Source organism: Poeciliopsis prolifica, unplaced genomic scaffold (genome assembly GCF_027474105.1).
Source record: "Poeciliopsis prolifica strain line A6 unplaced genomic scaffold, Auburn_PproV2 SCAFFOLD035, whole genome shotgun sequence".
Taxonomy (NCBI): Eukaryota; Metazoa; Chordata; class Actinopteri; order Cyprinodontiformes; family Poeciliidae; genus Poeciliopsis; species Poeciliopsis prolifica.
Genome location: NW_026562410.1, coordinates 4897632 through 5033378, shown reverse-complemented (window position 1 = coordinate 5033378; position 135747 = coordinate 4897632). Strand labels below are relative to the sequence as shown.

Genomic DNA, 135747 nt, shown 5'->3' with positions numbered 1-135747 from the left:
GCCCCCTCCCTCTCCCTCGTCCTCTCCAATCTATCCGCCTAATGAATTTTTACCTGGCACAGACTGTTTTAAACTCCATTTGGACTTGTGCCTACAATTACCTCCTCAGAGTCTCCAAAGTAACTGCGCACAGCCTAATTAGTATGCATTATCAATTAACAAACTTAATAGCTGGCAGATTGATTGGATCCTCGGCAGGAGGGGGTGTTTGGGGGGACGAGGGTGGGGAGGCAGAACTGGAGTGAAACACAAAATGGAAAATCTTCTCCCCTGTGCGCTTCTCGCTTCTCTCGCACAGATTCATATCTGTGCGCGCTAATGACTTGGCAGGTACCAATCGGCGTAGACGTGGAGGGTTTGCGTGGAAGGCCTTGTTTATTTGTGGAAAAAGCTAGAAATTCTCCACGAGGATCACATTTAAACACACTGAGGTGCATTTTCAAGCTACTAGTGGTTTCAGATGTAAGGACGTGACTCAAAGTGTGACAGAGGGCCCTGCGGCTCTCGATACAACATCATCGTATATCGCAGTAATTACTGGGACAATTTATTGTCTGGTTTGCAATTTTGATGGCCTAATTGTAAATACTATTACATACATAGTCTGCTCTAGTGTCTCTGATTTCAGAGTTCTTGACGTATTCCGGGCAGAACTTTTTCCAAAAGAGGCGTCTGACAAATGTTATGTGATTGGGCAGAAATTTGAAGTGGGCGTGGCTACTACACTGACCCAATGATGCTTTTGGGTAACTTATGAGGACATTGCAAGAGATGGGATGGGAGAACTTGAGTTCCTGTTTTGTTTTAGAGGAACTGTTCTCATCAGTTTGGCACTGCTGATTCTGATTAAAACAATTATTTCTAGAGTTGATCTAATGAAATGAAGGTCGGATTTCGCAACTGCTTTCAGTGTGACACAATACTATCGCAGTAAACTGTGAATAGGGGTATGAATAAATAACCCTATTCCTAATTTACAGCATATTTATGAAGGAGATTTGTGTTTAAGCCAACATAAAAGGCTTTTTTTTCCCCTTAAAGTGGAATTTACCGTAATAAATGTCCTGGTCTTCTCTTGTATTTTAAAACAACAGAATCTTCAGCAAAATAAATAGCATTAAATAGACACGGCATTTGTTGTGCTCCGTTTCTGCTGCAGCAAATTAAGGAAAACGTGCAGTTGAGAATTTTTAGCACAAGTTCAAGAACGTAATCAGGCTCCCTCTCAGAGAGTTGGAGGCGTTCTGCTCGCCCTCTAATTTACAGCTTGCATAAGGTCTCGCTGTGACGGCGAGCTGGAGAGAACGTCACGTATGTCAGAGCATTAATGTGGGTTTCACAGTTTCCACCGACTGAAAGGCATCGTTCCTGTCATGTGGGATAAGTTTTATTCTGTCCTTTCTCATAATTACTGGTGTTGTTTTCTATTTTAAAGCCCGTGTTTGTCTTGCAGCAGCTCATGACATCGTTACAGCGTTCTGAAATCATGCAGCTAAGCACACTGCAGATTAAACGGCACGTCATTTTCAACGAAAGAACAAAATTTGCAACAAAAATGTTAACATAACTTACATTCTTACCCATTTAGTCACATTATGACTATAAACCTGTGTTTTTTTTTTTTTTACTTTTACGCAATAGACTAACGTAAAGTATTAGTAGCATTTTTTTTTGTCTCACAAATAAAACTCTGGAATGTTCCACAGTGACTTTTATTCATCCCCCTTGAACTCTGAAACCCCTAAAATTCAGTTCAAGCATCCACAGCTAGTAGTGAATACAGATGGACTTAGTGGAGCCACAATCCACGATCTGTGGTAATTTTTTTTTTTTTTTTTTTAAATCGGTGCTCCCCATCCAGTCTGACTGAGATGGAGCTATATGAGAGAGAAAATTGGGGGAAAAGATGCGCAAAGATGGTAGTGGGACAAAGGAAGTAAATGCGGAACATGAACCACCCGTCCTTGATTTTTCAAAATAAAAGTCAAAAGAGAGATCAGCCGACTCACGTCTCCTTAATCAAAATGAATTTGTAAAGTTTTTGAATTTGCAACTTTGTTGAAGGTCGTGTCAAAGAATCTCAATCGGATTTAAGCCCGGACTTTGAGGAGGACTTCTGCGAGGATTTCAATTATGGTATTGCTTCATCATCGTAAATGGACGAGAAGATATTTTCTTTCAGGTTTGCTTATGGAGAACATTTGCAACAAGGTGTCCAGTTCAAACAAATGGGACACACACTTTGAGACTCCCACCACAAAGTTTGTCGACCGAGACAATGTACAGCTCTGCTGTTGTAAGTCAATTAATCGCACGATAAATTAAAACCAACTCAATCTTTTCCATTGACATGATTTATTGTTTTTCTCTTTCTACCAAAAACTGCCTGGCAAAAGTCTTCACTCTGGTGTTTTGGTCTCAACTAGCACTTTTTTAAGAACAATTTTGTTTACAGGGATTATTAATAATAATAATAATAATAATAAACAACAGATAAGTCTCTTTATTGGTTGTTTTCTTAAATTATTTTGGTTATTTAAAATCTCTTCCAGTTTCATTGTTAAACATTCAGTAGAGTTAAGCGTTTATTGACCTTTGAGAATATCTTCTCATGTAATTACGCCAGGACTGTTGCACTGGTTAAAAATGGCCTCAAAACAACAATATTGCAATTTATCGCAATAACTTCTGGGACAATTTATCGTCCAGAACAATTTTCTATTGTGACAGGCCTACGGATTTTTTCCCTTCTGTGTTTTTTCCTCAATTCGTGAAAAGCTGCTCTGCTTGTTCGACGACCTTTGACCCACTTCGTGTTGACAGACAGGTTCTATATCATGATTCTACAGATCAGTCGGCGATCAGGCCCGGGCGTCGCTAGTGAAATTAAACTCGGCTTTCAAAATTTATCCCCAGCACCCGCGGAGTCCAATCGATCGATGCGATCGTCAAGCTTCTCTTCTCGCATCATCAACACATGGCCTTCTCACCCAATCATGCTCTGAACAGCAGTACTCAAACAATTCAGTATCAGAAGCATTAAAAAAAACAAAGGAAAGTGAATCATTTGAGACAAGCCCGGCATGGCAGACACAAACGTTGTGTGATGGTGCTAGAAGAAACCAATTTGTCAGGGAGATGAAGGTGTTTGCAAAAGCAGCCATTCATTCTCCGGACACTGACGTCGCCATTAAAAAAAAAAAAAAAATGCTGTCTGACATAAAAGTCGCTGAGTGGATGAGAACGTCTGCATTTTTCACTCCTCTTTTTAATTAACGTCTATTTTTTTATTTTTCTGCAGATCCTTATGAAATCCCCCTCGAAATAAAAACAAAAAAACCCCCACAAAAATAAATAAATAAATAAATAAATATTGGTCTTTACGCATGAGGCTAATGCTCGAATAACATTCATAAACGCATTAGCAAAACATGTTTGACAGAGTCACTTTACATGCAAATTGGCCGATCCGTCCTCGGCTCTGAGTGCGCTGGCCGTGCTGTTGGAATTAATGCCGCGCTCATTCTCTGCTGTGAATCCAAAATGTTTTTTTTTTTTTTTTGTTTTTCTTCCCCACCTGATTCAAAACTGTTTGATTGGAGAAACTTGCTTATTTACATAAATATCAATAAGACGACATTACGACAATTTGCCGCCCCGCTGGTCACCAACTTTATATGCTTGGAAATATACTTTATTTTCATTAGGAGACATGAAATGCAGTCATTAGAGCATTAATTAGGGCCACTATAAACAATTATGTGGGTTAGTTTCTCCGCTGTCCTGTAATGGGTCATTGTTGTGTTCGAATCATGACTCTAATCTCCCACACAACGCCACTTTAGACCAGGACAAAAAGGGTGTGGATCCCTGCAGCAAAAACGAACAAATGGAATAATGTTTGTGCTTTTATGGAGCGTTCCCCCCCACCCCCCCTTTCTTTCTTCTTCTTCTATATTTGTGGTAAAGATGGTCTCTCAGCAGAATAGCGGGGGGTTGGGGTGGGGGTGGGCTCCAGTGGATACAAAAAAACAATCCATTACCTGGTGCAAACACCGGTTGTCGAGATAGTTCATAGCGCGGTGATACAGCAAGGCAGAGATGTGCTGTAAATGCAGGGAAGCAGCAAAATTGAAGAGTCACATACAATGAGCATCATGCCAGGGAAGAAGAAGAAGAAGAAGAAGAAGAAGAAGAAGACGGGGGTGCAGGAAAAGGGGAGCATGTTCAGCAAAACACCGGAGAAACTTTGGAGAAATGTGAAAAGGAAATCTGATCTTTCCTTTTTATGAAAAAAACAAAAAATTGTGGAATATGGTTGAATTGTTTCCTGCTGCTTTTTTTTTTTTTTAAAGAAAAAACAAAATGACTTCTGGGTAAGACTGCGTGTCACTTTTGTACGCAAGAGTTGCTATGAGATACATTCCTCTCGGGATCGACATTTATCATATCGTTTATCATTTATCATTTATCGTGATAAGAATTTCAATATATCGTTGACACTTTAAACTTTAATTAATGAGGCTTTTAAAAAATTGGGAATGTTATTTTTTTTTTTCTTATTTTACTATTTATCGATGCTGCGTTTGTTCAACTACAGTATCAATAAATGTACGAAGATTTTGGGAAGAAATCAGAGAGAAAATTTTTAATATTTTACACATTTATATTGAATGGAAGCCCCTTGTCTTTGTTCTGGGAATACTCCCGAGTGATTTAAGTAAAGACAAACGGTATTTGTTTGGAATCCTTGTACTCGTGGCAAAAAATATAATAGTATGTTGGTATAATTCTTTAACCCCTACTACAAATCAGTGGAAAGGAAGAATACAGAACTAATAAAATAAAATAAAAATGTGAATAAATGTCATTTTGGCTTTTCGGTTTTAGTGATCTAAATGAAACTTCTCTAGGCCTGTTTCAAATGACTTGCTTTTCAGATGCTTTTCAGGGGCAGGATTTGTGCTTGTGGGGTTAATAATGCTGGGGCTTTCAGTCACACAGTTGCCTAAAAAAACTACGTATTAATTGTTTTTTAGTCACCATTTTTATCATCACAATAATTCTACGAAATAATTCTAAGCCCGTATCGCCCACCCCTACCTTCCTTCGTGTCGTGTACTAAACAAACCGGACAGATCAGGGCCAGCAATTTGGTACCAAATGGTAAAATTTGGTCCAAATAGTAATTTCGTACTAATTTGATTCACCAATTTCCTCTTGAAGCAGCGACTCAAGATCTCTGATTGGTTTTGTTGGGCTGGCGGGTACAAAATGTCTGCTGCCCAGGGCGTTGTGCTGCCCTGTGACACTTTGACAACCGTTGAGCAGGTTTTCCTTTTCGTAATCCACCAGCGTAGAGTAAGAAATGCGTTTCCACGACTTTTGTTAATACTCACGATTCGTCGGTCGCTTAGAGCAAATTGTGTTTTCAGGAGGCTGAAGTCTGTCAAGAGAGGCTAATACCTTTAGTCCCATTTTTTTTAAAATCAGAAACAACACAAACAAGAACCTTGAAGCAAAAATGATCAACTCAAACATTCAGTTTATTTATTTTTATTGTTGCAAAAACTCCACTGCGACCCCTGATCAAACAGCAATAATTGCGAGTGTTTTCCACTTGGAGATATTATTTGACTGAGCCATAAAGTCGCATGACCTCCTTGTAGTTTAGGCGATTGCTGACCCAAAAGGGCTGACGAATCAACGTATGGCTGGTGTCCGGATTGGTGTAATGGTTACCAAACAATAAAATCTACAACGCTACAAAATGACCAATGAGTGAGATAGCTGGTGCAAAACCTGGTGGGCCATAAATGGCAGAATGCAGGGGAAAAAAACCATAAGGAAATAAGGAAGCAGATCAGAAGTGATAAATAAAAGTGATGTAGCATTGAATTTCAATTTTCTTTAATCTTTGTTTTGTCTGAACTACTTTTTGTGAGTTCTGATTTTTTTATTTTATTATTTTTTTAAGTTTTAGTTTCTTTTTCTGTTTTTAATTTTTATTTTTCTGGCAATTCCCACTGCAAAAGTCTTGTTTTGTTTCCGAGAGCCGCTGAACAGAAAAAAAAACAAAAAAAAAACAACTGATGTAGCTCCTTTTACTGACGCAGGAGAATAAAATATCAATAATGTGTATCATCGAGATCAATGCGTCACTTATCTTTTGCTTCATTTTAACCGGATTCATTATAACAATACTTTTTTTTGTTTTGTTTGTTGTTTTCTGGCGCCCGTGGGGTGCTGACACCCCACGGGCGCCAGGGAAACCAGGGAAACCAGGGAAGCTGCAAAGAAAACGAAATTACTGCCGCTGTTCAGAACTTATCCCTTTTACAAAAATAAAAAATTAATAAAAATCACATTGTGTTCCATATTTTGGTGATTGCAGGCGGGAAGTGGATGCGGATCCCGACTGATGGCGGAAGCGCTCCCGTCCTGGTGCGACTCGGCTACGTCTAATCGGCAGAGCGCGCGCTAAGGGGCGCAAATGAGCGACTTATCAGGAGCGGCTGATTCGATTTGCAGGGCTACAAATGAACATTTGGGGCTTTTCGAATGGCTGCAAAACGGCTGCGGTGAAACAGAACCGTGCGCAGAACAGAGACATCCCGAACAGGAGGAGAGACGAGCAAGAGAAAAGTGGAGGGAGGACATGTGAGGGCACGTGCGCGTCCTTCTAGTCGAACCCACCTCCTCCTCCTCCTCTTTCCTCTTCCTCCTCCTCCTCCGCACTGATGTATATTTCGTTGTCCGACGGCTTAATTTTGATTTATAGTCCGCCCATAAATGAGAAAAATATGCGTTAGAAATCCAGAAAGAAAAAAAAGAGAGAGGTGGGGGCTCGTGATGTCAGGGGACCCGGCTGATATTTTAAGATGTCAGAAATACATATTGGATTAGCGCGCTTTGTTCCCCCAGCAAAAGGCGGTGTTTAATCACGGCTGATGGCTCAAGCGAAATGCGCTGGGACAGGCAGCCGGGAACCCCCCCTCCTCCCCCCCAAAAAAACAAGGCTCCCATCGCGATAAATCACCTTGCATCTCTCCTTTCCTTCAACACTAGCTTCCTTCCTTCCTTCTTTCTTTCGCGCGCGCACGCCCTCTCGGTTTTCCTCGCCATGTGACGGCCGCGCGCTTTCTCTCGCGCCTGAACCCGCCGGTTAAACCTGCTGATCAGGAGAGTAATTGAAGCAACAGACCTTAATGTGAGCCTGACGCGATGACGGTAAAACAATTACTGGATGATATTAATTTAATCCTTCGGACTAATCAGGACTCGCGAAGCTTTAGACGATGTGCTTAATTTCTCTCTCTCTTTCTTTCCCTCTCTCTCTCTCTCTCTCTCTGGTAGAGGGAGCACATGCAGCGCAGGTGAGATGCGCCGTCGCTTCCTCACATCAGCGCGGATGAGCAGTCGTGGACAAATCCAACTGCGGGCCTTTTTTCAGCTCATTCAATCGCTAAACGACACAAATTAATGCCATCCGTCATTTGAAGCCACTCGCACTCAAAAGTATCGACGCGTCGATACTTTTGATACGAGCCTCGAACACCGCGATCACCTTTCGAACCGGGAGGATCGAGGCCTGTCCGGCCGGGAATGGATGAGGGCCGCCCGGAGCTCCGAAGGCTGAGACTGATGGAGGAGGTGGAGGATTGGTGGGGGAGAGGGGAAGTGTATCGGCGTGCGTTTAGGAGAGCAAACATTCCCAAGGTCACCCGGTGAACTGGAACCGCGTGAGGAGAGACGCATGGAGAAAATAGTGCGTTTTGACATGAGCGCGGCGTTTGATTAAAAGCCAAAGTAATGGGTTTAAACACACGCAGTGAGGAGGCCTTCAGGCTCCCCGCCCCTCCTCCTCCTCTTCCTCCTCCCGCAAATTACTTAACGGTGCAGTGATGGAAATAAGGTTGTAATGTTTGGTAATGGAAAAGAAAGCCTATGCGGGCCGTTCTTCTCTTTTTCTGCTCTTCTTGTTTTCTGACATACACAAAATAAATCACCCAAGCTAATAACCATGGCGCACGAATCCCTTTCTCTCTCTCTCTCCTTTTCTGTTTTGGTTCCTCCAGCGAATTGGACTTTCTTCTTCTCCGAGCAGTTTTCCCATTCACAGTAATACTGAAGATGATGAGGCATCAGTCTTGTAATGTAACATTAGCCGGCGAGACTTGAGGGATATAAAAGAGAGAGAGAGAGGAAGAAGAAGAAAAACGCTGGATGTGGATTTGAAATTAAAGAGGAATTAGAAGGGGGAGGGAAATGAACGTGGCACCTGCAGAGCAGGAACAGGAAGGGATGTTATGAAATCCACTTGCAGAAGGAGCTCCAGTATGTGAGTTTCCAGAGAGAGAGAAGTGCTAATCAAGCTTTATTGGACATAAAAACTCAACAATTAAGTGCAGGAGTCCACCGATGGCAACGAGTCTCTCCCTCCCGCTCTGCGTCTGTCTGTCAGTCAGTCTCCTGTTTGTCTTGGACCCTCCTCCTCAATAAGTCCCCTAATTCCTTTCTAATTCCGCGTGTCAGGGCCCCGTGTCCCTGCCGTCCTGCCCATTGGCCCCTCCGTCGCCCTGTTTTCAGCTCTCCCCAGCATTAGTCAGCTCAATGACACACGGCAAATTGCATTTAATAAATTAGCTTAATGGATCCGACGATCGGTGAGCGGGCGCAGTGTTTCCTCTGGTTAAGCGAAACATTTATATCCTCTTGATCCTTTCCTCTCTCTCTCTCTCTCACACACACACACACAGACACAGAGTGCCTTGCAAAAGTTTTCACTCCCGATTAACTCAACTGTCCCTCGATTTCATGACGATAAACTAGATCGATACGAAAATAAAAACGATACATCGTCCCAAAGGTGATTGCGTAAATGATGATATTGCAATTTTGAGACCATTTTCAAGAAGCCTAATCTATTGCATAACAACGTAAGGACAGACTCACAAAGACCAATAAATGTTCAATTCTAACGAACATTTAATACTGGAGCTGGAAGACGTTTCAACTTCTCAACTTTAAATCACAGAAGCTATTTTTCAGAAACATCATAATGTGACCTCTGACGACGCATCGGAGGGCCAGAATGGGTTGCAAACTGAACGAATAACTATTCTATAAAATAATTCAACGTAAACGTACTAAATTCACCAAAAAATATCCATGTTATTCATGAAGGGCGACGGTCTGCAAAGTTTGTGTGCCTCTGTAGGAAACAAGCAGCTTAGTGAAGACCACGGAAGAACGGCGTGAAGTTTAAAGTGTGGTTGAGTTAGAAGAAGAAACCTTAATCTGCAATGGACTGGAGAGTCACAGCCAAGGTGGGGACAATGAGTTGATAGGACAACTGGTGATGGGCCAGATGACACCGAGACTCGACAAAGAGATTGCAGGGGGCGCTAAACACAGGACGAATCTGCGAGAAAGCCTGTGAGATGATTCGAAAGACTTTCCACCCTAAACATTCAGCCAGAGACTTAGTGGAACGGTAGAGGTAGAATGGTCCAATCAAAGTCCAAATATACATGCGAACCTGACTGGAAAATTATGACAAGAGAAACTCTCGATTTTGGACGCATTCTTGGCTTTCTTTCATGCGCCATGCCGCGTTGGTTCTGCCGCATGAGACCCAAACACCATGTGGACAATACTGCGGGTTCTTCAAGGGGTCTGAATACTTTTTGCAAGGCGGCATGTTAAGTCACAATAAGGGTGAGCAGAGACCATGAGTGGAGCTGTGTCCTTTAACCTCTCTGCCATCATTGATGCCCGGAGGCTCTCAAAAACCTTTTCAGACCATAAATCAGGATCATCAGCGCCAGCAGCAGCAGCAGCATCCTGCACTCTGGGAGCCACGCTGGCTGCACGCGCCTAAATGTCACTACATCCCTTTATGGCCTCTGCATGTTTGGTTGCGCAAAACAATCTCATCGGACATTATTGATGTTACAGATGTTATAGTAATCAAATTATCGGCCTGTGAAGGGCCCCCGTGTCACGGCGCCGTGTGATGAATTATAGGAAAGGTCACTGGCTGCTGCTGCCGCGGGAGGGTTGATGCTAACGCTCAGGTGAAAGGATGCAAACTGTTTTCATTTGATTTTTATTTATTTATTTATTTTATTTATTTTTAAGCCCTGCGCCTGCTCAGCTGAGGCGCAGGGCTTCGGCTACGTCTGCGGGGAGGAAGAGCGAGCTTTTTTTTCTGTTGTGACGCAGCCTTTGCCCTCTTTTCACAAGTGGCAGGAGAAATAAAAAATGTTTAAAATTTAAAAGCTTAATAAAAAATAAACAATCGTGAGAATGTAATTAGGCCTTCAAAGCTTCCCCGAAAGTTTTTTTTTTTTTTTTTACGTGTGGCTATAAGCTAAAGCTGCTCAAAGCTGATTATAAATGCACCGTCTCAAATTGGAAATGACTTTTTTTGGGGACAAACAGTTTTTTTTTGTTCTTTTTTAACTTTCATTATCAGAGGGAGAGTATAATGTAAAATCACATGTTTTCATTAGCTTTGCATCATGTCATAATGTCAGACCCTCATCAACAGCTTACCTGGAGCGCTGTCTTGATTCTTTCATATATGTTTGAGAAATTATTGTAATCTCCCGTGGCAACCGTTCAGCTGTGCAAAACGTTTGGGTGGAACCTAGCTCCGCCTTTGAGACGTAGCTCCACCTTCGAGTCGTAGCTCCGCCTTCGAGACGTAGCTCCGCCTTCGAGACGTAGCTCCGCCTTTGAGACGTAGCTCCGCCTTTGAGCTGCAGTTTCTAAGCTCCTGAGTTTCCTCCTCCCCTCTGGCTCCTTCACTCAGCTCCATCAGACTAGCCGGCAGCAGTTAGCAAACAGCTGGTGGAACTGTGCTAGAACCTTGTTAAAGGGTTAATAGAGGAGCCATGTTGCGATAAATTCCTGAGGGAGGGATTTCAGAAAGATTGGAAATAGAGGCCCAATTTTGAGGCATTAAATCTAGTAAAATTTCTTCAAGTCATATTTGAAAAGTACATACCATTTTTAAAACAACTTAAGATAATTATGCTATAAAATGGCACTGTTCGACTGGAAAACACATCATTTCTTTGATTCATTCTTCCAGGAATTAAAGTAGTTAAGTAGTTTAAAATAGTCTGAACAAAGGAACAAAGCAAACGTGTGGAAGGTAGAGTTCTGTAGTCAGAAAATAACATTAGGCCGAAAACAAACTCTGTAACTCCCTTGACGCGCATTTCCCATAAGTAGAACAGGGTGGTGGCAGCAGCATGCTGTGGGATGCATTCCGGAGGCAGCCGGTTGGGGTTGCTAGGGAAATGGATTCAATTGCAGGGGGAGAAACATGCCAGAAGCGAAACAGCTCACCTTCCATAAGCCTCGTCTGATTCTGTTGGATTTGTTTCCTTATTTTAAGCGATTTGTACCCATGCAGCATTTGAGCTCTTCTTCCGTTTTGCTTTTGAAAGGCGACTTTTTGCGGCGTTGCCATCTTTCAAGGAAATATGCTGCGTTGCAGGCAATCACATTGAATGCATTACGTTGTCTGTTGAACAAACGTAACTAAAGGAAGTTTGACAAAAAAAAAATTATTACTTCGTGAACTGTTTGGGGTTTTTTTTTAAGTTGGATTCATCGACACTAATTATCTCGAAGTGGGACATTTTGACATTCAAAAACACTTTATTGATCCCAAAGGGAGATCCAACGAATAAACACAGAAAATGCTGTGATTTCTATAATCAATCTATCAATAAATAAATACATCTACTTTTTTCATTAAAGTTGATGACTGAAATGTGGTTTTAGACGCATTCAGGCCCCTACAGAGCGGGGTGAACCGAGCCCGGAAGCTCCGCTGTCACTTCCGGCCGCATTAATCCAGGCGCAATTAGGCGTCAGAGCGCCGCGGCGATGACGGCCTTGACAGAGAGAGAGAGAGAGAGAGAGAGAGAGAGAGAGAGAGAGAGAGAGAGAGAGACCCTAATCAGGAGGGTAAACTCCGCTATATTTCAATTTGGGAAGGCGCTCTTCCGCTCCGGGGGTCTGTGGCACCGGTGATAAATAAAACGCCCATTTACTCCCCACTTCGCCCGCAACGCAGACACCCCCCCCCCCCCCCCCCCAAAAAAAAAAAAAAAAAAAAAAAACTGCGCTGCGCCATCGGCCTCCGTAATCATCGCCGAGCGCGCAGTTTTTTGGACGCCGAACATAAATCACGCAATTGGAAACGCGCTGATTAGAGGGAGAGGAGGAGGGCTGTGGGTGGGGGGGCAACACTCAAACAAATGCAGCGTGTAACCTTGTCAGCTCCTGAAATCATCTCCAATGAGAAATGAAACAAAATGGAACAATTGACTCATATCCAAACAGGAGGAGGTGGAGGAGTGTGTGTGTGGGTGTTTGTGTGCGAGGGGGGGGGGGGGATCAGTTGCACGTGAAGAAAGAAAAGAAGAAGAAGGAGGAAGAGGAGGAGGAGGAGGAAAAAAAGCTCAAGATAACAAGATTACAAGCTCCTCTGGTGTAATCCCTCTGTATTATGACACATCTGTTATTAAGAAATGTGACAAAGGTGGCCCCCACGAGCGGCCCGGGCCCTAAAGCCCCTTTCAAATGTTAACCAGCAGGTCCCCGGAGCCGCTCGGGAGTGCTAATTGGCCGATTGAGTCCATTTATGTAATCCCTGCTGCCCTCCAGGCCTCCGCGCCGCCGGCGGACTTTGGGCTGAAGCGCCGCGCACGGCTCTCTATTCAAACACTTCCATATGACAACCGCGCACAGAGCGCAGCAATTAAAGGCCAGTCACTTTCCATTTGGGCCGCGTCAATGGATCTGCGCCGTGTGCGTGGCGCAAACAAAAGGACCCTTCCAAAGCATTTAACTCCCCCCCCCCGCCCTTCATAGATGCGCCCTCAAAAAAGTGAGCGCTGGGTGCCGCCCCTTCAAAAAAAAAAAAAAAAAAAAAAGTCTTCTCTCAGGGGATTACAGGCTGGACTCGGGGCCGCGCTGAAGAGATCCGCGGCTCTCCGCGCTCAGCGGCGTTAAAATGAGATGCGCATTTAAATCTGGGAGCGGCTGGGCCCGCCGGACCGGCACCGGTCCGGGCTCCTCGGCACCGGTGCCCGGGGTTAATTAAGGGGCCCTTCAGTTGCGACAGAGGCAGGAGAGAGGGAGGCCAGGGCCCCGGTTCCCCCTGCATCTGTGGCTTCAGATTCCTCCCCCGGTGGCAGAGGGGAGGATTTTAAATGGTGAATTAGCATTCAGATGAGAGGAGGCTGCAGATCACAGCTTATAGAGCAGCATTCAGACTCACAGGAGGCAAACAAGCAAACCCTCTGCAAATCACCAAAACTGTAAATATCTATGAATATATGTTTCAGAAAACATTTTTGTGACGTCCAAATAGGATTTGATCATCAATATGTTCGATCCATCTGCAACTACTGATCCCATAAAGTCGCAGCCAACGAGGCGGCCATTTCCTTTCCTGTCAGCTTGGCTCGATTAAAACCTCAGTTCACAGTCAGACCGAGGTTTCTCCCGTTCATTTGGATTCCCCTTCGGTTGAATTTCTACAGGCCAATCGGCGAGCAGGACGAGAAGCGGCAAACGGCGACTTTCTGAGCCTCTTCAGAGCCAGGAGCCTGTCTGCAGCTTTAGGAAATCAACGAAGCCGTTGGGTCCGTGTCGGCTCCCAACATTGAATAGACACAAACGGCCATCTTGTTCGGCTCTGCACTGCTTTCCTTACAGTGCAGGACGGTCGGTTCACAGCACGGGCAACTTCCAGTAAACTTCTCACCGTCAAACCGCCGCATTTACATACGTCACGGACAAACGTTTGGCAATTGGGTAAAATGTGGAACCTGAGCAGAGTCCAGACCTCCAGGAAGAATGTTTTTTCTTGTGAATCCAGCCTCCTTGGTCTTAGCCGTTAGCTACAACGCTTTCGGTCCGGCTCCAGCTTTGTCACCTTTTCATTTGAAGGCGAAAAGGTCAATCGTAGTTCTGCTCACATGGCGTGGGTTTTTATTTAGTCTGGTCTCGGTTTTATTCCAGGAAAAAGAGTCATTGACAAACCCTCATTCAAGACGTTTTTCATCATTAAACTAAAAGGCTGTTGTGCATTTTAAATGACCTCACTGTATTTGAGGCAGGACAAGATATATTCCACTAATTAAAAAAAACAAACAAACAAAAAACACATAAAACACAATTTTGCAGTTGCAGTGTTTCCATTAAATAAGTAACCCAATTAAAAATCACAAATTAATAAGTTAGTTTTATGCAATAACTCCTTAAAGATGGTTTTTTTGTCTACATTTATAAAAATGTAGAAAACATGTATTTTTCATCTGTAACTAACAGAAATACTGCAGCCCTGTCAGTGAGAGGAAATGAACTGGAACGAGACAAAACATACATACATAAATAAATAAACAGACAAGAGAAGAAGAAGAACACCAGAAGCGTGAAGAGGCAAATCACGATTTTAAAAAAATGGCGAACTCAAATTCCACGGACGAACAATAAGTTCATTGAAAACAAGACAAACAGGCGCGCCGAGCCACTTTCTCCCCTGATTTCCAGCCTCCATCTCGGCTTTTATCGTCATCGAGACGCAGAGTGTTTGGGGCTCCGGGGGGCCCCCGGCCCGGCACTCACCTCCCGGTGCTTTATTGTGCCACACAGGTCTTCATTATGAGCATCGAGGGAGGGAGTGGAGGGGAGGCTTTTGTGAGCCCGTATCCTCGTAGTTTATGTCTCCTCAGCGCCGCCATGTTGGCGCCTTTATGGGCGACAAATTGGTGGCGAATAGGAGAGCGAAGCACTTTAGCAGCACTCACCTTCTCCTCACCCCTTTTAACTTATTAACTTACATTAACTCGCTTTGAAGCCGTCGACGAGGCTCGCGCGCGGACCGCAAATAAATCCCGGCGGCTCGCCGCGTGGAAGCGCGAGCGGAATGGTGTTTACCGCCGCGTGAAAAAGGCCCGCACGCGCGCTCGCTTCGATGCTTTTCTTTTCTTTTGCCTCGCGGTCGCTATTAACGAAGCCAATCTTCGTTTTGACCGCGTGATCACTTTTTAATGCACTTGAGTGGCTTTTAAAGCGCAATCAAATGCTAATTAAAGGCCGGGGTTGACCAGAAATGCTCTTTCTCCTGCTTTGTTTTTGTTTTGTTGAGTTTTTTTTTTTTTTTTTTTTTTTTTTGGAGTTTGCTCTCAACTCCAGACTGAAACGCAAGCATGAGTCAATTGTTAAATGCACCTGCAAAGAGGTCGTTGCTTCACAGGAGCCACACAACAGCAAGAAAAGAAAGGGGTCCGATAATAAGAGCGGGCTTTTAAAGAATTTGTGCTGAATTGGTTTCGCTTGTCCTCCGAGAGAGGCTCATCCAGAGGCCTACACTGGAACGGATTTTTAATAGTCATGCTAGCCACTTGAAGATGTGACGTGGCTCTTTTTTCTTGAGGGATTTTAGTTGCAAAAAGATAAAGAATAAAAATAAAAGGACCTTCACTTCACCGTCTTTCATTATTTTTGAACCAAAATCGAAATTTCGCATTTTGTCACGCAGTGAACATCCGTCTGTTTTCATTTTGAAAGTCGAGCATAACTGCGGCACATTATTTTCCAATATGTACATATGTGTATGTACTTTATTTACAAGCGTCGTGTACAATGTTCCCATCAACTCCGACGACCTTCCCTGTTCTTGCCGAAGAAAACCGTCCTGGCAGCATGATGCAGCCGCCACCGTGCGCCGCTTTGGAAATGGCGTGCTCGGTTATTTTACCAGCCACTAGTAAAGTTTGTTGGTCAAAAAGATCAATTCTGAGCTTATCCACTGCACATGCTCAACTGAAATTATGTCTGAACTTTGACTGGGCCGCTCTAAAACAAATATGCTTCAGTAAGGCTGCAACTTTGGCACCAGTGTGATGTGGGTCGTTGTTCATCCAGGCCTTTCAAATCTTTTGTCAGCCTCTTCAACTTTCTGTCTGGCTTCACGTTCCTGAGCAGCTGCAGGGATTTTTGCTCTCGCTTTCTTTTTTTTTTTTTTTACATTTTGGATAGTTATGATATGTAACCATGGCAACAAAGTACTGCTTTCACAACTTGGAGCAGACGTTTAGCATCTCTAACCTCTAGCCCAACGGCTAGACAGAGAGCTAAAGCGGAGCGGCAGAAGCAAACGAGGTGGATTAGTGGCGCTTGCTAACAGCTCACGGTGTCCAGGACATTTTCCGGTGGCAATATCGCGTCTGCTGTCCAGAAGTTCAGCCGTTTGCCTCTGATGACAATCATGAGACTGTCACCCAGAAGCAGTCTTCAGTCAGAGGCCTCTTCAGATTCAGCGCATGACTGACTGCTACTGGACATCCTTCCAGCCCACGGCGTCACCGTCCACAACGACAGCGTTCATGTTCCTCTGCAACAGGCTGGGACGAGTGAGGAGATCGAAAAAAAAAAAAGAACAGCACCTGATTTTCTCCAGGGCTTTTCTACAGTCACAGGAAACGTACTCGGCTCATCCTTGCAATTTGTTTGAGCCGCCATGTTCAGAGCGTTTAGCTAACAGAACGTGGAGGTGAGTTCAGAGCAGTTTGGTTTGTTTCCAGGACTGATTGATAAAGACGCTTCCTCATAAACCGATGCTTCATTCCACAGCTGATCTTCTCCCAATTTCAGCTCCTCCTCCAGCGACGCAACGGAAATGTGTCAGTAATGCGCTAAGCACCAATAGAACCACAATCTCTCACAAAAAAAACAATCACACTGTAACTCCAGCACACCCCTGGGAGCGGTAATTGCAGTGATTATGCTTTGCAGCCATTCCCTTGTTTCTTGTACCGCAATTAGATTTTTTGTCTCTCTCTCTCTTTTAGTCACACCGAAGTTTCTTTTCAGAAGCTTCTTTGGAGCGTGGAGACTAATGACTACATGTTTCCGCGCCGAAATATTCAATAAACGGCTCATTAGGACTACAGACACATTCAACTCTTCTGATTTAATTTTTCACTCTCTTGTTTTTTTTTTTTTTTTTCTTTTTCGTCGGAGTTAGACATTTATCAATCTGCAGTCCGGAGATGAGAGGAGCGATTCCTGACAGGTTACCTGATCCCTGTACTGCAGGATGCAGTGTGCTACAAATGTATTTATACGCTTTGAACTTAAAAAAAAAATATTTTGACGCCTTACAATCACAGTTTATTTCTATGGTATGATAATCCAACAAAAAGTAATTCAGGACAACAAAATTAAAGACAAAAATGAAATTTTCCCCTTGTCCCCCCCCTCCCCCCCAAATAGAAATCTGAAAAGTGTGTCATGCATCTGTATTGTGCCCCTTCCACACCGATTCCCCTAAATAACATCTGGTGCAAGGACCAAAAAGAAACATTGTTAAAGGGATAGTAGAGGAGCCTTGCTGTGATGACTTCCTGAAGGTGGACTATCAGAAAGAGCAGGAGCTTTTAAAGAGACGGAGGCCCAATTTCAAGACGTTAAATATTAAACAAAGATTTATTTTCAGTTATATTTGCACTTTTATGGCAACTGACGGTAACAATTACTTGACTGTGCCATGAAGCGAGACCGTGTGTCTGGAAAACACAATTTAATGAAAATCATGAACTCATGGAGGATGAAACGTGAGATTGTGACGAGGATAACATTCTTACCCCTGTCACAGTCATTAGAGGTGGTGCTGAGAATTTGGAGATGATGATGATGATGTTGGGGTCATGATGGTCAAAACATATTCACGCCAACTCAAAAGCGGACAATGACTTGTGCAGGTCGCGAACTTGCTGCTAACAGATCAGCAGTTCACCAAGACTGTGATGTCAGAGGAAGTCGTCATCAGGTTGTGTGTTTCCATAATTTAAAACGTCACCTGCACAGAGGCAACATGCTGCAGTGGAAGAAGTTTTTCTTGGTGGATTTATTGCTGTGCAGACGGGAAACAAACACATAAATCTTATTATATGAAGTAATTCCATCAGTTCTTATAAAACTAAGAGAACAGCAGATCCTTTCCCTGATATTTCTACTTGCAAGAAAAATAAACTTTTGCAAAAACAACTTGAGACAAGCGAATACTTTCAGTTTTCTTTACTCCTGCCAGGATGTGCCTCTCCTCTCTCCCCTTCTGGATGACGACTTGATTTTTTTTTTTTTCCCTACGATTTGGGGATGTTTCCAGAAAATGGATGCAAGTCGGCGTGATGGAAACGCGACTGTGCGCGAGAGAGATCCATTTCCCCGGCGCCTGGCACCTGCTGCGATGGGCTCTGGGGCGGAAACGAGAGAGAGAGAGAGAGATAGAGAAAGAGAGAGAGAGAACGCGGAGCTGCCTCTCCTCCCCGGTCGGCGGCTCCCTCAGCCCCGGCCTGGCCGGTGACAGCTCGATTTGGGCGCCTCTCTGAGGCGGAGCGCGCAGACGTGACGGGCCTGTCCTGCTGGTCTCATCACAGCCTCTGGTGTAGAAAAAGGCTGGGAGGACAGAAGCAGACACTCGCCGAGGAACCGTCTGTCTGACCCAACAGGTGAGATTCATCTGTCATCGGGCCATCTCTCGCATCATCCCAACACAGACCTGACAGGGAGTCGCGTAAAAAACAAAGGCGAAGTGATGAATCCTTTATCAGTCTGCAAAAGCCTTGCATAAAAACAAAACTTTAAAGAGGAAGTATCACGTAAAATGATTTTTTTTTTTAGCTTTCCATCGTGGTGTGATGTAATTCCCTCTTCGAAATCATACCTGGAGTTTTGCTGCGATTCTTTAGAACATGTTCTTTAGAACCCTCAAATCTCCCATGGTGACCATCCAGCTGTGCAAAATGCCCAGGTGGAGCCAGCTCCTCAGTTTTCGCCACTCAGCTCCTTCAGACTAGCCAGCAGCAATTAGCAAACACCTGGTGGAACCTCAGCTCAGCTCCTGACAGGAGCTACTTCTTACTTAAATGCTGCTAAAGGGTTAATGGAGGAGCAATGTTGTGATGTCATCCTAAAGGCAAAGAGTAGGAGTTTTTAAAGAGACAGAGGCCCAATTTCACGAGGCCTTAAAATACAAAAAATTCTTTAAAGCATTTCTTTTAATGATAACTGAACAGTTCTGAGATTATGCCATAAAATGGCACAGTGAGCCTGGAAAATACATAATCCAGTTTGTTCTGAGGTCATTTTGCAGAGTGTTATCACCAGTCTTTATATTTGCTGAAACCATCACCGGCGCTCCCTGATTAGATTGTGTTCAACGATTAATAATATTAAGAAATATGAAATGAACAGTGAGAAGGAGTTGGGACATTATTTCACCAGAAAGTCACTTTCAGATTATCTTTTTGAAAGGGTAAAACAGTCAGCATCCCTCTGCTGATGAACGTAAACCCAACAACGGTCACGGAAATAACTTTAAATTGACGAAAGTAACAGCAAATATAACAACCAATGAAAACCAAATACGGCTATTTGAATCGTGTCTCAACAGAACCACTTTTTTTTTTAAAAAACAAAAAAAAACTTTTGAAAACCAGACTGGACAAAGCTGATGGTACCTGCAACTTAATATTAGGTTTTGCAATCAAAAGATTTCCGCCGCCGTCAAGAAAACTTCAGATATTTTTGCTCTGTTTTTAGCTCCGTTTTGCCTTTTGATTAAAGTGAAATGAAATCCCCTTCTTTTGCAGATTTTGAAAAGATTAGACCTTCATGTGTCAATACTACATAATAATAATGGGATGTTTTGATATTTTAAAGAGAAGCATTCGCCCTTGTTTTTTCTTGGTCATCTGGAATTGACATAACTGTTGTGAGGCAGGACTTGCGTCAGCTGCGCCTACCGTTTTACACCGTCCTATGCTATTAAAGACAGTTGCTCATTATATTGCTAGATGAGCCGTTTATGAAACGGAAATGATACAGCACTCCAACGACAAATGAATAATCAGCACCAATGAATCAGGCCTCGCCAACAGACGCAGATGTAATGATCTTTGGATCATCGAAACGTTTTCTCCGCTGCCTGCAACGGCAACGGACTCGGATGGTGTGAAGGCGGGACTTTGCACACATCAGATAAATTCACATGTTCTTAAGAAGCGGCAAATAAAACTTCTGTTTGTGTTGATCTACAGAGCAAATGAAAGAACAACGAATCAGTTTTCGCTACAGAATGCGTTATTCGGTCACAAGCTAACAGGCTACCAAAGACTTTTGGATTGGTTAAGAATTTCCAGCACCTGATCACTGGAGCATGTGTACGCCACTCCCACAAAATCAGTGTAAATTCAGCAGTGAAACAGTCAGTTAATTGCAGACACTTCACTTACCTCAGTATGCTGAATGCTTGACACAGGAAGCAAAACTCTAAAACGTGTCTAGTCCATGATTTTGCGGCTTCTTAACTGACTGGTTGGAAGCCATTAGACGCTGAGATGACCTTTTGAGATGACCAGCTTTTTCTGTGGAACCTCAGAAAAAGCAGCAAACGGGGCTCTGATGCAGCAGAACACCGTGAACTCCACACCGTTGATCCCAATTCGTACGCACTACTCAGAAATAGGCTGGACAAAAAAAGCAACGCGTTCCTCAAAGAGTTGATGCGTGGCACAAATCACCGCCATTTTCTCACATTTCGACCTGCGCGGCGAGCAAGAGGAGTCTGACCGCTTTCAACACAAAAGGCGCAGCAGTGTCCTTTCAAAACTGCTTCGTGTGCGACCTTTTAAAGGCATAGGTCAAAAGGTTTTCCTAAACCTACTGCTTTTCTGTGAATAATCTCAGGCGATTTAATCACTTTCTAGTCTTCGAGAGGCGCACTTGCATTTTCTTCTTCCTTGTAGCAGAGGGTAAAAAAAAACAACAACCACAGCATTAACTTTAACATCCACTTAGTTAAAGTGATCTTTTCATGAAGTAGCATGTCAGGTGTGCAGATATGTCTGAAACTCTGATCGAGTAGAGAGGTACCGTGTTGAGGGGGGGGAGAAGGAGCCGTGTGTGTGTGTGAAATGGGAACAGCTGGCTGAGGGAATGAGTACAGAGGGAGAGGTGATGGATGCGAGTGGAGCTCCTGTGACAGATGAGCTAACAGGTGTTCACCACGGCCCACAGAGAGACGCTATTTATGAGCCAGAGAAGACAGCCAGGCGCAGTGCACTCCGCGCCGCGCCGCCGGCCTCCTCAATGCCGAAACACATCACAGACATCTGCACAACTTCACTCGACGAGGAGCAACACAGCAGAACCGGCTCCAGCGTCCTCCTCCTCCTCCTTATTGGGCCAGGTTAAGGCTTTTCATCCATCAGTCTGTGGAAACAACCTTCGTATTGGTTTTATTGATAAATATTTAACATACAAGTTTATACAACTCAGAGTCTTTGTATGATAGCTGAGAAATTATTGTGCTGCTGCCACACTCAGGAATTACTCCCAAGTCATTGCCGTTTTTAAGTGAATGTGGTACATTAAATAAAATCATTTACGGCGTCATTGAAACGCGCAGTAAAATGTTTATTGTTCATCAACGTTTGGGTTTGCTGTTAGATATTACATCCAAGAACAAAAAGGGGGTACTTTATTTTTGAGAAAGATGTGCACGATTATACTGTTTATCCATCTACTTGGTATGACTTTAGTGTGCGTTCCCATCAGTTATCCCTGTTGCAACTGTTCTTACAATGTTTTTTCTTCCACTCACCTTTCCTTGCACAAGCTCAGAGAATCAGCTTCTTTCAAAGATCTTTTGTAGTTTTCCCTGCTCCTGGAGGACATTCTCTAGCTGCGCTTCTGTTACAAATGTGCACAAAACGTCGACATTACGCAGATGTCCAGAATAATAGACACAATAATGTCGAAATAAAATGTTGCACTTACAGCCTTTTCTTTAAAATAAGAAATGCAGTAAAAAAAAAAAAAAAAAAAAAAATCACACACTTACATTTGTTCATGCAATAAAATTAAACATCACCCTCCTACCACTTCCTGTCGTCGTCTTTGTCTTCTCCGCCAGTAGTAACATCCGGTTGTCGATCCAGTGTTTCAGTTGCAGTTTTGTGAAATGCATCCATTTCAAGATGGCCGAAAAAACCCCACCTCATCCCGCCATGAAAACCTTTTACTGAAAAACGTTTTTTTTCCCACTGCCCCCCCGTCCCCAAAAAAATTTGATGTCTCTACGGAGCTAATTTAGTTTAGCAATTCCATTTAGAGGCTCAGGAAGCCATTTCAGGTGCTTTAGGACAAGTTTCAAATAGGATTTAATTTAATTTTTAAACTGTAGTTAAATTTTGTGATATTGAATTTTTGATCGTTATTAAGAGTCAAAATTTCAAGTGACATTTTACTCTGATCACTATGAGTGTCACTCTCCGAAAGGAACGACTGAAATATAACTGTTCATTATCTTATTGCAAGTTTATAGGAGTAAACATCAGATTCCCACTTTAACACTCACCTCAAGTGAACCTGCAAACACCAAGCCATTTAAAAGCCATGAGTTAAATTGATCCATTTTGCTAAACAAATAAACTTATCTTGCCTTTGTTAGAAAATAAGTTCTGCGAGTTGGGCGAAGTAAGATATAATTACGTCACGCTGCTTCTAATGTGGCAAAAACAGACATTTCGGAGGAAAGCGAAGAACCAGTGACACAATGTGTTCAACAAATCTTGAGCAGATCACATTAATTACTTTCATTTTAAAGAAACACTGCGTGAAAGGCCCGCAAATACCTGCAGAAAGTTTCATTGGTAACATTTTGATATTGGTTTACATTTTGTAACCAATACCAGGTTACAAAGATGACGGGGGTGGAAAAAAACAAAAAAAACAAACAAACAAAAAAAACTGACAAAGTCCCGTTTTATTGATCAGAAAAAGCATAGATAAAAAGACCTTGGCGCCAAATTGATCATTGGTTTTTTTATGTAACATTATTACCAGCTGGAGGAGCTTCAGCCATCAATCAACAGGGTTTGTTTAAAGGCTGGAGTGTAAAGCTTAAGAGTTTCACTAATTTATAGTTTCCTGATGAGAATGTCAATCTCTCCCTTCTGTCCTTGGCAAGAGGAAAGAAAAAAAAAAAAAACCCCGAGTGAATCACAGCGACGATGAGCTGATTCATCAGTACTGTAACCGATACAGCGATAAAGAACACAGACCCTTTCAAGAAAGGGATATTTAGTTATTTAAATTGACAGGAAGAAACAAACTTCAGAAATATGGAATGACTGGAGTGCAAAAAACCCCCACAAAAAATACATTTGCTAAAAAAAATATTATACAAACAAGGACAAGAAAAAAAACCCATGAAGACAAATTGATAAAATACAGATCTTACTGGATGTAGAAGTTTTATGTTTTCAGAAATACACAGAAAGAGCTTTGGCATCTTTTGATATTTGTTCTGCTCGTCTTTTGTAATAATTTCTGCTTTGTCCATTTGTGTATGCACAGTTGTCAAATCCTAATCATTAAAAATTGAAGAATAAAAAAAGCCAAACAAAGATATTTTTCTCTACTTTTCATTGTTTTTCAAATTATCATTATTATTAGACAAAAATCTTAATTTTTTGGCACTTCTGTCATTCCATACAGTCCAGATACAGTCAGTATTTTTGTGAATGGTGTCCTGTCAGTATTATTTTTTTATGTATTTTTTTGGCCACCAGGTAGTGAATATGTAAAGACAATGAGAAAAGTGACGCATCTGAAAATGTAGTCGTATCTGTGATGCCTTCTAACACTGCCGCGACCTTCACATATTTATTCTGACGCTTCGGGACAACCCTCGCTAAAGACGCCGGCCCTTTAAACTAGAAAACACTGAACAGGAGTTTCTTCATTGCTTCCAGTCCATTTTGAGTCAAATCCCCTGGATTTCAATTAAGAAGCGCCACGCACTTGTTAACAGATCCAGAGCTGTCCCAAAATAGGGGAATAAAAAAAATATATATACGTGAGATCTTCTAATAAGAACCGCTCCCCTTTCTTGGTGGCTTGATCTATGCCTGGGACAGGGCTTGTTTGAGATCTCTGAGCAACATGGACGCCATGACGGTCTTCTCTGTGTTGATGATGAGGAGGGCAGTGGAGGACTCTCTCAGCTCCAGTGTAACCAGAACCAGAGCTCCGCTGCTGACGGTGCGCCCGGCAAACCTGCAGGAACACAGAAGAACTTCAGCGGGAAAAAAACAAAACATGCTACGCACCGTTAGGCTATCGGCTGAAAGAGCAAAGCGTATACGAAAACAAAACCAAGAGAAAAAATACTATACAATACTTTAAGAACCCTTCTATCATATCAAAGTGAATTATGTATAGCTGGACATGTCACAATACATTTTGCTGGATGATAAAGTGTCCTAGAAGTTATCACGATAAACAATAATATGGTGGTTTTGAGATCATTGTCAAGTAATATAAAGGTAATGGTATAATAACGGAAGACAATATTTTCAAAGAAACCTTAAATGAGCATTTAACGCTAAAACTGGAAGACATTCGAAATATCCAAAATAAAGAAATGGAACAACAGAAACAAGAAATAAAATGAACAGTGATATCTCTGCAAATAAAAATGTCCTTCAAAAAACAGGTTGGTGGAGACCAAAGCACCAGACTGAAGACTTTTGTCATCCAGTTTTTGGTAGAAAGAGAAAAATAATACATTGTGAAAATGGAAATGATTGAGTTTGTTTTCATTTTTCATTCGATTAATTGATTGATTGCAACAGGCCACCAAACCCAGGAAGGCCTTTCACTTTTGTAAACTCAAGATCAGAGGCATTAATCGCAGGCATCTACCGACTAAAATCATTTCAGATATTTCCATTCCAAGAAAATGTCTTATGAAGACTTACTACCACCTCAACATTTGCATTTTGTTGCATTACAGACAAAACCTGTTGGATTTTATTAACCCCCAATTAGGAAGGTAGCTGCTAATTTGGTTTGAGTAAAACCAGCAGATTTTGTAATAAAAGTCGCATCATTACTTAAAAAAAAGACCAAACAAACCAAAAAACTATTTCTTTCAGGAATGTCACAGATTTTTCTTACTGGATATAAAGTGTAAATGAAGGAGGCGAGCTCAGCGAGTCTGGCTCTGCACTGAGCCACATGTAGCAGAGCAACAGAGTCTATTATCCCATCAGACCGGGGCCCGTTGGGGACGGGGACCTGCCCTTTATGCCCGTCAAACAGCACTCAGCCTCTTTTATGGACTGAGAGTCCATGACTGTGTGGGAGCTCTGGGACTTCCACGGCCCCCCCGTCCCACCAGCTCCCTCTGGGGCCAGGCCCACGACTCAGTCCACCCCCGTTTCCTTGGATACCTTCCCTTAAGCGCACATGGTCCCCATTGAGAGAAGCTAACAAGAGGTAGACAGAGGCTATGACCCGGCGTGACCCTCTTTGAGCGTGACAGTGTCGAGCCGGGACCTCACGTGACACATTCCCAGCCATCTGGCTCCGTTTAACACTACATCTCCGGCAACAAAGACCCCCTGCGCGGCCCGCTTAGGCCCGACAAACAGCCCACAAAGGGACCCACTTAGGCCTGACTAAAGCCTGTGAAGAGCCCCCACAGGACGGGCCGCGGACGGGCGCCGTGCCGCGCCGCGACCGACCTGGTGGCCCGACGCCTCTGCTAATTAGCGGAGGAGACGACACGCACGAGAAAACCGAGGAGTCGGGAGGAGGGGGGCGGGGGGGTCTGACGTCTCTGGGGAGCCGCTAAATTACCATCAACAGACGAGAGGGAGTTTATGACGGCGCTCTCAGCGAGGGAAGAGAGAGTCCTCCTTGGACTTAATTAAAATATTAGCCACTTCAGCAGGAACCGACTCATTCTGGAAGGAGATGGAGTTCATCCAAAAAGAAGAGAGGGGAAAAAAACCCCAACAAAACCCTCGTTGTTTCTGCTTTCATTTCTTTAAATAATTCAGCTGTTGTGAATCGGTTCTTATTACCCGACAGGCCTCGGCCTCTTCCAACACTTAAAACTATCAAATGTGACATATTTCTTTCTTTATGCGACAAACAAACACACAGTTAGTTGCCTTGTCTCCCCCCTCCATCCCCTCTCGCCTCTCCGTCAGTAGCCCGGGGGTGTCCGTGGGGTCCCTGCGGCTTTGCTAATGGATTTAGGATATAAATCTATCATTTATTCAGCCAGTTAACACCACCCGGAGGCCGCTGGCGTTTTGTCTCAGGAGATGCGGATGTGTTGCCCTCCTTCTCTCTCTCTCTCTCTCTCTGCAGAAAGCAGAGATGGCCTTTGGTTTCCGAGGCCGTTTTCATTGAAAGCTTTGCGGTTGTGCGCACGTTCTGGTGCGCAAAAGGATGAAAAAACAAAACAAAAAAACCCCACACACATCACATCTGGATGTAGCACATCAGCGCATTTTCATGGACCAGGAGGGAGCGATTAAGGTCGAGCGTGCCCTTAAACGGGTCATTGGTATTCTGCTCTCTCCGTATAGCGGGCTAAGCGCCGGATTAATTGCGGCGCGTGGAAAAGAAAAGCAAAGCATTAGCCCTGGACTTAAAGCAGGTGGATTGACATCGATCGTCGGGGCTGCGGCTAAGCATCGCTCTCCAATTATCTGTGATTCTCCACGCGCCGAGCGGAGCCGGGGAGCGCCATCTGCCTCTCCTCTGCCCCGCCGCAGCCAACGCAGACTGGGCTTCACCTTTCACACAGGCTTCCTCTTTAAACCATCTTTTCATACTTCTCCAGACTCGTAGATTAAATTCGAAACGGTATTGCAGATCACGATTTAAAATCGCCTGGCTGTCAAAATCGATCAATTTCCTTTTGATCGTGTCTGATTGGTCGAGTACCAGAGAGAGATATTTTCTTTCATCCTGTTCATTAAATGCATCAAAACGTGTGAATCCCCGTATTTTCTGCTGTAGAATCGTCACGTGGGGATTGCACCGATTGCAGTTTTCTGGCCGATCACTAATCTATCTACTGATTCTGATTTTGGCAGACTTTTTTTTTTTGTTTTTTTGACTGAAAAGTTGCCAAATGCAGCATCTAAATTCCTAAGCTGACAACAAAAAGTTGCCATGGAAAAAAGCAGTCAATGGTTGATTTTTAGGTCTTTGTGGAGAAGATTGGTTTCACAAAAAAAAAGAAAAGTAAAGAAATGTAAAAAAAAAATAAATAAATAAAAAACAAGAAAAAGAAAAATGCATCAAAACAAATTTCTTAATTAAGGAAATCTCAGCAGACTTATTGACTGCACCCATAGATCGAAGCATAAATAGTCATAATCCTGTAATCCCTTCATTTTCTCCTTCAATCTCAACTAAGATCAAATGATCAGATTTTAAAGAGAAAAATCTTAAATCAAAAGTAAATGTGAATCGGTAAAATCGATCGGGGCTTTTTTACAAGTCAGTGCCCTCCCTCCATTCTAGTATTGAAATTGATCAGGTTTGATAAAATAATACATAATAATAATAATAAACTTGTTTAACACTGCATTTTATCTTTTACACTTTTATTCTGATTTATGACTTCCAGAACTATTTCTTTCAATTCTGAACAAGCTGCTGCCAGACACTCACTGTGATAACCTTGGATAAAAATATCAACTGTACACAATATTTAAGTGCATCATTTATAAAACAAAAAAAAAGAAAAGAAAACGACAACAGAAAAACAACAATTATTCCTGCCAAAATATTAAATTGTTTCAGTCATGTTATCTAAATCACATATTGGTCATTTTGATATGGAAAAACACCAGCTGAACCGTCGCTGCTTTTCTTTTCATGAACAAAATTTGGCAACTTATTAGCTGCATCGTCAGTGGAGTTAAAGGTGGGAATTATATACTCACAGTCAGCTGAAATATTTCCAAATAGCCAATTATGTTCAGCTTGCAAGAAAAGGAGGAAAAACCCCCCAACAACACGGCAAACATGTTTAAGCCTGCTGACTGGCAGTGCACAGGGTGGAGCGACGGCAGCGCCACGTTGCTCTTTGTTCCATTCAAACGGAGGATTCTGGGAAGTTTTCTGACATCTTGAGGAAACGTTGACCTGAAGAAACTTTCAAACACTCTGCAGTCGATTTCATACTTTGGCTAGCAGACGAAAAACCGCACAGGGTTTCTGTAAGTTTCAGGTAAAGTCCTTTTAGAGACAAATTTTGGCTAAATTTTAAACCTAAACAACTTACTAACTTCATCAGTTATACACCTATAATTTATAACTGTATAATTATAACATGTCCAGCTTTTGTGGACCTTTTCACTCTGTCCAAGTCCGGTGCCGTTAGGCTAGCAGTGGTCACTTTAACAGATTTCAGTCTACCATCAAACTGTATTAAATTTAGACTTTCCAACAGTAAAAGCACTAATTGTAGAAAACGTTACAATTTCATTAGCCTCAACATGAACAGAATTGGGGAACTGGGAGACATCTGCTGGATTCAGCAATGAAAACAGAAACATCGTTAATAATAGGAAAAACCACTTGGCTTTATACCTAAATAAACAAATGCTACATAATGTCTGTCTGGAAAAATCTTGAAGTTATCGCAAATTTAATCCATTCTTGAATTGTGGACCAAGGGGCCAAGGAAAATCATTCAGAGGGCCTCAAATGGCCCCACAGCCACAGTTTGGACATCCCTGGTTTAAAACAAATAATAATATAAGATCTAAAAAATAAAAGGGTGACAGAAAGGTGACAGACCAGGTAGCTAGCCAAAGCTGTTAGCTCCAATTAGAACCAGGAAGCATCGCGGCAAGACGGCGAGGAGGAGAGGACAGATGGACGACGGAGGCAACATATACATATATATTATATATATATATATATATATATATATATATATATATAAAATAAAAAGGGGGACCACAGTGAAACGAGGAGAACATGAAGCTTCACAGAGAGCCCGTCGCTTTGATTAGGCCGCAGGAAATTAAACAGAGCAGGAAGGAACAAGAACGCAACAGAGAGCAGAAAGAAAGAAAAAAAATCAGTTTACAGAAACATAATCTAATTATAATCCAGTAAAGAGACAAAGAACAAATTATAAATCAAAAAGGTTCAGATTTAGAATTGTTTTTTTCCTCCAAACTTACCAAACTTATTTTTGTTGGGGGGGTAGGGGAACTGGGCCTAAGCAGTGGGGATTGGCAACGCATGCAAAATTCGATCAAATTTGCTTTCAAACGGACTGAAAAATAGAGCACATTTATTCTATTCCGCCTGTTCAGACATAAACAAGAACAGCGTTTTCTACATTTGCTTTCCTGCTTGATTTATTGCCATCCCCCCTTCCCAGCAATCAATTTCTCCGTTTCAGTGGCAATCCTCGCACCCCACCCCGCCCCTCCTCTTCGCGCCCCACCTCCTCGGCTTTGACAGCCTGTGTGGGAAAAGCAGTGCTGCGCCCTGCTGACGGACGGGAGGAGTACAGGGACGCAAAGGAGAACGGGTTGTCGCTTTGTCGAACCAAACCGGAGCTCAATTCCGCTGCACGCGTTGATATTACCCGTTATTTTCATTCTGAATCCAAACTTCTGATCATGCTTTTTTCTTTTTTATTCCCTCCTTCACATTTTACAGAGATTTTCTCTGGGGATTACTTTGGAAATACGGGATTCTTGATGGAGGTCACTTTCCGCGTCACATTTAATGCAGAGTGACCTCTACATTAAGCTCTCAGTGGGTGTATCCGATCTGAATGATTAATCTAATGTCTGTTGTGTGAGCGCCATTTAAAGCAGGAACTGCGGCAATGCGTGGGTAATTTGGGCCACTTATAGGGGGGAAAAAAATAAATTAGATTCGCTTTTTTGTGTGTCGAGCAAAAAAGCAATGAGAGCTGATCTGTATTTTCAACATGGCACAATAGTCTGCAAAATACTCACTGAAGCTAAACGTTCACATGAATAAATCAGTGCTTATAAAGCTACTAGTCATAGAAAAATAAGGCCATAGATGGAGTCTCAAAAATACAAAGAGAATGTTCTAAATTTATTTTACTACTGTGATGCAAGCATTTGTTTTGAAAATGACTGGAAACGTTTCTATTAATGTTGCTCCTCTCCAGCAATTCTTAAAATTTCATTAAAACATAAAAGCATAACTGCTTTACTGTGAGCAGAAGAGAAGTGCGGTTGCACTCTTTCAGCCAGCTGGCGGAGTGTGCAGCAACAGGCAGGGGAGGGGTTGCCTGGACACATGCAGAACTTAGCAGAACTGGTTATATTTTGAAGTTGGAAATACAACCAGAGATTTGAATCTGCTCGTTTTCTCCTGTTCGGGTCGGACTGGTGGTTGTCTGGTCAAATATTTAAAAAAATATCTGATTTTCTTTTTTAACTGCAGCAAGACTAAGAAGACACAAGTAGGAAATGGGAATTGATCGTAATCAAAATAATAATATAAAAAAAAAATCAGAAATTTTAGTGGTGAACTAATTGCAGTTTTCTGGCAGATTTTAAAAAAGCCTAACCTGAGGATTTTGGCCGGTACCGAATGTTTCGTCTGAAAAGTTGCCTGATATAGTGAAAAGCTGCCAAGTTGGGGTGAGTTTTGTTAACCTGCAGATGAGACCTGGTGGGCTGGTTTTCAGACTTTTGCGGAAGGAGATGAGGTCCGTTTCTCATGGAAGTATTGGTCGATTACCCAATAGCATTAAGAATTTGAGAAAATCAGAGATTTTAAGAAGAAGGAAAAAAATAAAAGAAGAAAACTAATGGAACGTTGCATTTCTGTCAATGGAACAATCCGTCGAACAAAACCAAAGAGTAGATCAAGTTTTACGTTTAAAAAATAAAACATGAGATCCTATCTAGGTATAATGAAGCATATTGATTCAGTAAAGTGCTTTTTCATTACAAAGATATGTTTATTTCTTTATTATTTCTATAACTCACATTGCCCGTTTTGAGTTTTTTTTTAAATAATAATCATCATTATATGGATGGTTGATTGATATTTAGTTGTTTATGGCAAATGACTTGACTATCTGAGATTTGTTTTCTCCAAGCTAATACTTTTCATTCAAAATAATAAAAATAGGATTTTTTTTGTCATAATGAACTGTGAATAAATGAAACAAAAGTAAAAAGGTGCGATTTATCAACTCAACCCAAATCAGAGCGATATTGACCAGAAAAATGTCTGATCGGTGCAATTCTAATTAAAAGTAGATATGCCTATAAAGCCAGTGCTGCAGGAGCTTTGATAAAACAAATTCCTTTCTGGTCGCCAGTTGCTTGAGTGTAAAACAAGAGAAGAAGAAGTGGAGACGCAGGCGGAGGACTGCCGGAGTGAAATATGACAGAACAGATCCAACCCTCTGAACCCGGGTGGTTAACTTTATTGGGGATTCTGTCGGAGAGGAACTCCATCAAGCTACTGATCAGAGGGACGGCTTGGAAGAGCGTCTTCATTAACGCGGGACAGCGTCTTCCTCTTGAGCCGGCACAGAGGCAGAAAAAGAGATTGATGGCGCAGAGTCGCCTGATCTATTGGTTATTCTGAATGAAGTATGGGCGTATCGGTCGCCGGCCTCTCCCACCGGCTACCATTGATTTCCACTCAGTCTTTCGGCTCTCTGCGCCCTTGTGCAAAATGCCTCCCTCTTATTTTATTTATTTATTTTTTTTTTCGCTCCCAACTTCCTCGGTGGCCCTTATTTATCTGACGCCTCGGACGATTCGCTGCTGTTCAGGCCCAAATCTATAAAGAAGCCGACGGCGTTTTGAGACGACGCGACCAGGCAGAGAGGAGGACGAGGAGGAAGAGGAGGAGGAGAGGGAAGGAGTAAAAGACAAAGAGGAAGTGAAAGACAGACAGCAGTGCAAAGGGTGAGACAGGTTGGGGTGTGTGTGGAACTGAAAGAGGGACAGAGCAGGAAACAGAGGGAGAGCGGGAGGTGTAATTATCTATCAGGTGTTCGGGTGTGCGTGACAGAGGAGGAAGCTCATTAGCACACTCTGTGTACACCAATTACACAGCTAGGCTTCTCAGGGCATTCCCCTGGCTTGTGTGTGTGTGTGTGTGTGTGTGTGTGTGTGTGTGTGTGTGTGTGTGTGTGTGTGTGTGTGTGTGTGTGTGTGTGTGTGTGTGTGTGTGTGTGAGACAACAGGCACTTTCACTATGACAGAAACACACTTTAGCAAAACTTTCGACTCAAAAGGACGCCTGAAGAAATATCCATAATAATAATACTTGTAATAAAAGATAAAAAAAAAAGGTTGGATTTCCTTTAGACTTTTATTCCAGATTTAAAGTAGTTCAGTAGGATTGTATTCAATGATCAATAGGAACAGGACATGTCTGTGACGGAAAAAGATTTTTTTGAAAAGCAAAAAGTAAATGCAACAGGTGTTTGTGTCCCTTTAATATGTATTAGGTTACATGACTGAAACCTAATACAACCAATATCATCTATCGACATATGTAAATAGATGATCTATAATTTAAAAGGCCCAGGCAAAAATAAAATCATAATAATAGTAAAAAAAAAGAGTAATAATTATGGAAGTAAGTGGCGCTGCAGAGATCCACAGAGTTTTCCAAGCACACAACAGATCTGGTGTTTGTGTCAAGATGTCCACAAATGCTCTCTTTCCAATTTAACTAAGGGCACTTTATTTTTCCTTGTAAAAAATTGACAACTTTAAGTCAGCTTCTTTCCCCCTATAAAGGGGTGAAACATAAAAAATAAAATAAAATTAAATAGTAAAATGAATATGTATTTTTCCCTGCTCAGTTTAAGAACTCCTGTCGTGACTGATTTAAGAAGTAACATGACCTTTAAAATGTGTGATGACAGCTGCAGTCCTCCAATCACTAAGAAATAAAACCTAGCAAAGCCATGCATTTGGAAACCACTGAACAAAACTAATTAGACTGAAATAAATGAGCATTCCAGCATTTATAATAAGCATCATTACATACATAATACAATAAGATATGTGAATGCAGGTGAAACGTGTGTGTGTGTGTTTTACCGTTGAAGGTTGTTTTGCTCAGATGAAACCACTCCTACATTCGCCACGGACAGGACCTGCTTGCTGATGCTCTGCTTGGAGGTGTTGGCAGTTGCCATGGTGATGGTTGCTGAAGTCTCATTCATGCCCAGGAGCTTTTCTGAGAAGATGCAAAATATTTGCTCAGAAAAATCACAAAACAACAAAACAAACGTAATTTTATGTGTTTCGTTACATTTAAAATCGATAACAATCGAGGCAGAAGTTGAAAAAGGATCAATGCGCCGCTTTACAGACGCGCAGAAAAACTGGCTGGCGATCAGAGTCGGAAAATTTATAGCTTGAGCAATCCTTGACAAGCTGATGAGTAACTCAAAAATACTACCTTTTTCAAAGGGGTGAATGCACCACATCCTGAGCACTACCAGATCACACCAACACTTTTCAGTACTGATGTCTTCACTGAGGGAAAACGCTACGTTAGCTTTTTTCAGACTCAGTCAGATGCTTAAATGAGGCGTGGTTTCAGTACCGCTAGCCATGCTAGCAGCAGTAATTATCAATAAAAGCTCCTACAGGTAGTTTAAAATGTGAAGAAAATCTCTTGTTATTGTTTCAAACTTATTTAACACAGTTTCACAAAAACTCCTCTGAAGCATGAAATCACCTATGAGCTATTAAAATGATTATAAATGTCTTTTTTTTTTTTTTTTTTTTTGGAAAATCTTCCTATGGAATAGGTTGGAATCTGCCAAAACTGGTATCGGCAGCTCAAAATCTTTGAGATCGGTCACCAAATTCTGATCGGTCCGTCTCAAGAAGTACAGAACTGAATGATGAAACCATCCACGAAATTTCAGCATGCCAACATAATCGCATGCTGTAACGCGTAAAGGAGCAAAAGTAAACAATAAAAGACCCACAAAAAGGGAGAGTCCATCTGTGCCGAGTAATGGGAAGGGATTTAAATAAACGAACTGAGACAAATAGGAACATTTTAGGTAGAAGTGAAAGTGGTCCCACCATCAAATATAATAAAAATCTATTACCTGAAATAAGTTATTGACTTCCCTCCAATACATTAAAGTACATTTGTTTGAGAGAAAATGGTCCGAATGAACAGGCTGTTACTTCATCTTAAATCTCCCTTTGCTTTTATCTAAGTGCAGTTGAGCTCAGACAATCATGAATGAGGTTAATTAATGCAGAAGCAGCATTTAGTGCTGCACTCAGACACTTGCTGAAGGGTGGGAGGCGTTCCTCTCCGCTCCCCATCATCTAGAGGATGTGGACGGGCTGGAAGACTTGAGACACTTTGTTTTATTGTTACTTTATGCACATGTAAACAGATATAGTTAATAGGTCTTATGTGACAGTGGTTGGCGCACTTAAAAACACATAAGCCCACAGTGATCACAAGCGTCAGAGTGAAATGTGGAGTTCAGATTTACGACCCGAACCAAAATTTGGAAAAGAGGTTTTCCTCTCATTAAAATCTAACTAGGTGATTAGACAGATTACCCTGATGACAGGCGACAGATCTGCACTTGACTCAAGACTGCGACTAGCGACAAAACAGACCTGAAAGATGTTAAACAGAAGCAGAAAATGGGAGAATTTACACTGCAGACTCAAATTATAGTCTAAAAATCAAAAATATCTTCCTTGAAAATGACGTGTTGTGTTTACTGTGGGCATAAGACTATAATTTAAGTTAATTTGTCAGGTCGGGCTCGGGTCGGGTTGGATTATTTAGCCCCAGGGTTTCCCCCAGAGTAAAATAAGCCTGGCAGGCCACCAGGCTTTATTTGCCCTTCCACCAGGCTAAGGTTGCAACGATTGCATCATCTCTGCACCTGCCTGCTGGCCTCACACCATCATTTCCAAATTTGATGCCTGCTCATGCACCTCCTAATTTTTGTTACTTTTAAAATTTTTCAACACAAAGACAGGGCAGCCCGCTGATGAACTGCCCTAACACGCCACCACCGCTCACTAGACCGATTTCTCATTCGATTCAGTCTAGCAGTTCTCTGGCTCACATACATTGAAAACAGACAAGTAGCACATTCATACTTCTGCCTGATCCAAGGAGCATAAAATAGTAAAGTCATCAAACCTGGACCGAGACTGTCAGCAAATATTAAAACTGAGGGAAAAGCTCAATACCAGTGGTTTTTATTTAGATAAAAACCACGGTGGATGAGGATTACGACGCTCGTCTTTGAGAATCTATTGGACTGTGATGTATTTCTTTACGTTTTGAAAGAGAAAAGCATGACGCAATGCACTCACTTTGCTCACTGCAGAAGTCTGGGTCATTCATGGCGCTGGGCATTAACAGCTCTCCGACAGCGGGCTGAATAGAGACGCTGAACTGGTCCTCCTTGGTGCTGAGGAGGGAAAAACAGAATTACAGAGTCTGTTCAAAAAAAATAAAAAATGCTTTCCTTACTGGACCTTAGATTGTTTTGTCGACAGAATGTCTCGACTGTGGCTGTCAACGCATACGATCAATCTAGAAAGTTTAACTTTCTTAGAACTGTATTAGATTTGGAACTGCACTCATATAACATAATGCAGATTAATTGAATTAATCACTTGTCTTAAAACCCGCAGTCCTGTAGAGCGTTACGTCAAGGCAGAGTGTTGCACGGCCTTGTGCTGAGGTCAACAATGCACAGTCACAAATGAGAAGCCTTTAGTGCTTCCTTGTTTTAGATTTTGTCCAAAAAGTTACAAACAACCAGGTCAGTTATCGTAGGGCTAGATTTAATTTCCACAGCAACAGAAAATTAAATCTAGTTGCTGGATTTAAAATGCTTTTTAGTTTAAACTGATGCTGATGCTAATGTGAATGAACATAACGCATCGTGTACTTTGAGCAGCCTTGCGTCCCTGTTTCTTTTGGAAGCGTTTCTCCTCTGGTCGCTGAGCAAACCGATGGCTCTGTGAATAGAATTTTAGAGCGGATTGATCCGTCCTCTCCATCTCAGACAGATTTTCTGATAAGGTTATTGATCAGCTGAGCAGCGGTGCCAATGGCATTCGGCGGGCTGATTTGGGTTGGGGCTGATTAGTGGAAGGGGAGGGGGAATAATTGTTATCCCAGTGAAACGGGATCAATCGCGGTTGATGTCTCACCTGGGAACGAAGGCAAAGTGAGGAGGGGAAAACAAAAAGGAAAAAAAATAAAATAACTGCAAGAACAAACAAGAGAGGCAAAACCAGCAGTTGGCTAAATTGATTCAGTCATACAGGTGAGTTTTTTTTTTTGTTCAGGGTTTCCTGTTGTCTTACCATAACTGGAAGTTGGCTGCTTGTGTTGAGTCGCTGAAGTCGATGCCCATGGAGACGCTCACCGAGGCCCCCGGCTCCAGCCGCTCTGAGAGTGGAAGTAAAGGGGAGGGAGAAAAACACGAGAAGAGAGAATGAGCTCCAAGGGCAGGACGTGCGGCGCGGGGGGAGAGGGATGAGGGAAGGGGAGAGCGGAGTGAAACAGACAAGCGTCTACACAGCGTGTGTTTTCTACATGGCAAAGCAAGGCCGCCACGTGTGAGAAATCTATCCTTCAATCTCCTTTCCCCGCAAATTCAGCCTCTGAAGAGAGAGAGAGAAAAAAAAGAAATACGAAAGAAAAGCATCTTTCCAAAGCGACAGAGCCGTCAAGGACTAAATCAGCATCAGGAGAGCTGAGGTAGGGAGATGAAAATACGAGGAGTTTAAAAATGTTGGAGAGAATCAGAATCTTAAAGTGACACATGGAGATTGGACAGACTTTACCCAAGTTAGAAAAACTGATCACTGCTGAATAATTATATTGTTTTCCTTTATTTGCATGACAGGATCCCCAGGCTCGTCTCAGTATACTTTGCTGGATAATAAATTGTCCCAGAACATATTGCGATACATGATAATATTGTAGTTTTGAAACTACAATATTGTAGTTTTGAAACCATTGGTTTTCAACCAATATAATAACAGTACTAGCCTAATAATCCAAGGCAAAACCAGCTCAAATATTCAAAAATAATAAAATTTCTAAAAACATTTAATTTGGAACCAGAAAATAAACAAACAAAATAATTACAATGGATTATGAAGTTTGTAAAAACTAAAATAGTCATTCAGCCGAGACAGAGAAAACAGACAAAAGTGGCAGGTAGTGCAGATTACTTTGTACTGGGGGTCAAATGTTTGCAGTGTTTCTCAAAATGGCGGCTTTTCAACTACTTAAAAGGAGAATGTTTTATTGACGACTGTTGTCCAAATGGAAATGATAGCGCTCCTTTTAATTTATTTTCTGACTAATTGTTTTGTTGCTTATTGTGACGAGGACGCCTCTCCCCACATAAGCCGCAGAAACTTAACTCAAAAGTCAACACCAGTGTCCTTTGTTATAATGTGGCATGATAGGCAGCAGAAAACAGCAAATTTACTCATTATCATAGTCCTTCAGCAAACAGACACAAAGCAGCTCAACATAAAGCTTTTGTCTGTATTCATCCCCCTGCAGTTCATCCAAACTAAAGCCAGCCTCTGGCTCACCGTACCCACACTCAATCGATCCAAATTGTCCACCGTTTGGCTGCATGAGTTCCTTCAATGCCCAATCAATCCTCTGCAAAGGGCGCTTTAGCATGCTTCACCGCGCACCGCTTCTGTCTTGCGGTGCGTTCAGGGCCCACACGAACCAGAGGTTTTAAAGGTACAGTTTATCAGACGGAAAACTGGGAACGGCGTGTCAATTTTCTTCTTCTGATCGATATCAGTTAAATCGTGATTTGATTGGATGTAAAGATTAGTCGTTGCCTGTTTTTATTTTTTAGTAGGCTAAATGGGCTTAGAGGGTATCCGACTATTTGATGATAATTCAAGATCCGTCTGGAAAACACAACGAGCCAAGAAAAATCTCAATAAGCCACTCACATGGAGGAGGGTGGTGTCCAAAGTGTGGTCCATAAAATGATTTTGATTGGCCAACATAATAGAAAGCTAATACAAGTTATCTGTTTTTTTTAAATAAAGCAAACGTCCAAAGTCCTATTTATGTGTTTGATCTTTAATTTCATAAAATATGTTTATTGTTGAGCAGGAAAACCTATAAATCATTAACTATGATTTAGTGATATATATACATTTCTTTTTTTTTTATTCAGTGAATGGTATTTAATGAATTTTGTGGCCCACCAGTAGTTTTTAAATACATCAGTTTCATGGCTGCTCTTTTAACCCTTTAAAAACATTTTTATAGGCGTTCCTCTGAAAAGTAGCTTATATAGCTGCCCAAGGTGTTTGCTAATTGCTTCTAGCTAGTCTGAAGGAGCTGAGTGCAGAAGTCAGAAGCTCACAAACTGTAGCTGAGGAGGGGCTGTGTCTCGGAGGCGGAGCTAGGTCCACCCAGGTGTTTTCCAAAGCTGGATGGTTGGCATGGAGATTGGCAAATTTGTCAGAAATGCATGAAAGAATCAAAGCGACACCCCAGATATGTTTTTGAGGACTGACTAACATTATAGCATGATGTAAAGTAAAATAAATAAATAAATAAATAATAGTGCCCGTTTAACAAACTCATACAAAGTATTCATCCGGTCAGAGGAGACATTTCCACAGAGTAACGCGTGTTGCCGACTCACCAACAGTGTTAAAGCAGTGGACATTCAGGCTGGCTGGGCTCCGATCACCTATATGGATCTGTTCCAGGCTGTGATCTGAGCTGTTGGTCAGGATGACCTGCACCGCCACCATACTGGGCTGGTACAAGCACGGCTGCCGGGGAAAGTGGTACTTGGCCGACAAGCCTTTTCCTGTCATGTGGTGGAGCAGCTCGTAGGTTTTCACGGGGCCAAACGATGAAGAAGTGACCTGGAGAGAGACCGGAATAAAAATCAGAGACAAACAGGTAGCAATGACACATCGATTCTTCTAGATAAGTCTTCACACATTTCACCAACATGTTGTATTTTATTGAGATTCTATGTGACACAAAGTTGTATGCGAGAATTGAAAAGTACGTGTGATTTTTTATTATTTTATGTTATTTTGTTTTTACAAATTGAAATCTGAAATGCCTAATTAGTAAACCGAGTTCACCACTTTCTAGTTTAATCTCAGAATGAATGAAGCTGAGAAGAAAAAATCATGAAGACCAAGAAATGCAACAAAAACAGAGCTTTAGTCAGGATAACGTATAGAAAAAAATCCAAAAAGAAAACATGAACATCACTATTAAACATGGTGGTGGCAGCGTCATGCTGTGCTGGGAGGCGGAAGCCAATTAACGGTTGATGGGAATTTGGATGAAGCTAAATAAGTGAAGAAAATCTTCAGGCTGAGAAAGAGTCAAAGGTTTTCCTTCAACAAGGACAATGGGCCCAAACATTCAGCCAAGAGTTAGAAAGAGATTAAAGGATATTCTTTTGTTGAAAGGGCCTACACAAAGTTCAGATATAAATCTGTATCCAGAAAACCGCTGCAACTAGCAATCTATTAATTGGATAATAAAATTGGCACGTTCTCCAGACTCGTCAATTAATCACTTAAGCTGTTTTTACATAAAATTAAAAATATACTAACATATGCAAATAAAGTAATTAATTACCTTTTTTAAATAAGAAAACATTTGTCTAAGACACAATGAACACTTGATCATTTGGAGTAAAGGATGAAACTCCAATTAAACAGAATAAAAAAAGTTTAGTTTTTTTTATTTAAAACCACATTGTGTACATCTCTTGCACAGCTTTGATATAATTACAGCTCTGGGCATGTTGTTCTTTGAACAAATATTTTTCATTTTCTGGAATCGGTGTAGTCCAATCAGCGACTAATCAATGACTAAATTAGTTGACGATTATTTAAAAAATCGATCAATCGTTTCAGCCCTCAGTCAGACGTGAGAACTGATGATCACAGATCCCACATCACGATTACGCGTTATCTTGTGAAAAAGTCGAACCGTTTTTGTGAGGCAGCTTTCTGCAAAAACTCAATATTCTGTACAATATTGTGCAACTGCATCCAAACTAAAGGGCAGATTGACACAAGAATATCCGTCCGTCACGTGACGCGCGCTCCTACAGCCGAACGCATCTAATCAACAGCTAGAAGGCGCCTCTTGTTGGCGAAGAACGCTCCCTTCGTTAAGTCTAGAAGGCGAAGAGGAGTGCATCAAGGAAACGTCCTCAATCAGCTGAGTTAGATGAAAATGGGCCGGATGCTCAGGCAAAGCAGGCTGAATAAAAACACCCCTAATGAATAGAAACACGAGTGCCTGCCTCGGCCCCGAGCCCCTGCCTCTGGCTGGCTGTTTAAAAGGAGCTTTTACCCTTTCAGAGGGAGGAAATTGTATTACCTCAGAGAGGCGCTGAAAAGAAAGGAGGTGGAGGCGGCGTTTTAGTTTCTATCTGTGGAATTAACATCCTGTTACAGCAGATGAACGCCGTTCGCACTCCGTGGTGTGGAGATTCTCGACTGCCTGCTCTCATTAGAGAGACGAGATGTCACAGGCAGCCCACACAAGGCAACACAATACAGCAGGCAAAATGAGTGCTTTTTTTGTTGTTGTTTTTTTAACAGAAAATTATCGCATAATGTCCATAAACAGCAGACGCGTTTGTGTTGTGTTCAAAAACAAACAAACAAACAACAAGCACAACCAAAAGTACAGGCGTTTTCGTCCGGCTGCGATAAAAGTCAGATCTTCCATTTCTTGAGTGACAGCACTGATTAGATTTAATTAGACTAAAAATCAACTAAGAAGCATAAATTAAAAAAAAAGATTGATTAAGACTCAAAAAATAATTATCAACTGAAGGCACTCAATCTGAGTTCAGGGAATAAAAACGAAAATAATCGAAAACAGGGATGAGAGGATTAGAAAAACAGAGAAATGAAAAGTATTTTAAAAAAATAATGAAAGGCTGGAAACAAAACTTCATGATTCTACAAACCCAAAAGGTGTGATAAGAATGTGTCATTTGGGGTCAACTATTATTATTATTATTTTTTTAATCCATTCTTGTTTTTATTCCAGTGTATATTGATTACATGACATTAAGGAGGATTTTCTCTTATTAACACACAGTCTAAATAACATCAATCAAGTTCACTTGTGCAGCACATTTTAGCATCAACGCAGTTCAAAATGCTTTACTTCATGAAAATATGTAAAGCAACGTCACACAACTGTGAAACCAGCAACAGAGATGAGCGTCGTCATCAAAACCATTGAATCAAAAGCAGCTTTAAACAGGTGGTATTTCAGCCTTGATTTAACAGAACTCAGTGTTTCAACTGGTTTGCAGTTTTCAGGGAGTTTGTTCCAGATTTGCAGAGCATAGAAGCTGAATGCTGCTTCTCCATAAGCTACAATCCAATGTTTGGATAACTGGTGACAAAAATCTGCCTAAATTGATCAAAATCTGTGAATAAGTGGTGCTGAATGTGAATGAATCAAACTTCTTATTGATGGGATGACCTGGTCATTCGGTATCTACAAGGGAGTCAGATTACCTCATAACGGTGCTGAACTTTGACCTGAGGAACAGCAGTAACACCGGATCCTAGAGCTCTCCACTGAGTTTTCTTCATTGTGCATGTTGTCAACCTATTGTTTTAATCAGTTTCTTTACTTTTTATTTTTACATTCCTAATTATAGTCCTAATTACACTGGCTGAACAAATTAAATTTGTGTCGTCTTTATATGTTTGACCAAACTTGTGAAGCTATAAGTGTATCTAAGTGTGCTGCACCAATGCAGAGTTGGCAAATAAATATGTAATTCAGCACAAATATGTCTGTTAAATAATATTAAGCATTTTACGTCAATCCAGCACCGATTTCTGCATCAGATTATGTCTGCTGACACCGGTATCTGAGGTTCAGTATCGGACGTTAATAAAGTGTTTCGGTGCCTGCCTAGAATTTAAACTTTTCTATTAGAAATGTCTTCAGAGAAGCAGTCATTTGTAATATGTAACAATGTATTGTTTATTCCATGATGCATGATTTGTGTTTATGATGTAAAGCACTTTGAAATGCCTTGCTGCTGAAATGTGCTATATAAATAAAATTTGATTGATTGATTTGTAAGAATATAGAAAAAGCAAACTTGCAGATAGATTAGAGACACTAATCTATCTAACAACAAAAAAAAGTCAAAATTTAAAATAAAACGTGCATCTCCTGCCACTAGACCATCGTAGCCATTGAAACAGAGGTCACAAAAATACTTGTGTCTCGCGGCCGCCAGGCAAATTTATCGGACCACTTTTGGATGTGTCGGAGCAGTCGGCGTCGATAAAGCCCGCCGTAATGTTTGCCAGGCCATCACGACGGAGATTTACTTCCCTGACAGAGACATCCCGCCTTCAAGGTCCTCCTGTGTGCCATCTCACCCCCCTCCCCGCCTCCTATCTTAACGGGGACGAGGACAGCGCTTCAAACTGCATATTATCACCAATTTGACATGGTGGACAGTTAAAGGCTGACACGAGTGCCCACACACCATCCGCTGTTGTTCTACGCCGCGCGGAGCAATCCCATAACACCTCAAGTGTAAATAAGAGAGAGAGAGGGATGTAACCTTGACTTCTCTGTCAGTCTCGCTCGCTCTCTCTCTTTTTTTTTGTCTTCTTCCCTTCGGGTCTGAGCTCGGAGGCTCGGTCCCGGACAGGAAAGGAGGAAGGTGACAATGAGAGAGGAAGTTGATTGAGAGGCTCTATTATGCATCAACTTAAAGGAAGCTCCAGTGATGGATGACACAGACACGCCAGTCACCTTCAGAGCACGGACGCCGCGTTCCCAGCATCCTCTCTGGCAAATGACCTGAAAATCCCGCTGACGTGCTCAAAAAAAAAAAAAAAAAAAAAAAAAAAAAAAAAAAAAAAGGTGTAAGGATTGAGGCGGGCTTTGCATTGAAACGAAGGAGCTGTGAAGTGCATAGCGACGCATGGTTTATACATTGAAAAATCCAGGTTTAGTTTTAGCAGATATTGTCCACTTGGGATTTCATTAAACTCTCCAAGAGTCACAGATTTAAGGTGAGAAGTACCTGCGTTTGATTTTTAGGGCCCGACCGTTTCCCCCTTCGATCTGAAGATGACAATTAATTGAAGGAACGTCACAAAGACCTTGGCTGCAGATTGAATTAAATAAATGTTAGCACGGCCGCCTTAAACCTACTTTAGCTCGACAAGGAGCCTCTCCAGAACACATACAGAGATTAGTTCATTTGTGTCAATTTTTCAGGAAATTAGATTTTCTAAAATGATTAATTTAGATTTTTTTTTCTTCATTAAGGCCGATTAGCAATAATAGAGGATTGATATTCAGAGGCAGGAGTGCCCTTCATCCAGTTTTACAAGTGCCACACACACTTTTTATGCATCTATTTACTGAACCTGAGGCATGGATTAGACGCAGGGTGAATGGAGGAATTCCATTGACAAGAAGTCCTATGAAAATAAAATGTAATTTGATCTAAAAACCCCAAAACATTTCAAAACTGAAAATGTTAACATTTGCAACTGTATGTTTGTAAATGTGCAATTAAAATTTGTATCTTTTTTTACCAGGTGTTTGGATATTTAAGGCCGGATCTAAAAGGATGAGGGCCAGTGGGCAGGACCGAGTTTGGTGCCTTAAGGAAAAATTATTTCACTAATGTAAATTACAGCACATCAATAAGCAGTCTAACCAATTTTCTGAGCATTGTTTCTATTCATAAAAGTCCCAAAATATTGATACAACTCATGATATCTGCTGATAACTTTTAAATAAACAAAAACAAACAAAAAAAAAACTTTGGTGCGTCCCCCAAAAATGGGGCTCTGGGCTCCTGCTGCTGAAAGCCCTTTATAAAATCAAATCTGTGCAAGGTTACATTATCAACCATTTCTAATGGTTACACAAAGTAGTCATCCATTTTGAAGAGAAAAGGGGAAAAGATGCTTTCAGATCTGAAAAGTGTGGTTGCACTTTGCTTCCCACTACAAGTGAGGAGTTGAGCTTCTACACCATGACTGTCCATGATTTTATGAAAGCAAGCATTTCTAAACACTCAAATTTGTCTTGCTCTCTAGCATTCTATCTACCTGCTGACCTGCAGTGTGCAGCAACAGGCAGGAGAGGAATGGTGCCGTATTCCTAAATGCTCCATTCAGTCAGAAAGGGTTCACATTAAAATTATATTACAGTGGGAAAGGTATGAATTAGGAATGCACTGCTTTCAGTTTTCTGGCTGATTACTGATGTTTAAAAAGTCAAACCTCTGACAGCAGAGTAAAAGAGGACAGCGGCTGATTTTGAGATCAGTTTCTCATGCAAGTATCGGCCAATTGCAGATCCCCCAAAATTAGAGGGATAAGGAAATGGGGCCCAGTAAAGCCTGGTGGGCCGCAGGATTATAATACACTGGAGGAAACCCTGCACTGTGAAAGACAAATGGAGCTTTATGAATTAAAAAAATTAAAAATTAATAAGTTATGAATGACAACAAATTCACATATAAGTGTTAACAGTAGCCCTGTCACAATCAATAATAACTAAATTAATTGCATGATAAATTAAAACAAGCTCAACAATTTCCATTTGCAGGATTTATTGTTTTTCTCTCTCTCTCTCTACCAAAAACTGCTGCTTTAGACTCAACTCAACTTTGTTCACCTCATTTGTTGTTTTGTTTGTTTACTTTGGATCTTTAGAACGTCTTCCAGGTTTAGTGTTAAATTTTCATTAGAAGTTAAAGTATAATGATCTTTGAGAATATTATTATGCATTATTATGCCATTACGATTATATTACTTGAGAGCGATCTCCCGGTAACTTCTGGGAGAATTTATCGTCCAGCAAAATTAACGATAGTTAAATTTAGAAAATGATAAACACAAGAGATCAAGGGGAAAGACAAAAGAATGAAAAAGAAAAAAATGTTTACAACTACAGAGAATGTTTACAACTACAGAGATGTTTTAAAACCCGTCCGCTCTCCATAACAAGCGGCCGGCTCACCTGACTGACCGCTTCCTTGCGGACATTTCTTCCTATTTAAGAAGCAATCTCTGCGGTTTGAGTGGCAGAAAGAGGTTTGGAGGGCAGGAGCTGCTATATTCGCGGCACTGGAGGTCCTTCTGCTGATTCATAATTAGACGTGAACCCTGGAGCTTACGGCGGTGTGTGAGGCGGGGGGAGCTACGGGGAGGTCACGGGGGTGAGGCGCGAGACGGGGGAGGAGGAAGGGGCAGAGCCTGCGCCCGCCTGATGGACACCAAATGAACAAATTATGATGGGCCCCTCTGGGCGTGATGGGGTCAAACGCCCCGCGCCCCGCCGCTGACAGTTCAATTTCCCCCTAACGCGGCCCCATTCGCCGACCGCTAATTATGAATGAAAAGTTATCAGCCTCGGCCGTCCACACCCCTCACCCCTCAACCCCGCCGCCACACACACAGGGACAGCGGTCGGAAGAGGTTCGGGGGTAGTGGATGGGGGGGGGGGAGAATTTAAGAGGCAATTGTGAAAGATCCTGATGTCAAAATGTTATTAGAGAGAGCGGTAGCATGCAGAAACGAGGGGAGAGAGGAGCAGGAGACAGAAGAGGGAGGTGGGTCAAAGACAGTGACCGGGGTTAATCTAAACGCCTTTGATAACCATGCAGTAATTCTCTAAAAGGGCCCGAGCGCTCAGCTGAGACACAACCACTGCCTCTGTGGGCAGATTGCTGAGAAATAGAAATGACACTGGGGCCAGTTGGTGTGAGTATGTGTGTGTGTGGTATGAGGAAGAATGTGCATATGCACGAGCTGGTGTGTGTATGTGAGCAAAGGTGAGGTTATTTACCCTTGTCGATGAATTCTGCAGCCCCATCATGTATTTATGCATAGAATTGACTCTAAATCAGATGGTGATGTGCAAAAAGTTCCCTGTTCTAATCTGCATTTCTATTCGCCATTACTCCCTGGCCTTCACCTGAGGAGGAGAGACTAAGTAACGAGACTCCAGCTGCATCCATGTTGGCTAGAGAGCAGCTGTCAGTCATCCTGACAGACAGGCAGGGAGGCAGAGAGGCAGGGGGGTGGTGGGCAAACGCAAACTACGTGCTAACTTGATGTAAAACTCATTGGCTTGGAGGGGACAGTAGGAAGAACATTTAGGGTTCACACCAGTACTACTTAGTCCGCTTTAATCAAACTCCAGGTCGCTTTGTATAGAAAGTTCGGTTTGTTTGAGAAGCTGAGAAGGCGTAAACGAACTCTGATGCGGGCCCAAAAATTTGAGTGAACCAGAGAAAGCTCCAGAAGTAAGAAGAGGACTACAGCGCACGGGATTCTGGGTAAATACAACCAAAACAAACGTCAGAGTCCAGCACTAGAAGGAGAAATGGCAATGACTGAAGAGAAATCCTGCAACCAATAATGTCTGACGCTACGCCATTTATTGTTGACATTTTGTGAGAGAGGAAGTTGAGCTCATGTCTTCTTCAGAGGTTTTTATGTTGCTTCCTTCAGTGGTTCTTGGTGCAGCACCACCACAGGTGAGGAGGGGAACAAGTGTTTTAAAAAGAAGTTTGGTTTGTTTGACTCAGTGCAGAGTGAAAGAGAACCGCAGTGACTGAAAATGTAACAAATGTTGACGTTTTGGTCCCGAAATCAGACCAAGGCTACCAGAGTAGGGGTGAGACCATGTAAGCCAGACTGAAGCCTTTTGTGATCCAGTCTTTGGCAGAAAGAGAGAGCGACATGGGAAAAAACAAAAAACATGCAAATGGAAATTAGAGTTCATTAATCATTCGATTTAATCACTTCCTGCTCAGTGCGACAGACTTGGCTCCAAACCTGAGAAATTTTAAAGAATAAGCACTCTCTTCTTGAGAAAAGTGAGTTCTACATTGCAGAGCCAGTAAAATTGGTTGCAGTAGTTTCATATCTTCATGATTCGTTGCGGTTTAAAAATCCTCAAACTGCAGCATTTCCAAACATCCGACTTTTGTCGTAGAAAAATAGACACAGCAGCAGCTGAGAGAGTGGTTTGGACGTTTCCCTCCCAGGGGAAGAGACGGGATAAAAAACACACAGATGTGAAGAGCTGCTCACATACTGTGGAGAGAAAGGAGCCGTCAGACCAGGAAAGGTCAACCATCAGATATACACAACGCAGAGACACGAGGGACGCAACACCTGACAGAAAGAGATGGAGGGCGGCAGAGGAGGAGAGAGAGAATCAGAGCGGTTGGACTTCTAGATGAAGTGCAGAAATAGAGTTCAAGGGTGTGGAAGAACGAAAAGACGCCGATGGTCGAAAAAGACAGACTATTAGACATACAGGAAACGGGGGAGCTGCTGTGCTGTCCCGACCGGCTATAAATATAGCGAGGTGGGAAAGGTCAATAGTTGGCGTCTGGCGCCGAAATGTTCCTCAGGGGAGAGAAGGCTCATTTCGCCATCGCGTGTTGATGCTGCGGTGTCAAGGAGGAAGGAACAATCGAGTCCCGGCACACACCGCCGGAGGAAATGTCACTCGGTCTGGCCGTGATGCGGTCAGACAGAAAGTTTGGAAATGGCGGGCACCAACCTGCATGGCGGACGAGACGTTGGAGAGAGAGAGGCCTTCGAGGTCGGACAGCAGGCTCGAGGAGAACACAGAGGACTTTGGTGCACTCGGAACCGCAGGAGAAACTAAACGATAAAAGAACAATGACTTGAACCATGCTGATTCAGTTAGTGAGACTGGCAAACCAGTTGCGTTAAGCTATAAGGTCAAAAATGTACAAACAGAGAATACACAATCATTAGGGCCCTCAACAATGGATTAGGACTGTTGCAGACTCCCCAAAGGCCTTTTATGTTCACTTAAATCTGGATGGATTCCAGCAAATCACTCACTATCATCATTCCCAACTTTCTTTAGTCTCCCAGCAACCAGCTCAAGTAAGATAAGTGGGATGCAGCATTAGCTTCTGCAGTAGTGCTACAATCATTTCTACATTGTGTATTAATGCATATTAATGTATATTTGGTGTGGAAACTATTAAAACAAGAAGTGTAGAGCAATTTCGGAGGTGGTTGCAAGTGTTCACAGATTTTAGCTGCGCTCCGGCGCTAGTGGCTACACTGGGGGGTTTCACTATAGTTTACATCCTGTTGCCATTGGTAACCAGTCTTCGAACTGACAGATAAACTTACAGTCATCTAGATCCAATAAAGAGACTTCCTTCTTGGACTTTACTTCCACCTAAAAAGCAAGAACAGCACATTTACGATGAGCATAAAAATAAAAAAAACAGAAAGATGAACTGTGGAATTGTGGGAATTCCATCCAGAGAGAGAAACATTTCAATAACGAGACCTTGAAGATGTTACACATTCCTCCCCAAATCAATTGGTTTACATTTCTATGCAACTTGGGCCTCACAGAGTCTGGTAGAGAAAAGCACACACGCTTCAGTCTCACAAACCTGCAATAAAAATCTGATTTAAACATATGAGCAGGTTTTTATCACCCTTTCTCCATACCCACCTAACCAAGCTGAGTTTATCACATCGCATAAAGAACCATAAAATCCCACTCTGCCAACTCCAGGCTTGATAAGCAGCAAACAAACAGGACAAAAGTGTGAGAGGCAAACAGGAGTAAAGAAAAAAAAAACAAAAAACAAACCGTAAAGTTCCAGGCGGCCGTATCTTATCAGATTTTCTCTGATCGAAGCTTGGTGGGGGTAATAGAGACGGAAACCCTGTTACTGGAAAAGCGGTCTGAAAGAGCCGTGCAGAAGAAAATGGCTGAGGGAAAAAGATGCATAATTCATAGGCCATAACCAAATGACAAAGTGAATGAAATGAGAATTTCATAGCGCCGAACGGCAAAAAGGGTGAGAGGAAGATAATGTGATGAGCATAACAGGTAAGAAAAAGATTGTGAGAACTGGGGGGGAAAAAAGCATAAAAGGGGTGGAAGAGAAAAACAAAATAAAGGAGATGCCATGGAGCCAAATGATATCCCGGAGAGTAAATCAGGATTTTGAAGCTTTCAGCACACACAGCTGGGAGAATATCATGTTAATACTCAGTGGGAGCTGAAAAGAAGAGGACTGTTCTCCTGTTTACAATTTCAACCCCATTATATCCCATCAACCGGGCTGCGTCTCCTACCACACGGATGAACGTTACAACATGAAAGCGAATGTTCCACTGTGGCTTTTTATCAGCAGCCCTCAGAAATGTTAATCCAGGAAAACCAACATTCTGTAGGTTTTCTTTCCTTTTATCTGTTTAATAAGCTCTAAAGCGCAATATTTAACTGGCAGTCTACGAACCGTCCAGTGTGCAGAGATCTCTGTATGATTTTGGGGATCAGATGAGATCAAATGCCATCACTGTAAGTTTTGCTGGACGATAAATATTTGCCATAATTATTGTGATAAACGATAATATTGTTGTTTTCAGACCATTTTCAAGTGATATATGTGTTACTGTTTTATGAGAGAGGAAATGTAAAAATTTGTAGCATTTGATTGACTGTAATAATCAATTTTCTTGACTTGTGACACAAGTAAACTAAACGCTTTAAGAGTGAAAGGATAGATTTGCGCTGTAACTCAAAGTTGCCCGAACTCTGAGTTCGACTTGATTCAGCTAAGCAAGTTCCTCTGCTCAGCTGTGCCAAGCTATAATGACGATGAAGGGCGACATCACCTTCGGTTTAGTCTTTGCGACGGTCTTCTTCTGCGGAGCCGGAGAGTCGGAGTCAGAGTCCTCCTCGGAGTCAGACTCCGAGTCGGAGGAGCTTTCAGGGGATGAGCTGCTGGTTTCGCCCACAGGACCGTTTCCGTTTTCATCCGAGTCACTAAAACAATCAAGCAAAAGAAAAACAAAAGGCCTCAAACATACAAGGAAGTTTCGCAAAAAACATTTTCCCGTTAACATTTTCTTGAGATGCACTGGTACCAATATTAAAAAAAATGTCTAGATCGTGCATCTGTGGCAACTGATAAGGTCAGATCTGTTCAGTCTAATTCTATGTTTTGCGCTCTGAGCGACTTCATTATTTAAAGAATTTCTAATTGCACTTTCTGAATAACTTGACAGGTTTGTTGCCGTGTATTTTTACATGTTTGACCAAAATAGTCCACCTTTCGCTTTAGTGAGGTTCTTTATTATTAATTCTACATTGGCCGCTCGACTCCTAATTGATACTGTTGTTTTTACATGTTTGACCAAGATTGTGAAGTTATTAGCGTAAGTGTCAACAAGTAAGTGTGTGATTTAGTACATTCATGTCTGTGTAAAAAAAAAAAAAAAATTGTATTAAGTCAATTCAGCACCGTTTTCCTGTATCGGATCGTATCGCCCGATACCAATTCTCTGATATTGTTATCGGAAATGGAAAAAAAAAGTGGTTAATTCCTAATAATTTAGTTTATAAATGAAATAACTTTGAGTCACAAACACATTCAGCTGTAAGAAAAACACTGACGGAAAACAAACTTTAAGGCGTCTGAAAGCTTTCAGTGCACCCGATCAAAACGACGGCGATCAATCTGTTTTTGTTTGCAAAGTGAATTCAATGCGGCACTCAGTCAAGAAAGATTTTCTCCATCTTTTTCCCCTCTCTTTCACTTGCTCTGTCCCTCTTCAATTTGTTCCAATAATGAGTGTTTACTCCGCCTGCCTGGGATTTTCAGCCGTTAAATTAATGAGGGGAATTGTGACGGTAACTGGCTTTTTAACTTGGGCGATGATGAAAAGCCAGTATTAATTTGCCCTACAGATTTCATTTGCTGCGAACAGGAAAAAGTGATATAAATCACTGTGGGACTGATTAGGCCCTGCCTGAAATGACTGGGCCATAATGAGGGCATTATGCTGTGTTTGTTGTGGAAGCACTGGGGTGAGCGACTCTAATTACCGACTGTACGCGTGTGTGCGCGCGTTCTGGTGTGTTTGAGCACTGGGGTGAGTTGCTCTAATTATACTCTCTAATGGAGAGAACAGGGTCAGCCGGCGGCCTGTCGCACAGCAGAAAAGAAAGAAGAAAAAAAAAAAAATCAGGTACGTTCGGTGATTTTGTGTGTCCGTGAGTAAATGAAGTGCGCTGCCTAAGAAACTAAATTTGCCAGTTGTGTAAGGGAGAGTGCGTGAGCATATTCTGTAGTAATGACTCAAATCTCGTTTATTGGTAACACCAGGCTGCTAAATGACCAATCAAAAGTCATTATCCATTAGCCATGTAAATGTGGGTTACGCTACTGGAGGAAAATTCTCCTTGATTAGCTTGTTAATGGAACTCATGCCAGCAATGCTCCTGCAGACCGACCGACCCGAGAGAGAGGGAGAGATAGGACTGGTGTGGCAAAGAAAGGACAGATGCTACAGTACATTAAATTTGCATGGATTTAGAGTTTATTCTGCATTTAAACAGAGTTTATTCAGCAAACTTTATTGTTTGGAATATATTTCCTGGATGGATGTTAATGTCACCTCTATAAAAGGAGGGAAATAAAATTTTTGAAAAAGTAGTTTTTGTGTGGGAGACAAATGATCCAAATGGGAAAAATTTTGTTTTCTTCAAAACTAAAGATGCTAAAGCTATCATCAAGTCGCAGCTTTTGGTGTGAATTGATGTGAAAAGTTACAGTTTATTAATGACTCACTCTACACAGCATAGTTAGTGATTTGTGAAACCTGAAGAACGTGGCAGACGGCGTGGATTTCACCTCACCTGTCTGCAGCGGTCTGCTTGCTTTTCCTCGGGGTCGCCTTCTTAGCTCGTTTCTGCTTCTTTAGTTGGGACTCGGACTCGCTGGAGCTCGCTTCAGATCCGCTCGAACTCTTTCCGGAATCACTGGAGGTCTTCTCCGAGTCTCCGCTGCTCTCCTCTTCGCTCTCACTGCCCGACTCTAAAGAACAACATCGTGACTGTAGGTTCAACATAGTTATTTTAGATCCAATAAATCTTATTGTGGTGTAGTTTGTTTTTTTAATTTAATTGAATTTACATGTCATCTGGAATCAGCCGACCTATTTAAGTCACGTTCCAAATATTTTCTAATAATTAAGTCAAATTAAATCAATTTCAGTCAAAATCTAAAGGAATAAAAAAGAATTTCTATCAGTTTCTGACATTAAACTCTAAAACACAAACATACCTTCAGTGCTGCTGCCACTGCTGCTGCTGCTGCTGCTGTCTTCACTTCCAGATCCTTCCTCTTCTTTCTCCTCATCGTCTGAGTAAAACTTGTCTTCAGATTTGGGCTTCTTGGCTTTCCCCAGAGACGGCGCCCACTCTTGTACCTAAAGCGATGCAACACATCAAATTATGTTGCTGAGAGCGACGAGAGATAATAAACGAGCTCAGCAATTAGCAGATTTTTTTCTTCTTCTTCTCTCTTTTTCTTTTTTTTTTTTGTTAAAGGCCACATTTAAAAATACCAAAGCTTTATTTATACACAGAACAAAGTTGTTTTGTTATTGTGGCAAAAAGATGTGGTTGTTTCACTTTGGAACTTAAAACATTTAAGTGGATGAGCAGCAAATTTTGTATCTCCAGACATTTTTTCCCCGGCTTTCGGCAGTGGGTGTTGATCAACTTTCACTTTGCGGACGTTATCTGATGCCGCGCTTTGAGTTTTGTGCAACCCAAAGCAAGTTATGGACAAATACTTTAAAGTACAAATGTAAATCCTTCATTTCCTCTTGGATCATCTCTTAAACAGGAGACACCAAATGGACAGGACTCCATATCATCGCCAATTTGATAACTAAAACATACAGTAAAAATATGTATCTCTTAAATTATTTGCTAAAAATGTCACTATGTCCTGATAGCATGGGACAGATAATCTAGGAAAAAGAAAAAGGAGCTCCGCTGCCTCCTCGATGCTCCTGCTGCCAACTGCAGGAATGCACACTCCCCGTCAGAAACAACCAATCAGAGCCAGGAGGATGGTCTTAGCGCTGTCAATCAGGCTGCTCACACCCAGGTTTACTTTCTCCATTAAATACATATTTCTCACAACCTTATTATCATTTTTAGGCCTGTTGGGATAAGATCTATTTTGAGTAAAACGGTAGAAAAAACTAAAATGTTCAAGAAAGTAGGTGACAATTTAACTATTGGGCTGGTGAGAAACAGAGATACTCCACATGTTTTTTTCTTTTTCATCCCTGAATTGTCTGGATGTTATATATGACATTAAAAATTAACGTGGCTGATGATGATGACACAAAATATCTGCATTTAATTGAATTCAATGCATCCGTTACAATTTACTGCTGGAGTAACTTGGATACGTCAAAAACTGCGAAATGAGAATGTTTCTGACAAAAACTGTACCGGTTCGATCACTTCCACGTTCCTCACGGACGGATCCGGTGCCACCGCTGGCCAGTCGGACAGCTCCTGGTAGCCGGTGGTTTTAATGTTCAGGCTGTGGGAGAGCGTCCCCAGCTGGAAACGGTCTCTGTCTGAACGCACAGAGAAGGAAAATGAGTGGAAGGCAAAGAAATCAAACACAAATTAGCAAGAAGCTCAGCTGTCAGTGAAGAAGTCGGTGATTGGGTGTTGAGGAATAATTGTTTTCATCATTTATCACCACAGTCACCCATTGCTTTTCCTCTGTGACCAACAAGATAACGAGTGCTTTTGTCCTGAGAGGGTGAAATAAAAAAAACAAAACAAAAAAAAAAAAACAGTGCTCCTCTGTTTGATAGGAAAGAAAAAAAAAGAAGAAAACTTCACTTGTGAATATTAAGAATGACAGGAGTGAATAAGGCCATCCATAAACATCCAGTGGGTGCAAACCGCCTGTGAATTTTAATGTTACAGGAGGCTGTTTTATCCATTTTGTCAAGGAGGAAGAGAGAAAATGAAGGTTTTTCTCCCCCCACCTCCTCGTGTCTCAACAAAGGTTAGTGTTGGCTCGATAATTTACCCATCTCATTAGTCCAAGGTAAAGTGGTCTGACCTAACTGCCCTTCAAAGACACACACACACACACACCAGAATAATGAAAAAGCCGCCTGAATCCACTGGAAACAGAGCCACTCAATTTGAAGTAAAGCTTCCCCTAATTCATATTCACAGATTCTCTTCTGCTTGAAGAAAAACAGGCAGGAGAAAGTAATGGATTTAATCGCAACTAGAAAAGTGGTTTAGGAGGCCTAATACGTTTCAAAAATACGGCTTCGAGGTTAAAAACGACAAGCGGATAAAGTACCTTTGAACGCGGACTCGAGGACCGGCGCCGGCTTGGAGGCCAGCAGGATGCGGCGGGCGTACTTGTTGAGGGCGCCGCTTTTCTCGCTGGGCACAATCAGCTGTCGGATGAAGCGTGTCCGGTCTCGAATGTCGTAGTTCTGGTCGTATTTGCCGAGGTTCAGAATGTACTGGGTCAAGAGCTTGGTCTGGGAGTGAAAACAGAGGTTGGACCCAGTGCTGACTCATGAACTATTTAATCTACTGAAGAGAAAGGTTCCCGTCTTTTTTTAATGCTTCTATCTGCACAAAGTGCAAATAACTTTGATATTTTGTCAAATCTTCCAACGCTTTTATTTATTGGTATATGACTCTTCTGCTTAGAAGAAGACCATAAATAGTTGTAAAAGTTTTCTGACAGAAACTTTGTTCAGGATGAGAAATGGAGGAAATTAAACATTAAACAGTCACAACAACAATTTTTTAAGAAAGGATTTATATCGATCAAATTTTCATTTGGCTAATCTAGATGTTTGTAAATAAATTGCCAGTACAGTAGATGAACAAGATTTTTAGTAGAAATGCATCAGGAAACTTTCTGCACCTGCTTCGAGTTGGTCAGGTACAGCTTCGCCGCCAAGTTGACCGTCTGCAGCTTCACGATGTCCTCCTCAGAGGTGAAAGTCTTCGCCATCTTTCGGAGCACGTCCGGCGCTATCTTCGGCACCCTCTCGCAGTACTCTCCCATCAGCCACAGGATGCTGGCCCGAGCCATGGGTACCTGCCAAGTTAAAGTGAAAGATCGAAGCAAAATGGCCACCGGACCTTACGCTAATTAACAGCAAAGTTCAACAATAGCTGCTTTTCCATCTACCACAGAATGGCGCAAATTAAAATCCCGGAAATAAATTTGCGAGTTTCGAAAACGCATTTCTCAAAATAGTCATCACACTAAGATGAGGCGGTTTTTCAGCCACATCAAAATAGATGCATATATTGCAAAACTGTAATGGAAACACTTTTTTCACATCACACGAGTCCCTGGATGTTACTACTGCCGAAAACAATGAAGGCGGCGACAGGAAGTGGTCTTCTTGCAGGATGACTGTTTGTTTTGCAACTGGCTCCCGCAGAGCTCTCCCAGCATCACACAGCTCATAAAAAGTTGTGTCATTCTAGCATGTTGAATCCATGGCTCTTCTGTAAAATGGCCGACTACTATTTTATCCAAAATGCCGCATACGCAGCAGCTCCAAAGGCGTTGAGGCTTGTCGCTTCAACGCTTGAATAAGACTCCAGCATTTCTCTGATGAATGAATTATGAATATAACTCATTTAGCTGGTTACATCAAAATCAACCATAACTTTTAGTAACTTATTACGTGAACAAGCATATTCAAAATTGTGTTCTTTCGACATTAGCAGAATGTCAGTTTCTGACATTAAACTGGCAGTGGAAATGCAGCTGGCGATGAGGATGTCACATACGGTGATGTTGTCGAAGAGCTTGGCCATGTGCTTGATGATGTCACAGTGCTGGGTGGGCTGAGTCTGCAGCAGCTTCTTGATGACCACCACGCTCTCGGCCACGACCGTCTCTGTCGAAACAACCCAAGAAGCTGACAACGGCCACCCCAGAGACGAACGCGCCAGGCTGCACATTTTCCTACCGTCTCTGTTGGAAAGCAGCAGCACCAGACCGTTGAGGCAGGTGTCTGTGACTTCGGAGATGTTGGTGGCACACCTGCCGATGGCCTGGATGGTGGCGGCAGCAAACGCCTTATCCTGGCTCTTCACATAGGTCTGGAGTGCGATCAGAACCGTGAGAAGAACGGCAAGGGAAGGAAAATCCCGGTTGCAGAAGACAAGAATTTAAGCGAAACAACAAACCTGGAATTCCCTCAGGATGGTGGAAATGTTGGCTTCGTTGGCGAGATTAGTCAGAATCTCCAACTGTAAAAATCAGAAGAGAAACTTGATTATCGGAGAGCGGAGTAAAGAAACAGAGCGGGATTACAAAACACTGCGGAAACCAGAAGTTTGCACACACCAAATACACATTTTTTCTAAAAGTCTGACATTAAATTGGATCGAACTTCTCTTGTTTTAGGTCCGTTTGAATTATCAAAATTATTTCTGTTTGCTAAACAACACAATATTGAGATAAGGAAGCAAACAGTTCCACTTTAATTTCATTAGATCTCAGGACTTGTCTCCAAAAATAAAAGTCTTTGTCATCGAGTGTACTTCGAAAATGCAATCTGACTTTTTGATGTTTCTTTTGGTGGATTTGAGTTTCCTCCTCACAGAGTGACCTTACAGACCATGTTTCTCTGCATTTATACTTTTGACCTTTAAGATATTAAATGGTGCATTGAATTTTATGATATGCCAGCATGTATATGAGGAATTGACCTCTAATCAATTGGTAGGCAAAATTAACACAAAACTATTAATTTACCTGCAGAATTATGTAACAAAAAAACCCCAATGAATATTAATGATTTTGAAAATGTCATGCTCTTTTAAAATCTAAATGTTAATTTTGATTTACCTGAAAACTAATCCCCTAAACTTTATAATGAATTAAATAGGCAGACGTGCTCTGAATAGGCGCATTTTTTTCCTACAGGTTACCAAGCAACACAGTTTCAAGCAGTAAAACAATTAGTGCTCCTCATTTCGGTTCACTTTAAACTCATGTAGTTTGCAATAAAGCAGACATCTGTTACCTTCAGTGTTTTTATGTGTGTGGCGTCTGTGGACCTGACGTAGAAACTCTTCATGTACGGCTCAAACATCCCCTGTTCGAGACGAAGTCAAAGAAAAAAAATAAACTTATCGGAAAAGCAACAAAAGGAATTGTTATAACGTTCGGAGAACAGCCTCACCTTCCTCTGAATGGACATGGTGGCGATGTTCTGCAGCACGACGTACTGAACCTCTCTGCACAAGAACAAGAAGGAAAACAACCGTAAGGAGCGGAGACTGGAGAATACCAAAAAAACTCAGAAGTTTCAAGATTAACCTCAGAAAGTTTTAGGTTAATCTAAACAATTTTAAGAAAGAGGTAAGGGAATTGTCAGAGCTCCAAACGTTGTGAATTTGCAGGGGGAGAAAAACTCAAGAACACGGACAATCTGAGAGCTCGAATAGTTTTTACATTTGAGAGAAGAAAAAAAAACTCATAAAATTTATTCATTTCAGAAGTTTTTGAGCAAAATACAAGAAAATTCTCAGAACAGAAAACGTAAAAAAAAAAAATCTGAAATTTTGATTAATTTTAAAAAGTATAAAACATTCTCTGGGCTCGAAGTTGCAAATTTGAGAGAAAATAAAACAGTAATTTTCAAGAAAAGACAAGGAAATTCTCAAAGGTCCAAGAATTTGTAAGAAAAATAAAAACCCTGTAATTTTGAATGATTTCAGAAGTTTTCAAGAAAAAACACAAGGAAATATTCTGGACTCAAAGTTGCAAATTAAAAAATAATAATAATAAGGGGCAAAATTTTAATATTTTCAAGAAAAATGTCTGAAAATTTTCTATTAAAGTAAAGAAATTCTCAACTTTTTGTGCTCCGAAAGTTTCCTTGTTTTTTTTCTCGAAAATTTCTGAGTTTTTTGGCAGAAATTACCTCTTCTTCTTTTGTCCTCTAATACGCCATCATAGCAGAGCTCTCTTTACATTTCACCTTTTATTTTTAGCACAATACCAAATGGTAAGAAGTTGTTTTTTTAGTTACCTGTGGCTTCTCAACAGTCGAACTAGTGATTTAGTGACGATGCTCACTTCGTGTTTAGGGGCGAGATGCCAGTAAAGTTGAGCAACAGCCATCACAACCTGATCACACAACAACAAAACAGTAAATCATTAAACAAAGTCTGCTTTTTTTTTCTTTTTTTTTTTTTAAACGATTCGTCCTTTACCAGAACGCATCAACACACTGAAAACATTCTACAAAAGCACTCAAGACACAAGGTAATTTTTCAGGGGGAGCTTTAAATAGCAGGACGACGCGTGTCCGTCGTGGGGAGGCAGAATGAAAGGCCCGAGGCAGCTATGAAGATGGAGGATGTCACTGCGCTGTCACGAGTAAAGACACAGCATGTCACATTTTAATCAAGACTTTCATTTGGGAGCATTTTTCCTCCCGCTGCTACACTGAGACACAGACCTTGAGACTCCTGGTTGATGGAAATCTGTAATCAGGTTTCTTTTTTTTCCCCCCCTTAGATTCACTAAGATGCGCAAGAACAAAAATGGGAAAAGGAGGGTTGCGTGTCTAAAAATAATAGTCATAAGTTACTATAGTTGCTCATATTGTTATTAATAAGCTTGATGAATTTTGTGTTTTATCTATTTGGAAATATCTGTCTGGTTGGTTACATTTCAAAATAAGATTGTCAGCAATTATTATGATCCATTTTTTTAATTCTTCATTTTTTATATTTCTCTGTTGTGTCAAGTTACCCTATTTAATAGAACTGGAATTTGTTTATTTGATAAGAGTTGAGTTTTATTTTTGGAGAAATTTACAGCCAAAAACAATAAAGATTACAAAAACAGCAAAACCAAAAAACAATTATTGCAGATTTTTCCCATCATCACAATAAATGAACCATTGATCACCACAGGACACGTTCTTTTTTGTGCATCGTTTAAGTCAGATATTTTCTGGACAGTCTAGTGGCCAACTGTGGTACTGCTTCTTTCATTCATTCCATATTAGCTTCATTAATAGAAAGCCACTGCAATAATCTTTTACATCATGTCTGCCAATTCATAAAAGAAAAAACTGCAACAGATGGAAACCAATAAAGTTGTTGTTGGTTCCAAATTTCCCCTCTATGATTATTGTTGATAATAAAAATGAAAATGCATCGCTGTTACCGTTGATCATTAGCAGCATAAAATAGTTCCCGTTTCCTCTCTTTTTTGCCCTCGAAACATTGATAGCGTAATGGAAATGGAAAATTTCTGCTGAGTTCCAGCGCAGATGTTTACATGACATGTTCCTGTAGGATGAGGTTATTTCAGGTGGTTCTTCAACAGGAGGTGGAGGTGTTCCAGGTGTGTGTGAACTCACAGCAGTGTTCCTGCTCTGCAGAAGAGGCTTGGTGTTCCTCAGCAGCAGCCTGTGATCTGGATCCATGATGTACGGCTTTTCTTCTCTCTCGCCTTGTTTCTCCTCGGAGTCGGAGTCGTAAAAGGCTTTCTCGTTCTCATCGAAAATGCCATCCTAAAATAAATAAAATAAATATTTATATACATTTATGCAAGATGCTAATGTGCACCAAAACATTTTGTAAAGGATTACATGTCGTTAAGCTTTCTAGTTGGATTATTGGAGAATCAATGATGCTGTCGGAATTGGAAACAAATATGAAAACTTTGTCTTTTCACAGCATATTATGTTCTTATCATTTTTCAAGGTTTTGAATCTACTGGCCTTAATTTGAGAAAGGTAAGACAGAAAAGTGAGCAATGAAAGAGGGGGGAAACATGCAGCAAAGGTTACCAGGCTGGGACTCGAACCTGCGATGGTAAAGGTCTCCACACACGGTCGGTGCTTTAACCCACGCCAAGACAGCATCCATTTCATGGCATTTTTAGCTGCCAAGTCTTTTGGAAAAAATCTCTACGAGCTTCGCACATCCACTGACCTCGTGCGTTTCTTGAACTGACAGTCTGACAGGGTGAGGATTAAGTAGCTAACATTGCTGATTTATAGTTAAAGCCAATTAGAAGACTGTGAAATATTAATCATATCGTCACAATCATTAGTAAAAGTCCTAATTAAGTCATTTATAACCAAAACTATTTCTCACAGTTTACGATTTTAGGTCAAATGGACCCTGTTTCGTCCTGAAACATTTTGGCATTTGATACTCCAAAAAGAAAAATGAAACTGGATAATTACAGGTTGTGGAATGCTGGGCTCTTAAAACTCATCAAAGAAAAAAAAAAAAAAAAAAAAACTGGTTTTAAACTTACCAGTTCTAAATTTACAAGAGTTTTACTTCCAAGTAAAAAGTTTTACTCCCTAGTAAAACACTCTCACCTCCTTCCAGGGGCTGGTGAACTGCGTCCGCGCGTAGCGCGTCAGCATGTTGATGATGACCACCTGGCCCCACTCCTCCACGTCCACCAGTAGGTTGCACAGCTTCCTGTAGTTTCTGTGGATCAGGTCGATGCGGTCCGGGCACACCTCCTCGAAGGCCATCACCACACTGCCGGCCACCAGCTGAATGACACATTTCACTCCTTTAAAAAGAAACTCTGGAGACAGTTTTTTCTTTTCTCTTTCTTCCTGTTTGCCATTTAAGTGTACCGTTTACTTCCAGTTAAATCTGTTAATTGAGGTTATGAACATTTCAAGCAGCTTTCTCCTCGGATAAATTGTACAAGTACTTCATCTCTTGAACAAGCAGTAATATAGGGACTCTAGAGAAATAAAGCACCACTAGGTACGACTCTCGCTGCAAACTCTGTAGTGCGGCTGCAATTTCAGTCCACATAATAGCAATTTACAGCTCTGATTACAATAAACTCTTTTAGCCCTTAAAGAAGTTGGACGATAATTAAAACAACAACAATACAAGTAAAAACACTTTATTGAAGAGAGAGCAGGCAGAGGCCGAAGAGAACCAATTATCAACCGTTTAATTAGTTTGTTGTCTGCGAGCAACGCCCTGTTCTCGCAAAAAAACAACTTCAAACCGTCTGCTGCCTCCGTGATCATCAGTGAGACCAAGAGAAGGACAATGTGAAATATGAATCAATAAACTACAACATAAAGTAACAATAAAGCAAAAAAGAACCAGAATCCAGTTTTTCTTCTGTTCTGATTAACCCAATGCTCCATATCGGCGTTTTTCAAAATAAGGGCCACCAGGGGGCGCTGTGGGGAAGTTGGAAGAAAAAAATGTTTAAATGTTTTAATCGCAATTTTTGTCGTAATTTTTGCTTCTCTTTTTATTCAATGATTTTTAAAAAGTAAAACATAAGTTAAAGTAAAAGATTTAAGCATTATTTTTCTGATGCTCAGTTTCTGGTTGGCATTCAGTCAAACTCATCAAGCTGTTTTGTTCTTCAAGCTAGCACAGCGGAAATGAAAACGTTTCTCACAAGATGCAAAAACATAATAAGAACTGTGGGAATAAAATAAAATTTGACGTGATTAATATAAAACTTATTTTCTTACAATCGAAAGAGAGGATTGTGATGAAAAATGGAATAATCTGGTAATAAAGTTATAATATATGATTTTATAAATAAAAAAAAGTCCACCATGGCCATCTAAAAGTTAGACAATATGAGGAAGCATTTATGCTAATTGACTGTAGTAATTATTGAGCAGTGAATAAAAACCATTCTAAAATTTGATGTCATGTGGGGGAGGAGTTCTAGCATACACAAGCATGATTAACAGCGTTGAGGCACTTATCTTGGCTCTGATTGGTTCCCTCTGACTGGGAGCCATCCACTAAACAGTTGATTAAACTATTAAATCAACCAGTGCGTTAAAAATCAGTACAATGTATGAAGAGTAGAACAGATTCTGCACCTGACAGCATCGTTTCATTAGTGCTGAAATCACTGTTACTGAAGCTGTAATAATCAATATGTGATACTATTTTATGCAGTACTGGAAATATGACAGTTTATGTTTTAAATAAAAGTATTTAGATCTTTTTTTTGTCATTTGTGTAAATGCAGGTAAACTGGGATGTTTTTTTTACTCTGAAGTTGCTATGTGGTGAAAAAAACGGACACAAATCCCCACATTTTAACCTTTGCCGTTTTGTTTCTTAGCAACACTTCCACCTAGCGTTTTACTTCCTCTCTTCGTAACTGTTCAGCTCTCGTTTCCGACAAAGACCACCGACCTCCACCCAAGCCCCCCGATTAGATCCGGCTCCAAGGTAAACTACACGCACCATCAACAAACCTGACACCCCAATCTATGGCGTTCATACGCCACCGCCAACCTCTCCCTCACCCCCTCCTCACCCCCCGGCCATATTATCTACCCCCGCGTGACAAGCCGGTAATGGGAAAAATCACACTAAGCAAATGGTTCTTCTAATAACAATAAATTTCCTATAAAATTATGAAGGGGCCCAAAGCGTTTCCTTGCATCTACTTTGCTATGAATTCTAATTAAGGTGGCGGGGAGGCGGAGAGTGCTGGGTCATCACGTCAGAGACAACGCACGCCTTTTTGATTGATGGCCCGGCGTGGGGTCGGCCTATCCTCCTCTCTTCCTGCTCCTTTCTTCTCTTTTCTCTTAAATTAATGGGCATCTCACCTAGGCCCTAATCATAGTACTCCACCGCCCCCGCCCTGCTCTTCCTTTCTGTTCTCATTTCAATTTTGCAGAAGGTGCAGGGCGGGGGACGGATGGGAGAGATCGATCATTTATCTTGTAATGGCTGGATAATAGATCCATCACGGTAAAACAGCTGCACAAACTCCTATGTTGTCTCTGTCATCAGGCGCTCCCCATTTTCTCTTTAAAGCGTCCTGCCTACAACCAGCCCGCTGTGTGCCACTGGCGTTTAGCTAAACGCCAGCAAAGGTGTGTGTTGGGGGGCGAGAAGAAGACACACACCGAGCAATAACCGGGTGATTTAGCACCAAAAAAACCCCACCAGATTAACAGTGCTTAACCATTTACCTGATGTTAATTTTACTTATTGTGCAATATTGTGAGACGACTGAAATTTTAAAAGGCTACTTTAAATATCAAACTGATTTAAAAAACAAAATCTTAACGTATAAGTTATTGTTAACTTCTCATGTCTTGACACAGTAAAAGGCTTTTTTTCCCACAGGGAAAAAAAAGTTAAGTGAAATTTTAACTCAAAAATGAATATAGAAATCTGAAATGATTCATCTTAATGCAACAAAACACAAAGATGTGCCTTGCAACACAGCTAGACATGATTGTATAGGATTTCAGCTGTGGCGTCCATAAAAGATGCCAATTAACTGGTTCTTTTTGATTTGGTTGGATAAAACAACTATGAAAGAGACAGGACTGATCCAGTCAAAGTTCTATAAAAAGTTTCCAGACACCCCAATCTATAAAATATTATTATTATCTTTATAATAATAATAAAAACAGGAAGTTCACAAACAGACTGGGAAGTTATCTGAAGGAATCCAGCTAGAGATGTACTTAGAGCTCAGCTGTTGATCAGAATCAAGACAGTTTTTGACTCGTTTGGAAACTCAAATATCCAGTCAAAACATGGCTCCTCTGTTAACCCTTTCACAACATTTTTACCACCGTTGCTATGAGAAGTGGCTCTTATAATGAGCTCTGCAGGTGTGCGGTTCCCCCGGGTGTTTGCTAATTTCTGTTGGCTAGTCTGAAGGAACCGAGTGGGAAAGTCACTTGCTATGGTTGAATTGAAGCAACAGTCCAGCTATGTTTTTGATGAAGGGAGTAACATTATAACATGATGTAAAGCTCAAAAAAGTCAATTTTTCACAAGGAAAAGAAAATTCAATTCAGCTAAAAGCTGGAATCAGGAGGTCAGGGTTTTACAGGTCATCTCATGAAAACAAAAAATATTCCAATACATCATTAGTCATTTTGACACATGCGAACAGGTAAACTCTTATTTTACATGGTTAGCTTTTGTTGTCCACAGCTTGGGTCTTAGCATCACAAAAATGCATTACTTTACAGACATTAGGCATGCACTGTGTTTAGGTTTTTTTCCGCCATTCATCACCGACTGATGCGCTTGTGTGTCTGTGTGATGATGCTGCCCTTTCCCTCTGTCCCCTGCCTCGCAATGTGGGCTCCGGCACGGAGAAGTCATCTGTCTTCGTTAGCGTCTGGTGGCTAAATATGCTCTGCATCTGGTACCGGGCTTTCCACCCATCCCACACCTCCCCCCTTTTGGCCTAAGCTGTTTTGTTTTGTTTGTATAATGATAGTTGGACTCTATGAATACGTAATCACAACAAACTGTGCACAATCCGCGCGTGCAAACACAACCCGCAGCGTACTCTCTAGCCTGTATCTACATATCTAAAATTGCCATTTAAGGACCCTTTAGTATTTGCGGTGACCTCCTCGAAGCGAAATGTGCTGCCTGCTGGCTTCCAGTGGGCCGTCCGCGTTGTTTCTAAACACAGAATCCAGCTCATTTAAGGTCTACTTTAGAGGAGGGAGGCGGGGGAAAGAAAAAGAAAAAAGCGGAGCTGGCCTTCGAGAAAATTAAGCTGACACTAGCATCAGAGCCAAAATTCCTTCCAAATGGACACTTAACAGGGAGCATCTGAAGACGTGTGGGTTTAAGTGGGTGTTAACAAACCATGGCATTGCTGAATGAGCCGGGGTGCCGGAGGACTTGCTTGACTCCGGCGCCCTCCGGTGGTCTGCGTGGCGAACTGCGCGGCAGCCACTTACCGTGCTTTTGTCTTTCAATAGTTTCTCGATCACTTCGATCAGCTGCTCCTTCTGGTCTGCATCCAAGCTGAGAGGAAAAGAGAAACGCTTTTAAAAAGGGGCAAACGGCGAGCTGTTGAGATGCAATTATTCGCATGAAAGAACAGAAATGAAATCACCAGCACGGTGTGGTCAGAGTGCAGCTTCTTGTGTCTGTATTGATACCATCTGAACTGGTTACAGCCACATCTCTGAATGTATTTTATTGGGATTTTGAGTAATGGAGCGACAAAGTAATAGACGATCGTAAACAAGAAGCAAAATGTGTGATTTTGAACATGATTTTTCAAATTAAAATCTGATATGTGTGCTTAGGATTTTCATTGGCCCTCACTAATTTGATGCTTTGTAGAACCAGCTTTCTTTACACAGGTGAACTTTCTATCATTTTGTCCACTCTTATCTCAGTTAGACTTCATGGAGAGCATCTAAACGTTATTTTTTCCAAGTCTCGTGAAAGTTTCTTGATTGTATTTAGGTCTGGACTTTGTCTAAGACATTCAAAAAACATGAACATGCTTTCATCTTAACCAGTGATGTTCTGACATTTTGATCACATGGGGTCAAAATGTCAAGTCAAAAGTACTTGTGGGCATAACAAAAAAAAAAAAAAAAAAAAAAAAATCAAAAATTATATTTACAAAAAATTTGTATATTTTTTAACTGCTAAACTGTTTTTGAATTACACAAATGAAGTATTCTTGGGTTTTTTTTTCTGTAGGAATGTTGGGTGTAAATGATTGTGTATCATAACTAGAGGAGTTTTTGCATGTTTGCCTTATGAAAAGAAAGGCTATTATTTTTATTTATTATTTTTAATCATCATATTAGTTGGAAATGATCTCAAAATGAGAAAAATTTATCATTTATCACAGTGGGACAATTTATCATCCAACAAAATTTGTTACCGCCTAATCCAGTTTGCTTGCAGTGAGAACAGTTTGCTACACAGTAAGCGCTAAATACAGAACAAAAATAAAAGCAGACTTAGGCTACCATGCATTACAATCCTCTACCCCGTCCACTTCTCTCCTCACCATACTTCCTGTCCACTAATGAAGAAAAGCCACTACTTTATGAAAACCTTTTGAAAACAAAGTCACAGTAAAAGATTCATACGTTGTGGCGAAAAAAAAAAATAGGGATCAATCCATATAGGATGAATATCTACCTATCAGGGCCGTTTGTGTATAAAATCCTACCTGTAGAGTTTTTGGATAGCATGTGCAGAGGTCTTCCTGACGTAAGGTGAAAGGTCAGAGGCCGCCTCCTTGATGGCCAGCATCATGATGGGAACGATAATCGGGACGCGGATACTGGACAGGACCCTTAAGGCACTGGCTCGGATGAACTGGTTTGGATCCTGGTGCAGAAATGGAGAAGAAAAGTGAAAACATGTCCAATGTAATGAGTGATATTTGAGTCAAGAGGGAAAGGAAAAAGTAGAAGTTATTTTGTACAAGCAGCACTGACACCAATTTGTACTGATTTTGAAATCAGATGTTTACAAGAAAATAGAGGCAAAGTGAAGTTGGTCAAACAGAAAATGCTGCACAAAATAATTCCAAGATGGAGAAAAACTAAAGCAGACGATTGTGAAGAGAGAGAGAAAAACACTGGTGGAGAATCAAACGCGGATCAACTTCTCTATTTAGGAAACAAGTAAGATTTGTTTCACTCAATGACCCAGCTAATTAGCATTAGCAACACACGCCAATTTCAGAAGGTTTTTCTCCATTTTCTTTAGGAAACAGCTTCACAAATTTTTTGGGAGGGTTAGATTTACTACTGGGCTTCAAATTGCCATGTAATGTTGGGGAAAATCGCTGTAACAATAAACAGCAAGTGCTCATCTCAGCCATGTTGATGGCTCTCTGCATTGCGATGATTGCAAATAAGCATAACAAGGAGTTTCCCCAATAGCTTCAACTCCTTACCAAATCATGTTTATGCAGCACTAACCAAAAAGCTACTAGCATGAATGTGTGATACCTCAATAATTTACTTAAATTTATATTCAACTCAGGCAGTTCTTTGCTTTACTGCTGTGGCAAACATGAGAAATCAATTCCCAAAGAGTGGAAATGAGTGAGAATGAGTTCCAAATCAAACCATTTGGACATGACTTGGCGACTGAAACACTTTGGATTTTTTTAGAAGTTGGAGAACAATCTGCCTGATACAACTCCAGTGTTTATAAGGCTTCAGACAAAGAAAACACCTCAGATTGGACTATATTTACCTTGAGGGCCCGTTGAAAGGTGCTTATCGACAACAAAGCCAAGTCCTGTTGCTCCTCTGCGTACCTCACCAGGTAGACATACACAAGCTTCTTCAGCTGAAAGAGAAGAAAAGAGTTCATTTAGAAAGTTCATGTTTTTAGCCAGAGAAGGAAACAAACTGGTGGCTGGTTGTAAAGTCGCTGAAAAAGCCTTGGAGTTATCAAATGGAAAATATGAACAATGATGCATGAGGTAAATAGGACAGCTTTCCTACAGTTTGTTTTTGTTTTTCATTGGACGTCTATCTATTCAAAGGACTGGAAAAAGTGCTGCTACAAAAGGTTTCCCGTCTTCAGAAGTTCATGGTTTGAGTCAGCCTTGCTCTTCGTTTCTCACAGGAAAGCTTGAGATAATATTTGTCATGCTTTCCTGTCTAGCCTGGATGCCAAAAGTCCAGCCGTCCGTTGATTCGTTTCGGCTCCTCAGCAAGGAAAGAAGAATAAAACCACAGACACACCAAAAATCAGGTGGCCGATAGCTCAAAGATTCAATCTTTTTCAGCCTTTCGAGGAGAGAAAGAGGCTGCGCTGACAACACCGAAACGGCTTTAAAAAGCCGATCCTGGAATGTAGGACGTTCAATCAGATCGCAGGCCGTTTTCCTTTTTTGCCTTTTTTTTTTTTTTTTTTACATCAGAATCACTGCTTTCGGATCACCTTTTCAAGCCAGGATTTACTGCTAGTCATCAGCTAAAAACGTCCTGGCCCAGAATAGGAACCTGGACCCTATGACCCATACACAGAAGAAAGTCACAGACCAGTAATTACGCAGTCCGTTCTCGCTAAGATTGAGAACTGGCAGCGTTAAATCTAATATGAGAAACAAGTAAAAAAACCAAACAATAATTTCTAACATGTAGAGGACTCAGGTGTTTGCTAACTGGTGTTGGCTAGTCTAAAGGAGTCGAGTAGGAGGGCTGCTCTGTGTGGCAGAAGCTTAGAAACTGCAGCTCTAAGAACGAGCTACGCCTTTTAGAAGCAGCGAGGTCTAATCAGACATTTTGCACAGCTGAATGGTTGCCATTGAGATGAAAGGATTTCTCAATCAAGCATGAAAGAATCAAAACAAAACTCCAAGTATGATTTTGATGAGCGAATAACACTATAACATGACGTAAAGTGCAAAAAAGTTGAGTTTACATAAAACTGCTCCTTTAAAGCTTGTGGTCATCGTCTTTGTTTTTCAAACAGAGTCCACTCTCGCACACAGTGTGACGTCACCTCAGCTCCTAGTAAAAACATTTTGTTAGAATATTTAGATTGCCGTTACTTAACTATAGCTCTAAAAGACAAATCAGAATACTCTAAAAATCAGCGTCTGAAAGCCTAAACTTTGCAAAAACAGATTTAAAAATCAGCTTCAAACCTCGTTAGAGCTCTGGAAACAAACCAACGAGACGGAAAAGAGGAAAGAAAAGGGGTTGTGAAAAAATGACAACTTGCTTGAGGAACTACTTATCTCATTTATGAGTTGATTTCAGCTGGAGGTCAGGAGAAAGGTTACATTTCAGGTACAATCATGGACAGTTTCAGCCAGTAATTGGGCGTGTGCGTTCTAGTCCAGCACGTATTGACCAGCAGCAGAGCAGCACAGTTCTCAATCATCATTCTGGTCATTACTGCTGAAATTAACGGCATTACTCACCATAAAAAAGGAGGCACAACCAATCTGCCCTCAAGGATCTGCTCCCTTCAACCAAAAAAAATAAAAAAAAAAACTTCTATGCTGACTTAAAAAAAATAAGCCAATGTTTTGGAATTGGTTTAAAATATTGAAGAAAAAATTCTAAACTGGTTGGAAAAAAAAAATCTTTTTTAATTTTTGTTTAAAAAAAAAAACCAAACTTTAATTGATTAAAAAAACTTAACCAATTTTTTAAAAATGGTTTTAAAAAGTTGAACAGCCAATGTAATGTAAAACTGATTTCAGAAGAAAAAAAATTGTTTCTGAATCAAACTCTGACCCTTTCAGTATTAGAAAGACACTGAAAGATTTGAATCTCTATCTCACACACACGCACGCACACACACCCACCCACACACACACACACACACACGCACACACTTTTTTTCTGCAAATAACTATAAATCTAGACCAAAAGACAGAGCAAAACACACAGCTTCAGAGTGTGTGAGAATCACAGAGCAGAAATGATTAAAATAAAAATAAAAAGCTTTCATATGAAATCGCAGCAGCTGTCAGCAAAATGCACTCGCGCTCTTCGGCTTGCGCAGTAATTAGTGCGACTCTGTGGCCACTCGCAGGGGCGGGAGGGAGGTGAGCAAGAATGAGTGAGGCGGCCATTTTTAGAGAAGGACACGCACATACACACTGGAAAGAGCCGGGGAAAGACGAGAGAGACGAGATGAAGTAAGAAGACCTCACACAACCCGAGCAGCTGGTGCAGCCGAGGCAGGAGAGAGGAGATGTGACTGCAGAGCACCTCTGTTCAATTATATCCGCCGGCCTGTCCCCGGTCCCTGCCGCCCAGCTGCTTCGGCGCCTTGACTCGAATGCGGCGCCCGGCCTCTGGCCCCCTGCTCACATGCTAGCCCCCTTTGCGCATCGTGATTTATTCTGCTGCTGCTAATCAATATTCACAGGCACTGGGCATGGACCCCCTTCTGGAACAGCTGCTTAGAGTTTGGTCATTTGCTAAAATCAGCTTCGCGGGGAGGATATCGAGGCCCGTCCTCTGGATGAAAGAAACTCTCAACATGTTTGAGTCTCATAACCCCCCCCAAAAAGAAACAAAACTATGTGTTATGTTTGTGTATGATGCACTACTTTTCAAGTTAAAAAAAATCTAATTAAAACCCATTAAATTTTGTGGTTGTAACTATGATAAACTTTTCTGGACGATAAATTGTTCCAGGAGTTATTGCCATAAACGATAATATTGTTGCTTTGAGACCATTTTCAAGCAATATAATGTTAATGGTATAATAATAATGCGAGAGCAAATTCTCAAAAATGAATAAACTTTCAGTTCTATTGAACATTTAATACTGGAACTGGAAGATATTTTAAATATCCAAAATAAATAAATAAAAGAAGAAATAAAATGAATTATGAAGTTTCTGTAAACAAAATTGTCCTTCCAAAAAAAATGAGACCATAGCACCAGACTGAAGACTTTTGTCATCCAGTTTTTGGTAGAAAGAGAGAAAAGAGAACAACAGCAAACAATGCAATTTCATTTAATTTATCATGCAATTAACTGATTTATTGCTTTTGCAAAAGGCCTGGTTGTAATATAAATGAAAGAATCTACAGAAGCCAAACATAGACAAACGAAGATAAATCTGGATCCATTTGAAACAGAATCAGCTTTTTATAAAATATCCTGATTTAATTAGGTCATCCACTGCATGGATAATAACAACGCCGCAACTCAATTAAGCCGTCCACATGATTCAATTCTTGCTGTATGTGAGGAAATTTGTTCCAGCGCCAGGCTAGCAGAAACCACGTGGCGAGTCATGCCAACATGAAATGAATCATCAATGGTGTCATACCTCAATGTTCTTGCTTGCGACATTCTTCACCACCGCCGGAAACAAGTCAGATGCATTTTTCCCCTTAGAAATGAGCTAAAAGGAATACAAATATGTGAGTATATATACATAGTAGTTGTGGTAGTTTTTTCTAAAAAAAAAAAAAAAAAAATGTAAGAATGGCAAATAAATCAGAATGAACTCACTTGAACGATCCTCTTCATGGCCTCCAGTTTGAGGGACTCCTTGTTGCTCTCCAGCATCTCTTTCAGGTCTTCGTTTCTGGGAACAGGAAGACATTTCTGCTCAATGTTTCAGCTGGAACATCGTGTGCCAACAAAGGCTATTTAACTAATCAGTTTCAAAGTTTCGACTGGGTCAAAGGTGCTGTGAAATCCCCACGTTCTGGACACCTGGATCCATTTCACCCAAAGCCACACGTTTAAGTGGCTATCTTTGTGGGGACTTTCCATTGACTTCCATTCATTTTTACAGCCTGAACCTTACCATTATCGTAACCCTACGTGCCTAAAACAGACCAAAACTCAATCTACAAATCTACCCCTGACCCAGAAACAGCATTTCGTCTTATGGGGACCACACAAGTTCCCACAAGGAGCAGTGGGTCCCCACAAACGCAAAGGTAACGCTGCACAACAGCGGCACAGTCTGACAACAACGCTGTCCTCTGAAAAGGTTGCGATAAACCGGCTCATTGTTGGCATGACGACAATGATCACGTTTTAGGAAGACAACAGGCTAACTCACAATGGTTGTTCTCAGTGTCCCATGTGGAGAACAGCAGGACATTGTTACCAGTCAACTGTTTCGGCGAACTCTCAGACGGTTCCTATGACAAGCAGGGTTACCTTTTGTTGAGGCTAATTGATGCAAAACTCTGCAGATGCCTTAATTCATTCCACCTTGAATGTAAAAGTGTAGAGATGCAACAATCTGATGTCAATATCTGTATCGGTCCTGATATTGCTAAGAATTCTAGATGGGATATCTCTGACAATGTGCCCGATCCTTAATGATGGATCTATTCAGTCTAATCCTATGTTTTGTGCTCTGAGCGACTTCATGCCTTGTTTTTATTTTACATTATATTTAAAATTCCCAATTGGACTTTCTGTACAATTTGAAAGAAAGGTTATTCACATTTTATCCACCTTTTCCACTTCTGATACAAAAACGACAATGCTGAATTGATTTAAAGTATTTCTTTTTTTAAACAGACATAAAACTACTGAATTATAAATGTATTTGATTACTCTGCACCAGTGGAGCACATTCAAATACACCAATAGCTTCCCAAGCTTGGTCAAACATGTGAGGACAACTTTCATTTGTTCTGTCAGTGCAGTTAGAAGAGTAACAGCCAATGTAAAATAAATAATAAAGAAACTGAAGGAAACATTTGAATACCTTGAATAAACTGGAACAAACCTTCAATCAAATGGTTCAACAAGTGAAATTAGGAATTCTGAATGAATTGTAAAAGAGCTAAACATGACGACACTCAGAGGAAAAAAAAGCGTAAAATTAGGCTGAATAAATCTGATCTTATGAATTGGACACATTGATGCAAACCTGATATAATTTTTTTTTCCAATATCTGGACCGATACAGATTTCAGTATCAGATCGATGCATCTCTAGTTTCGCACATTAATACAGTAATTCCAATATTTGTGCTTCAAACCACCAAATCGCTTTTTTAATTCTCCAAACATTCTTCTGTCCACTTCATCTGGCTCAGTGACCAAGCAGACGTCTCTTCTCAGACAACGGCCTTACTGCTGTACCCAGCTTTGAGCGTCTCCTTGAGTTTAATGCCACCGGCGGCGTGCGTCAGGGCCTGCTCCTCCTGAGTGAGCTCAGGCTTCAGAGTGAGCTGCAAGCTCTCGGCGGACACCAGCACCGTCCTCATGGCCCCAGCCGCCTCCGAACGCAGCGACGAGAAACCGCCGTTCATCCTGCAGTGTCTTCTGACGGAAAGTCCACAAATGTTTGTTTCTTCTTCAGCTTCAGTCTGAAGTCGTCTTTTTTAGCCAAAGCCAGACACTGCTGGGAAAACGCCACAAGACAGGCTGCACGGACTTTGTCATTCACTTCTCTCTTCCTCTTCTGTTGTGCAAAAATAAAAAAAAAAGAAAAAGAAAGTCACAAGATGCCCCCTTCTAATGGCCGGTCATCCTTATGCCTGAGGATAGGGTTTGTTCACGTCCTGAGCTCCTGCTGCTGAATGGACGTCATTCGACCGTTTCTGCTCCCTGCTGGCACATGTGGCCCCGGCTGCCTCACCTGCCTCCTGGCTTTGTGTGCGACTCAACAACACTTCCCTCTTGGGGAAAAAGGAGGGCCTTATCTCGACTGGTGGGTAAACATAGAGCCACTTCTCCTCTGCTACCACCGTACGATAATCCACACTTGGGCCGACACAGCCGGGGTCTGCATGCCCTGCCAAGTTTGGCAGGCGAGGCCAACAGGACAGGCCTTTAATCAAAGATAGCCAAGCCAGGATGAATGTGAGGAAATAGCCTTGAAGACATGGAGTACAAAAGAAGGGAGGGGCTTTTTATATTGTACATGGAGAAATCTGGCTTATGACAAATTTAGTTTTGGCCCGTTTGAAACCCAGATTGTTTTCTTTGAAGGGATGGCTTGACTGAATACAGAAGAGGAAACCGTAGTTATGGAGGAAAGCTGTGTTTCTGTTGATGTGTTATGCATTTTCCATCCATGTAGTATCATTTTATAGCACAAACACATAACCCAGTAGCTATAAAAACAATACATGTATTAAATATGACTTAAAAGAAATTTGATGACTTGAAATTGGGCCTTCGTCTCTTTAAGACGCCCCTGCTCTTTCCAACACTCAGCACTTCATCACAACAACAAACCTATATTATGCATTTACAAACATTCATTAGAGCACCAGACTGAGAAATAGTTTGTGTAATGAGCTCAGCAGAAGCACCAGGTGTTTGCTAATTGTTTCTGCTAGTCTGAAGGAGCTGTGTGGGGGAGTTGCGTCACAGAGCTGCTTTGTGATGTGAAAGCTCGGCTTTTATAAACAACACTTCAGGCATACATTTGATGAGGGAATAACTATACATTATGATCAATTGCTCAAAAAAAGTTGCATTTATATAGTGCTGCCTCTTTAAAGTATATATATTTTAAAAGCCTGTAATGTGACATTCTTTTCCTAACACAGGATTTAACATAATGTCTTCCCACCTTTTGCAACTATAACAGCTTCCACTCTTCTGGGACGACATTTCCTAAGGTAAGGAAATGTATCTATAGAAACCTTTGTTCATTCTTTCGGCGTCATTATTTATAGCATTAAGGCCAAAATATAAAAATAAATAAGTAAAAAGTTCTCTTATCACACACCTCAGATAACTTAAAATCTGAAGCTCTCTACATTAATGTGTTTGACTTTAACAGTAATGGATCCAAAAGCTGATTAAGGTTGTGATTTGCTGACCTCTGGTGGTCGCTTTCTGAAGTGTTAAAAATAATAAAAAAGAAACTGCAACATCCTAACTATGTAGCCTCCTTTAAACCAAACTAAATTGAAGAATAAACAATGGTGTGAACAGTTTTGCATCTCGAAAAGGTGTTTGACATTCTTATCGCATCTTTGCTACAACAGTCACAGTTTGCAAAACTATATCAGAATGTAATTGAGCCGTTTCCTACACCTCACACTAGAAAGATGTTGTAAAATTCTGCTTTTCAATTATTGATTTTGAAAAATTAAAAGCATTACAATGTAAAATAAATAAATAAATAAAAAAAAACATGACAAAGTTACACACCGACATGAAGATTAGGCAAACAGCCCACAAACATGGAGCAAAAAATGACTTAAAGCCAATCAAAAACAATAAACTAGTAAATGTAAATTTGATCGAGAGATGCACAGATCGAGCTTTTTTTCTGGTCACTTCAAATTTCCAGCTCAATTCCAGTTTTTTTTTTACTCCAAGAACTCAAACAGAAAAAATTTCCAACATAAAATGAAAGAAATACAAGTTTCACTAGCTTGTCCCCAAAGTATCGTATAATTTATTGTGGGAGATTTCTTGTAAAAATGTTGATTTATCGCAATAAGTTCCAATTAATAATGCGTAGGGGGAAAAAACTCACTGTATTGGGATTATTTTCTCCACCTTTTCATGTAGGCATTAATAACTTCCAATAAATTGCACAGGATGACTAAAGTGATATAAATAAAAATCAGTTCCATATGAAGGAGACAATTTCAAACATCTTTCAAGAGTGGCATTTGATTTGGAAGCCTTTGATTGCTGTGCCTTAAAAAAAAGGGAGAGACTGAAAAGGAGTGTTTTATCATCATCACGATAAACATCAACCGAAAATATCGTGATGAAATCTGAAGCCCATATCGCCAACTCCGAATTCTGAAACTTTGCGCACCAGCATAACAAAGCGTGAACACAAAACGGTGGCGTGGACGAGGTTATTACTTTTGTTAGAGTCAGCTGAAGTTAAAGGGATGTAGTTGGGGCTCACATGACGGGTCAAAGGTCCCTAATGATGGTGTGCAACAAGGAACGCTAGCAAGTCTTTGTTGATGCTGGCAACTGCAAACAGCTACATGGTGTCGACCACAAACCCGTTCACTCGGAACCTCGGAACTATTCGGAAGTGAAACACGTGGAGTCGACTTACTTCTTGAAGTCGGTGCTGAAAAGTCCAAAGGCGGCCCCGCTGCTGGAGGCGGAGGTCTCCTGCCCCGCTTCCACCGCAGCCTCCGCGCCTCCTTGCTGGTCGTTGTACAGAGCTGTGGTCGACATGACGTCGCTTCTGAAACTGACTCCCTCCGTGTATGTTTGGAGCGGTAAACGTCGCGTCACCTCGTCAGGAAAAATGTCAGCGTAGTGTCTTTTTTCTTCTTTTTTTAAAGTTCCTGCAGAGCTAAACTTCTTCCAGATTTGTTCACAACTTTTTCGCACGCAGAAGCGGAAGTGTGAGTTGGACAAGTTGGAATCACATGACCGGGCTTCAGCTGCAGGGCGGCCATAGATATACAGCGACTAGAGCCTGAAGCAAACGAAATAATGAAGTTCAGTTTTAAATTAAAAGCCCACTGACATAAAAACATTCAGTGAAATAATATATATATACGCACATATTAACAACCCGTGTTTTATTCTTAAAGACACATTAATTACTGACGCATTTGAGTAAATATTAACAGCTTTATCTGTGTATTTTTTTAATTGGTTATCTTTACCATCAGCAGTAAGTTCAAGAAGTTTTCAATAGTAACATTAAAATCTGAAATATTTCCGAATTAAAAAGCAGGTTTGGCTGCCTCTTCTTGTCCGCTTGCGTTTCCCGTCTGTGACGTTTCTGCACTTCCGCCTGACGTGTCCTCGCGTCACGCTCGATCCGGCGTTCTCCTCCAGGATACTGTTTCTGGAAGCGTCAACGTTCCCCCACCTCACCTCCACCTGGCCGTTGTTTCCTCCGAGCCGCCTCACCCGGCTTTCAGGCTTAAATATCACCAGAACCGCCGACGCATTAGACGGACGTGGACGGAACCGACGCGAAGCCGTCCGTTCAGTGGCAGAATGTCCGACTTCGACAGCAACCCATTCGCGGAGCAGGACTTTAGCAACCCGTTTCAGGTAACGCTAAGTTAGCCTCTTTAGCAGCTGTGTTCATGCAACATTAATAGCAACGACATGGCGACACGTTAGTCGGGAAAGTTTGGTACCGACTGGGTTCTGTGAAGGCACTGGAATAAAACTAGTTGAATTTGAAGACTTATATGAAATATAGAAATATACAGCAGGTGTTAGCGCGAACTCAACAGGTTTATACGCACTTAGTTGTTTACGTCTGACTTGGTTCATTTAGTTCATTTATACACTGAATTATATGTTCATATAGAAAATTAACAAGATATTAAATACCTGAGTGATAAGCAGGGACTCAAAACAAAGCAGAGCTATGAGAGCATATTGTCTTTGTGTCAAAATGTCCCTCTTCTGTCTAGTGTGGGGACAGCTTGCCTTTGACCTCGAAGCTCCCCTATAAGTCATATCTGATGGTGCAAAGATGCACAAACGGCCATCAGTGGTTGGTTGAGGATTTTTTTTGGTGAGCCAGAAACTCAGTTATTAAAAAGGTATTTTTGACTGATTTAAGGAGGGTGAAATTCCTAAGAGGGTTCCCACCCAGGGCCGGATTTAGGAGAATAAGGGCCCCTGGGTTAGAGTTAGTTTTGGTGCCCTATCCACAAATAAATAAATAAAGCATTTTACTTATGCAAAGAACTGTGCACTAGTGGATAGATTTATGCATTAGATGGTTTGTCCCAAAAAAAAAACTATGACTTCCGAATTTTCAAATATACACATATACATTGATAAAATAATTTTTAAACTAAATTAAAACAGCATGTTTCACATGAGTCTATGAGTTTCATATAAAGTTCAACGTTTACTAAAAAACAAAAATGCAAAGTCTAAAACTTTGAGCCGCCCCAAAACTTTGGGTCCTGGGCTACTGCCCATACTGTCTCAAAAGTATAAAACAGATCAGCTATACTGTAATCCATTTGCCCTTCCTTTGGGTGTCATTCTGTCTTGAAGCCTGAATGAGCAACTTTCACATCTGTGTTTCATCTGACTTTATATTTAAACTACTCACTCTTACTGAAAATGGCTAACTTTGAGTCTTATTCCCTCGGTAAACCATGCACAAAGAAGAGTGTTGTAGTAATCATGACCTTGTAGAGTTTACGTGTAGTTAAAGCAGTAAAATATATAAACTTCCTATCTTCATCGCAGTATCACTGCTTGCTTGTTTTGTAGAATCTCATATTTTATATTGTACGCAAATTCTGCATTCCAAAAACACTAAAGAAAAGAAGGAAATGGTGTTTCCTTTGCCAAATTGTCATGATATTTATTTCATGAAAATTGTCATGAAATAAATATCATGACAATTTTCCCACATCTGTCGTTTTTAGGGCAAACCAAACATTTAATAGATAATTACGAAATGATCAAATTAGTTCACATCATCATCCACCCTAATTCCTTTCTAACAGAAGAAGTCGCTTTTAAGTTTTGTCTGGTTTTAGACTCTCATTGTATGATAATCTAAAGTACTAGCGTAATCACACAAAAAAGTCAATTAAAAACCTAAAACATCATCAGATTGCTTTCATTGTAAACTAAATCAACAATTATTCCTACTTCCTCATGAAGAATATGAGCATTATGAGTAAAATAGTTAAATAATCTAAATAGTAAAATAATTACAACTGTAAGATTTTTATCTATAGCACTTGTTTTTAGAGAATAAACGCTACTAAATTTAGCAGTTTATTCTGCAGAATATTGCCTCATTTGACTGTTTTTCTCTTTATAGAGTATCTCTGAGGTTTAGCTTTTAGCTTGTTGCTTATAACGGAGTTACCTTGTCATGAGTTGGGCGGCTCTCCCTTTGTTTTCCCTGCATAGGTCTCTGGATGTTTCAGTATCAGAAATATTTAAAATATATCTTGATTTGTGTTTCTTGTAGGCAAAGGAAAAGTGTAGTATCCATGCTTCAGCCAGCTGGCCGGCAGTGACTGTCTCTATTCTGTCTCATTAAATTAGCTTAAAACCAAAAGAGTGGAACAATAGGCCTGTCATGATAACAAATTTTGCTGGATGATTAATTGTCCCAGGAGTTATTGGGATAAATGATAATATTGCTCTTTTCAGACCTTTTTCAAGTAATGCAATGCAAGAACACATTGTCAAATATCAGTACATTTTCAATTCTAATGAATATTTAAACATTAGAACTGGAAGAGATTTTAACTATCCAAAAATAAACAAACAAAACATCAGAAAGGGCAAATAAAATGATGAAGATTCAGCAAACAAAATTGTCTTTCAACAGAAAGAGCTGGTTGAGACCAAAGCAGCAGAGATAAGATTTTTTTTGTCATCCAGTTTTTTTATAAAGAGAGAAAAGAGGAGGGGAAAAACACGATAAATCATGCAAATGGAAATTATTGAGCTTCATTTAATTTATCGTGCCATTTATTGTTTTGGAGCTTTCTGCAACACACCTAGCAAAGAACGGAAAATGTTTGAAATCTTTTGTAACCATGACAGCTTTGAAAATTAAGGAATCAATTTGAAAATGAATCTGATGTCGTCATCATCGAATGATGACGTACCCAGTAAATCATCCATTTCCTTCATTTCCAGATCCCGCGCAATGTCGGCCATTACCCTCGGCGCTATAATCAATACTTGATGGAATCATATGGTGGCATTATTGGCGACATATGGGGCGAATTGACCCTCTGGTCTTTGACTGTTTTGTCCTATTTCTCAGAAAGTAGGTTAATTATACTATGTCAGTGGTAAATATGGTAGACATTTTTATGCACGTCTACATTAAAAACAGTCTCCATGATGGAGGCATGCAGCAGGCAGAGCGTGCCAGATGATCTTTTGATGTTCCAAAAGAAGAAGGAAAAAAAAACATACACAGTTCATTTGCATTGGGTTTGTGGAGCCAGGCAGTAGGACAGCATTAAAATTTAAACGCAGTGTACACTGAAAAATTAACGACAGCGCTCCGGTGACGCCTCGTTTGCATGCGGAAGAGCTGCTGCGAGACATTTAAGAGTCGAGGAGAGACAATAAGAGGACATCACCGGGACTGGATGAGGCTGCCACTTTAGGAATAACCCAGATTGGATGTTTGTCTCCAGCAGCCATTTGAATGACACTCGCGCGAGGCTAACCGGCAGCTCATGGTAAGCCAATTATGAAACAGAACGGTGACGATATATTGTCATCTCTTGGGTGCAGGGACGAAGATTTGAATACAAATACCTGCATACCGGGGCTGTGCGACGTGGTTTGAAAATTAATTATTTTTATTTTGGCAAATCATTTCCGGTTTTAATTGATTTTTCTTGTTTGTTTTGTTTTGGGGACGCGAAACCTGTGACGCATGCGTCCGTGAATCACGCGTTTTACTTCTACACTTCTTCAATTTTACCAAATATTAAAGTCGTAAATTTATGTGAGGAAAAAAATTTTCAGGGGGAAACCCCCTCAAAACTGAGGGGCTCTTCAGTTCATGTTTGTTCTTCGAAATAGATTCAGTCTTATGCAGAATCGTTTCAAAGTTCTGCTGCTGATAATTCAATGCTAATGTGTTTAAAGATTCAATATTTCTGTTTAGTATTAGCTGTAAAACCTATATATAAGTATAACTTGAAAAGAACATCAACATTCTTCATTTAAATTGTTAGAATATTTTTTGTGTTGGAGGTCTCCTAAAATTACATTATTCTTCTAATTTTGCAGAGGTATTTGTGAAATCCGAATGTTTTCATGTCATAAAAAAACAAGAAATCTAATATACCGTCATAGAGTTTGCATAAAGTCCAAATGGAAGCTGTAAAACGCGCTTGTCAAAGAAAATGTTTGGCCAAATTGCTATTTTCCAAAAATTTAATCTTCAAAAACCAAAATTTTGATTAATTGATGAAATCAGTTTTTCGCTCTGCCCTAAATTATCCATGTTTTTGTTTACTTATTTATTTAAATTTTACTCAGGACACAGCTGTCATTTCTTAGCACTTTAGAGTTCTGATAGTTTTACAATTCAATAATTAGCTGGATTCTTATGAGAAACACGTGCCAGATGGTGCTCTTCTGTTTATGTGTCGGAAGCAGTGAAAAGGATCCTATTTGAACTCAAAAGGTCGACTATTTTTGATTTTGTCTTGTGAAAGTTATTGAGATGATCTTTCCTTTGCCAATATTGAATTGTAGACTAGTTTTGTTTGAACAAAGAGAGCTCTCATGCCCTCTCTCATGCTACTTTTCAAAATCCAAATCTTGTGATAGATTTGAAAGCACTGCCACATGAAGCCAATTGTCTGTTTCAGGATCCATCGGTGACACAAGCAAGACAGACGGCCACTGCAGGGCTAGAGGAGTACAACCCCTTCACAGATGCCAAACCAGTGAGTCTTTGAACACTCACAGATTTGCATATAAATTTTTTTTTTCTCTGAATTGATCCCTGATGCTCACTTTTTCCAAGTTAAAACCTGTAAACTCACTTGTCATCTTCTTTTATCAAGGCACAGTACTGCCACAGAAACAGGTAATCTAAATTTGAAACAGTTTTCAAATTTAGATTATTTCTGCAAGAAATGTTTACTCTGTTGGGCTGAAATAATTCATTGTGATTAATAAATAATTGAAATACTGGTCAACCAATTTAGTAACTGATTAATTGTTAACTAGAGCAAACAGACTCTTAAAAAAGTCAATTTGCTGAAAGAACAAATAGCTGCTCTCTTCATTTGGAGATTGGTGATTTTTGCTAAAAACATCCACATATGCCTGAAAAATAGAGAAAACGAGCAAAAACAAAACTAATGCTGAATATCTTCTTATAAAATGGATTTTTAAAAATATTTTGGGTTGATATTTTCTGTGAAATATTCCATCAGAATTCCCCTGAGGGAAATGGTTCACCCAGTGTTTCAATGCAGTGTTATCAGATTTTTATTGTCCTATTGGAAGAAGGTATGAACATGGTGATAACTCAGCATGTTCGCCATTTGAAGAAACATTAACTTTCTTATGTACTTGCAGCAGGTTTTTTCGTTTTGTTTTGGGGGGTTTTAAAGAGCATTTTCCATGTCACCTCATTGTCACACACTGTGAGATAGTTGCGGTCTCACAAAAAGAAAAAGAAAAAAAACACATTTAAATGGCTGTTTCCTTTTTTGGCTCCTGTTCAGAGTCCTATAGGTATGGCTCCCAGGAGTGCAGGCCCCGGGGCCACCACACAGCCTGCCATCATGAGGGCCTCAGAGGAGCCTCCAGCCTACTCACAACCTCAGGCGCAGGTACACCAATAAAAAAAAAACTGCATGTTTCGGGGTGGGGCCTGGAGGGATTCTGTAGTTTTGATGCAGATTTCTAGCCAAACAGCCCCCAGCATCACTGAGCCACTTCTAGGCAATTCATAGAACAAAATTTCCAAACCTCTTTTGGCCGGAGGCATCTGAACGCTGCAGGAGGCAACGTTTGGGAAGAGAGAATTTAGGTCTAGTCTGCAGGAGTAACAACACAAAAGCAAATGCAGAAGAACCCAAAATGTTTTCTGGCGTGTTGATGAATTCCTTCTGGATTGTGCTGGCAGGAGTCGTCAGGAGCAGCTTCTGAGCTTCTGCGGAGGCAGGAGGAGCTGGAACGCAAGGCGGCGGAGCTGGACCGGCGGGAGAGGGAGATGCAGTCCCTCAGCGCATCAGGAGGTCAGAGTGACCTATTTTGTAATTCCTACAAAAATATCTTAGCTAAACATTTATTTTCCACACAGATGTTCTCTCTTTAGCAATAATGAGTTGTTGTTTTTTTTGACAACTTGGTTTAACTTAGATCAAAATGGGGGAGGGCATCGCAGAAAGTTGGAGGGAAGATGAGAAAAAAAGGGGGAAGAAGAGAATAAAAACATTCTTAAAGTTGATGTTCACATATGTTGAAGCGTTTCTTGTGGCTTCGTCTGTTTGGGGAGCCGTGGCATAGAAAAGTTTGGAAACCCCCTGACTGGTATGATCACATTGAGAATTAAACGATTCTCAGATCTTTCTTTACTTTGTAACAGTTTTTTATGACATTTTGAGCTTTTAATTAACTGTATGTTGATTGATCCAGGCAGGAAAAACAACTGGCCTCCTCTCCCGGAGAAGTTCCCGGTGGGGCCGTGTTTCTACCATGACATCACCGTGGACATTCCTGTGGACTTCCAGAAGACGGTCAAAATCATGTACTACCTCTGGATGTGTGAGTAGCTTCTCACCTTTTAGGATTTACAAAGCCTTAACAACGCTTTTAGTGATCAGTTAACTGTTAACTGGAGGATAGATACTCTAAAAACGGGCAACACACTCAGAGCAGTTTAAGCATAAAGATTAAACTCAAATGAGTAGAATAAAGACTCAATGTTACCAAATATTAAAATTATGAGGAAAAGTAGTTTTAATGAGATCAGATTTTGAATCGTTATAAACATCTGACATAACCCTCTTTCTTTGAAATGATCATTTCGTGTCCTGGTGCTCATAATAATTTCATTGTCATGTTCTAGAATGAAACATGAGAATGTTGGTTATCATTGGGTTAGTTACTTTAAACCACAATGAAGAGTAACTCTGCATTATATTCCACATTTCCACATTTCTGCTTCAACCACCTAATATACAACCTTATTCTGCTTTTTTTCTGGTAATATTGACATTATTCTCATATTTATTTATTTAGTATTGACTTTACTGTAGTCTATTTACTTTATTCTTGTATAATTCTTAATTTATTGTCATTTGTTCTCACAATATTATGACCTTATTCTCAAAATGAAAAACGTTTTGTCTCCTAAGCCTGCCGCTAATAGTCTCCCATACAAACTGCTCAATAAAATACACGCAAGATTGTGCTTGAAAGATGACAGAGACAAAAACAAAAGAAGTTCAGGGGTGTAAATACGTTTTGCAAGGCACTGTATTGTTATTATTGCCTTCACCGGGGGGTTATTTAAGTTAAACAGAGTCTCAGTTGTTTAGTCCAAGCGGCTCTCGTCACCCCTGAATAAAAGCTGAGGTCTTGCAGCTGGTGCGCGAGTGTAAACTAGAAGATGAAGGACTCTGTGTAGGAATTCAGTCGCCACATGACAAACACGTGTTGTGTGATCATGTGGTCCAACGAAAGGAATGGGTCAGGTGATTCCTTAAAGGTTGCTGTGGTCCACATCCAGACCTAAAAGAGAACATTAGCATTCAGCCAACAAAGTCTAGTGAACAGACTCTGTCTTGAGTCTGTTCACCAGCAGCCTTGTGTCATATTCCACACTGTGATGTGAAATCCCAGAGTCAGGCAAACTCTGTGCTTTTAGTAGTTATTAGGACTCAGAGAGCAAATGCTAAAGAAAATTTAAGTGTACTTGTTTTGTTTTTCCAAACCAACATGTTGAAATATTAAGCATCCATTTTCTTCTGCCCACTGGGGTTTATTGATTAATGAACTAATCTAAAGTTGATTGATCGTATTGTTCAATTGACGATAATTTGATGAGTGGCCATTTTCTTTAAACTCTTGTTTTCTCTTGCACAAAGAGCGGCGTCAGTATTTTCATAACGTAAAGGGCTTAATTTTTCATAATAAGCTGTTTTTTTGTTTTGTTTTTTTATTTAGGTTTTTTTTTTAAGTCGTTACATTTTAACATTATTTTGTGAGCTGTTTGAAATACTGACTGAACAAACAGAAAATTGTGTTTTTTTTTCACACGATTCAACTAACAATACAGGAATTTGTGTTCTACTGTAAAGAGATAAAAGATGAAAAGAATGGAATCTATGAAGCACTTAATTCCCCATGAACTGAGAGCTGTTCATACAGAAGTACAGTCTGCAAGAAACGCTGAGACTTCACTCCTTGAAGTGCATCAACTCACAACAGATCTCAGAATCGACGTTGCTGATTGGCTCCATGTTTTCGTAGCATAGCAGTAGTTTCTGAATGAGAAGTTGACGCAGGTCAGGTGAATGAGCGCTATTAAAAGTCATAACTTTAAAAACTTGGCAAAGTTCATATTTTAAATTAGAACAGTATAAAGTGCCTTTTGCATCCCACACAGAATTCTGTTCAGACCGTTTCTCTTACCCATTATACTGCGACTTCATCATCTTTAGTCCTGTGTCCACTGGAATGGCCAGCAGTTCCCTCCCCTGGATGGAGGCCAAACTACAACATTAAAAGGAGGTCTAAGGAGACATTATTAGTTAGTTGACTGGAATTCATTCTGATCTAACAAGCCATTAATTGATAGTTAATTTGAAGTCAATGAATTGTTTGCATCCCTAAAGTCTTACAGTCCCAGTTTCAGTCGTCGCTCCTTCATCCTCCTATCCTGCTTTCAGTTCACGCTGGGACACTGCTGGCCAACCTGGTGGGCTGCCTGGCCTGGTTCTGTGTGGACGCGGCACGCGGAGTGGACTTTGGCTTGTCCATCCTCTGGGTGCTGCTCTTCACGCCTTGTTCTTTTGTCTGTTGGTACAGACCGCTTTACGGAGCATTCAGGTACACAGATCTGCAGGAAAAGACAAATGGTACAGGCGACGTTTCCTGTTTCACTCATATTTTTCTCTTTGTTGTTCTTCCTGCAGGAGCGACAGCTCTTTCAGATTTTTTGTCTTCTTCTTTGTGTACATCTGTCAGTTTGGCGTCTACGTCCTCCAGAGTATTGGGATCACTGGCTGGGGTGCGAGGTGAGACGATGAGGTTAAACGTTTTGTGTTTTCAGCAGAATGTATTTCACTTATATCGTAGGATTATGACTAAAAGTTTGCGTATCACAGGAAATGTGCAAAAATGGGAGTATTTTATTTTTTTTAGCATTTGGTAGGAGATTTATGTTCTGATGGAAATCAGAGAATTTGTGGCAAAACTTAAAAATTGCCGTTCGCAATCCAGACAGATTAGACGTAAGGTTGTGTATGCCTATTTTGTAAATGACTACATGCACAAATATGACTTTCTAGATCTGCCCGGCTGGTTGCGACGTGCCCCAAAACACATCTTGAACTGACAAGAAATGCAAGTTTGTAAACGGTGCATTCAGACTAGCCCTGTTTAATTCGCTTTCAGCAAACTCTAGTTGGTTTGCCTAGAAAGTCCTGTTCGTTTGGGGAGTTTGATTGAGTGATTGAACTCTGGTCCACATAAAAACCAGGAAGGTTGAACTGAGCTGTGGCACGCTTCAAAGGCATATATGGATGCTAAGCATACTAAATATACAAAAGCAGGAAGTGCTCTGGAGCACGTTTTGCTACTTTGGGTGAGCACGATTAAAACAAATGTCCGGTTCTAGGACTAGCAGAAGAAACAGCTTGTGGTCTATTACCAAAAACAAAATAGATCCTACAATCACTAAAATCTGACGCCACTCCATTTCTGTTTACAATTCACGAAGATGGAAATTGTGTTCAGTGTCTTGAAATGTTTGTGTCATTTCCTTAAGTTTATCTTCACACTTTGTGGCAAAGTGTAAAGATAAATATGAGTATTTAATGCAGGAAATGACATGTTTTTTGGTTTTGGTTTCATGTTTTTTGAAAGAAATATCACTGCGTCTGTAGAGTTATTAATGTTCTGTCGTGCCGCTCCTCCATCTTAGCGGTTGGATCTCGGCTTTGACTGGCCTGAACAAAAGCATCCCAGTGGGCATCCTGATGATCCTCATTGCAGTTCTCTTCACCTCCCTGGCTGTCCTGTCCCTCATTATGTTCAAGAAGGTAAGCCTCTCACAGATTCGTCAAACCTTTGTGAACGAATGAGATGAACCCTCTGGTTGTCTTTCAGATCCACGCGCTCTACCGTACCACTGGCGCCAGCTTCGAGAAGGCCCAGCAGGAGTTTGCCACTGGCGTCATGTCCAACAAGACGGTTCGGACGGCAGCCGCCAACGCCGCCTCCACGGCTGCGCAAGGAGCGTTCAAAGAGCAAGTCTAATCAACGTGAAGAGCTCAGTCCCCTCTCGCCATCCTCTCTTATTGAGCCTCCCTCCAGCTGTCAGACGGGAACTGAGGAGGTTAACAAGCGGCCTTTGATCTGACATTCAAGAACAATCTCACCCTCCATGAGAAACAATCACCTGGAACGTTCCTGGGACCCGGCCGTGTTGCGCACTCTGGAACCTCCTCTTAACCACTTAACCTGCGTGCTTGACTTCCTCTGTGTGTGTGTGTGTGTGTGTGTGTGTGTGTGGTGTGTGTGTGTGTGTGTGTGTGGGTTTGTGTGTCTGTGCGTGCGTGTGTGTGTGGCCGAGCTAATAAATGCTTGTGTGCCTTTTTGGATGTTTGCTGTTGCCTGTAGGATCAGGAACAGATACTTGACTCTCTGTCTCTTCGGGACGTTTGTTCCCTCCATTAACCACTTCACAATACTTTGACCTCTCGTTCAAATCACTTGATAGTAATTAGTTTATTATTGGGTGAAAAGAAAATGCAAAAATGTCTTCTGGTAACTTTTAATCTATGCTAAAATCAAAAGGTGCATAACTTAAGACCAGGGCCCCCTAGTGGAGGGAGTGTGTATTTCTAAAAGATGGATGCTGTGCATTCTTGGTCATAACCTTGTATTTTTTTTCATCCTTGCTTTTTTTCTCTCCAAACTTTAATGCAAATCCTGGAAGTCTTAACATAATTCACTCAAAATCTTAGACTCTCCAATCAAGTCTGTGTTGCATTTTTATACACAGTAGTTAAGCAGATGAAGGTAGTGCAAAAACATTCAATTGAAGAAACTCATATCAGCAGCTGTAATAGAAACATTGACCTCTAGATGGCAGTGTTGACTAACCAGCAAACCAGATATTCCATCAAATCATGACTTGTCCATCCTATTCTTTCCCTTCTTTTTTTTTGTACATTTAAAGAAACAAGTTTGAGATATTTAACTTCTATTTGATGTCATTTGCTTTGAAACTTTTCTCCAATTTTGCAATTATTGTTGAAAAAGTAAACTATTTATTCTTTTTTTTTTTTTTTTGACATGTTTTTTTTTTTTTTTTTTTGCTTGTTTCATTCGGCGTACTCTTTCCATTGTGCAATCCAAAGAACGTGGCACTTTAAATTTGGAAGTACGGTTCAGGCTCCGATGAAGACGATGGCTATGAAGCACCGTCAGTGCATTTTATCTTCTGAAAGAAAAAAACAAATCATTTGGATATCTATTTTTCTAGAGATATTACGAGCCCCACGGTGCTTTCCAATGCTTGAATGTTTCCTCAATCACAGTTTGTGTTATGAAGTGTAACAGCCACAAAAGCCTTTGAAGGAAGATGTATAAAAAAAAGGTCTTTATTTACTGTCCATATCCCATCAATGATGTTACAAAGCAAGGAGAGGTCATAAATGAAAGAAGGGTATTTCTGCATGGTACCTACTGATTTTTTTTTTTAATTTGATGAATAATGTAAAACTGAGAGAAGTGCTTAACTTGTATGCAGTGTGTTTATGTAGATGCACAGTGGCTTCAGGTTATTCCTTACAGTCAGCATGGTTTGATGTATACACTGGAACTTAATTTATCTCTAAGCCATTTCTGGTGACTGTAGAGGGGTGAGAAGGACTGCATGTATATTTTGTATGCTCTCAGATGGTTTTGGTGTCATTCTAAAATGCACACTGGTTTTACCTTCAGTCATGTGTTGAGTAGTTTGAGGTTGTATAATTATTGTTCTAATAAATAAAATTCTCATTCCGTATGAGTTCCGTTGTTTCTTTTTGCGGGCTTATCGAGCTGACAGTCTGCAAAACAGATAAAAAGCAGACTTGTAATGTCAGCTAACTACCACAGGGTGTCACCAGTTTCCTCCCAATGTCTGATTTCACATTGGTGGATTTGACACCCGATTTATTATGAAGGGATTGAGAACCGTCACCAAATGCAACGGTGTGAATGATGGAAGCTATTTTTTCTGAATAAACAGAGCAGGAACGACGGACCGCGGTCTCTCAGCGGCGGTTTGTTGGGCTGCTGCCTGGGGGTCCGCCCGACTCATCATCAAGCAACTGCTCTGGTGGCGGATTCAGAAGACATCTCAAAGTAAGAGCTGTTGCTGGTTGTTGTTGACAGCCAAAGCACTTTGGCTGGTTTGTTTTGATTCACTGCGATGAGCCGAGAAGGATTCTGCTTTGTTGAAAATTCTTTTATCTTGAGTTTTTTCTTTGTTTTGCGCCGTTTTGAAGCAACTCGCTTGTTGGAATCTTAAGTCTACAGTTGGAAATGAGTTGTGATGTGAAAGAAAGATGGCCGCCAACGCTTTGATGGATACAGTTGAACGGCTGCAGCCACTTAAGCTCAGTACGTACATCTCTATAATAAACCTTCATAACATATTATTAAAGTGATGATTTATTGTAGCGATATTGACAAATGTTAAGAGAAAATATGTTGTTGGGAAGTTCAGTATTTAAATCACAGAATAACTTTATTTTTTGCACCTACTTAATCTTACCAGTATGTGCTACGGTTATCAATAACACATTTTATGCGCATTTAACAACATTTAAAAGTTAAAGGTGAAAACCAGTTATTTTTGCGGCAGAACAATGTTTGGTTCATGGGACTTCACTTCTGCTAAGCAATGGCTAATGGAGAGATCTGCTGAAGCTACAGGTCAGAGGTCACAGAGGTAAGGTTCACACTGCCTGGTCCACCATCTGGTTTTTAGATCGTACCCTTCTCAAAACAAAGAAGAAGAACCCAAAATAAAAAAAATTGTAATTAGAAGTTTAGAAATTAGAAGTGTTCTCGTTTATAGAAAATTATAAATCATTAAAGGAAATTTGACATGGTTGCTAGTTTGGAACTCGGCTGAACTCATTATAGGAGCTGCTTCTCAATGCAGCGCTGGTAAAAAACGTCCTTGAAGCATTAATCGAGGAGCCATGCTGCGATGACTTCCTGATGGCGGAGTTTCAGAAAGAGGCGGAGCTTCTTAAAGAAACAGAGACCCAATTTCAGAGTGTTGAATGTCGAAGTCGATTTTCTTTTGAATCGTATTTGATATGTACAGCATTTTTCTAACAACTGAAGGTAACATATTTGCTTGTTTGTGCACCATGTGCCAAATAAAGGCATAATACTGCTGCTTTAAATGGTTGTTGCTGACAGCCAAAGCACTTTGGCTGGTGCTTTAAATGTGTGCTGGTGTGAAATAATTTGCATTTGACATCATATAGCTACTAAATGCATGCATTTCTTATATTTTGTGGTAGATACCTGGGAGTAAGCTGTTATACTAAATGCTTTTGCTTTAATATTACAAGTAAGTTGATTAAGATATTTTATATTACATATTTAAAAAATATATTGAGTGTGTACTTATCTGTATGACAAATTAATACAGATTTTCCAAAGCTTTGTTCATGATTATGGTGTAACACTGTATTTACATGTTGGGGAAATTTGCAACTCAAATGCAACTTTAAGCCATAATTACCCAAGAAACTGAGTTCAGTCATTTTTAAATCATTCATTCCTACGGTGTGTGTCCATGAGTCCAAATCTTCCCCGTCAAGGTGTGAGAGGACGCTGAGCATCAGAGGCTCCGGCTCCTTTCATCCTCGCTTTATGAAATTGCCAATCAACCCAAAGTGTCTGGCAGCTAATCGGGCCTGACTCTCTGCAGCCACTTGTCAATCTGGAAGTCATCAGCTGCCGTTCGAGCCGAGCTTGCGGCGAGGAAAATGGGGGCCGCGGGGCCGTGCCAGCAGCTTTGCTGCCGGACGCGTGGATAGAGCAACATCTGGGGAAAGATGCTGCTTGTGCTTTGTGTGTTCATTCACAGAAAAGACAAGAGGCAGGGTAGAACCGGTTTGGAACAGATCTGAAAGATGTCTTTAAGATTTAAGATTTTCAGAAAGGGCTGACAGGTGGCAGTAACCCAGGGTGCAAAGTTTTAGGGGCAGTGAAAAAAAAAGTGCGTTTTCTGTGTATGTTCATAATAGGCTCTTTTTGCATTTAGTGTTTAATGGACTAAAGATCTGCTGTTGTTGTATCATAACCTTTAAGTGAATGAGAAAATGAGACGTTGAACCCAACAATTTTTGATGCTAAAGGTTAAAGTCCTTCTTTACGGCAGACATCTTTAGCTCTCGGTCCCTGTAGAAGAAAAGCTCTCAACCTCTCTCAACCTCATACTGCCACCACCTTGTTTGTATGAAAGGACAGCGCAGTGTTCATTTTGCGCCACGCCTGCCAATATTTTGATTTGAGAATCGATTTTAAGAGCATAAATTTCGAGTCTTGATATTTCCAAAATCGATCCAAACATCGCTGTCGGACATACCGGACTACGGAGTGTGGTATCATCCTCAGAAACGCACAGTTCAGATCTGCATCAGTGGAAAAACTGATCACCCACCTCCAAGGCCAAAGCGGGGTCTCGCTGCGTCTGCACCACCGGAGGAACACCCACTACAGACATCGTCGGTTTTCCCTTCTCTTTATTAATTTGGCAGAAACAAATCAGAACAGAAACGACACTATCTTCGACTTGGCACACACACGCACGCACGCATACGCACACACACACACTCCCTGAAACCAGACAGTACTAACAACAGCAATACTTCATTTCCTCGAACCTTCTTCACAGAGCGTCCGTTGGACCGTCCTCCTGCAGTCCCGAGTGAATCCTTCCCACCAATACATTTCAGCGGTCTACGAAAACATGAATCGTTCAAATAGTACATTCTGGAAGCTCGAACAGGACATCCACTCTGAGCTAAAGGCTGCTTATTCTGACTGAGTTAGTGGTTCCCTTGATGAGTTAACACTCACTTGTGGCACACAGTTAAAACAAAAAGAACCAGGATTTGCTGGTCGCGATATTACGACGGTGCATTAGAGCCTTTGCAGATTAACGAAAGAACTTGGACATTTGAGTGTCAAAAGTTCACATGAAAAAAACTCAGGAATTTTGAGTTTAACAGAGAAAAGTTTATTTATTTTCTAGGAAATCTCCAGAGTGTTTTGCCAAAATGTGCTTTTTTTCTCCCACCTACAATGGCTCTAATACGTCGCCGTCGTACGATCTGGTGACAAAATCACCAGGTTACAATTTCTTTTTTCTTTCTTTCTTTTAACAGTGGCAAGAGTGACGTCATCGGGCCTGCCAAGAACAAGCCGACCATCATTCTGCAATCATGGCTATGTACAAAATACATATAATCACATTTATTTACAGAACATGTGGCAACAGCAGAGCCACGACATGAATACAATAACAAACACAGCACCTCCTGGTGTCACAGGGACAAAGACGGCAAAAAAAAAAAAAAAATAAAAATAAAAATAAAACTTGGCACTTGCAGATTTCTCCCACATCGACGCAAGATGGAGATGAAACAAGAGTCGGTTTTTAGTGGTAAGCAACCCTCACAGGAGGCAGATCAGGCTCTTGCCCTCCTCGATCTCCTCCTGGACTTTGTCGCTGGACGTGGCGATCTCGGCCTGAGCCGAGAAGACGGCGCAGACGAAGGTGAGGACGGTGCCCCCCATGGCGGTGTAGAAGGCCCAGCCCATGGAGCAGAGCCCGGCGCGGTACGGGGCGGCGTCGTGGCCGCAGTACAGCTGAACCTTGTCGGAACCCCAGCCAGCAGGGTACAACATCAGACCCAGAATCAGGAACAGACCTGTGGGAAGACGAGCGGATCGGGCGGTTAGCTTGGAGGGTTTGGTGACCAAACGCAGTATAGATATATATATATATATATATATATATATTATATATATATATATATATATATATAATATAAATCCACAACAGCCAGCAGCGGCTAACAGGCCAACAAAGTTACTGCTGCACCAGACCAGATCTGCTTACCAGATATTTGACTAATAAAAATGTAACCAATTGTATATAACTAAACCACATAAGGAACGAACGCAGAATGCATCATTAATCAGACATTAATGTCATGTTGTGTTCAGTTTGGTTTAGTGAACAAAACTGGAGTTCATCAACTTCTAGCTGCAGAAAACCATTTGGGGTTTGCTGTGGTTAGCGACCTGGCTAACGACCATTAGCTACACGCCGATTGTACCTCTGCAGGAATACAGACACTGGTTTATTTAACTGCAACAACTTGCTAACACGTGGCGGCCATGTGGGATATTGAGCTGACTTCCCTCAACTCTCCAAGCTGTAAATTTGACATCCTTACAGATTTTTCTGTTTGGAAATTTAATATTCAGCCTTCCAAGAGCAAATTGTATTCACTGTTACTTTTATTACGTCTTCACTTCTTTTGCATGAGCTAGCTAGCGTTAGCACTGCGGTACTTCTGGCAGTTGCTAGAAGCACAGAAAGACGCAGTTTGAACCCATAATAAGCCATTGCTTAATAGTTAAAAGTTGCTTTACATCCATTATGGTTGCCCTGCGTTGGCCATTAGTGAAGTGGTTAGCTTAATTAGCCTCATTAGCTTATCGCTAATGAGGCTAATTAGCTATAAGCTAATTAGCTACATGAGCTACATCGTTAGCTATAATGATGTAGCCTCATTATAGCTAATGAGGCTACATCAACATTAGCATCTAGCTGTATTTCCATGTGTCGATGTGGCATAAAATTCCAGTGAGGGGATTCCAAGGTGCCTCTGCTGACGAAAATATTTGTGAAAAGCAAAAACATTTCCCGTCGGAGTCCCATGACGACGCTTAAAAGAGAGAGAGAAAAAAAAAAGGTCGCATCAGGCGGGGAATGATTTCCTGATTTCCCGCCAAAACCTGCGACCGAACACACGTGCGGCCAGACCCTCGAGAATGACAGGAAGGAGCGGCCCACCCCTTGGATCTTCACCCGCTGTCCCGTCAAAGGAAAGCGGAGAACAACAGGAAAAGGTAGCCGACCCAACCGCACGGTTTCCTGCGTCTCAGTGGAAGTCGTCAAAGCCGCAAACCGCCTTGACCAAGTCACAAGGTTTCCGCCTTCTCTTCAGATGGGTCAGTCGGCCATTGACTCATACTAATGCAGTTGCAGAGACCCAATGAGCCGCGCAGGAAATGAGGATTTCAGCCCCTCTTCCTCCTCTCTCTGTAGCCGATCTTATTTCGCTTCTGTAAAACAAGGAGGCAAAACGCCGTCGCTCCTAATCCCTCTTCCTCTCTCCTCGCTTCCTTTCGTTCTCCTCTCTCTTCCAGCGCCCAATATCACATTAAACAAGGAAATGAAAACTAGGTCATAAATTCTTTCCACATGTTGCTGCGCTGCCCCGACGTCCAGGCCAGGCCCGGTGATGGATTGAAGGCATGGTTTTAATTCCCAGCGCCGCACCACACACACACACACACACACACACACACACACACACACACACACACACACGCACACACACACGCACACACACATGCAGACAGATACATGCAGTCATTCACAGCCCCCGCCACCTCCTCCACCTTAAAACTGGACTCTAACCTAATATCCTACTGAGCTCCACCCTCATTTAGCCTCAGTGACCCTTTGCTCTCGTCTGCGTTGCTTCCAGACTGTCAGTTCTCTGCCGCCGGTCCACCTCTGACAGATCCGTTCCCTCAACACCAATTCTCCTCCGTTCAGGGAATAAATAGGATGTCTGGGCGCAGTGGTCGATATTTAGAAAGGGATGCTATGACTTTTTATGGTTTCACATCAAAGTGTAGAAGAACCGGCATCAGTGTTATACATTTTTTTGACACCCCTCAAATGAGGTTTTTCAAGCTCGATGAGGAAATGTTTTGGGATTTCCAAGTTACACACAAACGCAAACCAGAAAGAAAAAGATAGTAGGTTACGAACTGCGATTCGCTTTTTATTGGTGCTGCTGGGCGTTAGACCTCAATAGGGCGAAGGTGTTTCTTTATATTCCATTAATGCCGGTTGTGTAATATTCGACACACACCGCGGATCGTGTTCCCACCAACTCATGATCAGATTTAAGCCAGAACATGATTTCTTCCACTTTGCACACTATTGTGTGCGCAATACTCGAGTAAACAATCTTCTAAACAGAAACAGAAAAAGAAAAAAAAAAAAAGCATAGGAAGTCGGCTGACAGCGTTGAGACCCGCCCCCTGGCTCTGATTGGTTGTTTTTGGTCGGGAGCGGTGCGTCTCTTCAATAACAACAGAGATCTTTTCACAAATGATTCGTCTCGACTTTTTTTTTTTTAAATATCTTTTTTGTAAGAGTCGCATACTTCACCTATTTGCAAATGAAATATTCCCTGATAAAAGTTGAATTTTATCCTCAGGAAAACATTCCATGAGTATTTCCACTCGGTACTCATGAGTCATCGCCATGGCAATAATAACTTCCTTATCTGGGTCTGTCAGGCCCAGTTTTATCTTCATTGTGCCACACCTGCGGCGTAAACACAGATCTCCAGGAAGTGCTCCTAAAGGCCCGGCTGCGCTGTTTTGCCATCATTCAGAGCGTCTGCTTCTCTGCTTTATATGAAGTGGGATTTCTTCCGTCAGTGTCAATAACTCCAGAAACACGGCCCTCAACTCCTGCTGCAGGGCGTTTCGTTCCCTTCGCTTCCAGTCTGGAGTTTCGTGGAGTTGCGCAGCAAAACCTGCAGCAGGGCCTGCGACTCCAGGCCAGAAGGAACTTTACTGTGGCTCATAAAGGCACACGGCAGCAAACACACAGGAATCAAGAGACAGTTTTACAGCTGAGTTTGTTTGGCGTCTCGTCTCTAATCCTTTTCCTGCTCCGGCGAGGCAGGCATTTCAGTAAAAGTGGAAATAAATTCACTTATAGGTAGTCTAACTGCTGCATAACAGGCCTTTTGGGGGCCCTTAAAATGCGCGCCGCCAGGATGCAAGGCTTAGCCGACTGACCCTCTGCAGACGTCTGCTCGAGTCATTTCTGCAAGTCCTGAAACCACCCAGGCCCACGCAGTTTTGGCGCTTAACGGTTTAGCGAGACGTGGCGGCGTTCGGGACGCGTGTCGCAGGGTGACATCGGGGTGACGAGGAGACGAGGTTGATGGGGCTGGGAATCGCTCCAGCGCAATGACGCGACCGTCTCTGGCAGCAGCCTCGCAATCTTCCCGTCTGAGGTCAGTCGCTTTCCCAAACATCTGCCGCCTGGTTACAGATTTCTCATTACCGTGGTGACGGCACGCTTTCTGGAAACAATCATTAGCAAAAGAAAGTCGACGTGGTACACGGCCTCTCCGGCAGACGTCAGCCGGAGCGATCGTCACCTGCCAAACTCTTCACAGGACGAACTCTGTTTGAAACGCACTGATGGACGATGGACGCCGGAGGGAGAACGAATCAAAAGAAACATTTATAGTGACACGGCGGGCGGCGGGCCGGCCGGCCGGCTCCGGTTTCAGCCCACTGGGGTGAAATGAGGGAGTGGGGAAAGCGATCAGAGTTCAGCCGCAGGGAAGCGAGGGGAACTCGGTCGCCTCAGTCGAAGCTCCTCCTGACTGAGCTGCATGTCGTCTCAGAGAGGATTTCTGACCAACCGTGCTCAAGTTTCCATCACCTGCACTGATAGAGAACAGGTGATAAAACTCAAACACATCGTGGAAATGAATCAAACTAATTAGCTTATTAACTTGTCAAGTTCATTGTTATTTTCTAAGTTGGAGCTGCATTCTCTCTTTTTTCCAGTATAGTTGACAATTTGAGGTCAGGATAAAGAATTTCGGACGCGGCACCACGGCATGACGGTCCCCCCGCCGTGCTCGACAGTCAGTACATGTCATCTGTGTTTCGCGTTTTCTTATTCTCCTCCGCTACTGTGGCCAAGTCGAAGTCCGGTTGACAATTTGAGGCAAGACGTCAAAACGCATTGAAATTGGCATCAGGAATGTGACAAGTTGTGAAAAAGCATCGAGTCGTATGACTGAATTCAGCGAGGCGCACAATGAAACCTCCGCCTATAAAGTTATTTAAAGTCACTTTTATTAGCTTTGACTTGGAGCAGCAGAACTGAAGGGGTTTCGGTGGATTCTAGGGTTTACAGCATTTCGGCGTGTCCTTCACCACTCGCCCAGCTTTTCTGGTTGGCCCCGCACCAGATAAACAACAGCGGGGGAGGACAGCCATAATCACCGGTGGGGGTGAAGAGAGAGAGAGAGAGAGAGAGACCGCTCCTTTAAGCATGACCTCAAGGCCTCCTCCCCTCTATAATTCACCTCTTCTTGTCAAAGTGGCCCGAGCTCGTCCCTCGGTCGCAGAATCCGGGCAGAACCCGCATTCGGGGGGGACGGTCGCCCCGGGCGACGGCAGAGCATCGCCCCCCGTCTTTCTCGTTTCCTGCGCACACGACAGAGTCGCCCCGCCTCCCTGCCCCGAAGCGGCTCCAGCGGAACAGAAACACATAATTCCAGCAGTGGGAGTTGTGGAGCCAGTAATGAAGCATTTAGCTTTCAGCAGAGCTTCTCATTTACCTTGATGAACGCCGGAGGCCACAGGAATGAACAGAAACAATACGGCTCAGGGGGAGGGGGGAAAACGAGGCGGCTCTATTTATATCCGAGTGAAACCGAATTGAAGTCAAGAAGAAGCGACGCATGTTGGAGCGTCCGGGCTGAAGCTGGTTCTTGGTCAGTTGAATGCTGACTAAGGCGAATGGTGAAGAATGTGTCAAAAACAACAAAACGTCTTGCCGTCTCACTGGGGGATGAGTACTGATTATATGGTTGGAGGCACAGTCATCCTGCTTCAGATCATTACCTCTGTGGTTGACATTTATCATATTGTTTCAGTTATCAAGATAAATTTCTTAGAAGAAGTTTGATCAGCGTCACAATTAATGATGCTTAAAACCCCTCATCTTGGTTATATTAAAAGCCTAAATTCATACAAAATACTTTGAAGTTGCATCTGAACAACAAGACCTGAGACATGAGAGCAGATCTGAAAGGACTAAACAGGCAGTGAAACGTGTTTAGATCCAAAACCAAAAAAAAAAAAAACAAACTTCCCCTCACCTGCGATCCCTTGCAACAGTCCGCACACATTGAAGATGCTCTTCTTCATGATGCTCTGGAAGCACATGGTGAAGATGGAGATGAACGCCACGGCGCACAGCAGCAGGATCCCCGCGGCCAGAAAGATGGAGGTGGCCTGCCAGAACCCGCTGGCAATCTCCCCGAAGTGAACGGCGTATGGTCCGCACAGGATCCCCCGCTGCATGTGGGCCAGCTTTATGCAGCGCCCGTAGATCCCCAGGGTCGGCCTGTAGGCCTCGCCGGCCGCCGTGGCGAGGTGGGGGTAGACGGAGTCGTGCGTGCGGGGGAACCCCACCAGCCAGTCGGTGCTCATGAAGGCGATGAGCTCGCTGAAGGCGGCCACGATGCTCAGCAAAGTCCACAGCATGGAGCGGCAGGTGACAATGACATGGCACATGGCTGACGGCCGCTCAGGGTCACCGACGGGTGCTGAGAGGCGAGAAGCGAGGGCGGGCTACCTGTCTCGCAAACGCCGCCAAGCTGAGGTTACGATCCTCCTCCTTGGGTTCAGGGCCAACTCTTTGCAACGGTTCACATCAAAGATTCACAGTCCGCAGCGTCGCTCTCGTCCCCTCGCGAGTTGTTCCGCTCGTCTTATCTCCCGCCGGAGTCGTTTCAGAACAGCTGTCGCTCCGTCCGCCTCTGGGCCGGCCCTCCTCCTGTCAGCGTGGTCTTCAGACTCTTCTGCTGACTGCTGTTTGGTGTCTACATTGTATTGAAGTCGTCCTGCCTCAGCCAGCCCGCTGGCGTCACTTCAGACACACCTAAGAGATAAAGAAAGAAAAAAAATAAGCACACCGGGAGTCAAGAACAAGAGCGAGCGCTTTAATTGCATGCATAAAATGTAATTGCAGGTGTGCGAGAAGCTCAGAGACGAGCGGCGAGTTTTTGTGCCGCGCACTGAGGGAGGCCTGCGACTCGATACGGCTTCCCGCTTTGATGATCGGAAAAGACGTGCGGAGGTTGGGGAAAAGTGTGCGGGAGGAGCAGGGAGAGGAGGAAGGGAGGCTGCTGGTGTAGATCTTGCAGGGAGGGTGGAGAGGGGGGCCTAATGAGTTGTGGAAAGATGAGTTGGTTTCAAAGGGGCCTTCTCTCTCTTCACTCTGTTTACGTTAAAGGATTTGTGATCAGGCCACTCGGGCTGCTTCCTACTCCCTGTGGATCGTCGACCGACGCTGTAAAAATGAGAAGGAGAAAATTTATGTGCGTTGTCTGGGTTGTGTTTTTGTGTGCGCACACTGTGGAGAAGGAGATGGGGAGGTTAAAATAGACGGGGAAACGGCGGAACGACGAGCGGATGCAGACTGGGAGAAAAACAAGCTCGGGGCCTCTCATCTGGCAGCCCACACAGCTGACCTGAGGTCAGCCAACGGATGATGGGATAACGGCCGTCCGGCCGTCACATGACTGCTGATAACCTCAGAGCATCAGCCCTGCTGAATCAAGGGGGCACCAGAGTCAGGAAGTGACATTTCTATTGGCTTTATTTACCCTTCATCTAACCACAGCCGATCTGCCCAAGACGGTCTGCTGTTCATCATCATCATCAAAATACACACAGCAAACACTTCACCAGCACAGAGCTGCATCTCCTTTTGCCTTCAGAGCTAATGACTATCATGTGACTTTCCAATCACGCTGCAGACACATTCACCCACTGACATCCACGAATGCACGTTATCCACGCGCCGAAACGCAGAACGGCAGGCAACTTCAGGCCAAAGTGCTTTGGGCAAAGTCACATCGACTTGTGAAGGAAGCAGGTTTCAAACCGACAAACGTCTGAATTTGAGACATCGCCGCTGCTCAAGTGGTCGGATCAGCAGTAAAGTATGTCATCTGCATACGGGTGAACCATCCTAACTGTCCTACTTAGGACAAAGCTAGGGTTGTAGACCCTAGGAAGGAGACGTAAATCACAGCAAGCAGGCGTCACCAAACTCCCAACAACTCCACTGAAAAAGAGACGCTTGATCTACCAACTCAGTCTAAGAATCGTAGGATTCCTTTTTTGCTAAAAATGGACATATGTGTCATGGCGGCTAAATTAGTGTTCAACATTAACCACACAGTGTCTGGCCGAAGCTTCGTCCTTGACATTACCGTTCTTATTTAAACAAGTGCGCTGATTAGATTGTGGGCTGCATTCTTTCTGAAAAGGCGATGAAACTAATCTGATTAGTGACTCCGCCGCTCTGATGGGAACGGCGCGTTACCCAAGAGGACCGTGACGGCTTTATATTTGGGGAGTTCTTGACTTTTCTAGTTAAATGCGGCTTCGCACACGCACATCACCAAAACGACGGCAAAAGTTGTCATCTTTGGCAACCGTTCAGTGAAACACAGCGATTCTTGACAAAGCAACAACTTATTCAACTGGATTTCTTTCCAGATTTGAGCTTCTCATGCTGTTCCAACTGTAACACAAGCTTTCCCCGGAGTTATTTTCCTTAAATTGACAATTTGTATAAAATTTCATAGATTAAGTAGCTTAGCTTGATTTATCAGGCTGTAAAACGGCTCTTTTCAGCCGAGTGATTGAGACGACGGACTCCGGTCAATTGGAAGAGAATAAAGGTCCTCCTCGTTCAAACCCCAAGCAGAGTCCCCAAAAGGCCTCTGGAGACAAAACAAGCGGACTTTCAGTGAGTTGACAAAAGTATGAGATTTTATCTAAGAGAGGCATTAACAAATGTAAGCTGAGCGCACATTAAAAGAGCAGCGGGATGCCAGAGAAGATTAAAAGGTGCTTATACAAGCCTTTGTGCTCATGTTATAAATACAGCTCTGGGCCAAATCTCAAAGCTGTTTCTTCTCTTTGAGTCGACTTTTTTTTTTTTTTTCCCCCTCTCTGCCTCGGTTTCCCTGCTGCCTCTTGGGAGTCTGTTAGTCATTCTGCGACCGGAGTTTGGCAGGGCAGCAGAGAGAGCAGGGGACCGCTGCTGACACGTGTGCCGGCCGCACTGAGAGGTTTCCATCCCTCGGTCCCCGGTGATCCCTCCCAGCAAGGGATGGGAGGAATGCTGGTCCCTTTGTGGTCACATCTCAAGTGTGTGTGTGTGTGTGTTTTTAAGAGCTTTGTGCACACGCACACATGCGAGCGCACGCTCTGATCTACGTCATCCAGTGGCGATATCAACACCAGCCTTCTTTTTTTTTTTTTTTCATCCAGCAGACAAAGTGACCCAGATCTGTGGTCTTATGCAGGGTGGTGTGTGTGTGTGTGTGTGTGTGTGTGGGTGTGTGTGCGTGTGTGTACACAAACTAGCACTGTGCATGTTTGGATTGTGTAAAACAGATGAGCTCATAAGATCGGGCGCAGACAGCCGACTCCATCGGAGTTGGACTAAAGTTAACTCCATGAATCACAAGCGTTCTCGTTGCCTCGCCACGAAAAGCTCCGGGAACAAAGGCAGAAGTCTTTCAAAGACTCCGCTCCACCTCTTGCACTCACATAGCTGATGTCTCGGCGGTGTTTTGACAAGACAAGCGGTCTGACGCGAGGACGTGAGACAAACGGGCCGTCCAAAGGGGTCGGGGTCAAACATTTTGCCGGCCCGTTGCGAAGACTAATTCCTCACTGACAGGAATATCGTTGAAAAACACACCGGAGCTGAAAGAATCCAAACCAGCTGGGGGAATATGGAGCGTGCACGACCTGGACATTTAACCTTTGACCTTCGCCTAGCTGCAATGTGATTGAATCGCGTGCCAGCTTCTCTAAGGTTCGTCTCGAAAGGGGATTAGAAGATGTAAAACTAGTCCCGTTCCGTTAATGTGCCTGGTATTTGTGGCAACATGTGCCCAGACGTCTGCCGAGACAGACGGACCCGAACCCAAGTTTCCCAAGACAGAGAGGTCCATCTAAGTGGGGCTCGACTTGGATTTATGATGTCCCTAATACTCTAAGGAACCAGGGGGGGAGACGGAGGATTATTCAAGGTTCAGTTTACATCCAAAGAGGAGTTTAAAACTCTCAGACTGCAGCAACCACCCCTCTGACCTCCCACTCTAATCCCCATGACCGGCACTACTTAAAGGACTCTCAACATCTGACACATGTGCTCCCCCTCAAAAAATGCTGGAAGACAACTGCGCGCAGGAAACCCGAGATGGACCCAGAATCAGAAGACAATCAGGGGTTTCCAGGCAGGACAAAAGTGTGGCCTGTTGTGGTTAATTGATGAATTTTAATGATCAGGATGACAAAAGTCGCAGGTTGATTCTGTGAGATGTTGAACTGTATTAGAACGATGCTACACAGCTAGCATGTGACGCGCTACGCTGATGACACAGCGATATATGCAGTGTTGTTGAAGGATGGAAGATTCAAAAAAATGTCTCTACATATGACTGTTTACAGACTGTCCCACAAAAATTAAGCACTTTGATAATGAAACGACAAAAGAGAGTAATCAGGTTAGCTAATTTCATTTGGGGATTAACAAAGTAACATGACATTTAATTTAGTTAGTCACTTTTACTTTGAACCAATGTCAGCAGGCCCCTGAACAGCTCCACTAACCAAATAATCAGATCACGAATTGAAGACGGGATGTCATCTCAACTCTTCAAATCTGATGGATTTCCATGCCATTGTGGTCAAGGAGAACAAAAGGCTAAAACTGCTTTCAAAGACCTCAGAGTTGATGTCCTTAACGTGACTCAGCATGGAGTCAACTGAAGGAAAAAACTCGAGTTTCATTGACGGCTCAATGAGCAAAACTTGCTGATGCGTTTCTGTGGATTTCTGCCAACATTTGTGTCAGTAATGTGCACTGAGTCGATGACAAACCATTCTTTTTTGTTTTGTTTTGTTTTGTTTTTTGAATTTTTTTTACTAAGGGTTGCTTGAGTAAGAAGTCCTATTATTTTTCAGATATTCCTGACGTCATAAGTTGGCTTCCCTGAATATTAATCTAATTAAACGTCACCCTGTTGACATTACATGTGACGGTAGTTAATGCTAATGCTAGTGTGAAAATTCCCTTACCCTTCAGAAACATCTGAGTTTGTACTGCGTGGATGATGTTATGGTACGTCAAAAAACCTAAAAAAAAAATTCTGCATAAAATATATTTCCACAATTTTTTTTTTGTTTAACTGACCCAGACACAGTCAAAATACTGATTATTTGCTAAATGATACAATCAAATTGCTATGACATATCAAAATATGACTAAAGTTCTCATTGTGAAAAAGCCAGGTTCAAAGATTGTCGCTTATCTGCATTGAATATGATTTCATCTGACAGAAATAATAGTGACGTTTCTTTTAGCTGGTTTTAAAATGGTCTTGTGGTGTAAAATATTTTACAGCGTAGAAAAGAAATCAAGAGCTGACAGATAAGACAATTGTGCAGTAAAGTGGTAAAACATCTCATCTTACTAATGAAGCTGAAGTTGATACAAGATGAATTTTATATTTGGTAGGAAGCTAAAGAGCAGCAGCGTTACAATAACGCCCGATTCACAAGAGCAGGTTTTCCATAATACCGAATTCATGAAAATATAAGACTTTAGCGAAGCTTTGGGAAACATTTGTAGGGTGTTTTTCTCCACAAACTATAAACATTGTTTTCAATAATGAGTCTAAAGTATTCTGGGTCAGATTTTTGTACAAATCTAACTCTAGGAGTGACCAAACGCTTAAAAAGAAAAGATTGAAAATGCACTTTTAGCCCTAAAAGGCAACTCAGTCTTCCTGGTTTCATGGATTTTGTGCCTAAAGACAGTCCAAGCGCTTCTAAATCACTCCCATTATTTGTTCTTCAAGGGCTTAAGTAACTGTTGAGGACCAATGGGATGATGAGTCTTTCTTAGTCGACTCTTGGTGGAACGAGATAGTCCAAGAACTACAGTAGAGGAATCAAGTTTGAAAAAACAATTTCAGGCTGACAGCAATTGGACACAAGACAAGGAAATTGAGGAAATCGCAAGATTCTTAAGGCCGCTCTAAGATATTTACGGTGGACCTCAATATTCAGTGGATTAAGAATCACAACTGCCTGAGAACAGTAAAAAATTTGTGAAACCTCTCAAAAGAAACGCCTTTAATTGCTTCTTTTAATGGTCCAAACACCAGTTATACCTTAATATGTACGACCAAGCAGGAGCAGGGAAAGCAGACGGTACTCAGAGTTGCTCTCTTTTCACTGCAACAACACAGCAGGAAGCGCCTTTCCACAGTACCACCGACAGGAAGCAATCTGCATATCTATGGACTTGTCAGGACTGGAGTCACGCGTCACCATGGCGAGTGTTTGCCTAGAGCTGGTGGAAGAGTTAAGAGGGAGTCGATCCATCGGAGGAGCTCAAACGTCCACCACTAAAACTCATCCGGCGCCGCCACAAATAAGCCAGATTGCTTGGCTTCCACAGCGATCCCTTTGTGCCACGCAAGGAAAGCAGCGACATAAAACAAAAGGAGTGTTTATAATCTGCAAGGATGTGTTTGAATGAGAGAGCAGCTGCTGCAGGAAGCTGCCGGTCACCGAGGGCGTCAGACCGGCAGCAGCGACGTCTGGTGAACTCCCGTCAAGGAAAGTCTGCAGAGAGTCTCAAAACTCAGCAACAATGACAAAGTCGTTCTCTTGCAAAGAAAACACAGTTGTCCTGTCTAACTGTGGCCCACATAAGAGCCTTGGTCCTGATATTATATAAGGAAAATTACAGACTGGCGTGGTAGTGATGACATCACAGGTCAGATTTTCCACCCTGACGAAGCGAATCTGTCCCAACTTTTCTGCACATCTGCTCCACATCCACTGCAGTTCAAATTAAAGGCTTACACTCTCTTAACACGTCGGCCAAGAAGTTTGACAAAATCTCCTAGGAACCTGGAGAGCTATCTCAGTGAAATGAAGAACTCAGCACAGGAAAATGAGAGCGAAAATCCAGGTAAAAGTCCGACCTGTCTCCTCCGGTTCTCCATGAGATGTTGCTCCTCTGCAGTGACTCTCCTCCCTCGCGCACACCCTTTAAAACCGTCCCCCTCCCGCTCCGGCTCCGGGACCCTCCCCGCGTTCCCACCCCCAGGACGGCCGAGCCGCGTCTGATTGGCCGAGCCTGCAGCTGGAGCTGTGCGACTTGAGAGGGTCCACATGGTGGCCATATTTCAGCGGAGAATCTGGGTTAAAAAAACAAAGCGGCGGAGCAGCAGAGGGGCTCGCTTTCCTTTTCCCTTTCAGCCTCAGTTTCTCTCACCTTCTCCCTCGTCAACCGAGGCCAACATCTCACCACCAGATCCACTGACAAAGGAGTTTACACTTTCTTTTCAAGAGTGCCCCACAAAACACGGTTGTGGATAAAAATCGCACTGCTCTTTTGGTACTAACATAGCTAGTAAATAATAAGAAATTGTACTTAAAGCATCTTTTCCACTCTCAGAGCCGTTTCATAGCTCAATCAAGTTACTGTTACATCCAGTTGTCATAAAAATGCTTTATGTATCAAATGTGATTTTAACAAAATTAAATATACATTCACTTTTGAAGTTGGGCCTCTTTCTCTTTTAAGCTGCTCTTCCTGAAACTCCGCCATCAGGAAGTCGCCACAACATGGCTCCTCTATTAACCCTTTAGCAACATTTTTTACCAGCGTTGCACAGAGAAGAAGTTCGCATGTTGAGCTCAGCAGACGTGCAGTTCCATCAGGTGTTTGCTAATTGCTGCTGGCTAGTCTGGAGGAGCGGATTGGGGCGAGAGGTGCACTGTGAGCCGGAAACGCTGAAGATTAGAAACTGCAGCTCTGGGGAGGAGCTGCGTCTCGGAGGCGGAGCCAGATGTTTTGCCGTGGCGATGAAGGGATTTCTCAAACATGCATGAAAGAATCAAGGTAAATCTCCAGGTATATTTTCTACGAGGGAATAATATTACTACCTGATGTACAGCTGAAAACACAATACTGCCCATTTAATTATCAATTTTTCTGTCTATGTGAGCCTTAATCAGTTGTAATATTAATCAGGAGTTTAAATTTCAAACCAATACAGTTAAGCTCAAAATTGGAAGATTTCTTTTTAAAGTTATTTTATGTCTGGACACAGGTGTCAAAGATTAGGGTCTTAAAGACCTAATCTCCATTACCAAAGATAATTTTAAAAAAAAAAGTGGGAAAATGTCAAAAGCCATTCTGAATTTACACTGGGTTTCCTATATTGGTTTTATTGCTGTTGTGCCATTAAAGATTTTTCCATTCCATTTTCTGCAAAAACAAGATTACGCTAAATATGTTAGAGAACAAAAAACAAACGTTACTTGAACTTGGATAGTAATATATTGCAAATATTTCCTGCTTTTTCAATGTTACAAACTTTCAGTCTGTAAACTTTGCAGGGACTCAAAGCCCGTCTGGTTGAAGTCGCTGTTAACCAAACCCTGAACCACAACACACACAGATCCCCTCACATCCTCCTCCTGCAGCCTTGTGTAAACATGTGACGGCCTGATTTGTTAATTGACTGGTTTAGCAGATGGCTTCGTATCTGACTAATGCTTTTCCCCGGACTGCTTACGGCAGCAGGGAGTGCATTCGGCCAACACTGCCGTCAGCCCGGCAGCGTTTGACTCACAAACAAGTTCCATATGAAGACGGGGCGGAAAAGGGGAAGGGGGGCCGACGCGAACGGGAATAGAGGCCGAGAAGTCCATCAGCTCGAAAAGGAAGACCGTCCTGTCAGCCTGAGAGAAAAGACCCGGCCACTGCAGTTCAAAAACCTGTTTTGAAACGAGAAAGTCTGTAAACTCAAACTAGTAAAAGTTCTCCTGTGACCCGTTTCTATTAAACCCTGGTGCCTCATTGTAATGCTGTGGTTATGTTGGATGTCTGAGAAGAGGTTAATGGGCCATTTAAAAGCCGCACGCTTTAACTAAAACGTCTTAACATATCACAAATGTGCAGTTTATCCAAAAAAACACTGGCTGTTCACTAAGCCCGCTCAGTTAATCTTACTGATGCTGGCCAACTTTCTGTTTTGTTTTGCGCTGGATGCAAAAGTTTACAATGCCAACGCTGGAAATTTACGTCTTCTTTCATCTCCATAAACAATTGCTTCTTGCACTCGCTCTAAAAACAGTGATTTATTGTTCCGGGTAAATAAAACAAACAAGAGGCTATTGTAACTAGCACGCTAATCAAGCTATTTATACACTCTCTTTGGTTAAACGGCAAGCTTTTAGCGCTTCCAGACTTTGTGGAAGCTTACGACAATTATAATCCTAGTGTCAAAATAAAAGCATCAAAACACTCCAAACTATTTTGTTTGGACTGATGATATCCAAGGTGAAATAATTAACGGCAACCTGAAACTGCTAAAAAAAAAAAAAAAAAAGTGAAATGGTCCTTTTCTGGAATCAACGTTAAGTTTCGTTAGCATGCTACGGTGCAACACTGCGAGGCGTCCACCTCCCATTGACTGCATGTGCAGGAAAGCAATAGGAAACATACCGGCAATGTTTTCAAGCACATGGATAGAAAACCTTTTAGTTATTTCTTTAAGGGTCAGTGTTAGGGTTTGGTGCTGCCTGTTGATATCCAGGGACATGAGCCACTTTATCCGTATGGGAAACTGCTACTGGAGCAAATCAAAAGCTTCAAATCAGATATACCAACTTCAGCAACTGCCATCCATCCATCCATCCATCCACCTGAATGGATGGCAGTACAGTGGACTCACAATCACAAACACTTTAAATCCACGGATGGTTAGTGGCAAACCATATTTTCTTCACACTGGGGACGTTGTTTTCCACCGACCAAATGTGCAAATGTTCCCAAGAAATGTTTTATCGACCAAATCTGTTCACTCCTAACTTTCTTTCGGACTAAAGAACAGTAGAAGACAACAACCGGTGCGTCATTGTTTTCATGTGATAAACTGTCTTGCCATTTACAACCAGAAACAAAAAAAAGTCTTATTTCACTTCTCAACATGCACAGAAATGTCTGTGACTTGATGCATTTGTGGTTTCAATTTAGTCTGCTTATATCCTGCAGAACCTCGTTTTTAGCAGACCCGGTTCCATGACACCGTCTGGTGCTTTGAACTCGCTCTTCATGACAAGGCTTGACCACAAATCATCTTCCAAAACAGAGAGAGAAGATATCTGTGGAGCTGAAGTGAGAGCGAAGACGATCTGACAAGTTTCCTCCAGCGGTAACGGGAGCTCGGGCTCCCACATCAAAGACCGGCGGATCGGACAGGAGGAAAGACCCACATGTCAGGCCAACGCATCTGTCACACAGAGTCGGCCGAGTGGCTGGTGATGTGGACGTTGTTCATCTCCCCCCCATCACACTTCGGTCAACGGAGTCGGGTAGATCTGAAGAGAGACGACGACTGTGAAGCAAAGCAAGGAAACAAACAGCTAACAAGTAACAGGTCGGACTTCGACATCGACCCGGCAGGTTAGCCAAGATGTCTGCGGAGATAATTTATTGAGTGACCAGAACATGAAACACAAGGTTCTGTTTTGAATAAGGCATGGAAGGGAAGGCAATTGAGGAACTACAGTTATTGATTGATCAAACATGCTGAACCGTCTTATTCAGAGAAAATGTGAATATCACACTGGCAGAGGGAATACAAAGCGTATCTGTTTCACATTAGTATATCAAAGCAAGAAGTTTGGTGTTTCTGTGTAGCTTTGAGCTCTGAAGTTTGAAAAGCTGCCCCCTGGTGGCTAAAAGAAGCCTGAAAGTCACATTCAGACGATTCATACAACTTAAACTTTTCACGTTTTTTCAGTTTGCATTGACCGCTGCAACCACAGCGGCCAATGTATTTCAGTGGGATTCTGTGTGATAGACCAACATAAAGCAGCGGACAGCTGTGAAGTGAAAGGAAAATGTCTTCTTGGGATCAATGAAGCACTTTGAACTGCCTTGATGCTGACAAGGTGCTATAAAAATAAAACTTCTTCTGAATTTGAATGATGCATAGCTTTCATTGTTTTCTACAAATAAAACTCGGGTAAGTGCTGCATAAGTGTTCAGGCCTCTTAACTTTAATACCCCTAAATCAAAGTGCAAACAACCTAATAAAGAAGAAAGCGATTTAGTTTAGATTTATGTCCTGAACTGAACCCGAACAGAAATTCAGGCCAGGTTCAGATCAGGCTGCACATCCAGGACAAAGAAAGCCCAACGAGAATGCACGATGTAAAGTTGTGTTAATCTACTAATTGCAGTCCAAGTAGAGGAATAGTTAGTTTAACCTCTTGATCAAATAAACCTTGATGAGGGTTAGTTGGGTGCAGAAGATCATCGGACTGAAACGAGCGCATCGCACTGCAGTACCATGTCTCCGCTCCTGACTCACCCTACAGCTACGACAAGCTGCAAAACGGAGCTGGAAGAAGCTAAGCTAAAGCTAGAAACACGGACGTTACGCTGCTGGGTTGGGCCTGTAACTAAAGTCGGAGGGGTCAGATCGGGCTTGGACACAGCGCCTCGGGTCGGGTCTTCCAACTGAGGTGGAGGATCAAATTCCAGCAGAACAATGACTCTAAACACACAGCCAGAGCTATTTTCTGGACTGCTTCAGGTCAAACTATTTTTTGTGCGTTATAGCGAAGACCTAAATCCAATAGAAAATCTGCGACAAGGACCTATTTGAACTATTTCAATGGAGATTGAGCTATTCTGCAAACAGTAGGAAGAGATTCCAGTCTGTAGAAGAAACCCCAGCAGTCTTACCAAGAGGGAACGAATTCAAACGAATGGCACTCTTTACATGATGAAAATGATTGTTATGGTATTGCTAATGTAAATTTAGTTGTTTTTTTTCTTTTTGGATACCCAATCCCAAATTTATGCGCAAATCAGAAGAAAAAAAAACACTTTAGAAAGAACAAAAATTGAAACCAGCGTAACCGAAAGCTGTGTTGTGGCCCGTGTCGAAACAATATTTCCGGACATTCCTCAGATATCTCAATGAGGATTTTATCGCCACGTGTTTTCAATCGGAGATGCGTCTGCCTGCGTTGCATCACTCCGCGGCCCAGCCACCCCGAGGACACCGAGAAACGGAGCGGCAAGAAGGATTTATGGAACCATATGGATCGATTCAGTCATGAACTCCTCAGAGAGATTACAGAGTTTCCATTTTATTTTGAGAAGGGAAATCGGACGACAATTGCTTTACAAATTCCTGAAACAGCAAAGCAACCGCGACAAAGGGACCGTGGGCCATCCTGCCGGGGCTTAATTTAAAGTGAATGTCCTCGCTGTGAATCCTTTCAGCGCTGCTTGGCAATTTCCCCGCCTTCAGTTACAGACACGCAGCGACAAATCCAGTCCTCGGCGCAACACGTCTGCGGTGTCACGGAGGTCCGAGTTGAGTCTGAATCGCGCAGGGGGAAGCTGCTGCAGCACATCTGGCCCCGTCAAGAACCCATCAGCCGCCACACGGAGACAGATGTTTGACATACACACACAGACGGAGAGAAGAAGAAGAAAAATCTAACTGAACCTGCAGATCAAGCCGAGCTGGATGTTCCTTTTAATCATTGTTGTTACAGGAAAAGAAGTGATTCAGAATGCACATGTTTTTCGTATAGTAATATAAAGCCATATTTATATAAGGGCTGCGCACAGACAGAGCAGAACTTCACAGATGTAAATATAATTGAAAGCCACTCGCCAGAATTTTCTGTCAAATCAATTAAGCTCACGCATAAAGTGTGGCAAACTACACACTTAATGTGTAGTTTTCCACCTAGCGAACCACATATAAAGGTCAGGTGGGTTTTTATATATATATATTTATGGATTTATAATTATTCTGTCTAATGAAAATATGCCCCACCACAATCACGCTTCCATGTGTCACTGGTGACATCACAAAAGGCAACTGATAAGTCAATTTGTGTTTCTCGTGTTTCCCGTTTACGTCTATCTGAACGTAATCGAACGTCCGCAACATTTCTTCACGTGTGATTTTAGTTGCGTTTCTCGTTCAAGCCGCTCGGTTTGGGTATTTGCAGTCGATGAGGTCAACCAAGAACGTTGCCTCTGGATTTGGACACATCCAGTTTAGAACTAGCATTAGCATCTTTTTGCGCCTCTGTCGTCTATTGAATTCAAAAGGGTTTTTTTTTTTTTTTTGGTTGAAATAGTGAAGAGGAAATCTGTACTTCATTACTCAGCTGTCTTGTTGTAATTTTCACATCAGAGGGTGACAACCTGAGCAAAAACGGTTTTACAAAAGAAAATCCTCCAACTCAACCTGGGTAAATGTGAAAAACATAGTACAATAGTAATAATAAGACTTGTTTTCAAAGCAGTTACTGCATATTTATTTCAAACAGAGCTCTTCACGCTACACTCTCCTGTCGATAGAAGGTAAAGTCCAACGTATCTTAGCGTGGGAGTGCTATCTGCACACCGTGTTTAATTTATGAACTAACAACGGAACACGGCTGGATCATAAACGTGCAGATGTGTCAAAGGTGAGAAAATCCCTGCAGGACAGGAGCGTGGGAAAGAAAGAGAGCAGTGTTGAACAGACCCACGGTGTAGCTTTCCGCGCCTTTAGGGAGTACACCTGCCAGAGGTGTGGGGCGTACCCGTCCAACACAGAGGAGCGAGAAAGGAAAAACACCTCTGACTGTGAGGGATAGTTGGAGGACGTGTAGAGAAAACAATCTTAAGTATCCCACAAGTCTTGTTTTACAGTGCATAGTTACACGGTACATAATAAAAACTGCACACATGGATCTAAGTGGGGGGGGGGACATGAATATTTCTCTTTTATCTTTTAGTATATGGTTACTGTCTCCCCTGAACACATCTGTTGCTGCAGTCCGACCGACTGTATGTCAGAGCGGTTGAGAAAGGGAGCAGGAGTCGTTCTCCTCAGGGATGCGGAGGAGGTGGGGGAGGAAAGACGGGGAACCTTCAAATGAGCCTCTGAGGGAGGAAGGTCAACAATGCCTCATCTCCTCACACTGACCGAAAACACGCGCAGTCCAACGATCCCGCGCAGGAAGGAGGCACAAAACAAAAGACCATCTGACTTTTTTTTTTTTCCCCTCCGGCCTCAAAGTGGGTGGTCAGCCAATTCCGCCACAGACGGAGAAAGGTCCCGGAGACTTCTTGCCCGGGGATCGTTCTGCTGTTTGCCTCTCCCCACTCTGACACCATCTGTATGGCATCAGGGAACAGCTACATATCAACTTGTGATGTGCGAGCTGAGCGTTAAGGAGGTGGAGCAGCAGCAGCAGCAGCAACACAGACATCCATCACAGAGATAGGAAGAGAGCGAGGGAGATAACGATGGGACACAAAGCTAGATGGCAAAAAGGAAAAACATAACTCCTTGAAATACCTACCAACACATCTTGACGTTCTCTTGATTGGGTTCAAACAATACTTTAGGTAACGCCTCATCAGCAAAACACATCTACAGTGGGGGTTTGGGACCAAAATACACAACAGCCACCCAAAATACGCTTATAGTTGCCTATTTTAAAAGCTTAAAAACCAGATATACCTTCATAGGTTATGCATTGATATGTACAGTGGAAACCGTCTTAGCATTACCACTGAAGCTAACATCTACAGCCTTTCTTATGTCTACTCCTGGCGTAAAAACCAATGCTATAAAATGTCACTGTGTGTCTGGAAAACACATAAAACTGCCCCTTTAAGAAATTCTTGACACATCTTTGCTCTGACCCCAAACACTCCCTGATGTCAAGGAGTCAAAGTATTGGAGGCCCTCAGGTCTATCACTGTTTCCATTATACTGGGCTGTGACCAGTCCTGCCTGTGCCTTGCTTACTGCCCTCAGGGGGCCACAAACAACAAAAAGAGTCCTTCCACTTTAAATCCTATTTTTCAGGGCCAAATTTGAAAGGGGGAAAAAAAAAATCACTCCACTAAGCTGGACTGACTCAGCGTTTGGCCCTTTACGTGCTGTTTTCCCTTTGTTTTCTGCTCAGGGGAGAGCGAAGTTTAATCCTAACTTCCCCGTAGTTCTGACCTTCCTGCTCCCAGCGGAGTTTCCCACAACAGCACAAAACAAGCTAAACTCCCCCGCAAACGCAGATCTCTGAGCCTCCTTCATCCGAACGCTCCTGGGGAGTGAGAGGGGGTCACTCTAGGCTCAACCTGGTCCTCTGCTTCAAATCAAAAAGTAAGCACTGCTGAAAAGCATTGGCAACACTTTCGCTCTCTCTCTCTCTTTCTGATGTTATCCCTGCTCCCAGCAAAGAAACTCTAGAGCAAGAAGACGTTGGGAGACGAGGTATGAGGACAAATAAGGAGATGGGGATGTGAGCAGAGGAGAAGTGTGTTGCTATTGTTAGGCTGGTTTTGGGGGAGTAAAGTGAGACAATGGCTTGCGGACAAAGACGCGAGTGTTGAAGTGTCGAATTAGTCAAGCTCTTTTTTACGAAAACCTGACAGAAACTTGTCCAGATTGGATGATACCGCAAAATGAGTCTGAAGAGAGCTGATAAGATTTGATGAATACATGAACTAAGGTATCACCTGGGTGACATATAGTGGCAGAAATAAGATGAAGAAGAAAACCAGAACACTGGACGAGATAACAGGAAGGGAGCTGCTGACACGACGTTTCCCTACTCTGAGGCCACAGCTACAAACTAGTAGCTTGTTTGTTATGTTAGCCGGGGGGTTTCCAATTCAATGGCCTTCACAGGTGGCCCTGCTCATTATTTCCAGCTCCATTGTTTTCACTCTATATTTCAAAAACACTCCCCACTACTTCCTTAATCGCCAGATAAATGCACACGATTGATTTGAAGCCTTAGCGAGGAGTGCAGGAGTCCCAGTCGAGTCGCATTACATGGGTCATTAGATTTGCTTTGCAAGGCGGTGTAAAATATTAGGTTTCACGAGAAACGAGGAATAAACAAACAGACTGAAAACAAACTTCAGACAGTCTGGATTTGAAACGCATCAAATTCAGAGTTTTGATGTTTGAACAATAATTTCCATCCCTTTTGCAGAGCATTAGAATCGGCTAAAAAACACAAAAAAACATCAATGATGCCATCGTCACCATGCTCAGCAATAGGTAGGGTGTTGTTGATTTTCTAAGCTAATGCGGTTCTTTTTCTATCATAATCCTTGCCACTGTGACCAAATACAGTGTCCCTCCCGCCTGTTTGCGGTTCAGTATTTGCAGAATTTGCTGAGGAACACAAACCCGGGTCATTCGCAAACGTTTTCATGGAGCATATTGAAAGTATTCCAATGAAATGCACCTTGGGAAACCTTCATGGCTAGGTGCAATCCCACTTGCTAAGACGCTATGACAAAATGCCTTTAGTACAATAACAATGTCTTCGTTGACAGTCTGAGTTTGGACTGATTGTAAGTGACAGACCTTGTGGGCAGACGGATGTCGGCCAACATGTGCTGGAACCATTGAGGCCATGGGAACAGATGGTATTTCCACTTGGAAGAAGTGTCAGGAACCCCAATATTATCATCACAAGAATAGCAGGAAGCTGTGTTTGCCTTTGTATCGTCTTTCTCCAAAGGAAAAGCTTTACTCTGGACTCACAGGCCAGTTTGTTCATGTGACAAGTCATTGAAAAACATGCCATGATACCATCGTCATCCTACCACTTCCTGTTATCTTGTTCATTGTATCCAGCGGTAGTAACATCCAGTTGATGATGTGAAAAAGTGTCTCTGTTGCAGTTTTTCAAAAACTTTTAATTAAAAAACATCTTCTTTTTTTTTGTTACAAAATTGGCATGTCTCTATGAAACAAATTTCATTTTGGTCATTCCAATTTACAGAAGTATACGGTCAATGAAAATGCAGCTTGTGAGTTTTTCAAAAAGTTGACTCCTTCCCCAAAACGTAAGGGTTCTAAAATCCTCAGTGTAAAACTGTGCTTTGGCAACAACCGATGAATTTATTTTCAGATTTTTACAAATTCTTAACAGAGAATTAGAGGGCGAAACACCAACCTTTTGTGTGGAATCTGATAGTGAAAGCAGGCAAATCTCTGCAGCTAAAGCCAGATGATGTAAGTCTCGTCTCTTGATGCTGCACAACCTGAAGAGAGAAAAGAGCTCTGAGTCCAAACGACAAAACCATACCATCTCCAGAGGCCAACAGTTTAGTCATCGCTGGCGCTCCAGCAGTAACAAGCATCCTTTTCTCATTGCTCACTGCTATTTTCCAACTAAACATGTCACAGGGAAGAAGCTGCACCTGGAGAAACTTAAACAGTTTCGCATGTCCGTTAAAAACACGAGCAGACGCTGATAATGTGGAGCGCAACGTAAAAGTTTGCGTTGGATCTGTGAGGAAGCGAGGTGTGAAGTTGCAGCTTTAGATTCATGGAGCAAAAACTTTAAATCTACTAGCTTAAATCGTAGTTTTAGCTTCATTGCGAACGCATGCGTTGTTTTTGTCCTAAAAACAGACTAGTCGAAACTGTACCGAGACTACAGGGCGGCGTCCAACAGGGCGGCGTCCAACAGAAGTAGGCCTGTGGTCACATTTAATTTACAAAATGCTGAGACGGCCCCTTCGGAACAGTTTAAATCAGTTTCCATCAATATTGTTAAACCAATAAAACAAAGTGATTGAATGTAGTTTGAAAGGTCTGCCCCACAGGGATGATGAACCAATGGAAGGTTGTAGCCCGACTCTGTCTTTCCCTTATTCAGTTATGAGTAAGTTTCAGCTTTATGCTTCACAAATTTACTGTTTGGATTCAGTTATCGCAGGTCAAATCGTTTCCAGCCACAGCAGGCATCTGCTTTTAAAGAAACAGTCGGTTCCACTTTGCAACACGTGGTATCAAAAGTTAGCAGCTCACAACGTGAGCTGGATGAGGCCAAAATAAAACATGTTGTTGAAGTTATATGGATTTGGTGTCCAAAGACATAATTCCAAATAAATCTAAAGCTGCTGTGACTCATCGGTACCAAAATGATCCTGAGGAGCCCGCAGTGCTGCTCTGACCCAGTTAGGCTAGCATCTTAACATTAGCTCACCATGTTTTGAGTCAGCGCGGTGAATTTTAGTTGCTTTTTTTTGTTTTTTTTTTCTGAATACTTTTTATTCTATTGATATGTTGAAACAGATTCTAATAGCTGCAAATAAAGCAAACTCCTGAAAGTTGTGTTAGCCTCTCACGCAAAAGGCTAGGTCAGCAAACTGTTGTGGAGAATTCAACAGCTTAAAACATGAGCTTGGTGATAAAAGCAAACAAAACCGAAAGTAAACAGCATATTGCAGTTTTTTAATGTGTTTAGAAATGTATCTGTTATTAAATTGTACATCAGGACCCAGCAGGTCTGCTCATACTGCCAGTAAATATTAACTCGGCTAACATCTCTGTATTGTATCACCGTACTTTGAGCTAGCTAATAGAAATGTGTTTTTTTTTTTTTGTTGTTGTTTATATTTTGATTTAATGGATTTTGTTTGACTGGAATATTCAAAATGATGTAAAAGTCATAAAATTAGAGTGAAAGTCTGAACATTATTACAAAACAGTGCATGTTGGATGGAGGGAAATTGCTGTGTGCTAGCTTAAATATACAATGTATTTTTACACGGGTTCTACAGAAAGGAACTGTATCTGTGTTATTGTGACTTTGAAACCAGTGAAATTTATAAAAAATCGTCACAGCTTACAAACTCACTGTCGCATATCCACTGCTTTGCAACATGTTGGATGCCAAGGTAGCAGCTTGTTGTGGAAGATTGAGCAACCTTTGGCATGAACTGACAGAGAAACTAAACCCAAACCAGAAGTGAACATTACGGTTCTGGGATTCTCATAAATGGTAAGCCTGTTGTGTGTCACCTGGATGTTCGTAGCTTATCATAGTGTTGCCAAACAAAATATAATTTCCAAGATTTTAAAAAAGGCGAACAAAGTTGAAAGAACCCAACAAGCACCAAGTAATAACAAAGTGTTTGTCTTAATCGATCCGACAGCTAGTGAATGTTACAAAAGAAAAGTGGGGTTTACAGAAAGCCACAAACATGTTTCTGTTGTCACCAGAAGATTCAAGTTACTTTCCCTGCTGCACACAAATGTGAAGCTGCAGTTAATTAACTAATGGCCGATTGCTTTCCTCCCATTCTGCGAGACTTTCTGAAGTCTCCTAAAGCATATCGTCCGCCAAGAACAAGCACTTAGCCGAGTTAACCCTCAGGTGAAAGAGGTCACTTGAGTTTGTTGACAAATCAACAAATGAACATTACTGAAGAACGTCTCAAGGGAATAACTCAATATCAACACTTGGTTGAAAGAAATGTTCAATCAGTCATTGATTCCTACAGCAAAAAACAGAAAAAAAAACACAACCCCATTGTTTAAGCTCAACAGTGTGAAACATATTCGTTTATCCAGCCATTTAGGATATCTCGCTAATCTGTCCTTGGCTTCTGCTTACATCATCTGCAAAAAGGTATGCATGCGAACTCGCCATAACTCAGCAGCAGTGAGACATGGGGAAACAACTTATTCCCAAGAGCCATGCACACGGTTTGGCAGAGCCAAAACAGCAGCTGCTAAATGATCAGGACAACACGGCAGAGGGGAAGTGTTTTTTTCAATTATTCATGAATCCGCTAACACGCTCAAGAGGTTAAAGAAGAGACTTTGACTGCCGCTGCTATGTAAATCTAAATATTTTTCTACTGAATATACACAAAAAAGTGGTGCCGAATGACTTGGCTTAATTTATTTCTGAAATGTGGACCCAATATTGTATCCACTCACGCATTTACTAGATATTGTACAACCAATTTTAAGTTTAATAGATTGGACAAAACTGGAAAAATTTCAAACTACAAGTCCATTAACAAGTAATTTATTTGTGATGTCATAGCAGAGGTGATATTAGGAGGTAAAAACAATATTTTCTGTCCAACTCAAGCCTCATGTCATTTGTTCCAAATCTAGTTTAAACTCTAATAATGGAATTAAAGACACTTTTATCAGATGCATGCCAGTTTATTTGCTTATAAACTGCACTGCCTTGTTGTTTTCAGTATTACTAATATCTGCACTGTGTTCATATATTTGTTGAATTATAAAGTAGAAATGATCCCTTAAACGCTTTTAAGCAGAAGAAATAAGAAGAAAAGGGTCTTTATCCAGACATACTGTTAGAATAATTAAACGAAGCCGGTCGCTAGAATTAACAAACATAATATGACCAAAATCTATCCAATCACCAATACAAAAAAGGCCCATACAGTGGAAAAACCAACACCGTTTTACCACAAAAATCTTGAATAATACACTATTTTTACAACAGCTTCTGTCAGAGAACTGTGACATTAACTAGGCCAATAAACCGGTGCCAGCAGGGGCTCTAAATCGCCAGTCACGCAATTATAAAACCAACACTGATAGCGCGCTGGCTGTGATTTGGTTCATTAGTTGGCCATTTTCTGTCATTAAGGAGGCAGGCAGAAAGAAAGCACGTTCTACTGATCGGATCCAACAAAAGGACACTGCTGCAAAGTCTGAATGAAAAATAAGATAATTGCAGACTATTTTCTCCCTCTCGCCATGTGCTGTGAGCATACTTTTGACCTCAAGGGAACCTCGGCCGCGTAAATCTTTGTTGGTTATATTCCCAATTGCCACAGCTGAGAGGATTTTTTTCCGAGTGTTACAATTCGACTACTATTTTTTCTTTCTCAAGTGATGCCAGAAAATGCCCCAATGTGCATAAAACCCAGCAATGCCTCTCGGTCAGAGCTGTTGGATACCAGGCGGTGGAGTTCAGCTGCCGAGCCACTTCCACAGCTGGAGATAGACTCTTATGTGGGAACTGGAGGTATGTTCTCCTCAGCCAGGCTCACCACAAAAGGGTCTTTCTTATAGTGGTTAAGGGCTTTTGGAAACCGGGAATTGACTGGAAGGGGTTGCCTTCTTTCAGTGAAGTAGTTTTACGGAGCACATTTAATAACAGAGTTACTCCGTTAGCACAATTTGAAAGATTAGCAATCGCCGTTGGGTTCGCCATACGGTAAAAGTCATAGGATGATGACATTTTTGAGTTCCAGGTTACGGTGGAGTACAAGTAAGCCATCAACACTGCATCTATGTTTGAACCTCTTATTTTGAAAAGGGAAAGGAAGTAAATACCAAGTTCCTTTGTTGTGTTGACAGACTCGGAGTCTTCGAAAGACGACGTGTTTCAATCTGTACCTGTGGTAAAAAAAACTAAACATATCCCATTGGTTTCTTAGAACTCCATCAATAACATAGCCGGCTAATGGATAAAGTTGGCATCTTTTTCAGTTCTGTCACTGCTTACTCAAAACGGTACGTCACAGGTTTTAAAAAAGTCTGAAATACACTTGATGAACTCTTAATACTGGTCAAAAATACTAAAACCAATCAAATCTGGACTGACAATTACTCTACATTTCCACAGTTTCTCTTATCACTGTTGGACAAAAAGTGTCAGAACTAAAATTCAATGGAAACAACTTCTAAAGTTGGAGGTTCTTCAAGTTCAATAATCAATATGTCATCGACACCAATGTTCCAGGAACGAGCCTTTATTCTGATTTCCACTGGTGCATGGCAGCCTTGTTTCTGTCATTCTGCAAAAAGGGCCGTTGTGGCTACAGTGTAGCAGGTTACAACCATCAGCATCTGAATGTGAGCATGAATAGTTGGATGATATGTAAAGATCTTTGGGGTCCTCTGGACCGGACGAAGCCCCGTACAACTGTAGGCTGTTCACCAAGCGGTGGCGTCATTCCCAAATACGACTTCTCTGACTTCTCTTTAAAGTCAGACGACATGTTTCAATAATATGCCGGACAAAAAAATTCTGTTTGTTTTCAGAATTTATTATGAGTCGTTCAAGAATTATCTTCTACATTTAGCATTGAGCTACCAGGCTGAAGGTTGAATCTGCGCCTCACTGGCCGCGTTTGCATTCACCATATAATTCTGCAAACTGGAATTACAAAAATACATTTGTTAAAAGGAAACGAGGCACTTTCAATAAAAAGATTTTTATGCCAGAAAAAAACTGTGGTGGAAACACTTTTTTCGCATCAACAAGCGGATGTTACTAACCGGGGAGAAGACGGCAGGAAGTGGCAGGATGATGATTTGAAATGACTTATCAGATGAACTTTAACTGCACCAAACCAGTACATTTAATGTACTTAGTGGAAACGCACCAATTGCGAAATTGTGTTTCTTCTTTTTCTGACAACAGCGGAATATCGACACAAAAGTTTTGCGCACATTTGCAATGGAAAAATAAAGCAAACGTCGAATCCCAAACATTAAACTGTTCAAATGTTTCCGTAAACAAACAAGATGGAGCCAAATGTGGACACTCTCCAATTGAAGTCATGGGTTACCGCCGTGTCTGGCAAGGTTGAAAAGAAAACACGACAAGCTGTTCTTTATTTGTTGATCCCATCCTCCGCTGGCCCGTTTGGGTCTGTGGGTTTGTAATCAGAGGCATGTGAGTCTGAGCACGGAGCATTCTCATTAAAATACTTCATCCCTCAGGTCAGAGTCCGCCGCACACGCAGGTGTCAGGAAGCGGCCGCATCGCTTCTCCCAGGACCGTTGGCGACGTTAAGGGCGAGCAATTAAGACAAATTGCCAGACGAGCCGGCGAGTGATTGGTTATTGAGCGCCGACGATCAGGCTTGTGTGTGAACCTGATAGTTTGGGGTTTTTCATTACAGTTTAGTTTTATTTTGTCTGTCTAATTCAGTTAGTTTTTGTTAGCTTCCAGAGGGGGTTTGCTAATCTTTAGTCATCATTAGGTAAATATTGTTTGGCTTTAATTTAGTTTTCATTAGATGCAGTAGTAGTTTTAGTTTTTTTCGTACTTTAATCTTTGTTTGCGGAATTCAAAAAGGTCAAAGTATTACAGTGTACCACTAACCCTACCCTAAGAATACCATTTTCAAAATATGCATTCAATTATTTAATGTCAGTTCAAAAAGGCTAGTGGATAAATTCATAAACACAAAACCAAAGGACACCGAATCTATAATTGCAGTGTATTTTAGTTAGTTTTAGAAGCACATAAAGTAGTTCCATTTAGTTAGTTATACCTATTTCTGTCAATAGTGGCAGAAATAAGAATGACCATTGTTATTTCTGTCGGTTAATGAAAATGTTTTCTCAATTTTATAGTTTTATTGTTTCATTTGTTTCAGTGCACTAGTACAACATTGAACAGTTAAATCTGGGCTTTAGTTACTGTCCAAAGGACGACATCTGCTCTTACACAAAACACAACAGATGTTTGTCTGATTTGTGTTACATAAGAGCTCCCATCATAAGACTGATGTGGGTCCGCGCAAAGCTCTACCAAACTGACCGGCTCTGGCCCGATTATTATTGGCATGTTCACATTTTCTTGTAATCATAAATTTTGGCGCTGCATCAACATCAGAAACTGGGTTCCTGGCAACAAAGACACAACCGATAGGTTTGAACACCATTCAGTTCAAAACAGCAGTCCTCATCTGATTGTTGTGTAAAAAAAAAAAAAAAAACGGCCTGGAATGTCCAAGCAGTAAAGGTAAAGCATAAAAAGGATATATAAAAATCAGTTGCTGTCGAGGGTAATAAGTTTTGCCTGGTTCTGCTCAGCTGAGCAGCTGGGTTGCATTATTTTAGGAGCCAACTCTAAGAAAGAGGGGCTTTGAAATCTCTGCCAGTAGCGCTTCAAAGAGAAAAAGGAAAAACTGTTGAGTTTCTGGTGCCACGGGCGGCTTCCGCTTCGGAGTCCGGGGGGCAAAGCTCTGCCCCGGTGACGGCGACGGCGAGGCAGAAACAAAGCCGGTTTGTGTTCACACCAGGTCTTCAACGGCGCGCTCGCATTCTGCGGACTGTTTTCTGAGCCCTGACACCCAACTGTGAAGGCTGAACCCAGACGGCGAAGTGGGATATAGTCTGACGGCTCTCAGATCTGTCGGCTAAGACCTTTGCAAACTTTGTAGCTGATTTAAGCAAAGATATCCGACTTCTTTCGTGGAATTATCCAGTTTGCTCAGCCAAGTCTTCCTGCATTTACCCGCAAACATCTTTGAAAAGTCGACCTGCAGTCTTTATGCATTGATTCTGTCAGCACAGCAATCGACTCAACAGCTATTTCCTTCTTTCCTTCAAAATAAACTTCCCAAGTAGAGATGCAGCAAAGAATCTGTCTTAAAGCCAAGATCTTTAAGTTTCCTTCAGACCAACAGGACAGAAGCCAAATTATTAGTCGAACTTCAAAGTCCTTTGAATATCGAGATGATATGGAAATATTCCAAGCAGATTTGTAAAAAGAGAAAAACGGATGCAACGTCAGAGGAACTGGGATTTTTCCAGGATTCAGATAAAAGCAAACAAAATCTCTGTCTACATATTTACAAGAAGTTTTCAAATCATTACTGAGAAAGTGAAGCGATGCAAGTTGAATGAGTGTGTTTTTTTGTGTATTTAAAATGCGTAGCAATCTTTTGAGATAAATAGCTCATTTTCTTTTCACGTGAGAAGAGGGCAGACATGTTTCTTTTTCTCTTTTTAGTACATGAACTATTCATATTTATTATTGACCGGATTAAATAGAAAAATCTAATGAAATTAAATGAAAATTAAAATATGACCATAGACGCTACTTAGCTTCGTAAAATCAATCGATGAACACCTCTAATTTTTGTTCAAAAGCACAATTAGTGTTGGACTGCGTTCACTCAACTGGCCTCTAATTCCTACCTTCAACAAATTACACGTAACACCATCGCACCAGCTGAAGTGTTACAACATCTCTGGGCCTGTAAACCAAAAATACAGGGTGTGTTTTACTCCCTGAGGCGCACAATGATTACACACTTTGCGCTAATGCAACAATTAACCAAACTATCCAATTTCCGTGCATGTCTGCATGTGTGTGTGTGTGTGTGTGTGTGTGTGTGTGTGTGTGTGTGCATGTGCGCCGATGACGAGCCTGCAAGCATGTAAGTGTGTCGGGCCTGTAAACCACACGGAGCGATGACATCACCTCATGGTCCCCAGATTAGCCTATTAGCTCAACGGGAAGCACAGCAGACAGCAGACAGCTGAGCCAGGCTGGTGTGCGTTTGTCACTTGGAGCAGAAGCGATTCCCTCCAACAGGCTGTGCGTGTGTTTAGATGCGGTGAGGTCGCCGCTGGGGTCAGTCTCTCTCTCTCTGTATAGCATAAGACAGGTGTAATGAGCGACCTCTTAATGTGAACCGGAGGGGAAACTCTCCAGATTGGACGCCAGACATGATGACGGACATCGCAAGCACCAGGGTTCATACGCGCGCATGGAGACGCGCATGAAATTATTCCTCACCCACGCATGGATGTGTACGTGTGCGTGTGAGTGTGAGGTCGGGCTCGTGTTCACTGGATTGTGTTATGTCTGAAAGACAAAGCCTCTTCGTCTTTTCCTACTCCTCTCCTTCTATCAACCATCCGGAGTCCGACTGTCCAGCGAGCTTAAAACCCGTTTTAATGTGGCCAACCAGAGGAGAGGTTACGCGTTTCCACATCGGGGTCGAACGCTTCCCGACCCTGGCCCGGCAAGAATAAACGTAACGCTGAGCGCAGTTAAGATGATGGATAAAACTGCACCAGTCACAGGTCCAGGGTAACGCGCGAAAACTTCATTTGTTCATTTGTGTTGAGGCGCTGTTTATAGTCGTCCGAATAACTCAGGAAGTGCTTTTATTTTGAAGAACAATGAATGTTTTTGCGTCGAAGTAGGTCACGCCAGATAATATCACGTTTGAGTCGACTGAACAAACTGCATTGTGCTTTAGATGATGTTCAGTCATTTCTCTTTTTCCTCTCTGATTCAGGTAATTTTCAAGGAGAGACGCAAAAATCTGCCAAATATTCATTTGAAACATTTGAGAGAAAATATGAAACATGTCCCCACCTATAAGTCACAAACTGAAAGAAAAGGGTGCCGCTGTTAAATGGGAGCGAATGTTGAATTTCTGAATTGGCATGAGGAAGTGCTTTTACTTTGAAGATCCAAAAGCTAATTTGTAATGATGATATCCTGACAGGGATAAGCGAGGTTAACTTTATTTTACTGTGAAATGATCAAAAGTCCATTAACATTTTCATAACACATATTCATGTGGTCATTATTGAAATGCTACAGCTAGCAAGAAAAGATTATTATGAACCTTTATTAGTCCATCTTATTACACAGGGTGAATATAATTAAAGACATAGAAGTCTTAAATTTGAGTGTAAGTTGGTTCAAGATAAAGCCACATATAAAGTCTTTTTTGCAACTTAATTGTAACATCGGTATAAGTTTAATCCTTGAGCTCTAAACTTAGCCTCAGCTTCACTTCCTGGGTCTTCGAGGTGTGAGTGCAAGCTAAGATTGAACTTTTACTAACCAGGATTAGCCTGCAAACAACGGCGAAATAAAACGTTCAAGTTTTTCTCTGAAGCCGTCTTAGTGAGAACTATGTTTCCAACGCGCGATGAAAGAGAAGTGGGCAGATGGACGGCTGAATGGATTAATGGATGGAGGCCAAATGGAGGTCTATTTAAAAAAAGCCACCAATCAAGAGTGAGCGGTCTGCGGGGCAGGCGGCCATGTTGGCAGGGGGACGCGCTCGAATGGGACAAGGCTGCATTTCTCTCATTGTGTCGTGTTTCCACGTTGTCTGCCGAACTGGATTTTAAACACATGTGCTCTAGCTGGCTATTTTTAATTTCCAATTTTTAACATTCATTCTAATGCTACTTGAAAATTTGGCGGTGACAGTAGATCTTTTGGAAAACGGCATTGACGTCTTCAACTTGACCAAAATAGTCACCTTCACCTGCTGTTAGCAACCGTTAGCAAGACTGAAGCTCTCAGGGAATATAAAGGAAGACGTTAGAAAGGAAGTGATAAAGGATTTAACGAAAGCTTTACTCAGGCTTTTTATGACACTCTGTCTTTGGTTTAGTTAGATTTATAACATTGTTATAATCTTTCCAAATGGTATTACTGGGGGTAAATGACAATAGCTACGCTCTTTTTATCATTATTGTGATCACAAATGTTCTACAAGAAGCAAAACACAAACACACACAAACGGAGATGAGCTTAGTGAGATAGCTTATTAAACGGATCAATTTATGCAACTACAGTTACCATCCAAGTGATCGCTGTTAAATGAAAATCCTGTTGTTTCAACCACATGCTCAATGCATAAAAAGATGAGTTTTTATTGTATTTTTTTCAAATAGGAGGCGCCTAGTCATTTTCTGAAAGTGTACTCAGCATACTAAGCAGGATTAGGCTGAACCAGTGCCCTGTTTTACAGCCTGACTCACCTCTATTAAACCGAGAACTGCTGAGCCAATAAATTGCTAGAGAGCATGTTAATAACCTTTGGCTACCAGATGTAAAAAATAAATAATGAAAGGTCTGCCTCTCCAAATGACAGATATTGTTTTCGTGGCGCAGCCAACGTTGAACGACGCTTCGGCACCGACGGCGCGGACAGCGCCGCGCCGGGACCCGACTGTAGGAGAGCGAGCGAAAACGAAAGGAATGTCGACCGAGCCGCCTGGGAGCCAAGAGAGGGATCCGTTTGAGAAAGCCTCACGATAAAATAGGCAGCTGGACTGCAACGTCGTGATCCAAAAATTCCAACATATTTAGACGTGATTTGAAGAAAGCAAAAATACCCAGCTGTTGCTCCTTTTTTTAAAAAAATATGTTTTTGTTTTGTTTTTCCATACTGCAGAATTTAGACAAAACACTGATCGGTTCTGACTTGTCTGTATGTCTTTGAATTTAGAGCACTTTTTGTGAAACAGGCCAAAGTTTTCCAGTCAAAAAGATTGGAGGGCCAAAATAAGTCTATATTTTTACCTACTCAACAATAAACTGAACATGCAATCCTTCAGCCGAACGAATAAACTGGTCAGGTTTGTTGCTGGAAAAGGATGTGGGAATCATTCGAAACTTTAAAATAGTGTTCTGCAGGTTTGGCATATTACAAATGATTTTTTGATAATTTTCTGGGTATCAATTGGAAAAATACATACATATAACACCATTTAATCAATTTGGGTGAATAAAATCAGAATCTTTGAAATCACTTGCTGTGTTTAGCCAAATTTATTCAATGAATTCAAATCAGGTTTGGGTATAAAAAGCGAATTCTTGGTCTTGCAGCAAATATTTTACTTGCTTGTGACATTTAAAAATAGAGAAAGTCTCCGCAAACATCAAATACCTGAACTTTCTAAATTGCCGTGTTTTCATTGAGTGAGTTCAGTTTCCAAATGTCAAATTCCAAAATCATACGGTCAATGGAAACCAATTTTTAAATCAGCGTCTAATTTATTTTCAAAGTGTCAAATTGTGCAGCCACATGGTTGTTCCGGTGGAGGGAAACATCCCCCTCCTGGTTGAGAAAATGCCGAGTTGTTTGTTTAACTCTGAGCAGCTTGGCGTTGAGAACGTTCTCGATGGCCAGATATACCCTCACAACCAGAATCTGTTGTTGCTGAATCCCTTCCACCAAAAAAGACAGCTGGCCATTGCAGTACTCGTTTGGACGAGCTGGACGTTCATCATCTCCTGGTGGTCGTTCTTGCGGCGGCCGGTGAACCCGGAGCCGGCCGTGAAGCGAGTCATGACTGCTCTCATCCGTCACAGGGACACAATGCCCGGCTCGGTGCTATCTCGTTCCCACAGCCGTTTCCATGACCCGAGCCAAAGCGCACATATGGGGCCTTATCGCACATCGCAAACACAGGCTGCCTATTGTGGGCCGGTGGAACCCGTCCATCATTAGCATACAGCTGTGACTCCAGTGACTCCAGGTCTGGCCTGATCAATATTCAAACGTGTCTGTCGCCGTGCTTGCCAGCAAAAACCAAAACAGAAAAGAGAACTGGAGACGTGAGCTCAAACAAACATGTTCTGCTCAACGAGTCTGCAGTCGCTCAGGGAGCAGACAGAACGCTGAGGGGACGGAGGGGAGCGTGCAGCTGCAAAACCGACCGTCTGTCTGCCGTTCTTTCCCCAGAGACTGACCCCCGGGTCTCTACAAATGAACAAAAGCAAAAATCCCACCGCAGGTTTTCTCTCCTCATTTCACCCCACAGGAGGGACCTAAAGCCCCTCCCTAGCTTTCTCCCCTTCACGAGTCATTCATTACTTTGCGCTGCTTTCTCTTCAGACAAGTTTCGGGCGAGGCTTTGTTGTCGCTAAAGACCCCACCATGCTGGTTTCCCTGTAAACAGAGCTCTGCTTTGCCGCTGGAGGCAGATGTGTATCCCGCCGCCCTCCCCCGCCGAGGGGAGACTCATCTCCACAAACCGCAGGGAGTACAGAGGACATGGAAAGTCCAAGGAGAGGGGAAAAAAAAAGAAAAGAAATGGCTGGGGGTAGTAAAGAATAGCAGAGGGAAGGGTGATTAGCTCCAGTGCCGCCTAATCTAATCAGCGCGCATGACTGGCTTGGAGCGCTGCATTTGAGCGCGGGGACGCATGCAGAGAGCAATAAAGTTCTGTCAGGTTTCAGAGGGCTGGCAGGGCTGGGCTGAGCGTCTCGGTGCGTGGAAAGAAACACGAGGGCACGAGGAGAGGTCACTGCGTGAAAGGATAAGTCAGGTTGATTTCGTTGTGACAAATCCCCCCACTCCGTTAATATACCCATTGTGTCGTGTTAATTTTGCACTCGACTCCAATTTAATTGACAGCGGGTGGCTCAAAGTAACATATATAAGGGTGAGGTCTTGACCTCCACGGCGTTCCCCACAACAGCATTGTTCCTACGCTGGCTAGTTTATATGGAGCCATCGCACACGGACGCAGTGATCCGATTGTGTGCGGAAGTTGTGATTTAGATAGTTGAAATCCCGACTTGGGACGTCAGAAGTCGCCAACCAACCCTCACCTCAAAATCCAATATGGCCGCCACCAGGTCATATTTTGGTTTGCCGGACGATAAATGGTCCCAGAAGACGTTGCACTAATATTCTTCTTTCGAGACCATTTTCAACTGATGTAATGGTATATCAGTTTTTTTGATTCTCAAAAGATCAATAAACTTTAAATTCTAATGAGCATTTAACCCTGAAACTGGAAGACATTTAAAAATTAAGTAAACAAATAAGCAAAACAATAGAAACGGCAAATGAAACTATTTATAAAGTCAGAATTGTCCTTTTAAAGGTTGAGGCCAAAGCACCAAAGCAATCAATCACAAGCGTTTCTATTCCTGTGTGAGGCTACTAGCTGTAGCTATTAGCTTGTTTGACGACGGCTGTTTGACGGGATGCTATGACCGTAGAAGATAGTTTCAAACCGCTCTGCGTCAGATCGTTTGGCAAAGTCGCGTTTAAGTTTAGCCGAGCAGAAACTGTGACGGTTTAAAAGGACGAGAACCAAACAGCTAAATGATGTGTCTCAGATGTCTGAGGTCAAGTGTCCTTTCTATGAAGTTATTCAATTAAGAAAAACAACTAGGTCAATGGAAAAACTCTTCATAGACCCTTTAAGAGGTAAAAAAAAAAACTGAAAAAATTGACGTAATGTGACCCAACTCTGGATTAGTAAGAGTTCTCTTCTTCGCATTACGTCACTTTTACGGCCAAATAAACAATCCTACGGGTAACATAAAAACTTTGTTTTGAAGGTTCCATGAGAAAAGAAAAAGGAAGCTAGCCTCTCTTGCTAATTGTTTTATTGACACAAAAAGCACTTCCAAAGGGTGAGCTAATGACCTGGAGAAGTGCTTACAATAAAATCAGATATGAAAAAGAAAGAGCTAACTCTGAGCAGAAGTCTCGTTCTCAGCACTTTGAAGGAGACTTGCTGCAGATGAACGTTATCAGGTCCACTTCAGTGGAAAGATATCCACTGTGGGGCTTTTGCTTAAAAAAAACAACAAAAACTCTATTCCAGATGTTTAACTCTGGTTGACTGGAGTCGTTTAGGTTAACCTTTCTGGCAGGGGAGCAGACATTCAATTAGTGGATTTCACACTTTGGTCATGGAGACACTGTGGTCTCGGTTTTGGTTTCAATCAGCCGCCGGTTGGGTCCCAGGTCTAATTTCCGTCTGTGAACCCGCCCGACAAAACTTGCTCTCGTGCATGGATAAGTGCGCAGGTATTCGGGAGTCGAAGGAGTGCTTGATATTTGGCTGAAATCATTCGCTAAAAATAGCCTCCCATCCCGGAATCGTGTACTGACCAGCCCCATAAAGCGTAACCAAGATCCTGGACTCGTGACAAAAGCTTTCCCTTAAAACTCGAAGAGGCACAAAGAAGCAGATGATGCGGTTTGTTTGAATAGGATCGCAGTTAAAAATCTGTTTGTTTCATGTTTTTTTTTTTTTTTTTTTTTTTTGCAAAGTGCAGTCAAAGCAACGCTGGCTGCATCATCTGCACCGAGGAGGTTGGTAATCCCTTTTCCCTGCTTTGAAGAAGGAGAAGAAGAAGAAGAAGATAGAATTGACTTTTTCCGACGCATCTGCAGTTCCAGGCTGCTGCTGGAGAGACAGAAATGTGCGTCTCTGTGCTTTTCTTGTGGAGGAGAGCGGCACTCGGCAGAGCCGCAGCGAAGAAACGCTTTGGGGTTTTTAACGGGCCAAACACGGAGCCTTGAGGAACCACGTGAAAGGAGGAGAAGATCAAATGGATCTGCACGTCTAGGCTGCTGCTTCAAAGACAGAAAAGTGTGTATTTACCCTTTTTTTTCTGTGGGGTGAAGTGAAGGAAAGTTTGGGAACTTTTAATTGGCCAAACACAGAGCCTTGAGGAGCAACAGGCCATCTCAGATTTCTCCCAGCTGCTAACCGTGTTATCATTAGCCCAGATTTTAATCAGCGCTCCTCTGCTTTCCTTTCTTTGCTTTCTTAAGCAAAGAAATCACAAATAGGTCGCAGCTAATTACCGTTACAAGGGCGAAACCACATTTTCACTGCTGCAGTGCTACAATTTCACAGCAGTAAACGTGACAACAGGGCAATTAACCGCCATTCAAAAACAAGGAGGGACAATAGCGAAGAGACAAGACAAAAGTCCAGCAATTAGCTGCAGTGTCGATGCACACCTTTCTCTTCCACACACAAACACTGGTTCACAGACGTCAACGATGAAACTCAACGCCACAAGCAGACAAAGATCTGGGTCGCACCTTGTCAGGAGCGCAGACTTTCTCCTGAAGCCAGCAACCTTAAACTGTCCATGTGCCTTCTGACACATGCAGGTGTTTGAGGGTGATGATGCGTTCCCTGGAGGGGATCACTTCAAATTATTTTTTTTAAAGTGTCATAGATGAAGCAGTAGCTGGTAAATTAGTAGCTTTCCGTTGCCTTATTAGGGGTTTTGTCTAATGAGGCAACCTGAGACAGTACAAAAAGCCATTTTCAAACGAGGATTTTCATTTAGCGGGGGAAGAGCGTCATTGTGTGAAAAAAAATAGAAACGGCCCCGTAAACTTAATAACTAGTTGTGCTGTACGCTCAGCATCAAAGGTCATGCCACTGCATCTCAATTAGATTTATCTCCAGACCTCAACTTGGCCACTCCACTTTCCTTTTTCTTTTCTTTTTGCTATTTAGATGTGGTGTTCTTTGGATCATTGTCCTGCTTCACAACCCAAGTTTTCCTCTGCTCAAGGTCAGACACCTCACATTTTCCTTTGGAGCGTCCCGGTAGAGAGCCGGACTTGCGGTTCTATCAGCTTCTGCAAGTTGATCGCAACCCCAGTCAGTCACCGTGTCCCGATTGTTGACATGATGTTTGCTTCCTGTCGGATGTAATCCAGTTTTATCAACAAAAAAAAGTCTTGGAGACCGTGATCCGGTTTGGGAGACGTGAGATGAGAGCTTTGTGGTCAGCGGCGGTTTTCACCTTGCGACTCTTGAGTGGGTGACACTTTTGTTGTTGTTGAATTGTGACCAGGAGCAGCTGATTAGCATCTCAAAAGCTCCCATGATACCTAAACCACAACCCCGAATTCCAGAGGCTTTGAGAGAAAAGGTTCCCGGACTGAGAGCAGGACCAATGAGCGGAGAGAGAAGGAGGAAGTTCCAATCGAACAAAGGGTCACAACCCAACTTTTCAACGCCTCTCTGTCTGGATTTCTGACCGTACGGCCAGACAGAGATTAGCAGTGCTAACAGGACGTATTACCGCGGGATATTGCCTCTGCTCCCTGGATATTGAGCTATTAGCATGTCGTAGCAGGCAGGAGATTGTCATGCAGAGACAATCTTCAGTCAGAAGCTCCCTCAGGTTCATAGCAAGATTTGCTGCTACAGGAGCCCAGTACTGCCGGTATCAACACCATAGACAGCAACTCTTTGACCGGATTTGAGTTACGGCAACATTTCATTTCCCATTGGGATAAATCAGGTATTCTTGAAATGAATCGACTGACCTTAACTGAGAGAAGGGAGGTCCAGTTTCTCTAAGGTCTGGCATTAATCAGGTCTGGGTGTGTCGACTTAAATTGAAGCACAAAAATTGTTTCAGCCTAGTAAATGAAATAATCAGTCGAACGTTGCATCTTGAAAACACTCAGCATGTCTTTGTACAGTATAAAAATAAGCTTGATATCTGAGGTATTTAATGTGACACAACAAAAAAAAAGACTAAATCTGAAGACTTTTTGGTAACAATGTTATTTGATTGTGTTGCAATGAATTCAATTGATTTAAGTTGACTTTGAACTAAATCATATATAATATACACATATAGACTTGATATATTTTCCCAAAAAAACTTAAGTTTTTGCATTTAAAATACATATTTGTTTAGTTTTTTTTTTTTCCTTTAGTTCAAAGGGTGTATATATATGCATGCTTACATCTACGTGTTTTACATTCGTGAAAACAAATACAACGATTCCCCACTTATGATGACAGGGAATCGTTTCCAGTCGTCCCGATTCGTATCGGTCCCGTTAAAACCCCGACGCGGTTCTGACGGATCGGTTGAGTTCAGCCTCCGCATTGTTTGGCATCGCATCAGTTCGCTCGGCTTTCCTGCCACGCGTTTCCCTTCAAAAAGCCACGCAGTGGACACACTGAGACCAGAAGAAGAAAAAAAAGACCACATCTACGCCAATTGAAAAAGAAAAAAAAAGAAAAACAGTAAAGGTCTATATTGTCGCCACGGACGGAAAGTTAAAGTTCAGACGCGCGTACTTACGTGGAGCGGTGAGGAGTGAGACGCCCTCTGATCCCCACGGAGCCTCGCAGTTCTCCTCCACTTTCTCTGTCTGAATTAAAAGTGTCGGTGTTTGTTTGTTTGTTTGTTTGTTTTTGGTTGGTTAAGGTTATGGCGTGACTTTTTCTCGTCGTCAGGCCGTCTTCATCCTCCTCCTCCTCCACGTTTTGTCCGCGGCTCGCGGAAGAATGAATGGCTCCGTCCGCCTCCCGGGTCCGTCCTGCCAGACTGACTGACTGGGATGGGAGTGACTGACTGGGCGGCCCGGTAGAACCCTGCCTCCCTCCCCACCACCCCCCTTCCGCATCTCTCGTCAATAGACGATCTGTGTAACGTCGCTGCGAGGCGCCGGGCTCTGATTGGAGCAGAAGAAAGTGTTTGTGTTGAACAGGGTTTAGTTCAGTCGCTTCTGAAGATGGGTGAACAAAAGAAGAACGAAGAGCTGCTAAAAGGCAGAGTTGAATTTTTACAGTGTTCCGCTTTAGTGGTTTTATTAGGGAGGGTCGTTACTTTGTATTGAGGGTCCAAGGTAAGGTTTGGCCCGCGGGCCGTTTGTGGCCCTGGAAATGATTTTGTTTGGCCCCTGACCACAAGTCGGGATTGTTTTTGTTTTTTTTAAACAAAAAAAGTCAACAAAATAAGAAACTATATATATATATATATATATATATATATATATATATATATATATATATATATATATATATATATATATATATATATATTTATATATATATTTTTTTTTTTTTTTTTTTTTTTTTTTTTGCTGTTTTGGTTCTCTAACAATACACAGATTTTATAAAAGCTTTCCTTATTATCGAGCAAGTAAAACTGATAATTAAAAAACTAAACACAAGAAACAGCCCAATACATTCATTTTTGCACTTTTTTATTTCTTTATGTAACGGGTATTAAGATGAAATTCTTGCTAAAATATGTTTTGTAATTACCATGTGATGAATGGTTTTTGGCGCCCCCTACTGGTTGCCTATAAATACAAAGCTAAACCGTAAATTCCACGCAGTCTGTTGAGCACTCTACTGTGGTAAGTCACCAAATCCAGTTCTTTTCTGAATAGTCATAGTAGGTGTGCTCAAAGACTGACGTGGAGTTTCATTGCAGTATGCGGAGAGCTGATGGACCAGTAATGGAGCTCACTGTACTAATTTGTGTTGACCATTTATTACAGGTAATTATATTATATTATTTATTAGTAAAGTATTTTGTCAGTTATGTTTGTCAGTTTTTCTTCAGTTGAGTTGTCGGTTTGTCTGTTGTATTGTCGGTTTGCTGTATTTACCAGCTTGTCAGTTTGTTTGTTCCCTGTTTCAGTTAGAAGTTACTGTTAATTAGTTTATTAGTTAAATTTGATTGTTGTCTGTCTATTTTTTTTCTTTATTTATAGGAAATAGACCAGATTGTGTTAAATTAATTTTAAAGAAGTATTAATAATCAAATATCACTATACGATCATTTGTTAGAAAAATATGTTGTTAAGCCAGATTGTAATGATTGTTTGTGACGCAGTCTGTTGAGCGCTCTACTGTGGTAAGTCACCAAATCCAGTTCTTTTCTGAATAGTCATAGTAGGTGTGCTCAAAGACTGACGTGGAGTTTCATTGCAGTATGCGGAGAGCTGATGGACCAGTAGTGGAGCTCACTGTACTAATTTGTGTTGACCATTTATTACAGTTATTACAGAAAATTCAACCAACTGGCCTCCTCTGTGTGTATGACGGGACGGGCATAAAAGGGAAGCTGTTACATTTATCTTTTTTGGTTACATTTTAGCATTAGATGCCCCGCCGTGGTAAAAGATGACCAATGTAAAGGCTGCTGTAGCCACTTTTAAGCATTTTTCATTAAGACATTAGTTTCTCTTTCATGAAAGATTTAATGAATTGGAGAACATCAGCAGAGTTTGCACCAGAATGCTCAGATGACAGCTTGTTATAGTTTGTTAAAGGGCTTCATTTGAGCCCACAATGACTGTCTTTAGTGTAAGTTTGTAGAGTTAGCGAGGGGCAAACAAACTGTGAGACTCCTACGTGCACTTTGGATTTAAACATGTCAACTCAGAGTTTACCTTTAAGTGTAATTTCATAACCGAGTCCATATAGTTGACATCACTTATTTTTCTGAAGTGATCTCAACTCACTTTGCTGGGTTTTTTCTTTGTGTTTTTTTTTTTTTTACGCATTTGTGCAAAAAAGGCGACTCATCACCAGATTTAGTTACAGATTTAGAAACAAGAAAGCCTTCCTGCTTCCCTATTGGGAAGCTGACAGCTGAGGAAGAAGCCAGCTGCGTTGGTGCACATTGTTCACACGCTGAAGGTTCCTCAAATTGACGTCCAACACGTCTGCCAAGCTTTGCTCCGTTTCCTTGAGTGTTAATCGGCTCCACTGTCCTCCATCCTCTCCTTTGGCCGAATTCAGCAGAATTATGTGTCGAAAAAATTGGAGGTCGGCGCCGGCTTTTGTACTTCCGCTTGCAGTGAGCGGACTATTTTGAGAGTGTTGAGACTAGGAGGGGAGCAACTGGTGCCAGGCCTCCCAGTGCCCTCTTATTCCTGCTTGTCGGTCAGTGGGGTTTGAATGCTGTGTAAACACAAGGGAAGTCTCATGACTCGATCGGGGAGTTTCTGCATAAACAAGTGTCGGCATTGTCAGGGACAACAGCCTTGATGTTATCAGAGGTTCCCGGGATCATTGTTGCTCCGGCTGACCTTCGGCTTGACAGTCGGAGCCAAATAACAGCGCTCTGCAGTGAAAGTTCCTTCGGCTCACACCGATCTGAGTGGACTTTGACTCTCTGGGCTGCGGTGACTTACCCAGAATGCCGAGGAAAATAGCTCTAGATTTTCCCTAAAGCTCCAGTATGTAACTTTTGTTTTAGAAAAAAATAATAATTTGTTTTACATACTTGTTGAAACTGTCACCATGTTGTAACAATATAGTACGAGACAATGTGTGGAAAAACACTTTTTTAGCTTGTCTGCCTTCTCCCATTGCTAAGTAGAAACAACCAATCAGGGTCCGGAGGCGGGCCTTAGCACAGTCAATCGTGCTGTGTGTGTGCTGCTAAATTTGGTTAGTTTTGACCAAATTTTTTCTTTAGCAAATTGCCTTTTTATTAAGTCTATATACTCCTGTTGATTATTGAAATAATTACTTATTTCAATAATAGATTGATTAATCCCGTTTAATCGTGATTAATCGTCTCTGTCCTACTTTAGTTTCTTGATACTGACCCTACTAATTTTCATATCTCCAAAACTCCCAACAGCACATGTGAAACAGGCTAAGTTCTGGACTTTGACTAGGACAGTGCAACTCATTTTATTTTATTTTATTTTATGTCGATAAAGAAAGACAAAAACCTCAAAAGCTTCGTCAAAAGAAAGTCCCTTCTTTTGAAACGAGAGCGATAGTTTAGAAAAACTATGTTTTTAAAAAAAACATTTCTGATTAAAAACCATATGTCATAATATGTTTCTCTCACCAACCTAGCCTATACAGAGGGTCTGGACTGTTAACTATTGAGAAACAATTGCTTGTTTTTACTGCATTTTACTCAATTCCTGTAAAAATAGCTGCTATTACAGAAGCTACCAGCAGGGTGCGCTCGCTGATCAGAACTTGCACAAAAAGAGACAGAATAAGTCTTGAAATAAACAGCTGAAGCTAGCATAAGAGCACTTTTGGATGTTTCTTGGCAGAATAAGAACATGACGTCTGGCCGTGACGCAAGTATGCTGGAGGGTCTTAGCGCTGTCAATCACTCTTGTGTTCACCCCTCCTCTTGCTCGTTCTTTGCTAAGCTAAAGCCAAACAGTTAGCATAGCGAACGTTGATGGAGGATGAACTGTTTTCCTGCAAGTTGTTTTTCCACCTTAACCAAACTGTGCAGCATACAAGAGAGTGATTGACAGCGCTGAGACCCTCCTCCTGGCTCTGATTGGTTGTTTTGACCAGGAGTGGTACATTTTTGCAGACTGTACTTGTACCACTTGTAGAAGGTAGAGGAGATTGGTTCCCTCCCTCCCCCAGACAAACCGTCTCCTACCATATTATTACAACATGGTAATAGTTTTAATAGACTTGGAAGAAAAAATGTTTGTAAAAGTTACACACTGGCAGCAAAAACGGGTTAATCGATCACATGAAATTTACCCTTATGTCTGCATTAGGTGTGTTTCCCAATGACCTCCTGACCTTTTGAGCCAGCTTTAGAGGCACCGAAACACAGCGCTGACTCAGCCTGAGAGTCGCCGGGCCGCACCAAGTGTGAAAGCAGCTCAGAAGAGTAAAGAGTTGGGCTGCGACACTCCGTCATAATGATACGGGTAGGAACGGCGTAACTCGGCAAGGAGTGGATGGGAGTATGAGAAGCGCAAAAAAAAAAAAAAAAAAGCGGTCTGTAGACGAGCTGAGAAAGTGTCAGGCTCTGGTTTTTACATGGACGGCAACGGCTAATTAAATGACATATTTTCCCCCGTCCTGAAATTCAGTTTTGATTGTAGAGTAAACTAA

The 135747-nt window shown here is 41.9% G+C and overlaps 3 protein-coding genes and 1 long non-coding RNA gene across 11 annotated transcripts; 2 read left to right on the top strand and 2 right to left on the bottom strand.

The window, feature by feature from the left end:
- The first annotated feature begins 16116 nt into the window (after positions 1-16116).
- Positions 16117-16977, top strand: LOC129374206 (uncharacterized). Its single transcript, XR_008607473.1, has 3 exons — positions 16117-16588; positions 16669-16804; positions 16887-16977. It is a non-coding gene; the product is annotated as an uncharacterized LOC129374206 (long non-coding RNA).
- Positions 16978-22849: 5872 nt separating this feature from the next.
- ap3b1a (adaptor related protein complex 3 subunit beta 1a) lies at positions 22850-75447 on the bottom strand. Of its 2 annotated transcripts, none has more exons than XM_055052429.1 (27): positions 75132-75447; positions 70626-70701; positions 70441-70515; positions 66883-66978; positions 65843-66003; positions 64602-64668; positions 60234-60416; positions 59259-59411; positions 57915-58012; positions 57063-57117; positions 56904-56975; positions 56062-56124; positions 55842-55974; positions 55660-55769; positions 54776-54952; positions 54194-54380; positions 53311-53441; positions 52124-52268; positions 51697-51874; positions 49671-49821; positions 48162-48210; positions 47551-47654; positions 38615-38843; positions 36279-36363; positions 35274-35371; positions 33000-33138; positions 22850-24162 (listed from the first exon to the last, which is right to left on the bottom strand). In XM_055052429.1, the coding sequence occupies exons 1-27, from the start codon at positions 75254-75256 to the stop codon at positions 24009-24011; spliced, it is 3294 nt and encodes a 1097-aa protein (XP_054908404.1). In that variant the 5' UTR covers positions 75257-75447; the 3' UTR covers positions 22850-24008. The 2 variants fall into 2 exon arrangements, with proteins under 2 accessions (XP_054908404.1, XP_054908405.1); XM_055052430.1 differs by lacking the exon at positions 75132-75447 and adding an exon at positions 72227-72683.
- Positions 75448-75843: 396 nt separating this feature from the next.
- Positions 75844-87057, top strand: LOC129374195 (secretory carrier-associated membrane protein 1-like). Of its 2 annotated transcripts, none has more exons than XM_055052468.1 (9): positions 75844-76093; positions 80383-80460; positions 81250-81357; positions 81654-81765; positions 82166-82294; positions 84424-84583; positions 84670-84771; positions 85680-85797; positions 85865-87057. In XM_055052468.1, exons 1-9 carry the CDS (start codon positions 76037-76039, stop codon positions 86012-86014), a joined length of 1014 nt encoding a protein of 337 aa, XP_054908443.1. In that variant the 5' UTR covers positions 75844-76036; the 3' UTR covers positions 86015-87057. The 2 variants fall into 2 exon arrangements, with proteins under 2 accessions (XP_054908443.1, XP_054908444.1); XM_055052469.1 differs by lacking the exon at positions 75844-76093 and adding an exon at positions 79041-79236.
- Positions 87058-90499: 3442 nt separating this feature from the next.
- lhfpl2a (LHFPL tetraspan subfamily member 2a) lies at positions 90500-131462 on the bottom strand. Of its 6 annotated transcripts, XM_055052472.1 has the most exons (4): positions 131195-131462; positions 113981-114068; positions 97009-97793; positions 90500-91707 (listed from the first exon to the last, which is right to left on the bottom strand). In XM_055052472.1, exons 3-4 carry the CDS (start codon positions 97424-97426, stop codon positions 91451-91453), a joined length of 675 nt encoding a protein of 224 aa, XP_054908447.1. In that variant the 5' UTR covers positions 97427-97793; positions 113981-114068; positions 131195-131462; the 3' UTR covers positions 90500-91450. The 6 variants fall into 6 exon arrangements, with proteins under 6 accessions (XP_054908447.1, XP_054908449.1, XP_054908450.1 ...); XM_055052474.1 differs by lacking the exon at positions 113981-114068; XM_055052475.1 differs by lacking the exons at positions 113981-114068; positions 131195-131462 and adding an exon at positions 107246-107302.
- Between the last annotated feature and the right edge of the window lie 4285 nt (positions 131463-135747).

Coding starts and splice junctions, on each gene's coding strand:
- ap3b1a (XM_055052430.1), bottom strand. CDS start 72,396: ATGAACGGCGGTTTCTCGTCGCTGCGTTCGGAGGCGGCTGGGGCCATG. Junction 70,702..72,226: donor AAGGAGACGCTCAAAGCTGG/GTACAGCAGTAA, acceptor TCCTGTTCCCAG/AAACGAAGACCTGAAAGAGA. Junction 55,770..55,841: donor GCTGCTTTCCAACAGAGACG/GTAGGAAAATGT, acceptor TTGTTTCGACAG/AGACGGTCGTGGCCGAGAGC.
- LOC129374195 (XM_055052468.1), top strand. CDS start 76,037: ATGTCCGACTTCGACAGCAACCCATTCGCGGAGCAGGACTTTAGCAAC. Junction 76,094..80,382: donor ACTTTAGCAACCCGTTTCAG/GTAACGCTAAGT, acceptor TGTCTGTTTCAG/GATCCATCGGTGACACAAGC. Junction 81,358..81,653: donor ACTCACAACCTCAGGCGCAG/GTACACCAATAA, acceptor TTGTGCTGGCAG/GAGTCGTCAGGAGCAGCTTC.
- lhfpl2a (XM_055052472.1), bottom strand. CDS start 97,426: ATGTGCCATGTCATTGTCACCTGCCGCTCCATGCTGTGGACTTTGCTG. Junction 91,708..97,008: donor ACTGTTGCAAGGGATCGCAG/GTGAGGGGAAGT, acceptor GTCTTCCCACAG/GTCTGTTCCTGATTCTGGGT.